The sequence below is a fragment of the Chiloscyllium punctatum genome, chromosome 18, assembly GCF_047496795.1.
Source record: "Chiloscyllium punctatum isolate Juve2018m chromosome 18, sChiPun1.3, whole genome shotgun sequence".
In the NCBI taxonomy this organism is placed as follows: domain Eukaryota; kingdom Metazoa; phylum Chordata; class Chondrichthyes; order Orectolobiformes; family Hemiscylliidae; genus Chiloscyllium; species Chiloscyllium punctatum.
This window is the reverse complement of record NC_092756.1, coordinates 68,319,708-68,463,886: the sequence shown is the minus strand read 5'-3', so window position 1 is coordinate 68,463,886 and position 144,179 is coordinate 68,319,708. Positions and strand designations below refer to the sequence as shown.

At 42.7% G+C, this 144,179-nt stretch overlaps 1 protein-coding gene across 5 annotated transcripts; it reads left to right on the top strand.

Moving 5' to 3' along the window:
• Positions 1–29,292: 29,292 nt before the first annotated feature.
• LOC140489164 (SUN domain-containing protein 2-like) lies at positions 29,293–142,380 on the top strand. 5 transcript variants are annotated; one of them, XM_072588400.1, is made up of 19 exons: positions 29,293–29,310; positions 37,777–37,904; positions 58,376–58,543; positions 70,345–70,568; positions 71,269–71,424; positions 76,711–76,779; positions 78,592–78,685; positions 79,552–79,613; positions 81,250–81,383; positions 84,278–84,514; positions 85,639–85,716; positions 102,672–102,715; positions 109,790–109,952; positions 112,146–112,385; positions 112,787–112,871; positions 120,577–120,692; positions 124,331–124,498; positions 134,469–134,558; positions 137,616–142,380. In XM_072588400.1, exons 3-19 carry the CDS (start codon positions 58,422–58,424, stop codon positions 137,727–137,729), a joined length of 2,196 nt encoding a protein of 731 aa, XP_072444501.1. In that variant the 5' UTR covers positions 29,293–29,310; positions 37,777–37,904; positions 58,376–58,421; the 3' UTR covers positions 137,730–142,380. The 5 variants fall into 5 exon arrangements, with proteins under 5 accessions (XP_072444501.1, XP_072444499.1, XP_072444498.1 ...); XM_072588398.1 differs by lacking the exon at positions 29,293–29,310 and adding an exon at positions 30,506–30,582; XM_072588397.1 differs by lacking the exon at positions 29,293–29,310 and adding an exon at positions 33,475–33,590.
• The last annotated feature ends 1,799 nt before the right edge of the window (positions 142,381–144,179 follow it).

Below are 144,179 nucleotides of genomic sequence, written 5' to 3'. Positions count from 1 at the left end.
CCATCCTCACCATCCTCATCAACCTCACCATCCTCATCAACCTCACCATCCTCATCATCCTCACCATCCTCACCATCCTCACCATCCTCATCAACCTCACCATCCTCACCATCCTCACCATCCTCACCATCCTCACCATCCTCATCAACCTCACCATCCTCATCAACCTCACCATCCTCACCATCCTCACCATCCTCGCCATCCTCGCCATCCTCACCATCCTCACCATCCTCACCATCCTCATCAACCTCACCATCCTCACCATCCTCACCATCCTCATCACTCTCACCATCCTCACCATCCTCACCATCCTCATCAACCTCACCATACTCACCATCCTCGCCATCCTCGCCATCCTCACCATCCTCACCATCCTCACCATCCTCATCATCCTCACCATCCTCACCATCCTCATCACTCTCACCATCCTCACCATCCTCATCATCCTCACCATCCTCACCATCCTCATCACTCTCACCATCCTCACCATCCTCATCAACCTCACCATCCTCACCATCCTCACCATCCTTACCATCCTCACCATCCTCACCATCCTCATCAACCTCACCATCGTCACCATCCTCACCATCCTCATCATCCTCACCATCCTCACCATCCTCGTCAACCTCACCATCTTCATCATCCTCACCATCCTCACCATCCTCACCATCCTCACCATCCTCACCATCCTCATCATCCTCACCATCCTCACCATCCTCACCATCCTCACCATCCTCATCATCCTCACCATCCTCACCATCCTCACCATCCTCACCATCCTCATCAACCTCACCATCCTCATCATCCTCACCATCCTCACCATCCTCACCATCCTCACCATCCTCACCATCTTCATCATCCTCACCATCCTCATCATCCTCACCATCCTCATCATCCTCACCATCTTCATCATCCTCACCATCCTCACCATCCTCACCATCCACCCCATCCTCACCATCCTCACCATCCTCATCATCCTCACCATCCTCACCATCCTCATCATCCTCTCCATCCTCACCATCCTCACCATCCTCACCATCCTCATCAACCTCACCATCCTCACCATCCTCACCATCCTCACCATCCTCATCAACCTCACCATCCTCACCATCCTCACCATCCTCACCATCCTCACCATCCACACCATCCTCACCATCCTCATCATCCTCACCAACCTCACCATCCTCACCATCCTCACCATCCTCACCATCCACACCATCCTCACCATCCTCACCATCCTCACCAACCTCACCAACCTCATCATCCTCACCATCCTCACCATCCTCACCATCCTCACCATCCTCATCATCCTCACCATCCTCATCATCCTCACCAACCTCACCATCCTCACCATCCTCATCATCCTCACCATCCTCACCATCCTCACCATCCTCACCAACCTCACCATCCTCACCATCCTCACCATCCTCATCATCCTCACCATCCTCATCAGCCACACCATCCTCATAATGCACTCCATCCTCATCTACCTCACCACCCTCATCAACCACACCTTCCTCATCATCCTCACCATCCTCACCTTCCTCACCATCCTCGCCATCCTCACCATCCTCACCATCCTCACCATCCTCACCATCCTCATCAACCTCACCATCCTCACCATCCTCATCAACCTCACCATCCTCATCAACCTCACCATCCTCACCATCCTCACCATCCTCACCATCCTCACCATCCACACCATCCTCACCATCCTCACCATCCTCACCAACCTCCCCAACCTCATCATCCTCACCATCCTCACCATCCTCACCATCCTCACCATCCTCATCATCCTCACCATCCTCATCATCCTCACCAACCTCACCATCCTCACCATCCTCATCATCCTCACCATCCTCACCATCCTCACCAACCTCACCATCCTCACCATCCTCACCATCCTCATCATCCTCACCATCCTCATCAGCCACACCATCCTCATAATGCACTCCATCCTCATCAACCTCACCACCCTCATCAACCACACCTTCCTCATCATCCTCACCATCCTCACCTTCCTCACCATCCTCGCCATCCTCGCCATCCTCACCATCCTCACCATCCTCACCATCCTCACCATCCTCATCAACCTCACCATCCTCATCAACCTCATCATCCTCATCATCCTCACCATCCTCACCATCCTCACCATCCTCATCAACCTCACCATCCTCACCATCCTCATCATCCTCACCATCCTCACCATCCTCACCATCCTCACCATCCTCATCAACCTCACCATCCTCATCAACCTCACCATCCTCACCATCCTCGCCATCCTCGCCATCCTCACCATCCTCACCATCCTCATCAACCTCACCATCCTCACCATCCTCACCATCCTCATCACTCTCACCATCCTCACCATCCTCACCATCCTCATCAACCTCACCATACTCACCATCCTCGCCATCCTCACCATCCTCACCATCCTCACCATCCTCATCATCCTCACCATCCTCACCATCCTCATCAACCTCACCATCCTCACCATCCTCACCATCCTCACCATCCTCATCATCCTCACCATCCTCACCATCCTCGTCAACCTCACCATCTTCATCATCCTCACCATCCTCATCATCCTCACCATCCTCACCATCCTCACCATCCGCACCATCCTCGTCAACCTCACCATCCTCACCATCCTCACCATCCTCACCATCCTCACCATCCACATCATCCTCACCATCCTCATCATCCTCACCATCCTCACCATCCTCACCATCCACATCATCCTCACCATCCTCATCATCCTCACCATCCTCACCATCCTCACCATCCTCGTCAACCTCACCATCTTCATCATCCTCACCATCCTCACCATCCTCACCATCCTCACCATCCTCACCATCCACATCATCCTCACCATCCTCACCATCCTCACCATCCTCACCATCCACATCATCCTCACCATCCTCACCATCCTCACCATCCTCATCAACCTCACCATCCTCACCATCCACATCATCCTCATCATCCTCAACATCCTCACCATCCTCACCATCCTCACCATCCTCACCATCCTCGTCAACCTCACCATCTTCATCATCCTCACCATCCTCATCAACCTCACCATCCTCACCATCCACATCATCCTCATCACTCTCACCATCCTCACCATCCTCACCATCCTCACCATCCTCACCATCCTCATCAACCTCACCATCCTCACCATCCTCACCATCCTCACCATCCTCATCAACCTCACCATCCTCACCATCCTCACCATCCTCATCATCCTCACCATCCTCACCATCCTCACCATCCTCACCATCCTCATCAACCTCACCATCCTCACCATCCTCACCATCCTCACCATCCTCACCATCCTCATCAACCTCACCATCCTCACCATCCTCACCATCCACACCATCCTCACCATCCTCACCATCCTCACCATCCTCATCATCCTCACCATCCTCATCAACATCACCATCCTCACCATCCTCACCATCCTCACCATCCTCACCATCCTCATCATCCACACCATCCTCATCAACATCACCATCCTCATCATCCTCACCATCCTCACCATCCTCACCATCCTCACCATCCTCATCATCCTCACCATCCTCACCAACCTCACCATCCTCACCATCCTCACCATCCTCACCATCTTCATCATCCTCACCATCCTCACCAACCTCATCAACCTCATCAACCACACCATCCTCACCATCCTCACCATCCTCACCAACCTCATCAACCGCACCATCCTCACCATCCTCACCATCCTCACCATCCTCATCATCCTCACCATCCTCACCATCCTCACCATCCTCACCATCCTCTCCATCCACATCATCCTCACCATCCTCACCATCCTCATCATCCTCACCATCCTCACCATCCTCACCATCCTCACCATCCACCCCATCCTCACCATCCTCACCATCCTCACCATCCTCACCATCCTCATCAACATCACCATCCTCACCATCCTCACCATCCTCACCATCCTCACCATCCACCCCATCCTCACCATCCTCACCATCCTCATCATCCTCACCATCCTCACCATCCTCATCATCCTCTCCATCCTCACCATCCTTACCATCCTCACCATCCTCATCAACCTCACCATCCTCACCATCCTCACCATCCTCACCATCCTCACCATCCTCATCAACCTCACCATCCTCACCATCCTCACCATCCTCACCATCCTCACCATCCACACCATCCTCACCATCCTCACCATCCTCATCATCCTCACCAACCTCACCATCCTCACCATCCTCACCATCCTCACCATCCACACCATCCTCACCATCCTCACCATCCTCACCAACCTCCCCAACCTCATCATCCTCACCATCCTCACCATCCTCACCATCCTCACCATCCTCATCATCCTCACCATCCTCCTCATCCTCACCAACCTCACCATCCTCACCATCCTCATCATCCTCACCATCCTCACCATCCTCACCATCCTCATCATCCTCACCATCCTCATCAGCCACACCATCCTCATAATGCACTCCATCCTCATCAACCTCACCACCCTCATCAACCACACCTTCCTCATCATCCTCACCATCCTCACCTTCCTCACCATCCTCGCCATCCTCGCCATCCTCACCATCCTCACCATCCTCACCATCCTCATCAACCTCACCATCCTCACCATCCTCACCATCCTCACCATCCTCACCATCCTCATCAACCTCACCATCCTCATCAACCTCACCATCCTCATCATCCTCACCATCCTCACCATCCTCACCATCCTCATCAACCTCACCATCCTCACCATCCTCACCATCCTCACCATCCTCACCATCCTCATCAACCTCACCATCCTCATCAACCTCACCATCCTCACCATCCTCACCATCCTCGCCATCCTCGCCATCCTCACCATCCTCACCATCCTCACCATCCTCATCAACCTCACCATCCTCACCATCCTCACCATCCTCATCACTCTCACCATCCTCACCATCCTCATCAACCTCACCATACTCACCATCCTCGCCATCCTCGCCATCCTCACCATCCTCACCATCCTCACCATCCTCATCATCCTCACCATCCTCACCATCCTCATCACTCTCACCATCCTCACCATCCTCACCATCCTCACCATCCTCATCAACCTCACCATCCTCATCATCCTCACCATCCTCACCATCCTCACCATCCTCACCATCCTCACCATCCTCACCATCCTCATCATCTTCATCATCCTCACCATCCTCACCATCCTCACCATCCTCACCATCCACATCATCCTCACCATCCTCATCATCCTCACCATCCTCACCATCCTCACCATCCACATCATCCTCACCATCCTCATCATCCTCACCATCCTCACCATCCTCACCATCTTCATCATCCTCACCATCCTCACCATCCTCACCATCCTCACCATCCTCACCATCCTCACCATCCTCGTCAACCTCACCATCTTCATCATCCTCACCATCCTCACCATCCTCACCATCCTCACCATCCACATCATCCTCATCATCCTCTCCATCCTCACCATCCTCACCATCCTCACCATCCTCGTCAACCTCACCATCTTCATCATCCTCACCATCCTCATCAACCTCACCATCCTCACCATCCACATCATCCTCATCACTCTCACCATCCTCACCATCCTCACCATCCTCACCATCCTCATCATCCTCACCATCCTCACCATCCTCACCATCCTCATCATCCTCACCATCCTCACCATCCTCACCATCCTCATCATCCTCACCATCCTCACCATCCTCACCATCCTCACCATCCTCATCAACCTCACCATCCTCACCATCCTCACCATCCTCACCATCCTCATCAACCTCACCATCCTCACCATCCTCACCATCCTCACCATCCTCATCATCCACACCATCCTCATCATCCTCACCATCCTCACCATCCTCACCATCCTCATCATCCTCACCATCCTCACCATCCTCCCCCTCCTCACCATCCTCATCATCCTCACCATCCTCACCATCCTCACCATCCTCACCATCCTCACCATCCTCATCAACCTCACCATCCTCACCATCCTCACCATCCTCACCATCCTCACCATCCTCATCAACCTCACCATCCTCACCATCCTCATCAACCTCACCATCCTCACCATCCTCACCATCCTCACCATCCTCATCACTCTCACCATCCTCACCATCCTCATCAACCTCACCATACTCACCATCCTCACCATCCTCGCCATCCTCGCCATCCTCACCATCCTCACCATCCTCACCATCCTCATCAACCTCACCATCCTCACCATCCTCACCATCCTCATCACTCTCACCATCCTCATCATCCTCACCATCCTCACCATCCTCATCAACCTCACCATACTCACCATCCTCACCATCCTCGCCATCCTCGCCATCCTCACCATCCTCACCATCCTCACCATCCTCATCATCCTCACCATCCTCACCATCCTCACCATCCTCATCATCCTCACCATCCTCATCATTCTCACCATCCTCATCACTTTCACCATCCTCGTCAACCTCACCATCCTCACCATCCTCACCATCCTCATCATCCACACTGTTCTCACCATCCTCACCATCCTCACCATCCTCACCATCCTCACCATCCTCACCATCCTCACCAACCTCATCAACCACACCATCCTCACCATCCTCATCATCCTCACCAACCTCATCAACCGCACCATCCTCATCAAGCCTACCATCCTCATCATCCTCAAATTCCTCACCATCCTCACCATCCTCACCATCCTCACCTTCCTCATCATCCTCACCTTCCTCATCATCCTCACCAACCTCATCAACCACACCATCCTCATCAAGCCTGCCATCCTCATCCACCTCCAATTTTTCAAACTCCTTCTCCTCTATGTCAGAGGCTCTGTACACTCTTTAATGAAGAGAGATGCAAAGAATTCATTAAGTACTCATTTATGTCACTTTTTAAAAATGGAAAATCTATCCACTCTTCCTTTGACTATACTTTTACTCTTTACACATTGCTAAAATACATGGTGATTTTTCAGTAACTTTTAATCTATCAAATTTGGCTTCGAACTGTGAACTGGAAATTGTGGGCTGAAGGTGACCTTTGGACTTTGAGAAGCAGCTTGTGGTAAAAGGAAAAGAAGGGACCGAATAACCATTGGGTTGTCTGTGAGGCCAGGTCTGGAAGTTAACTGCGGGCTAATTCTTGATTTAAAGGTTCCTACAGACAGTGGCCCAAGGAAGAGCAGCGTGTTTAAACAGATGGCAAAATCTGGCTATTAAGGAGGTCAGTGCCTAGGTGTGGGTTCTGGCAAGTCTGGAAGAGACCCCATGTTCAAGTGACTTGAAGCCTTGGGTAAAGACAGTATATCAAGGATGGGACCAGAGTTGAAGTTGTTTTTAGGAAATGTATTTTCTCGAGAGAACAGTTTGCCTGCTGATGGCACAGCATGAAGATTTGAAAGCTGGCCTGCCTAACTTCCCACACGAGGTTTCAAAAGCCCAAAGAGCATAAAGCTGGGTTAGAATTATTACTACTGCTCCCTGAGCAAGCTGAAAAGGTGATTCTGATTGACTTCTCCAGAAAAGCAGTCAAGAAGTCCACATTTCTCCCAGTGAAACAATGCACCATGAAAACCATTGAGGTAACCTTGCCAGCTTTGTTCTTTTCTTTATCATTTAACTGTGTCTGTTTGTCTGACTGCCTCTTGTATTATGGGGACTGAAAGCAAGTCTTTTGGGTTTAGAGCATAAACATTGTTTAATTTCTTCCCTGTTATAGTTATTGTACAACATTTCACAAATTGTTAAGTCTTTTGTTTAAAATACCAAAACTGGTATCTGGAGTTAATTCCCCAAGTCTGAGATTAGCTGTTCAGCATGTTCGGTTAGTAATCTTTGCAGTAACCACTGAGGGTCTCCAAAAGTTTGAATTTTAGCGTCCAGAATACAGACATAAAAAGGCTGATCTGGTTCAGCTCTCATAACAACATTTGCATTAAAATGCTATTCTTAATGTTGTCAACTGAAATATTCTCATGCACCCTCTTTGTCACGCTTGATGTAATCTATCAGTTCTTTCTGCACTTTGTAAATTCACATTAGTCAGATGCTGAGAGTTGTAAACGTATTTTGGCTCAGAAGGGAAGGAGAGAGTGGTAGTGACAGGAGATTCAATGGTGAGAGGTACAGACAGGAGATTCTGTGGTATTTGTCTTCCAGGTGCCAGTGTCAGGGATGTTTTCGATTGAGTCTACAGGATTCTTAAGGAGAGCAGCCAGAAGTCGGTACCAATGACATAGATAAGGAAATGGAGGAGGACCTGAAAAGACAATATGGGGAGTTAGGTTAGAAGGCAGATTGAACAGAGTAGTAATCTCAGGATTGCTATCAGTGCTAGGGGCTAGTGAGGCAAGGAACAGAGAGCAAGTGCAGATGAACACGTGACTGCAGAGCTGATATTGAAGAGGGACTACAGATATGTGGATCATTGGGATACCTTCTGGGGAAGATAGGACCTGTACAAGGAGGATGGTTTGCATCTGTGCTGGTGGGGCACCAATATCCTGGGCAGGAGGTTTTCTAGGGCTCTTCAGGAGGGTTTAAACTAGATTGGCAGGAGTGTGGGAACCGGAGCTATGGATCAGCTGATGGAGTAGGTAGTGAACAGCCAGATAGAGCATGCAGAGAGTCTGGGAGGAGGGATAGACAGTTGATAGGGCAAAGGTGCAGTCAGTGTGATGGGTTGAAGTGTGTCTATTTCAAAGCAAGGGTGACGAACATGGAACATGGAACAATACTTGGAAGTGTGATGTTGTGGCCATTATGGAGACTTGGATATCACAGGGGCAGCAACGATTCTTGGATATTCCAGGATTGGATGTTTCAAAAGGATTGGGGGGTGGAGGGGAGGTAAAAGAGGTGGGGGAGTGGCATTGCTAATCAGGGATAGTATAGTATCACAGCTACAGGAAGGGAGGTCATCGAGGAGGGTTTGTTTACAGAGTCAGTATGGGTGGAAGGCAGAAACAGGAAAGGAGCAATCACTTTATTGGGAGTTTTCTACAGACGCCCAATAGCAACGGGGACATAGAGGAGCAGATTTGGAGGCAGATTTTGGAAATGTGCAGAAATAACAGGGTTGTTGTCATGAGTGACTTTAACTTCCCTAATATTGATTGGAACATCTTGTTCAAATACTTTGGATGGAGCAGTTTTTGTCAGGTACGTCCAGTATCCTGACTCAGGCCAACTAGAGGGAAGGCCATATTGGATCTGGTGCTTGGCAACAAACCTTAGCCAGATGTCCGACCTCTCAGTGGGAGAGCATTTCAGTGACAGTGATCACAACTCACTGACCTTTACTATAGCCATGGAGAGGGATAGGAGCAGATGGTATGGAAAAGTATTTAATTGGGGAGGTGGAATTACAATACAATTAGGAACTGGGGCCCGTAAATTGGGAACAGATGTTTTCAGGGAAATGCATAACAGAAACATGGAGGTTGTTTTGGGAGCGATTGCTGGAAAGGTTTATCCTATTGAGGCAAGGAGGGAATGAGAGGCTGAAAGAACTGTGGGTGCAAGGGATGTGGAACATCTAATCAAGAGGAAGAAGGAAGCTTACTTAAAGTTGAAGAGGCAAGGATCAGACAGGGTTCTAGAGAGTTATAAGGTATCCAGGAAGGAAGTGCAGAATGGAGAGCTAGAAGGGGGCACGAAAAGGCTTTAGCAGGAAGGATTAAGGAAAACCCTAAGGCATTCTACACTTATGTGAGGAACAAAAAGGTGGCCAGAGAGTGGGTTGGGTCAGTCAGGGATAGTGGAGGGAACTTGTGCCTGAAGTCGGAGCTGGTATGGATAACTTAATGAATACTTTGCTTCAGTATTCACTACTGAGAGGGACCTTGACATATCTGAAGCCAGCGTGAAACAGTTTGATATGCTCGAACAGATTGATGTTTAGAAGGACGATGTGCTGAAAAGTTTGAAAAACATAAGGATAGATAAGTCACCTTGAGCCAGATGGGATTTACCCAAAGTTCCTACAAGAAGCAAAGGAAGTGATTGCTGCACCTTTGGCGATGATCTTTGCTTCCTCACTGTCCACCAGAATATTGCCAGATGATTGGTGGGTGGCAAATGTTATTCCCTTGTACAAGAAAGGGAATAAGGATAATTCTGGGAACTACAGAACAATCAGTATTACGTATGTGGTGGGCAAATTATTGGAGAGGACTTTGAGAGACAGGATTTATGATTACTTGGAAAACCATAGCTTGATGAGAGATAGTCAGCACGGCTTTGTGAGGAGCAGGTCATGCCTCACAAACATTATTGAATTCTTTGAGGATGTGACAAAACACATTGATGAAGGTAGAGTAGTGGATGTGGTAAACATGGATTTTAGCAAGACATTTGATAGTGTTCCCCATGGTATGCTAATTCAGAAAGTAAGGATGTTTATCTCTCAGCTAGCCCCAGCCAACAAGCCTAATTCCTGGTGAAGGGCATATGCCTGAAATATCGATTCTCCTGCTCAGAATCTGCCTGAGGATGCAGAACTGGCCTGAGAAATGGCAGATAGAGATCAACCTGTAAAAGTATGAAGGCATTCACTTTGGAAGGTCAAATTGGAATGAGAATACAGCGTTAAAAGCAGGATTCTTGATGGTGTAGAGGAACAAAGGGAACTTGGGGTCCATGTCCATCGATCCCTCAAAGTTATCACCTACGTTGATAGGATTGTTAAGAAGGCATATGGTGTGTTGGCTTTCATTAGCAGGGGGATTCTGTTTAAGAGCCGTGAGGCTATGCTGGGGCATAACTTTAAGGTGATTGGAGGAAGGTTTAGGGGAGGTGTCAAAGGTAGGTTCTTTACACAGAGGATGGTGAGTGTGAGGAATGCACTGCCAGCAGTGGTAGTGGAGTCAGATACATTAGGGACATTTCAGTGATTCTCGGATAGGCACATGGAAGATAGTGCATTTGATAAGGCTTATTCAGAAAGTTAGGAGGCTTTGGATACAAGGAAGTTTGGCTGACTGGATACAGAATTGGCTGGCCCATAGAAGACAGTAGTCGTGGATGGAAAGTATTCCGCCTGGAGGTCAGTGACCAGAGTGTCCCACAGGGATCTGTTCTTGGGCCTCTTCTCTTTGTAGTTTTTATGAGTGACTTGGATGAAGAAATGGAAGGCTGGGTTAGTAAGTTTGCTGATGACACAAAGGTCGGTGGTGTTTAGATTAGATTAGATTAGATTAGATTAGATTACTTACAGTGTGGAAACAGGCCCTTCAACCCAACAAGTCCACACCGCCCCGCCGAAGCGCAACCCACCCATACCCCTACATCTACCCCTTACCTAACGCTAGGGACAATTTAGCGTGGCCAATTCACCTGCCCTGCACATCTTTGGACTGTGGGAGGAAACCGGAGCACCCGGAGGAAACCCACGCAGACACAGGGAGAATGTGCAAACTCCACACATTCAGTTGCCTGAGGCGGGAATTGAACCCGGGTCTCTGGCGCTGTGAGGCAGCAGTGCTAACCACTGTGCCACCGTGCCGCCCGTGTTGTAGATAGTGTCAAGGGCTGTTGCAGGCTACAATTGACAGGATGCAGAGCTGGGCTGAGCAGTGGCAGATGGAGTTCAACTTATATAAATGTGAAGTGATTCATTTTGGAAGGTCGAATTTGAATGCATAATACAGGGTTAAAGACAGAATTCTTGGTAGTGTGGAGGAACATTGGGACCACGTACATAGATCCTTCAAAGTTGCCACCCAAATTGATAGGGTTGTTAAGAAGGTGTATGGTGTTTTGGTTTTCATTAACAGGGGGATTGGGTTTAAGAGTCGGAAGGTTTTGCTGCAGCTCTACAAAACCCTGGTTAGATCACACTTGGAATATTGTGTCCGCTAATGGTTGACTCATTATAGAAAGGATGTAGGTCCTTTAGAGAGGATGCAGAGGAGATTTACCAGGATGCTGCCTGGATTGAAGGGCTTGTCTTATGAAGAGAGGTTGAGTGAGCTAGGGTTTTTCACACTGGAGAGAAGAAGGAAGAGAGGTGACTTGATAGAGGTGTACAAAGTAATAAGAGGCATAAATAGAGTAGACAGCCAGAGACTTTTCCCCAGGGCAGAAATGGCTGTCACGATGGGTCATAATTATAAAGTGATTGGAGGAAGGTATAGGGGAGATGTCAGAGAAAGGTTCTTTACGCACAGAGTGGTGGATGCGTGCAGGTGCCAGCCATAGTAGTAGAGTCATTAGGGACGTTTAAGTGACTGCTGGACAACACATGGACAGCAGTGAGTTGAGGGGGGTGTAGGTTAGGGGGATCTTAGATTAAGATAAATGCTTGGAACAGCAACATAGGCCGAAGGGCCTGTACTGTGCTGTACAGTTCTATGTTCTATCTTTAATCATCCAAGGGAGTCCAGCTTTTAATCACACACACACACACACAAACTTCCACTTCATTCCCCACAATGTGACTCTGTTCTATACTCCAGAAATTCCTCCTTCATGTTATCCCTTCATCCCCTTTCCTCCAGTATATATTTTATGCCCTATTCCTCATAATATATATTGGAATAAGTGAAATGCCCATCATCACTACTTTGTACCTCTTGACTCTTGCTTCAACTTGTCTGAAAATTCATTTCTTTAGCCACTATTGAAGACCCTGTACTATATATTAGGCTGTGTACTGATCTCTTCATTTCTCTTTTATTCTATGCAAATAGATCCTGGCTTTGAACACTTCAGTACATTTTCACTTCCCCTGCTTTGTGGGAATTTATTTGATCGATATCTTGGAATACCCTTTCAACTATTAAATGCATACAATAATCTAGAATTTGATGTTCTCCAGGAATTACTGTCCAGCTCAGATTCAAACTTCCCAGATTACCTCTGCAAGTTTCCTATTGGATCCATATGAGCTGAAAAGTATATCTTTGAGAAGATTAAGATCTTGACATCTATAGATAGGGCCTAAGTGATCAGCATATGGAAGCTTCAGTTTGAAGGATAAATACTTGCTATAAATGAGGCAGGCTGAGTTTAAAAAGCATAGTCATTCCCCCCATAATGTATTCTATTTCCAGCACTTATACCCTGACTAGTATCTGCTTATTTTAATGAGTATTTTTTGCAGTGTAAGGAGGTTTAGTGAGTTACTTTTTTTCTGTCACAATGTCACTGTGATGTCAGCTGTGGCTATGTAATTTGTATTTCCTCTGTTGCTACATATATGAACAGATAAGTTCATAAACTTACAGATGGGAATGAACTATGTACAGAATAACGAGCGACTCACAATACCAGGTACCAGAAACTGAACAACAGTACAATATCTCAGACACCTTGCTTTAATTTTTCTCGATTAATTTCCCATTAGTCAACATTCCTGATCAGTTTTATCAATCTTGTAACTTGACAGATTGTGTTAGGGAGAGGGAAGGAGTTTCTGAAGCCTGTTTGGAAGAATTTTTCTGGTCATCATAATTGTTTCCTGTTCAACAAGGAAGAAAGCATTGCTGGAACTAATCATGGAAAATGAAATTTGTGAAGCTGAGAGTCTCATAGTTAAGGAATGTCTCAGGAATTGTGATCATAGTATTGTAAAGTTCAGATTAGTTATGGAGAAGAACAAATAGCAATTTGGAACAAAATATTGCATTGAGAAAAGATCTGATCTGGTTAAATCAGAGACAGACCGTTAGGTTGATTGTAATGTTGATGAGGTAATGGAGAAATTAATGTAATTTTAGTTGAATAAATAGACTTTTTATAGGTATTAATAAGATACCACATATTGACAGCTGTGAAACAAAATTGATAAGAAATAGAAACCAGTCAATGAAGAGAAGGGATGCCTGAAGGGTCATTATTGGAGAGCACATACTTAAGGTGATTGGCAGAGGATATGTTTTTACCCAACAACTCAATGGATCTATGAGTTGTAGGCAGAGTGTAAAGTGCTGTTCATGTTGTTATATGGATTTTCAAAAGGCATCTAACAAAATACCACAAAGTAGATTGGTTCGCAAAATGACAGCCCAGTGGTGTTCCCCAAAGCTTGGTTTTGTGATCATTGCTCTTTTGATGTGAATTTATAATGAGTTTTCAGATGACACAGAATTCAAAAATGCAGTAACAGTGAAGGTGACAAAACAGGTCCCAGAAGGACAAGGACTGACCAGTGAAAGCTGTGGCAGATAATACTTAATGCCGCAAAGGGAGAAGCGATAGATTTTATTGGGAATTATGAGGATAGACATTATAAACTAAATGGCACTATTTTAAACAATAACAGAAATTGTTGAGAAAACTCAGCAGGTCTGGCAGCATTGTGGAGAGAAAGCAGAGTTAATGGTTCGGGTCCAGTGATCCTTATTTGAAACAATTTTAAAGTTGGAACACAGCTACAAATTTTAAAGCTTTTGGGATAGGCTGAGAAGCCTGTGAAAGAAGCAGGTGGGATCTTCAGCTTCCCCATCAATGACCTAAACAATGAAACCTGGCTTTGCGCTTCCATTGGTAGCACAATATGGAAGTAAAATTGTGTTTGTCATATTCCCAGGAATGCCGTGAGCCAAACATGGCAGGGAGCTACTCCTGATGTTCCATGTGTGTACCAGAGGTTTCAATAATTGACCGGGCCTGGATGCACACATTGAAAACTGGACTGTACCGATTCAGTGATAGCCTGAACGAAATAGTCGCTCAGCTGCATGACATAGCCCCCACTTGCATTATTTAAGTGCCAGATATCAAACTTGTTTTCGGTTTATTGCTGTTGTTGACCCCCTTCTGAATGGTGAAGGGTTACCTCAGCTTCCTGATAATCTTCATAAGGACAGTTGCCGGATAGCTGTGGAAGCCTAAAATCATCCTTGTGTGCTGAGATCTATTGTCATGTGCACTGCCCTGTGCCACTTTGGTGGTGGCATGCTATATCCTCCTGCCAGTGGTAAGAGGCAGCCTGGCAGGTTTAACTATCTCAGTCTGAGCAGATATCAGTATTCATCTGTGTGCCACCCATTGCAGTACTCACTCGAGCTCTCTGGAGCAGAACTTGCCCTCTAGCCCTTGCTCTGAATCCCAGGACTCCTGCCTCTGGGCAGATAGAGGTTTCTGAGAGTCTGAAATCCTAAGATTAGAATAGGAGAATTGAGGGAGGGAGAGAGGATGAGTGGAAAGCAGGAGTTTCCTAACCACACTGTGGGCAGCTTGCTTCTCCTGCTAGCTAGCATATGGAGAGAATATCCCATCACTGTCTCAGCCTGTAATAATGTCACATTGTCGCACAGCGTTTTTCTAAGCATGACACTGCCTCACAGTGTGACTTTGTTTTAGTGTTATGCTGCCCACGGTGTAACTCTATTTCAAAATGTCACACTGTCTCACAGTCTCGTTCTGTCTCAGTGTCACTCTGAATCAATACCATACTGTCTCACAGTCTCGTTCTGTCTCAGTGTCACTCTGAATCAATACCATACTGTCTCACAGTCTCGTTCTGTCTCAGTGTTACTCTGAATCAATACTATAACATCCAAATCAGAACCAGTTAAAAGTAAATGTTTGGTCAGCCAGTTCTAATGGAGGACTTATACAACAAACTCGTGGGGAGTGGGGGGGCACTGTCCTTCTTGAAGCTGGACATGAGCCATGAGTCCCTGAAGTTGCAGTTAGATAGGATTCCCAGAAGTATGCAACAATGAATACCCAGAAGGGTTTGTACCAATACATGGGACTTCCTTTTGGGGTGTCATCAGCCTGTGCCATTTTCCAGCGGATGATGGAACACATTTTACAAGGTCTCTCCCAGGTCACCATTACTTCTGACTGACGGGCCAATCACCGGTAAGACCAATAAAGAACATTTGGAGAAGTCGGACATAGTGCTTAAACACTTCTCCATGGCAGGTGGACACCCTAAGAGGGATAACTGTGTGTTCCAGACACCCTAAATGACCCACTTGGGCTTCAGAATCGACAAGGCCAGCTTACACTTTTCTGGAAGATAAAGTGAGGGCGATCAAAAATGTCCTCGCTCCCACATCTGTACTGGAGCTTATGTCTTTCTTAGGGATGCACAGTGGCTCAGCAGTCAGCACTGTTACCTCACAGTACTAGGGACCCAGGTTCAATTCCAGCCTCAGGCGACTGTCTGTGTGGAGATTGCACATTCTCCCCGTGTCTGCATGGGTTTCCTCCCCCAATCCAAAGATGTGCAGGTTAGGGTGAATTGACCATGCCAAATTGCCCATAGTATTCAGAGATGTGTATGTTTGGTGCATTAGTCAGGGGTAAATATGGGGAATGGGTCTTGGTGGGTTACTCTTCGGAGGGTCAGTGTGGACTTGTTGGGCCGAAGGGCCTGTTTCCCTACAGTACAGATTCTATGATTTCCCTTGGGTTGGTGAATTGTTACTGAAAATTCATACATAACCTGGCCTCCATCCTGGCACCATTACATCCACTATTAAAAAAGGGTCAGCCTTGAAAATGGTCTTGGAGCCAAGATGTAACTTTTAGGGAAATGTAGAAGCAGCTATCATCATCAAAGGTGTTGACACACTATGATCTGAAGTGAAATTGTGTGATGCCTCCCTGTTTGGTATTGGGATAGTGCTGGCTCATCAGTCAGTAGTGGTCCAGTGGAGAGGAATAGCCAATAGCATATACTCCCTAGACTTTGGCTGATACTGAAAGAAATTACACCCAGAAAGAGAAGGAAGGATTGTTGGTCATCTTTGGTGTGAGCATTGTGTAAATTTGTAATAGTAACAGACAAACCCCTGCTAGAGGTATTTAAAGAGAACAGGGCCATGCTGCCCATGGCTTCAGTCCGAATTCAGCAGTGGGCTCTAATTCTCAGCGCAGATAATTACAAGTTGGAACAGCGTCCTGGAAGCCAAGTGGCAAATACAGATGCCTGAGCTGCCTCCCACCGACAGATACACCCTGATGGGTGCCACCACTGGAAGAATCTGTTCTGGTTTTAAACTTTCTGGACACCCTTCCAGTCACTGCTGACAATTTCAGGCTTTGGACGCAGAACGTTCCAGTGCTGGCAAAACTGAGACACCTGGTGATGGGGGTTCCTAAAGGGCCATCACCACCAGAATTGAAACCTTTCTGGACTCGAAGAGTTCAGATCACCGTAGATGACACCGTATTACTGCACGGAGCAAGAGTGATTGCCCTGAGCAAAGGTCGCTGCCGGATGCTGGCTGAAGAGGACCATCCAGAGATCTCCAAAACGAGAAGCTGAGCCTGATGGCCAGGATTGGATGCTGACATAGCTGTGTTGGTGGTCTGGTGCCCAGAGTTCCAACAAGGACAAAGATTATTAACAACAGCTCTCCCATATGTGTGGGAATGGCTGTGTATTCCCTGGACTCAGTGACATGTTGACAATGTAGGTCCTTTCATGGGCTTAATGTCCTTTGTCATTGTGGATGCCCACTCAAAGTGGTTGTATTTGCAGAGAATTCATTTGTCAAACACAGGAACGGCGATTAAAAAACTGCGAGCATCTTTTGCAATACACAAACTCCTGGAGGTGTTTGTCACTGACAATGGGCCATTGTTTACTGGCAGGGAATTTGAATATTTCCTAAAGTCAAGTTGCATTCAGAATGTAAGGTCAGCTCTATACCATTTTTTTTCCAATGGTCTGGTGGGAAGAGAAGACCAAGTTTTGAAGGAAGGCTTAAAGAAACAGCTTACAGCTTCACTAAGATACTGAACTGTCCCGGTTCCTGTTTGATTATAGGACCATCCCTCATGCACTTACAGAGTTGATGATGGGAGAAGACTCTATTCCAGGTTAAACCTTATCTTCCTGGACCTTGGGGGCAGGGAGAGTGAATCGGTATCAAGAATGTCAACGCTGGATAGAAGTGAGAGAGGCAGTATACTTCCGGGGACAAAGTTCAATGTCAAAGCCACAGGAAAGGCCCTGTGTGGGGTAAAAGGCATGGTTAACACAAGGTCATGTCCCACGATGTACAACGTTTGAATAGGGGAGGAGTCCTGAATATGCATGTGGACCACATGAAAACTGCAACCTTGCAAACGGGGCAGGAGTAAAACATACCCAGCCCCTCAGAACATCTGGCAATGCTATCAGACCCCTTCTGTTTAACGTTGAAGAAATCTCTGTGAACAAGATGGATACAGCAGATGTCACAGCCTCAACACCATCACCACCAGAAAAAGAAAAGGATCATCTACATTCCACCAGTATCCAAGGCAAAGTCGAAGAAACTGGATCTGGCATGAAAACGCCCGAGGAGAAGCTGTAGGAGAAAGATGAGGCCCACGCTCCCAGCACTTGGTGGGGGGGTTGGGGGGAGGGGGAGGTAGGGGGGGGTGTGAGGCGGGGGAAGGGATGTAGTGATTGGAATGAGGTCAGCCATATGGACTTCATAGAATATGAGTTCCCTGATTAGGGTTGTTTACGTGGTCCAGTCAGGGAACCCCAGGCCGACAGCAATGTCAGGGTTCTGTTCACTCTCGGAGCCAACTCTGAGTTAGCTGGATCAGTGTCAGATACTATGCAAGCAGACATAAGGGGTGACTTGGTGACAGGATACCAGCCTTCATGGAGTTACTTCACTCACTAATTAAATCAGGCTCATTGCTTATCACTACATCGAATACCTGCTCGTGCCCTTGTCACATCCAAAACATATTGTCACAGGAAACTACACCAGACACTCTAGAAATTCACTGCTCTAGAAATTCTAGTCTATGTTAAGATTAACATCTCCCATTAATACTGCTCTGTCTTTGCTACATAGTTGTTTAATTTCAACATTTATAAATCTAGCACACCTGAGCTGCTCCCTGTTGTGGTTTTCATTCAATGAACAAAGAGCCGTACAGCACAGGAACAGGCCCTTCAGCCCTCCAAGCCTGTGCCAATCATTATGCGCTAACTAAACTAAAAAGCAAACCTCCTGCCCTTATTTGGTCTGTATCCCTCTATTCCCTCCCTATCCATGTAACCATTCCGATGCCTGTTAAATGTCCCCAATGTGTCGGCTTCCACCACCACTTCTGGCAGTGTGTTTCAGGCTCCTTCCACTCTCTGCGTGAGAAACGTCCCTCACACATCTCTCTTAAACTTTCCCCCTCTCCCCTTGACCCTGTGACCCCTTGTAATTGAAACTTCAACCCTGGGAAAAAGTCTCAGTCCACCCTATCTATGCCTCTCACAATTGTGTACACCTCTATCAGGTCTCCTCTCAGCCACCGTCTTTCCAGTGAAAACAAGCCTAGTCTTTTTAACCTTTCCTCATAGCCAATCCCCTCGAGACCAGGCAACATCCTGGTGAACCTTCTCTGCACTCTCTCCAAAACTTCAGTGTCCTTCTGGTAGTGTGGTAACCAAAACTACACATAATACTCCAAATGCGGCCTTACAAAGGTTTTATATTGCTGCAACATGGTTTGCCAGCTCTTGTAATCTATGCCCCGACCAATTAAGGTAAGCAGGCCATATGCCTTCTTATTCACCTTGGCCACCTGGGTTGCAAACTTTTAGGGAACCGTGGACCTGCACACCCAGATCCATCTGTACATTAATGTTCCTATGGGTTCTGCCATTTACAGGATAATTCACACCTAAATTTGATCCTCCAAAATGCATCCCCTTGCATTTTGTCATGATTAAACTCGATCTGCCATTTCTGTGCCCAAGTCACCAATCTATCAATATCCTGTTGTATCCTTTCACCAACCTTTGTGTCATCTGCAAACTTCATATTCAGACCCACATTTTTCCCCAGATTGTTAATATACACGACAAACAACAGAGGACCTAAGACTGATCCCTGTGGAACACCACTCCATTCTGTTTAATTCTGAGTCCTGACTATTCTGCAGTAAACCAACATGGAGTGTGAGGGAAAACTAAAACCAAAGAACTGTGGATACTTGAAATTCAAAACAAAAACAGAATTTGCTGGAGAAACCCAGCAGGTCCAGATGCATCTGTGGAGAGAAAGCATTATTATTATTATTATTGTTATTGTTATTATTAGAACCACACTCTAACCATCTGACCTGTTCACAATAACAATAGTAATAATAATGCTTTCTCTCCACAGATGCCTCTGGACCTGCTGGGTTTCTCCAGCAAATTCTGTTTTTGTTTTGAATTTCAAGTATCCACAGTTCTTTGGTTTCAGTTTTCCCTCACACTCCATGTTGGTGAAGAATTCTATCATATTTTGGTCATTCTCAAAGGGTCCCTATCTTACCAATTATTCCTTTCTCATTGCATAATACCCTACATAAGATGCCATGGTCTCTACTTGGTCCAGAAAGCCAACCCGTTCGCACTCTAGGAATTCCTCCTCAACGGTATTCTGACTAATTTGATTTGCCCAATCTATATGCAGATTAAAGTAATCCTATGATTACACCTATTCTTTTACCTCATACATCTTTGATTTCCTGTTTAATGCCATTCTCAACATCACCACGACAGTTTGGTGGACTATATCTCACCCCCGCTTATGTTTTTTGCCCCTTGGTATTTCTCAATTCTACCCACAAAGTTGCCACATTGAGTTAATATCCTTGCTCAATATTGTGTTTATATCCTCTAACCAGGAATGCAATACCATTGTTTCTTTTACATCTGTCCTTCCTAAAGACTGAATACCCCTGGTTCCCATCCCTGGTCAACCTATAGCCAATCACAACTATATCATACCTGTTTGTATCTATTTGCATGATTAATTCATTAGCATTATTTCAAATGCTCCATATGTTCAGAGAGAAAATCTTAAGGCTCGTCTTTTTGACATTCCTTGTACCTTTCCCAATATTTTTTGCTAATGTTGTTCCATTTTTCAAGAAGGGAAATAGGGATAATCCAGGAAATTATAGGTCATTGAGTCTTGCATCGGTGGTTCAGAAGTTATTGGATTCTGGATTAGTGGTGCTGGAAGAGCACAGCAGTTCAGGCAACATCCAAGGAGCTTTGAAATCGATGTTTCGGGCAAAAGCCTTTATTCCTGATGAAGGGGTCTTGCCCGAAACGTCGATTTCGAAGCTCCTTGGATGCTGCCTGAACTGCTGTGCTCTTCCAGCACCACTAATCCAGAATCTGGTTTCCAGCATCTGCAGTCATTGTTTTTACCCAGAAGTTATTGGAGATAATTCTTAGGATAGGATTTATGCACATTTGGCAAAGCATGGCCTAATTAGGGACAGTCAGCATGGCTTTGTGCAGGGCAAGTCATATCTTACTAATTTGATCAAGTTTTTTGAGGAAGTGATGAAGGTGATCAGGATAGAACAGTTGACGATATTTACATGGATTATTGTAAGGCTTTAGACAAGGTCCCTCATGGTAGGCTCATCTAGAAGATTAAGATGCATGGGATCCACAGTGACTTGACCACTTGGATTCAGAATTGGCTTGCACATAGAAGGCAGAGGGTCGTGGTGGAAGGGTGGAAGGGTGTTTTTCAGGCTGGACCTCCATGACTAGTGGTGTTCCACAGGGATCCATACTGAGACCTCTGCTGTTTGTGATATGTATAAATGACGTGGATGAAAACGTAGATGGGTAGGTTAGTAAGTTTGCAGATGATACAAAAATCGGTGGAGATGTGGATAGTGTAGAAGATTGTCAAAGGATTCAGCAGGATTTAGATCAGTTACAGATATGGGCGGAATATGGGCAATGAAGTTTAATATGGATAAGCGTGAGGTGCTGTATTTTGGGAGATCAAATATTAAGGAAAAGTATGTAGTCAATGGCAGGACATTGAATAGCATTGATGTACAGAAGGATCTTGGAGTTCAAGTCCAAGTCTAGTCTTTCAAAGTTCACAGATGATATTAAAAATGAGTGGTAGATCAAGTGTGCAGAGGGATATAGATTGGTTAAATGAGTGGGGAAGAGTTTAGCAGATGGAGAACAATGTTGGTAAATGCAAGACTGTCCATTTTGATAGAAATAAAGTAAAATGGATTATTATTTAAATAGCGAAAAATTGCAGCATGCTGCTGTGCAGAGGGACCTGGGTGTCCTTGTGCAAGAATCACAAAAGGTTGGTTTGCAGATGCAGCAGGTAATTAAGAAGGCAAATGGAATATTGTCCTTCATTGTTTAAGAGATTAAATTTAAAAACAGGGAGATTATGCTGCAGCTATATAGGGTGCTGGTGAGGTCACACCTGGAGTACTGTGAACAGTTTTGGTCTCCTTACTTGAGAAAGAATGTACTGGTGCTAGAGCGAGAGGAGGTTCACTAGGTTGATTCTTGCATTGAGAGGGTTGGTTTATAAGGACAGATTGAGTAGACTGGGATTATACTCATTGGAATTTCGAATAATGAGAGGGAAATCTTATAGAAACATTTAAAATTATGAAGGGAATAGATAAATAGAACCAGGGAGGTTGCTTCCACTGGTGGCTGAAGCTAGAGCTAGGGGGCATAGCCTCAACATAACGAGGAATAGAGTTAGGACTGAGTTGTGGAATAATTTCTTCACCAAAGGTTTGTGAATCTATGGAATACCCTGCTCAATGAAGCAATTCAGGCTACCTCGATTTTAAGGCAAAGATAGATTTTTGAGCAGTAAAGGAATTAAGGGTTACAGTGAGCAAGCAGGCAAGTGGGGCGGAGTCCATGAAAAGATCAGCCATAATTGTATTGAATGGCAGAGGAGGCTCAAGGGACAGATGGGCCTACCCTGCTCCTAGCTTTTATGTTCAATAGTTATGGACAAGTGCTGCCATAGAATCCCTACAATGCAGAAGAGGTCATTCATCCTCTCAAATCTGCACCAATCATCCAGAAAACATCCTGTCCAAACCCACCCTATCCCCATATTTGATCTACACATCCAGGGGTGCCACAGACAATTTAACAAGGCCAATCCACATAGACACAGCAAGAGCATGCAAATGCTGACAGTCACTGAAGTCTGGAATCAAACCTAGGTCCTTGGTGCCATGAGGCTTCCGTCTCTGTCACTCTGAAACTTGAAGGTTGTCAAAGGATACAACAGGATATAGATCAGATGGAAAACTAGGCAGAGAAATGAAAGATGGAATTTAATCCAGACAAGTGTAAGGTTGTAGAGTCATGGATCTGTACAGCACAGAATCAGACCCTTCGGTCCAACTTGTCCATGCCAACCAGATATCCTAAATAAATCTAGACCCATTTGCATTTGGCTCATCTAGCATTTGGCCCATATTCCTCTAAACCCATTCATATACCCATCCAGATGTCTTTTAAATGTTGCAATTGTACCAGCCTCCACCACTTCCTCTGGCAGCTCATTCCATACACGCACCATCCTCTCGGTAAGAAAATAGCCCCTTAGATCCCTTTTAAATCTTTCCCATTTCACCTTAAACCGATGCCATCCAGTTTTGGACTACCACTCTGGGGACCTTATCAATTTATCCTATCCGTTCCCCTCGTGATTTTATAAACATCTATTGGGTCACCCCTCAGCCTTCAATGCTCCAGGGAAAATAGCCCCAGCCTATCCAGCCTCTCCCTAATGTTTCAACCTTCCAACCCTGGCAACATCTTTGTAAATCTTTTCTGAACCCTTTCAATTTCACAACAATATTGGGAGGCCAAATGCAAGAGGCAAGTTTCCAGTAAATGGCAGGACCCTGAGAAGCATTGATATTGGGATGCAAGTTCATAGCTCCCAGAAAGTGACAATATAAGTAGATAAGGTGGTAAAGAAAGTGCATGGCATGCTTACCTTCATTGGTCAGGGCATTGTGTATAAAAGTTGGCAAGTCATGTTGCAGCTGTACTAAACTTTAGTTCGGCCAAATTTCAAGTGTTGTGTGCTGTTCTGGTTACCAAATGTAGGAAGGACGTGGAAGCTTTGGTGAACGTGTAAAAAGGGTTTACCAGGATATTGCCTGGCTAGGAATGTATTAACCATAAGGAGAGGTTGGATAAATTTGGTTTGTGTTTGATGCGGGGAATGTATAGGGTGTATTGCAGTGATTGTAATGAAGTCAGCTGGGTGGACCTCATAGATTATGAGTTCTCAAATTGGGGCTGTTAATCTTGTCCAATCAGGGAGCCCTGGCTAACAGGGATAAACAGGAGCGTCAGAGGTTCTGCTCACTCTGAGAGCTGGCTCTAAGGGAGCTGGATCAGTGTCAAGGATTCTCCATGTATAAATAAAGGGTGACTTGGTGACAAGATGCTGGCCTCTGTAGAGTTATTTCAGTGGTGAGAAAAGCATGTTCCTTACTTACTCAGCAAAAGTAATCTTTGAATTAATGTAAGAATTTCTGGCATCATGCCATTATTTGGGAAGCTTGACTCATTTGATTCTGCTGTCAAAAACTGGGCTCCATATGCTAAAGGAATGCATTATGTTTTTCCAGGCAAATGATATTGGGGCAGATGAAAACCAATGAGTAATTCTCCTGACAGCTTGTGGACCTGTGGCTTTTTTGGTTATTAGGAGCCAACTTTCCCTGAGGCATCAGATACTAAAACCTTTCAAAAGTTGAAGGGTTTAATTAAGGAATATTACAGTCCAAATTCTCCTCTAATTTTCTGAGATGCTATCGGTTTTACTCGGCAATTCAAGAACCATGGGAATCCATAATGGGATATTGGAGTAGGTTCAGGTGACAGGCAGAGGCACATGACTTTGGGTTAACAGTGAATGAGATGTTGTTAGACTGTTTGGGATGTGTGATTAATGATGTAACCATGCAAAAGCACCTTATAGCTTAAGCCTAACTGGACTTTTCAGCCAGGCTTTATCATTGGAAAATGTGGCAAATAGAGCATAAGAGTTGCAGGGAATTCCGATGCAGGGACACCCTTGCCAGTGCAACTGAGCTTGAGGAATGTTATTTGAGTAAATTGCATAGCCTCACCCAGGACATATTGGGAACAAAGGGGGATTCTAGGTCAAACCCACAGCAAAACCCCAAAACATAGCCAAGCCGTGGCCAAATGGTTAAAATTTTCTTCAGGATTCGGGCCGGCAGACCATTGTGGTTGCTACTGGTGTGCAGACCCAGGACAGCAAAAGAGACCCGCTAGACCTGAACTGACTAAGAGAATTCATAGGCTGTACCCAGGAGAGTGCACCCCCTGGAAAGTCCACCTACATCTGGTTACTTTGCTTACCGATATCCAAATCAGAACCTATTCCAAATAAACATCTGGTTAAATGATCACCCGGTTCTAATGGAGGGCAATACCAGTGTGGCCATTTCTGTGATCGTAGAATCAGTCTTTAATAAAATTTGCTCTGGGCTCCAATCCTAATGTTTGTGCAAGACCTCGGCTACACTGCAAACCTGGGGACCCTTTACAGGTTAAGGCTATGAATTTGGCTCCTGTCTCTGATCAGAAGCAGCTGTTGCAGTTACCACTGACTGTAGTAAAGGACTCGGGTTCAAGCTTGATGGGGTGAAAGTTGTTGAGAAAGATGCACCTAGATTGGCTATCTAAATTAAGTCCTAATTACATACCCTGGCATTTTTCAGGAAGGTCTGTGGACTATCAAAGGGGCCAAGGCCTCCTTGCATGTTGACCAGGAAGCAATTCCATGATTCTGCAAGGCCCATTCAGTATCATTTGCCTTTAGGGCAAAACTAGAGGCAGAAATCAGAAGGTTGGAAAGTGAAGGAATCATCAAACCAGTCCAGGTTGCAGATTGGCAGCACCAGTCATGCTGAGTGTGAAACCCAATAGGTCAGTTTGCCTTTATGAGAATTTCAAATAAATGGTAAATCTCTTTTTGCAGCTGGATAAATACCCAATCCCTCACATAGAAGATTTACACACAAACATGGCAGGGGGACTGTCCTTCCTGAAGCTTGTCATGAGCCATGCGTACCTGCAGTTGTAGTTAGATGAGGATTCCCAGACGTATGCTACTATTAATACCCATAAGGGTTTGTACTGCCATCTGCCATCTGGGGCATCATTGGCCTGAGCAACTTTTCAGTGAAGCACATTTTACAAGGTCTACTCCAGGTCGCCATTTATCTAGATGTCATGCTAAGTACAAGAAGACCAATCAGGAGCACGTGGAGAACTTGGATATAGTTCTTAGATGTTTCTCCTAGGTGGGCATATGCCTCAGAAGGGAAAAATGTATATTCCAGGCATCCCAAGTAACCTACTTGGGCCACAGAGTTGACAAGACCGGGCTACACTCATTGAAAGATAAAGTGAAGGCAATCAAACGTGCCCCGACTCCTATGTCTGTACTGGGGCTTAGATCTTTCTCTGGGTTGGTGAATTATTACAGAGAGTTCATATATAACCTGGCCCTCATCCTGACAGCTTTGCATCATCTCTTCAAAAAGAGTCAGCATTTGAAATGGTCGTGTACCCAAGCCATAGCCTTCAGAGAAGTGAAGAAACAACTCTCATCCTGTAAGGTGTTGGCACACTATGATCTCAAGTGAGATCTGTTCCTGACATGCAATGCCTCCCCAAATGGCATCAGGATAGTGTTAGCTCATAGGTGGCTCAATGGAGAGAATGCCCAATAGCATATCCATCCAGGTCTTTGGCTATGCAGAGCCTCAACATGTCCAGATAGAGAAGGTTTGGTAGTCATATTTGGAGTCAGGAAGTTCCACCAATACCTTTACGGATGTACATTTGTGATAATAACGGGCCACAAACCCCTGCTAGGTCTACCTAAAGAGGACAATACCAGTGTGGCCATTTCTGTGATCGTAGAATCAGTCTTTAATAAAATTTGCTCTGGGCTCCAATCCTAATGTTTGTGCAAGACCTTGGCTACACTGCAAACCTGGGGAACCTTTACCCATAGCCACCCATAGCTTCACACTGAATTCAGTGGTGGGCTTTAATACTAAGTCCGTATAACTACAAGTTAGACCACCATCCAGGAGGCTAAGTAACAAGGACAAAAATTACCACCAACAGCTACCCCACATTTGTGGGAATGGCCAGGTAAACCCTGTACTCGGTTACACATTGACTATGCAGGTCCTTTCATGGGCTGTATGTTCTTAGTCATTATGGACAGCCACTCAAAATGGCTACATGTGCATAGAAATCATTCGTCAAACACAGGGATGACGATAGAAAAACTATGAGCATATTTTGCAATACTCAGACTCCTGGAAGTGTTGGTCACAGAAAATGGGCCATCGTTTATCAGCAGGAAATTGCCTAAAGTCAAATGGTATTCAACATACAAGGACACCTCCATACCATCCATCATCCAATGGTCTGGCTGAAAGAGAAGTCCAAACTTTGAAGAAGAAACAATGTACAGCTTCATTAGATACCAAACTCAGAGAGACAGCTCACTGCAAGAGACAAGGCTTGGTGTAGGAACCACAGGAATGGCCCTGGGTCGATCTGAGGTCATGCTGGTGATGTATAAAGTTCGGGTTGGTGCAATGGTCCTGAACACATACGTGGACCATCCGAAAGCTGCAACTCACAAACAAGGCAGGAGCTAAATGTGCCCAGCTACTCAACTGCCTTCCGACTGTTCCAGAACCCACACGTTCTCCGTCTCTGTGAAGTGCTGAATTTACCTCGGAATCTGAGATGGACACTGTGGATGTCATCACCTTGACACTTCTACTGCCTAAAGAGGGAATGAATTTCTTCCAATATGCTCCATGCACGAGAGGTGAACGACTGTGTATTACAGTTTGCCTGTATCAGAGACAGAGATGGAGGAACCTGGCCCGGTGCTAAAACGTTGCAGGAGGAACAACAACAACAACAAAAGAACTGGCCTATGTCCTTGGACTCAGAGGGGGAGGGGTGTATGATTGTAATGAGGTTAGCTGGGTGTACCTCATAGAATATGGGGTCCCTGATCAGGGCTGTTAATCTGGTTCAATCAGGGAGCCCTAGCTGACAGATATAAATAGGAATGTCTGGAAAATATAAGTACTGCCGCTGTGTTAGTTGGTAGTGTGGAGAGTAGATAAAAAAATTAAAAAAGGAACTTAAGACATCCTGTTCACTCTGGCAGGCCTTACTGTGAGCTGGGAGGCTCATAGGTTGTCCTGAAAGCTGTCACTCTGAGGTGGGTAGGCTGTCCCAAAAGCCGGAGGGTGGGTGGGCCATCCTGATGCCGATCGCCCCAACAGCCGGAGGGTGGGTAGGCCATTGTGAGTGTTGTTGTCTCGTGAAGGGATGTTCAGGCCAGGCTGCCCTTGAGGTGGTCGGAAGGTGTGCCAGAGCAGCCAAGAGCCAGAAGGTGCATGGGACAGGCCGAGATCCAGAAGGCTTGTGGGCTGCACTGAGCGCTGTCGTCCTAGGGAAGGGCATAGGCTGTCCTAGAAGTGGCCGGAAGGTGTGTCAGGGCAATCCACGGGCCAGATGGCACATCGTGGTGGACAAGGACCCGATGGTACCTAGGGACAGACCAAAAACCGGAAGGCAGGTAGACTGTCCTCAGCGCTGTCATACCAGGCAGGTACAGGGACGGGCTGACCTAGAGGTGGCCGGAAGGTGCGAAGGGCGGTTAGGGAAGTTGGAAGGTGGATAGGCCATCCCTGACTACTGTCGTCCTGGGGTGTTGGGGAGTGTTGGCGAAGCAGGGCGGGCTGTCCTAGAGTTGGCAGCAAGGTGTGTCAGGGTGGTCCGAGAGCCGGAAGGGGCTGAGGGTCAGGCTGCCTTAGAATGGCCAGAAGGTGGGAGGGACGAATGACTCACCGGGGGGAAGGGGGGGGCAGTGGTCTGTATTCTATGCACTGTTCCTTATCTCATTGGACTGTCTTATATGTATTTGTTACTGTTACTTTTGTGATGACTGAAGGTGGGATTTGAGGTTTGTCTTCATTTCCTTGAAAACTGGTTGAACATTGCTGCCCCTCTCCCTCATAAATTGTTGTTTCTCTGTATATGGCGGTTAATATTAATTGTTTGTAAACTGTGTACTGTTTAATAACATTTTAAAAACTGAAAAGCAATAGGAATGTCAAACATCCTGTTCACTCTGAGAGCTGGCTCTGAGGGAGCTGGATCAGTGTCAAGGAGTCTCCATTGTGCCAGGGAACTGACTGTGTGTTGGCTGGGCCACAGTCAGTGTGTTACTGCTGCAGTTGGTTTCGGTTTGTTTTTGAGGAAACCTGATTCCTGAACTGGCTGAATCATATAGCCCGTTTGTTAACTGGTTGCCCTTTTTATTGAGCACTGATTTTTAGACAGCCTGATATACACAGTTAATGTGTTTCAGATGTAACTCAGTTCTCCTTAAGGAACTGCTATTTCACTGGCTGGTTGCAGCCTGTGTGTCACTTTTTTCTTTTACGTTGGGAAAAGGACTATGTTGATTTTGTGGTAGGGCTTAGCTCTTGCACTCTGGTTTTCTTTGTATTTTGAATGTGGGTTCACATTTTTGGTGTTTAGACTGAGCCCTTGTGAGAAAATGCATCTTTCCAAATGAGCTGGTCCTGTATGGGTAGGTCTGGCCCTTTGTAGGTGACTAGGCCTCTGTAAAGACTAAACACCTATGTGTGTGTGCTGGGAGGTGAGAAATTGCTATATCCTGGGGTGGACCATACTCCTGTGAGTTAAGTGCACCTCTACAATGTACTGTGGGCCTGGTCCTTTGGATGGACCAGACCCTTGTGGGGACTGAACACCTGCATGTGTGCTGTGGACTCTGCCTTTGGAATGGACCAAACCCCTGTGAGTTAACTGCACCCAGTGCACCTGGTTCTATATGGATGGACTAGGCCTCTATAGAGACTGAACACCTATGTGTGTGTGCATTTTCTGCTTTTGGACGTGGACTCTGCCTTGGTACTGGAAACTGTATTGTGAGGATTTTGTGAACTCTGTTACTGTATGTGGGATTAGATTACTTACAGTGTGGAAACAGGCCCTTCGGCCCAACAAGTCCACACCGCCCCGCCGAAGCGCAACCCATCCATGCCCCTAACCTAACACTGCGGGCAATTTAACATGGCCAATTCACCTGACATGCACATCTTTGGACTGTGGGAGGAAACCGGAGCACCCGGAGGAAACCCACGCAGACACGGGGAGAATGTGCAAACTCCACACAGTTAGTCGCCTGAGGCGGGAATTGAACCCGGATCTCTGGCGCTGTGAGGCAGCAGTGCTAACCACTGTGCCACCGTGCCGTTTGTAATTAATTGTGTTTGCGTGGGCCAGAGTGGGCTAGTCAGTACATGGGGCAACCGGGAACTGGAGGGTTGATGACAGGGCTGGGGATGCATCAGTTAGCATGCAGGCAGGCTGGGGACTAGGCAGCCGACAGCCTGTCTGTAGGAAAGCTGGTTGGGGCGGGGCAGCCAGTAGATGGGCTGGCTGGGGGCCAGAGGGTTGATGACCGGCCTGGAGGAATGTAGACCAGGAGGAGTCTGTCAGTAGGTGGGGCCATGCAACTGATAGCCTCCTCGCAGGAAAGCTGGTATAGGGCAGGCCGATCAGTACGAGAGGAGGCTGAGCAAGGCAGCCGACGGCAGCCTATGGGAAGGCCAACTTGGGGAAGGTCGGTCAGTACGCAGGGTGGCCAGAGAACTGGAAGGCTGACTGTCCTGCAGGAAGGCTGGCCAAGCGCGGTCTGATCAGTATGTGTTGGGGGTGGGTATCAGTTGTCTTTTATAGCTATATTGGGTCTGTGCTCTATACACTGTTTCTGATTTGATTGCACTGTTTTGTCTGTGTTTGTTACACATATCTTAATGATGAATGGAAGTGGGATTTGTGGTTTGTCCTCATCTCCTTGAAAACTGGTTGAACAGTGGGGTTTGGGATTTGGCTTTGCTGCCCTTTCCCCTGTATATCGTGGTTTTTTTTAAAAACTGCTTTCTGTTTATTGTTAATTATTTTATACTGTTTAATAAAATAAATTAAGGAATGTCAAACATCCTAGTCACTCAGAGCTGGATCAGTGTTAAGGATTCTCCATTTGTGTTAGAGAACTGACTGTGTGTTGGCTGGGCCACAGTCAGTGTGTTACTGCTGCTATTGGTTTCTGTTATTTTTGGGAGAACCTCGATCCTAAACTGATTGGTTTACAAAGCCAGCTTTGCTAACTGGTATTCTTTTTTTTATTGAAGACTGATTTCTAAACTGCCTGATTTACACAGTCAATGTGTTTCAGGTGTCATTCAGCCCTCCTTAGGGAACTGTTGTTTCACTGGCTGTGTGTTACTCTTTTCCTTTATCTTGGGAAAAGAACAATGCTGATTTTGTGACAGAGCTTAGCTCTTGCTCTCTGGTTTTCTTTCTTTGAATGTGTCTTCAGAGGACACAGTTTAAAAATACGGGGTAGGGCATTTAGAACAGAATTGAGGAGAAACTTCTTTACCCAGAGAGTGGTGGATATATGGAATGTTCTGCACCAGAAGGCAGTGGAGACCAAATATCTGGATACTTTCAAGAAAGAGATGGATAAAGCTCTTAAAGAGAGTGGAATCAAGGGTTATGGGGATAAGGCAGGAACAGGATACTGATTGAGGATGATCAGCCATCATCATAATGAACGGTGGTGCTGGCTCAAAGGGCTGAATGGCCTACTTCTGCACCTATTGTCTATTCACCTTTTGTTTTGGTGTTTGGGCTGAGCCCCTGTGAGAAAATCCATGTTTCCAGATGAGCTATTCCTGTTTGAGTAGGACTCTGTAAAGACTGAACACCTGTGTGAGGTGGTAGGTGAGCATTTACTGATCCTGGATTGGACCCTGCCTTTGGGTGTGGACCAAAGTTTTGAGTTAACTGCAACTTGAAAAATTTACTGTTTCTGTGAGTGGGCCTGATTCTCTATGGATGGACCAGGCCTCTAGGGAGACTGAATACTTAATGTGTGTGCATTTGCTGCCTTCAGGAGTGGACTCTGCCCTCAGTTGTGGATTCTTGTGTATTTAGCAATGGACTTTGCAGTTTGGAGTGGACACCATTTCTGACAATGCACTTTGTATACTGGAGTGGACTCTTTTCCTGGGAATGGACTCTATATTTTGAAGAAAAGAGTTTATAGTAATGGACTCTGTACCAAAAGGGACTCTGTTGATAATTGACTTTGTCATGTTGCTTGTTGGGTTATCACCTGCACTGTCCCTGGGTCTGGCAGGCCTTACTGGGAGGCTCCTGGGTCATCCTGGAAGCTGTCACCCTGAGATCCGGAGGGTGGGTAGGCCATTCTGAGTGCTTTGTCCTGTGAAGGGGTGATCAGGACAGGCTGTGCTGCTAGAGGTGGCCAGAAGATGTCAGTGGCTGAGAGCCAGAAGGTGTGTAGGGGCAGGCTGAGATCCGGAAGGCAGGTAGACTGTCCTCAATACTGTTACCCCGGGCAGGTACTGGGATGGGCTGTCCTAGAGGTGGCTAGAATGTGTCGGGGGGGGGGGCGGGGGGAAGCAGAATGGGCTGTCCTAGAGGTGGTCGGGAGGTGGGTCAGGGTGGACCGAGAGCCGGAACGGGCATGGGGTGGACTGAGAGGGTGAAGAGGTGTAGGGGCAGGTTACCTTAGAGTGGTCAGAAGGTGGGAGGGATTGGTGGCTTGCTGGGGAGGGGTCTGTATTCTATGCACTATTCCTTATCTAATTGGACTATCTTCTATGTATTTGTTGTTTTTACTTTTGTGATGTGGGATTTGAGGTTTTTTCTCCTTTTCCCTGAAAACTTTGAACTTTGCCCCTCTCCCCTGTAAAACTGTTTCTCTCTATACAGCTATTGATATTAATTATTTGTAAGTATTTTAAAATTGTGGGTTACTGTTCGGAGGGTCGGTATGGATGTGTTGGCCATAGGGCCTGCTTTTTGTTTTGAAACAAAAGAAATGTCAGATATCCTGCTCACTCTGAGGGAGCAGCGTCACTGCCAGGGACTCTCCACGTGTCAATAAAGGGATGATGGGATAGCAGCCTCTCTCCAGTTATTTCAGGGTAGTTGGAATCTTTTTGTGAAGGTGGAAGTGCCAATACCAGGGGGCATAGGTTAAAGGTGTGAGGGGAAAAGTTTCAAGGAGATGTGAAAGTGTTTTTTTTCACACAGATAGTAGCATGTGCCAGAGAACAAGTAGATGATAATACCAGCAGTTTAAAAGGCATTTAGACAAACACATGAACAGAGGGTTATGGAGCATGTGCAGGCAGATAGGATTAGTTTAGAATAGCTTCGTGGTCAGCACAGACAGAGTGGGCTGAAGGGCCTGTTCCTGTGCTGTCCTGCTCTCTTTTAATAAGAGCAGCTAATGCGGATTGGATGTGATTCCCTCAGTAGTTAAATCGCAGCCAGGTCGAGACAGAGGCTAAGAATGCCCCTGAAGAAGGTTTTTTAATCCTGCCGTGTGCCAGTGAGAGTCTTCCCCTTTCAGGACAAAGGGAAGAGCCGGTGCGTGTGCCTTTAAATGTTGAAACTGACACAAGGAAGTGAATCTTTTTGAATAAAAGAGCCAATGAGAGGAGTTGCTTTTGATTGAATCTGGGCTGTGCAAAGGGTATCGGCCTCTGATTGGAGCGGGGTGTGTGTGGGGGGGTGTGTAGGGAGGGGTGCTGGTTCCTGTCGATCGCGCTGGGATTGTGTCGGAGTCTGGAATCCGGAGAAAGAGGCGAGCCGTTATTTTTGCTTCAGATAGATTTGCTCCGGAGGTAGGTGTGTTTCTGCTCTCACTGTGTGGGGTTCACTCAGCCCAGGATGAGGATGAGGATGAGGATGAGGATGCTCTGGGGCGGTCGGTTCAAACCCAGCAGACGGTCACCTGTCTGCTCTGGGGCTGAGTGAGGATGGAGGGATTGTGTCTGTGACAGGCGCTCTCCTCTTGGCCGGTCAGCTCCTGCAGTCCCCTGCCTGACATACAGCACAGGCCTTGTGCTGTTCCATTCTGCTCCCCTTGGAAGGTGGTCTAAACTAAAAACTGACTCCTGAATGTGAGGAATGAGCCGAGTACCTGGGTGTCAGAGCACACTGTCCCTCTGGTTCACCTGCTCTCCTCGTATCGACACTGCATAGTATCTAGATAAGCTACCATTAATAAACATTCCAAGAATCTGCTCTCGTGCAACACTGCTTTACCATGTCCCCCACCCCAAAAAAAGCCGGAAATCTTGAGCTAATTCGATTTTTTGCTTCAGAAGCTCAGCACGACTTGGCGTTCTGAAGAGGGGTCACTGGGAGCCGAACCATTGATTGACTCTGCTTCCTCTCCACAAACGCTGCTCGAGCTGCAGAGTTTCTCCAAGGGTTTACTGTGCCCTGAATCGCCAAGAGCCACTGTTGTAAACATGAAGCAGTATTGAAAGGTTCAGGCGTTTAGTGGTGGAGGTGAAGGGAGAATTGATCTGCTGTTCAAAATCTGTACCTTGAAGGAAAGGACGTCAGTGGATGTGGTCTGTTTGAATTTTCAGAGAGTTTTTGCTAAGATCCCACACAAGCAGTTAGTAAGGTAATGTTAGACTTCATGGGATCAGGGATCCTCTTGTATGGATGGAGAATTGATTTGACTTATTATTATTGTCACGTACCCAGACACAGTGAAAATTGTGTTTTACACTCCGTACAGATCATACTATACAAAGTGCATTTGGGTAATAGAATAGTTTCCACGCTGTAAGTAATCTAATCTAAAAAACAGAACAAAGCATAATGTTACGGCTGCAGAGAAGAAGCACAGAGAGCAAGATCAACATCAAACCTAAAATTTGAGAGGTCTATTCAGAGTCAAATAACCCTGGGGAAGAAGCTGGCCTTTAATCTGTTGGTAAACTTCTGCCTGCATCGCTTGAGGGTGGCACGGTGGCTCATTGGTTAGCACTGCTGCCTCACAGTGCCAGGGACCTGGGTTCAATTCCTATCTTGGGCAGACTCTCTGTGTGGAGTGGGTTTCCTCCCACAGTCACAAAGATGTACAAGTCAGGGGAATTGGCCATGCTAAGTTGCCCATAGTGTTAGGTGCAATAGTCAGGGGTAAACATGGGGTAGGGGAATGGGTCTGGGTGGATGGCTTACTCTTCAGTGGGCCGGTGTGCACTTGTTGGGCCTAAGGGCCTGTTTCTACATGGTAGAGAATCTGATCAGCCAAATGATATGTTGTCCTTCATTTGGGGCAGTTTGAAGACAGAAGGTATCTTACCATAGTTGTAACCTGTATTGTGTACAGCTTTGGTCTCCTTTTTCTGAAGACTTATTTACTTTTTGAGGGAGTGCAATGGGGGATCACCAGATTAATCCTTAGTGTGGCAGGATGGACTGAGGACAGATCAAGGAAAATAGTCTGTTTTCTAGAAGTTTGAAGAAAAAGAGATGAATGTAATGAAACTCTTAAAATTCTTACAGGGTGGATGTGGATAGGAAGTTTCCCCTGGCTAGTGAGACTAGAACCAGGGACATAATTTCAGGACAAGGATCAGGCTGTGTAAGACTGAGATGGGGAAGAATTTCTTCACTTGGGGAGTGGTGAATCTTTTGGCGTGTCTACCTCAGAGGACTGTGGAAGTGCATCTTTGAGTAGGTTCAAGACCGAAATTGATGGGTTTCTGGAGACTTGTCATTCAGGGATCATCTACTGAATGTACAATGTCTTTGCCACTGTTCTTATAGAAAGAGCTGTTCAGTTTTTAGCCATCGACTTGTACACTGTCGCAATAATACTGAAGACTTGTGCTCCACAACTTCCCACATCTCCAGCCATGCTGTTTCAATACAGTTACAAGACTGGCATCTACCTGACAATGTGGAAAATTGTCTAGGAATGTCTGGTACACAGAAAGCAAGACAAATTCAACTTGACTGTTTAGCAAGGTTAGATCTGATAGAATACAGGGAGAACCAGCCATTTGGATACAGAGCTGGCTTGAAGGTAGGAGACAGAGGGTAGTGGAGTGTTGCTTTTCGGACTGGTGGCATCCTGCTGGTCACAGGCCTCAAGGATGAGTGTTGGGTTCACTGCTTTTTGCCATTTATATAAATGACTTGGATGTGAACATAAGAGGTATGGTTAGTAAGTTTGCAGATGACACCAAAAATTGGTGGTGTAGAGAACAGTGAAGGAGGTTACCTCCGTACACTGAAATCTTGATTAGATGGGCCAGTAGGTCGAGGAGTGGCAGATGGAGTTTAATTTAGATAAATGTGAGGTGCTGCATTTTGGAAAGGCAAATCAGGGTACAACTTATACACTTAATGGTAAGGTCCTGGGGAGTGTGATTGAACAAAGAGACCTTGGCATGAAGGTTCATAATTCCTTAAAATGGAGTTGCAGGTAGACCGGATAGTGAAGAAGGTGATTGGTATGCTTGCCTTTATTGGTCAGTGCATAGAGTACAGGAGTTGGGAGGTCATGTTAGGGCTGTACAGGACACTGGTTAGGCCCCTTTTGGAATATTGTTCAATTCTGGTCTCCTTGCTTTAAAAAGATGTGAAACTTGAAGGGGTTCAGAAAAGATTTACAAGGATGTTGGAGGGTTTGAACTATAGGGAGAAGCTGAATAGGCTAAGGCTGTTTTCCATTTACCATCAGAGGCTGAGAGACCTTGTAGAAGTTAATAAAATTTTTAAGAGGAGCATAGATAGGATGAAATAGCCAAGATCTTTTCCCTGTGTGAAAGAATCCAAAACTAGAGAGCATAAATTTAAGGTGAGAAAGGAAACCTTTAAAAGGGAACTAAGGCCATTTTTTTTCTAATGCAGAGGGTGGTGCATGTATGAAATGAGCTGCCAGAGGAAGTGGTGGAAGCTTTACAATTACAACCTTTTTTAAAGGCATCTGGATTTCTATATGAATAGAGATTCAGGCATATAGGCTAAATGTGAGCAATTTGGACTAAATTTAGGATATCAGTTGGCGTGGACAAGTTGGACCAAAGGGTCAGTTTCCATGCTGCACAGCTCTGACTCTTCCACCTTGTCAGTTTACTCTCGATCATCAATAAAATGTTGGACCATCTCTAACAAGAGAGAATCTAACCCTTTGACACTCGATGGCACTGCCATTGCTGACTTCCCTACAATAAATATCCTTGGCTTTATCATTGACCAGAAACTGAACTGGATTCTCTGTATAAATACTGCCTACAAGAGCAGGTCAGAGGTGAGGAATCCTGCATCAAGTAACTCCCCTCCTGACTCCACTAAACCTGTCCAAGGCACCAGTCAGGAGGGTGATGGCATATTCCCCACTTGCTTGGATGAATGCAGCTCCAACAACACTCAAAGCGCAACTTTATTCAGGACAAAAACAGCTCCCATGAATGGCCCCATATCACTCAAAAGTTCATTTCCCGTCCCATTAAGGTTAAATGGCAGTAGTGTGTGCATCTACAAGATCATTGTACAGTACAGAAGTGGCCCTTCAGCCCATCAAGTCTGTACCACCCAAAGTATATTATTACCCACACTGGTCCCATTTTCCTACATTAGACCCATAGCTTTGAATGTTTTGATGATGATAGTGCTTATCCTAGTACCTTTTTAAAGGTTAGGAGGTTTCTGGCCTCCATTACACTCGGGGAATGAACTTCCCAATGTACTACCTAAATTCACCAAGGCTCCTTGATCTATGATATAGTCCTTTGTCAAATGCCATTTTGCAAATCAATATAGGCAAAGTCAAAATATTTTGATAAGTAACAATGATAGCTATTCTAGAATTAGAATAATTTTAAATTAATCAAACACAATTTGCATTTAACAAATGTCTTTAATAAATTAATCTGTACTCCTTGAATTGCTAGTTAATTTTGTTTTGTTGCATTCTTGCTATAAAGTTCCCTAACATGGATTGTTAGACTGACTAAACGATAGTTACTGGTTTATAACCTACTGTTTTTCTTTAAACAGGGCTGTGACATTCGCAATTCTCCTGTTTTCTGGCACCATATTGAAGGAGGATTGGAAAATTCTGTCAACAGCCCCTGGAATTTCAAATGAACCTCCCTCAGTGACTTGGATACATCAATCTCTCACAGGTAATTTTTCAAAGAAATATAAAAAGTCAAAGTAGGACTTGGCCACTCGGCCCACATCTGTCCTGTGTATTCTCCACGTCCCTTTACTCCCTGAGAGTCCCAGCCTTAAATGTATTTAGCAGTGGAGACTCCAAAACCCTCTCGGGACTTGTAAAGATTTGCAGCCTTTCAGGTGAAGACACTTCTCCTCATCTCAGTCCCAAATGGTTGTCCTCTTATCCTAAGACTCTACCCTTGTGCTTTAGATTCTTCAACCAGAGGGAGATAGCCCCTGTGTTGACCTTGTCAAGCTCCTTCAGAATCTTCTGTCAATCGATGAAATCACATCTTCAAAACTCCAGAGAATTTGACCCAATTTACTCAGCCTCTCTCCATAGGACCACTGTCTCCTACCAGGGGCCAATTGGTGAGCATTTGCTCTACTATCGACATTACACCAGAATATCAAAAAAGGAGAGAAACCGATCATCTTGGCTCGTGAGTTTGCTCTGCCATTCTGTAACATCATGGCTGATTTGAATTTGGCCATAATTCCACTTTCCTGTCTACCCCCCATCATAACCCTTGTGCCTCCTTTTGTAGATTAAATGTCTGAAAATCTGTCTCCCTCAGCCTTGAATGTGTTCAACAAGCCAGCCTCTACTGCTAGGGAATAAAATTCCAAAGATTACCCACCCTTGAGAGAAGAAATTGTCCCTCCGTTTTGTGTTAAATCCTATCATTTGGGATTTTGTGAGGGATGAGCGTTTCTCTTGATTAAGGTTAGTTTATTAATGGATTAATGTAATTCACTTCCAAGGGGTAAGACATGGCAGGAGAGCTCCTAATCATAGTCTGCCCCTCTTGCTTGATGTGGGAAGCTGGGCACCCTTTCAGTGCCCAGGACCTGAATGGAAACATTTCTTGCATGCAGCTGTAGTTCATGAAACCCTGAGATTTGAGATGGAGTGGTGTCTGGAGGCATCGTGGAGTATTTGCAACATGGAGAATATCATGGATAGATTCTGAATGGTGTGGAAAGTAGGAGGCTTTTCCCCAGGGTGGGGGGAGTAAATTACTAGGGAACACTGGTTCAAGGTGCCAGGGGTGAGGGAGGGGTGGTTTTAAAAGAAAAGCCAGGCAAGCTTTTCAGACGAAGGGTGGTGAATGCCTGGAATGCACTGCCCGAGGAAGTGGAAGCAGACACAATAGCAGCATTCAAGTACCTGAACAAATACATCGATAAATTCAGGCTTTTGCCTGAAACGTTGGTTTTCCTGCTCCTGGGATGCTGCCTAACCTGCTGTCCTTTTCCAGCACATACTAATCTTGACTCTGATCTCCAACATCTGCAGTCCTCACTTTTTTGCTTAGGGAATAGAGGGATAAAAATGAAGACATTTTTGCATGGAAAGGCAAAATGTGTCAGCTCAGGCCTGGAGCATTGGAGGTTTCTGTGCTGTGTTGGAGTTGATAGATTTCACATGATTTGATCAGTGTTTGAAGTCCTTATTGATGCTGGCCTAATTGACTCATCTGCTGATACAGTCTTTTGCATCTATGTGAATTTTTTTCACATGGTGAAGCATTTCCGATATAGTTACTTGTTTGCCTTTGAACATTATATGGAAGGCCCTTGATTCTGAAAGTGTTTCCTAATTCAAGATGCCCTCACAAACTAAACCTCTTTCATGGGTCAATCCCCATCAAACACTTGCATTGAAACTTAATAGGGTCTGGGGTCAATGTATACACCACTATGGAATCTTAGCTTGGTCAGGACACCCACCAGTGATGGTTGTGTCTGAGACATTGTCTGTAATGTATGTTTCAATGAATATGACTGTCAGACTGTTGCCTGACTCATTTATGGGGCAGCTCTTCCAATATTAGCATAAATTCCCAACTGTTAGCTTGGAGAACTTTGGCTTAGCTTGGCCTTTGTCATGCCCAAATATGATGCCTTGGTTAGTGCCTGAAGGTTGATCTGATGCGTGTTATGTTTTTATGTAGTAGATTGATACAACTTAGGGGTAAGTGAGGACTGCAGATGTTGGAGATCAGAGTCGAGAGTGTGATGCTGGAAAAGTACAGCAGGTCAGGCAGCATCCAAGGAGCAGGAGAATTGGCGTTTCAGCCAAAAGCCCTTCATCAGATGGATATACTCTATGGATTTCAATAGGTCTTGGAATAAGTTTCCACATGGCGGGCTGCTCTGGAAGGTTAGATTGCATTGAATCAAAGGAGGGCTGGCAAATTGGATAAACAATTGGTTTGATAGTAGGAAGCAGAGGTTAATAGAAGGACACTAGTCAGACTGGAGGACTGACTAGTGGTATACCTCTGGTCAGTGCTGGGCCCATTGCTGTTTGTTATCTATAATCAATTATTTGGATGAGAATGTACAAGGCCTGATTAGATTAAATTCCCTACAGTATGGAAACAGGCCCTTCAGCCCAACACGTCCACACTGACCCTCCAAAGAGTAACCCACCCAGACCTATTCCCCTACCCTATATTTACCCCTGACTAATGCACCTAACACTACGGGTAATTTAGTATGGCCAATCCACTGATCTGCACATCTTTGGATTATGGGAGGAAACCGGGGCAAACCCATGCAGACATGGGAAGAATGTGCAAACTCCACACAGGCAGGGGCCCAGGTCCCTGGCGCTGTGAGGCAGCATTGCTAACCACTGAGCCACCATGCCGCATGATTAGTCAGTTTGTAGATGACATCAAATAGGTTATGATGGACAGTGAGGAAGGTTATCAGAAATTGCAGCAGGAACTTGATCAGCTGGGGAAATGGGCCAAGAAATGGCAAATAGAGTTTAATAGAGGTAAGTGTCAGGTGTTTCATGGCAAATGGTAGGACCTTAGGAAGTGTAGTGGAACAGAGGGACCTTGGAGTTTGGGTGCACAGTTCTCTGAAAGGGGAATCACAGGTAGACAGGACAGTGAAGAAGGCTTTCTGGCGCATTGGCCTTCATCAGTCAGGGCACTGAGTGTAGAAGTTGGGAAGTTATGTTGCAGTTGTACAGGACATTGGTGAGGCCATGCTTGGAGTATTGTGTTCAGTTTTGGTCACTTTTTGTCTGCACTCTTTTCAGTTGAATAAAATCCTTCCTGTAGAAATTTACAAGGATGTTGCCAGAACTCAAGGGTCTGAATTGTAGGAGAGGTTTGACAAGCTAGGACTTTTTTCCTTTAAGCATAGGAGACTGAGGGGGGGCACAGCGCCAGAGATCCGGGTTCAATTCCCGCCTCAGGCGACTGACTGTGTGGAGTTTGCACGTTCTCCCCGTGTCTGCGTGGGTTTCCTCCGGGTGCTCCGGTTTCCTCCCACAGTCCAAAGATGTGCAGGTCAGGTGAATTGGTCATGCTAAATTGCCCATAGTGTTAGGTAAGGGGTCGATGTCGATGTAGGGGTATGGGTGGGTACGCTTCGGCGGGGCGGTGTGGACTTGTTGGGCCGAAGGGCCTGTTTCCACACTGTAAGTAATCTAATCTAATCTAATCTTACAGAAGTGTATAAAACCATGAGAGGTGTGGATAGGATGAACGCACTCGGTCGTTTTCCCTGGGTTTGGAAATCAAGTCCTGGAAGGCATTAATTTAAGATAAGAGGGAAAGAATAAAAGGGAATCTGGCAACTTTTTTTTTACACAGAGGGTGGTATGCATCTGCAAAGAACTGCCAGTGGAAGTGGTTGAGGTGGGTACACTAACAACATTTAAAAGGGATTTGGACAAACGTGGATAGGAAAGGATTAGAAGGCCTTTAAAAACAGCAGAGGATAATTTTAAACAATGAGGGAAGAGAAAATGAAATATGAGGGGAGTAAAATTAAAGAAGATTGCAAGAGTTGCTTTAGCTATCTAAAAGGTAGAGAGGCAGTATTGGACCACTGGAAAATGAAACTGGAGAAGTAGTAATAGGGAACCAAGAAATGGTGGTGGAACTACATGGGTACTTCACATCAATGTTCATAGTGGCAGATGCTAACAATGCACTATAACTTTGAGAGTCAGGAGGTAGAGGTGAGTGTAGTGGCTATGATCAAGAAGGTGCTGGGGAAGCTGAAATTCTGAAATCCGATAAATCACGCAAACTACGTGAAGAACATGAAAAGTTGGAGCAGGAGTCGGCCTCTTGCCCCATCGAGCCTGCTCCACCATTCTGTAAGATCACTTCTTATCTTTTAATGGACTTACCCTCCTGCTCACCATAACCTTTAATTTCTTAACCATTCAAAAAGCTATCTATCTTAAAAACATTCAACAAGGTAGCATTATTTGCTTCAATAGGCAGGGGATTCTACATATTCACAACCCTTTGGGTGAAAAGGTTCCTCCTCCAGTCAGTCCTAAATCTGCTCCCCCTTATTTTGAGGCTATGCCCTCCAGCTCTAGTTTCACCTGCCAGTAGAAACAACCTCCCTGGTTCTAACTTATCTATTCCCTTCATAATTTGGTTTGTTTCTATAAGATCCCCCTTCCCCCCCCTCATTCTTCTAAGTTCCAATGAATATCTACCCAGCCTACTCTATCTCTCCTCATAAGGCAATCTTCTGAATTTCGGAATCAACTGAGTGAACCTCCTCTGCACCCACTGCAGTGCCAGCTCATCCTCTCAAGTAAGGAGACCAAAACTGCACACCGTACTCCAGGTGTAGCCTCACGAGTACCTGAGACCGCTGCAACATAATCTCCCTGCTTTTAATCTCCATCCCTCTAGATGGACTGGATGGGCTATACTGCAGGGTTCTGATGGACATAGTTGAGGTTGTAGAGGCATTGGTAATCCATCTTTCAGGAATCGCTGGAGTCAGGGAGGCTTCCGTAGGACTGGAAAATGGCAAATGTAACAGCCCTGTTTAAGAAGGGAGGGAGGCAGAAAGGGGGAAAACGACAGCTGTCAGGCTGACCTCAGTCATTGGTAAGATATCAGAGTCCATTATTAAGGATGAGATTGCAGAGTACTAGGAAGTGCATGGGAAAATAGTGCTGAGTCAGCACGGCTTCATCAAGGGGAGATCATGCCTGACAATCAGTTAGAGTTCTTTGAGGAGGTAATGAGAAAGTTAGACAAAGGAGAGCCAGTGGGCATATCTAATGGATTTCCAGAAGGCCTTTGACAAGGTGCCGCACAGGAGGCTGCTCAATAAGCTAAGAGCCCGGGGTGTTAGGAGCAAGGTACTGTCATGGATCAGCTGACTGGCAGAGAGTGGAGATAAAGGAATCTTTTGCAGGGTACCAGCTGTGGGGTTCCATAGGGGTCAGTATTGAGACCTTTGCTATCCATGTTTTATGCTAACTATCTTGATGATAAAACTGAAGGCACTGTTACTAAATTTGCAGATGACACAAGGAGAGGTGGAGGAACAGATAATGTTGAGGAAGTGCATAGGCTGCAGAAGGACTTGGACAGGCTAGGCAAGTGAGCAAAGCAGGTGCAGGTAGAACACAATGTGGGAAAGTGTGAGGTTATGCTCTTTGGTAGGAAAAGGCATGGGCTATTTTCTAAATGCAGAAAGGCTTCGGAAATCTGAAGCACAAAGTGACATGGCAGTCCTGGTTCAGGTTAACATGCAGGTTCAGTTGATGGTGAAGAAGGCAAATGCAATGTTGACATCCATCTCAAAAAGGCTCAAGGACAAGAGCAGCGATGTATTGCTGAGGCTATATAAGGCTCTGGTCAGACACCATTTGGAATATTGTGAACAGTCTGGGGCCCTGTTTGGTGAAAGGTTGTGCTGGCTTTGGAGGGAGTCCAGAGGAGGTTTACAAGAATTATCCTGGCAATGAAGGGCTTGTTATATGGACTGGTTGAGGAATGTACATTATAGAGTTTAGAAGGATGAGGTGGGGGGGTAGGGGAGGAATCTGATTAAAACTTAGGATACTGATGGGCCTGGATAGAATGGACGTGAGAGAGACTAGGATCCAAGGGCAGCCTCAGTGAAGGAACAGCCCTTTAGAACTGAGGTGAGGAATCTTTTTCAGCTCGAGGGTGTTTAATCTGTGGAACTCATTGCTGCAGAGGGCTGTGGAGGCCATGTTGTTGAGTGTACTTAAGACGAATAGGTCCTTGATTAGTAAGGGTATGGAGAGAGAAGGCAGGAGAATGGGTTTGAGAATTACATCAGCCATGATCGAATGGCAGAGCAGAGTTGATGGTGGGCTGAATGGCCTAATTCTGCTCTGAAATGCTATGGTCTTATCACCATTTGCATTCCAACTACTGCTTGTATCAACAATTTGTTAATTTACCACCGTTTACAACCACTGTCAGTCAGCATTTCCTACCAAAGTGGCCAATTTCACACTTACCTATGTCATACAGTATATGCTGTGTATTTTCCTACTGTCACATCTAAGTTGCCCTGAAAGTTGATTTAACATACTTCCCACCACTCAATACCACCTGGTTTTGTATTCTCAGCAAACTTTGAAATATTGCATTTGATTCCTTCGTCCAAATTGATTTTGAGATTAAATTAGATTCCCTACAGTATAGAAACAGGCCCTTTGGCCCAACAAGTCCACACCAACCCTTCGAAGAGTAACCCACCCAGAACCACTCCCCTACCCTATATTTACCCCGACTAATGACGTAATACTACAGGCAATTTAGCGTGGCCAATTCACCTAACCTGCACGTTTTTGGATTGTGGGAGGAAACCAGAGGAACCCCACGCAGGCACAGGGAGAATGTGCAAACTCAACACAGACAGTTGCCCGAGGTTGGAATCGAACCCGGGTCCCTGGTGCTGTGAGGCAGCAGTGCTAACCACTAACCAACTGTGCATACCTAATGTTGTGAATAATTGGGACCTGATCCTTCATGTACCCTGATTATCACTGCCTTCCATCCTGAAACCAATTTTTTTTTTTGCTTTGCGAATTTCCTCCTTCCCAGTAGACTCATGTTCCTCAAGCTTTGAAGACAGAACTAAAATAATTGTTTGCTTGTTCTGCCTTTTCCTTGTTCTGTTATCCATTCTCCTGTTTGAGATAATAAGGGGGTCTATATTTGTCGTCTTTAATCGTTTTGGTTTTTTTTCTTTTTGCATACTTACTTTTATAGCCAGCTGTTATTGTCCTTGCAAGTTTATTCTCACACACTATTTTCTTTCCCTTCCTGGTCAACATCTTGGTTATCCTTTTTGTTGAGAAGAAAGTGAGGACTGCAGATGCAGGAAATCAGAGTCCAAAAGTGTGGTACTGAAAAAGCAAAGCCAGTAACTGGCTGTCCTTACCCTTTTTGCTGAGTTCTGAACTGTTCCCGCTCCTCGGGCTTGCTACGTTTTCTAGCAACTTTATATGATTCCTCTTTGGGTTGAATACTATCCTCCATTTCTTTGGTTGGGCCACTTTTTTCCTTTTTATGTTCTTTCACCCAAAAGGCATTTATAACTTACAATGAAGATTGCTCAACAGATGATCCAGCAATAGGAAGGGTTTTTTTTTATTTTTGTTGTAAGGTGGCAATTGTAGGGTGTAGGGATTCAGGGATTTGGTGGCAAAAGCAGGGGAGTGAATTTGAGGTCACCCCCATGCTTTCCCCATCCATTGCCTCTGACAGGGTCATCTCTAATTGTTCCAAAGTTCCCCACCACCCCGCTCCCTGATTATGCCCTACCCCATTGGCAGAACCGATCCAGCAGAGGTTGGTGGCACAGTGGTATATAATCAGAATGAAACCGCCTGCTGGTTACCACCTACCAACCTCCCTCTGCTGCTGAATCAGTATTCCTCCATGTTGAACAACACTTGGAGGAAACACCTGAGGGTGGCAAGAGTGCAGCATGTACTCCTGGGTGGGTGGGTTCACTGTCCACCACCGAGAGTGGCTCAACAGCAGCACCACTGATCCAGTTGGTCAGGTCCTAAAGGAAATAGCTGCTAGTCTTGGTTTCAGCCAGGTGGTGAGGGAATTATCAGGAAGGAAAAACATATTTTACCTTTATCCATACCAATCTGCTTGCTGCAGATGTTTTGTCTATGACCGTATCAGTAAGAGTGACTGACGGCCTGCCTTCATATTGACAAGACCATCCATCATGTTGTGTGGCCCTGTGTTCTGAATGGACTAGCTTCAAACAGATCAAGACTTGGCATCCATGAGGTACGGTGGGCTATCAACAGCAGCAGAAACATACCCTAATGCCATCAGTAACCTCATAGCCTAACATATCAATCATTACCATTAAACCAAGGGATCAACTCTGGTTGAATGGAGAGTGTCGGAGGGCATGGCAGGAGCATACCTGGTGAAGATTTAATAAAAAAGGACTATTTGTTACCCAAACAGCACAAGCAGCAATTGATGGAGCTAGGTGACTCCTCAACCAACACATCAGCTCAAAGGTCTCTAGTTCTACCACAGCTGGTTGTGAATGGTGGTGGACAATTAAGCAACTCCCAAATATCCCCATCTTCAATGTTAGCAGAACCCAGCACATCAGGCTGAAGCATTCACAGCAATCTTCTTCAGCCAGACATGCTGAGTGGGTTATCTATCTTAACCTCCTATAGTGGTCCCTACATCACAGATACCAGTCTTCAGCCAGTTTGATCCCCTCCACATGAAATCAGGAAAAAGGCACTGGATGCTACAAAGGCTGCAGACCTGATAACATTCTGGCATTAATACTAAAGACCTGTGCTCCAGAACTTGCCGCTCCCCTAGTCAAGCTCTTCCAGTACAGCTACAACACTGGCATCTACCCAACAGTATGGCAAACAGTCCAGGTGTGTCTTGTACACACAAAACAGGAGAAATCCAAAACAGCCAATTACTGCCTCATTAATCTACTGTCCATCTTCAGTAAAGTGATTGACTGTGTCATCGACAGTGCTATTAAGCAGCACCTGCTCAGCAATAACCTGCTCAGTTGACACCCAATTTGGGTTCTGTCAGGGCCGCTCAGCTCCTGACCTCATTACAGTCTTAGTTCAAACATGGATAAAACAGCTGAATACCAGAGGGAAGGTGAGAGTGACAGCTCTTGACATCAAGGCTGCATTCAACTGAGTACGGCATCAAGGAGCCCATGCAAAGCTGGAATCAATGGGTAACGGGCAAACTCTCTGCTGGTTGGAGTCATACCTGACACATGAAGAGGATTGTGGTTGTTGCAGGTCATTCATTTCCACTCTAGAACATCCCAACCATCTTCAGCTGCTTCATCAATGCCGCCACCCCCCCCCCCCCCAGTCATAAAGTCAGAAGTGGGGATGTTCATCGATTGCGCAAATGTTCAGCACCATTCGTGCTGCCTCAGACACTGAAGTGGTCCACGTTCAAATGCAACAAGACCTGGACCATGTCCAGGCTTGGGTTGACAGTGGCAAGTAACTTTAACACCACACATGCCAGGCAATTACCATCTCCAATAAGGATTAACTTAACCATTGCCCTTCACTGGTATCGCCACCATTTAATCCCCCACAATCAACAACCTGGGAGTTACTATTGCACTGGATTGGTCATATAAACACAGTGACTGTAAGAACAGGTTGGGGACTAGGAATTCTGCAGTGGGTAACTCACCTCCTGATTCTCCAAAGCCTGTATGCTGTCTACAAGGCACAAGTCAGGTTTATGATGGAATATTCCCCACTTGCCTGGATGAGTGCTGCTCCAACACTCAAGAAGCTTGATGCTATCCAGGACAAAGCAGCCCGCTTGATTGGCACCACACTTGGGGTGGCATGATGGTTCAGCAGTTAGCACTTCTGCCTAACAGTCCCAGGGACTTGGGTTTGATTCCACCCTTGGGTGACTGTCTGTGTGGAGTTTCCACATTCCCACTCTGTCTGCATGGGTTTTCTCCGGGTGCTCTAGTTTTCTTCCACAGTCCTGTGCAGCTTAGGTGGATTGGCTATGCTAAATTGCCCACAGTGTTCAGGGATGTGCAGGTTAGGTGAGTTAGCCATGGCAATGCAGGGTTACAAGGGTGGTGTAGGGGGCTGGGTCAAGATTGGATGCTCTCGGTGGGTTGATGTGGACTTGATGGGCTGAATTGCCTGTTTCCACACTGCAGGGATTCTACCTACCCATAAACATTCACTTCCGTCACCATCTATGCTTAGTAGTAGTTGTGTGTACTGTCTACAGGATGCCCTACAGTAATTTACCAAGGGTTCTTAGACAGCACCTTCCAAACACGCAATTACTACTATCTAGAAGGACAAGGGCAGCAGATACATGGCAACACCACCCGCAAGCTCTTATTCAAGCCGCTCACCAACCTGACTTGGAAGTATATTGTTGTTCCTTTGTTATTGCTGGATCAAAATCCTGTGGAGTTCCTGTCCCAGTGATATTGTGGTTTAACCTACAGCACATGGATTGGAGTGATTCAAGAAGGCATCTCACCGTTATCTTACCTTCTCAAGGGCAATTAGAGATGGGCAATAAATGCCCATGTACCACAAGTGAATTTTTTAAAAAGTGGCCAGTTAAGTCTATATTTATGGGTCTTATTTGACCATGTAAGAGCCTTAATTGGTGATGAGTCACAAAAGACCCCATTGGATCTTCTCTCCCAGCACTTAATTGCCGAGCTGGTGAGAAGGGACAAGTACCTCTCTAGGGCAAATTTACACTATTTCCCAATTTTTCACAACCTTCTTGGCACCTCCAGCTAGGAAAGTTCTGCTAAGTCCTGCTACAATTGTGTAGGGTTTTGGTGAGACTAAATCTGGAATACTGTCGGGTTTGGGCCTCTAGGTTTGTAATGGGGTGGTATGACAAAGATTCATTGGACTGATATGAAGATGTTTTGTAATATTAATGTGTTACTTGAAAACTTGCGTTCTAAAGTAGAGGTAAATAGGGCTGAAGTTGTGCAAAGGTAACTTTTTTTTAAGAGTCAGAAATTCACTTTGCTTTGACCCATGGGTCGAAGCGGCATTTCCAAGAAGTCATGCAACTTGGTCTAAATGATTTGATAAGCTGCCTGGTGAGAGAATTGCTGACCCTGTGAAAGGAAAGTCAAGAGGCTAAAAGCAGCTTTAGTTCAGAAGAAGTGTTGCACACCAGCAGATGTGCTATTTAGCAAGCTGAAACTTGTCAAAGTAATTGGATAAAATGTGTTTTCAGTTGGGTGCAGAGAGAAGAAACAGTGAGTTAGCTTATTTGAAGAGAATCCCTTTAGCTGAATATGGTGAAATTGATTGAAAGGAAGCAGTTATGACTTTGACGATTGAATTGAAGACAATATAGGAGTGATACATTACTGGGGTTGACTGTCAAGGAAATTGTTGGGTAAAAGAAATCTTTTGGTATTTAATAAGATCTTTTCCAATATCTTGTAAATATTTATCTTTTTTTTCTTCTTGAGTGCAATAAACCTTTTTCTTAAAAGTACATTGGAAGCCTATTATGAATGTGCTGGAAAATGGGATTTGAATAGTTAGGTAGCTATTTTAACGAGCACAGACTTCATATGACGGGCCCTTTTCTGTGTTGTAGACCTCTATCACTAATGTGATAGACCAATACCAATAACCAAGTCACAAAAATAAATTTGTGTACTATCAAGTCAAGGTTTACTTTTGGATATGACTTATCCTATATTACTATTGGCTGAGATCATATCAATTGGATCCTGAGGTGACGATGTTACCCTGTGATGAGAGATGAGTAAATTGCGCATATGTTCTCTGCAATTTAGGGTAATGAAGGGCAATATTATTGAACCATTCAAAAATACAGGAGATGCTCAGAGAGAGAGATTCCCCAACCAGCAGAAACAAAAACTCAGTGGCACAGTCTCAGAATAACAGGCTGATTATTTAGGACTGGGATGAGAAGGGTTTTGAATCTTTGGAATTCTCCACCACAGAGGGTTGTGAATGTTTCATCATTGAATATATTCAAAGACTATATGACACAGGAGCAGAAATTAGGCCATTTGGTCCGTTGAGTCTGCTCTGCCATTCAATCATGGCTGATAGAGTGAGGTTGAAAACCTGTTTTTCTCCATAACCTTTGATCCCCTTGACAATCAGGAACCTATCGATCTCTGTTTTAAATCTACTCAATGACCTGGCCTCCACAGCCTCTGTGGCAATGAATTCCACAGATTCGTCACTCTCTGGCTGAAGACCCTTTTCCTTTTAACTCTGTTCTAAAGGGTCTTCCCTTTACTCTAAGGCTGTGCCCTTGGGTCCTCATCTCTCCTGCCAATGGAAACATCTTCCCCAAGTCCATGCTTTCCAGGCTGTTAGGTATTCCGTAAGTTTCAATCAGATCAACTCTGAATATAGTCCCAGAGCCCTCAACAGTTTCTCATATGTTAAGCTGATCATTCTCGTGAACCCCCTCTGGACCTGCTCCAGGATTAATACAAACATCTTTAGTAATGGGGCCTAAAATTGCTCACAATACTCCAAATGTGGCCTGATCAGAGCCTTCTAAAACTCAAAAGTATATCTTTGCTTTTATATTTTAGTTCTTTCGAGATGAATGACAACATTGTATTTGCCTTCCTAACTATTGACTCAACCTGCAAGTTTACTTTCAGTGAAATCTGGACCAGGACTCCCAAGTCCATTTGCAATTCAGATTTCTGAATTTTCTCCTGATTTAGAAAGTAGTCCATGCCTCTCTTCTTCCTACCACTGTGCATGACCTCGCACTTTCCTATGTTGTAGTTCATCTGCCACTTCTTTGTCCACTCTCCTAATCTGTCTAAATCTTTCTGCAGCCTCCCTGGCTCCTCAATACTACCTGCCCCTCCACCAATCTTTGTATTGTCTTTGTAGCCAGAATGCCCTCAGTTCATTCATCCAGATCATTTAATGTGTAAAGTGAAAAGTTGTGATCCCAACACTAACCTTTGTGGAACACCACTAGTCACCAGCTTTCTTCCTGAGAAGGACCCTTTTATCCCCACTCTCTGGCTGTCTGGCAGGAGGCAATCTCCCCTCCATGCTAGTACCTGGCCTCTAACACCATGGGCTTTATCTTACTCAGCAGCCTCCTGAGTAAGCTGCTTATTTGGGGCACATTATCAAAGGCCTCCTGGAAGTCCAAATAGATAGCATCCATTGGCTGTCCTTGCCCTTTTTAGCTATTCAGTCGATAAATAGATTGACAAAACTTTAATAAGCTTGTCAAACAGAATTTCCCTGGCCTAAAACTGTGACTTAACAATGCACTAAGAAAATCAAAGTATGAATACACAAAGACGTCCTTTACAAGAGGTGGGTTGATGATTAATTGAAAACTAACTAACCTAATTGTTTCTACCCCCTTTGTTTTTTAAAAAAAATCACATTTACTAACTTCAAATCTGTTGAAACCTTGTCAGAATATAGCAAATTTTGTAAGATCTTTTGAGTGCATGTACTATCTCTGCAGACATTTCTTTAAGAACTCTAGGGCATAGACTATCTGGACCTGGATTTGTTGGTATTTTAGTTCAAGTTTCTTCAATGCTTTTTCTCATTTGACAATGTTTAGGTTGTGCAGTCTTATTTGCCCTTGTATTTCTGATGGGCAATTGATATGGTACCTACCATCATAGTAGAAGGCATTTTTTTCATTGTCTCTTCTATTTCCTTTAATTATCACTGAAACAACCAGTGGTGGAAATCACCAGTGGGTCGGGCAGCATCTGTGGTGAGAGCAAGCCAGTGTTTCCAGTCTAGATGATTCTTCAGAGCTGTGACCTTCACCATTTGTTGTTTTCAGTATAGATACCAGCATCTGCAGTAATTTGCTCCTCCTCATCTATCATGCCTGTTTTCATCTCTAAGTTGCATCCTTTATCTTTTTTAAAGCTGTTTTTGTATTCCTTGCTAGTTTACTCACTCTCACTCTATATTTATTCCCTTTTTTATCAATGTTTGGTGCCGTTTGGGTTTTAAACCACTCCTAGTCCTCTGAATTGTGACTATTTGCAATATTATAAACTGCCTCTTTTAATCTGATCTTATTCTTTTAGTAACGCACAGATGAAGCTTGTGTGGTACGTTATTGTTTCTTAATGGAATAAGTTGAGCATTTTTGAATTGTTTCTTTAAATGTTTCTTCTTATTTACTACATTTTCACTCTATTTACCAAGGTCAACCCTAGCCAGTTACACTCTCATACCGAACTAACCTTAATGTTCTTATTAGTGATTAAGAGTGTGGGCACTTTCAAATCCTAACCTTTTTTATTCCTTCACATCCAGAGTTCTCCTGAGCTGATTCCACCGTTGTCTTTCTGGGAACATATTTAATCTGTCCTCTTGCCATTTTCCCCATGGTTGCTTCCCATGACTCTGACAAAGTAGCTGCCCTCTGTCTATGGACCAGATTGTATTTTGTCTTCACCTTTCCTCAGTTCAGTATTTTCATCCCCAGCCCTTCATCTGTTCCCATAACAACCCAAAGCTTAACTGAGTGATGGTCATAATCTCCAAAATGCCCCTGCCCTGATGTACCTTCCACCTGCTTGGACTCCTTTCTGAATATTAAATTCAGAATTGCCCTTCCCTCATTGGGCTTTCTATGCACACGGCTAATAAATGCAGCTTAAGAATTTTGTTTGCTTTCTAACTTGCACAGTAAAACTATCCCAGTTAATATATGGGTACATAAAACCCCATCCTATTTCTGCCTCACATTTCTTTGAAACATTTGATTCTCTAACTCCCTGACTCTTTTGGGGCTGTGATGCACACCAATAACACGCCTGCCTCTGTGTTTCTTTAAGTCTACCCATACAGCCTTATTTGGTGATCCTTTTAAAGATGTTAACTCTTCTCACTGCTATAATTAATTCTTTGATCGGTATTGCAACCCCCCACTCTCCAGTCTTGTTCAAACACCAGAAATATTGAACTGCCAGTCCTTCCTGTCTTTCAACCAAGTCTTGGTCATAGCTATGATATCATCCTTCCATGTGCCTATCTGTGCTCTTGGCTCATTCTGTATTATTCCTCAGGACTCTTGCATTAAAATATGTTCCATTTAGCCTTGCTAAACTCACTACTTTTCTGTCTTCCAGACTCACTCATTCACTTGCTCAACTTCTAATACCATCTTGGCTTCTGTCTCTCCTCTGAGGTACTTCTCAGGATGCATGTCCTTGCCAATCTAGTTTAAATCCATCCCAACAGCAGCAGCCAAACCCCCACCCCACCACCACTGCATTCCTGGTCAGATGCAAGATGTCCATCTTGTACAGGTCCCAGCTCCACAAAAATAATCCCAATGTCCCTGGAATCTCAGCTTGCACCATCTCCTCAAGCCATGCGTTCATCTGCTCGCTCTTACTATTGTATGTATGACTGTATTAATCTGAACTTTTACTATGTTTGAAGTCTTGCTTTTCAATTTCCTACTTAACTTCCTAAAGTCTGTTTTGTGGTTTCTCATTTTCTCTCTTCCTATATCATTGGTCATATGGTTACGTAGAATTTAATTTTATTAACAATTACATTACAATCACTATTTCTGAGCAGATCTGTGGGATTACTTTGAACTGCCTCATTATGAAACACTAGCTTTAAAATGATGTATTCTTAGTTGGCTCCAGAACGTGTTGCTTGGGGAAGTGTCACAAAAGAATTCTCCGAGTCATCTTCCAGGCACCTTTGCACAATTGGCCTAGTCTATATCAAGATTCATGTTTCCCCTATACTATAACACTACCTGTGTTCTAATCTCAAATTTGTGATTTGATGATTTGTCCAACAGTACAACTACTGTAAGGGGGCCTATTAAAGTGGTCCCACCAGCATTTCTGACTCTTGCTTTTCCTGATTTTTGCTTTCACGCTTTCTATTTCTAGACTTGCAAGTCAAAATTGTCTTTCATTAATGTCACCCTTTCCATCAAGGCTACTTTCATTGTTGCCAACCAGATACAATGATATTGAGACTGTTAAAAATCACACAACACCAGGATTATAGTCCAACAGGTTTATTGGAAGCACTAGCTTTCACAGCGCTCCGAAAGCTAGTGCTTCCAGTTCAATCTGTTGGACTATAACCTGGTTTTGTGTGATCTTTAACTTTGTATGCCCCAGTCCAACATCAGCATCTCCAAATCATAATGAGACTGAGCATTTAGAGTACTGATCAACCAATAGTGTAATATTGAGTAAAGCCAGAACCAATATTTAGTGTGGTCTATGCTGCATCTTCCTCAGAGCTTGTTTTACATTCTCTGCTTCTTGAACTAGTGTCTTAGTGACACTTGAGTTCTGCCACGTTTTTGTGTAACTCAGACTCAGGAAGCACCTGTGGAAAGCCCACTGATGTAACATTGCATCTGCAGTTCTTGGCCACAGAGGAAGTGGTGGAGGCGGGTACAATTACAACATTTAAAAGGCACCCAAATGGTGCATGAATAGGAAGGGTTTAGAGGGATATGGGCCAAATGCTGGCAATTAGGACTAGATTAGGTTAGGATATCTGGTTGGCGCAGATGAGTTCAGCTGGCGGCTCTGTTTCTATGCTTTATGACTGTGTAACATCACACAATCTCTAGTTCACTGGGCACATGATACTAATGAATGTGTACTTGGTTTCATGCACCAATCTATTGGCCCTCTTGTTATGATTCCGGCTGATGTTAATAGTGTACAAGTCAGATGTTGGAGTGAAACCTGGCTTTTGTAACACGAATGTCATTCCATTAGACAATAGGGAAGGTTAGAAAGAATTTGTTACAGACATCAGGTGAGGATTCAAATTCACATTATTCCTTTTATTTAAGCATATCCTTGCAAGCACTCATATCAGAAAAGAGTTACCATGTCTCAACACTAAGGTTCAGACTCAAACTCTGGGTCGGTGTGGACTTGATGGGCCAAATGGCCACCTTCCTTATTGTAGGGGTTCTATGATTCAAACTGGTATTCATCTGGTATTCAGCTATTCATTGAATTTTGGGAAATTGTCTGTGCAGTCACTGGATATAATTTTTCTTAAGCTGACTCCTAAAGTGAGCCATTCACTGAATCCACTGTTACTTCAATTTCAGAACATTTCCATGTGTTCCCTAAACATAGAACATAGAACATAGAACAATACAGCACAGAACAGGCCCTTCGGCCCACGATGTTGTGCTGAACTTCTATCCTAGATTAAGCACCCATCCATGTACCTATCCAAATGCCGCTTAAAGGTCGCCAATGAATCTGACTCTACCACTCCCTCGGGCAGCGCATTCCATGCCCCCACCACTCTCTGGGTAAAGAACCCACCCCTGACATCTCCCCTATACCTTCCACCCTTCACCTTAAATTTATGTCCCCTTGTAACACTCTGTTGTACCCGGGGAAAAAGTTTCTGACTGTCTACTCTATCTATTCCTCTGATCATCTTATAAACCTCTATCAAGTCACCCCTCATCCTTCGCCGTTCCAACGAGAAAAGGCCGAGAACTCTCAACCTATCCTCGTATGACCTACTCTCCATTCCAGGCAACATCCTGGTAAATCTTCTCTGCACCCTCTCCAAAGCTTCCACATCTTTCCTAAAGTGAGGCGACCAGAACTGCACACAGTACTCCAAATGTGGCCTAACCAAAGTCCTGTACAGCTGCAACATCACCTCACGACTCTTGAATTCAATCCCTCTGCTAATGAACGATAATACTCCATAGGCCTTCTTACAAACTCTATCCACCTGAGTGGCAACCTTCAAAGATCTATGTACATAGACCCCAAGATCCCTCTGTTCCTCCACCTGACCAAGAACCCTACCATTAACCCTGTATTCCGCATTCTTATTTGTTCTTCCAAAATGGACAACCTCACACTTGGCAGGGTTGAACTCCATCTGCCACTCCTCAGCCCAGCTCTGCATCATATCTAAGTCCCTCTGCAGCCGACAACAGCCCTCCTCACTGTCCACAACTCCACCTATCTTTGTATCATCTGCAAATTTACTGACCCACCCTTCGACTCCCTCCTCTAAGTCATTAATAAAAAGCCGTCCTTCACTGTCTCATGATCTGCACACTGACTGTTTCCTCTGGATTGTTCTGTTTCTGTGTGTTCCTGGACTCATTGCTACGCAACAATATTTTTAATAATGTATGGAACAGTTAAACCACAGTCCAGCTCAAGACAAAGTTGGTAAAACCTCAAAAATTCATGCAAAGAACACAGACCTTCAGCCTCCTTGGAACCACAGCCTCAAGCTCTCAAATGAAATTCTAAAAATACCTTCCCTTAACCCACAAAATACAAAATAGGAATTGAAGTTGTACATCGTGAATACACTGTAACAACAACACACTGACCCATAGGTTGCATGGGACTGCAAATACCTACTTGTATGTCTAGTGTCTCATTGTTTGCAGGTTTCTGTTGTTTGAGATAAACTCTTCTTGTAGAGATTCAGGAAGGCAGGGACAACCGATGAACAGAAATATTGCGCAGTTAAATTCTTTAAAATAAGTAGCATATTTTCTTCAGTAATAACAATAGCTAGAAATACTCAGCAGACAGCATCTGTGGAGAGACAGTTATGGTTTTAGGCTGAGGGTCTTTACAGTTTTGAATTTATCCAATCTTTTGCGCTTTTATTACATATTTCCAGCACCTGCCATATATTTTGTTTTTTTTAATAGTTTTTTTTGCATGCATTGTTAGTGTAAGTAACAGCTCGCGTGTAGTTTAGCAGGTTGTCACACATCCTGAGGTCTGACTTGTCTGAGATCTTATCTGTTATTGATACCAGTTGCTACTGTCTTCCTTTTTGGTGTCAGTGTGTAGGCTAACAGCATACAGTGTAAAACAGTGCTTGAGGTAGTACTTCGATGTAATGCTAGAGCTTATAATGGCTTTTACAGGCATCCCTGGCAAGAATCAATTTTTTTTATTATTCAGTTAAGATGAAAGGATTACAGTCAGGAGCTATAGAATTTTCAAAAAGTGCTCTGGCAACAGGAGTGAATTGGAAAACTCTGTCCTGTTGTGTTTATATCCTGAAACCCAGTTATTCAAAAGAATATTGACATTCCTGGAGGGTATAGGTCTGGAGAGAAATAGAACTTGGGGAGGGAAAGAGGGATGATGGACTGCCTAAGGGTTGGGATCAATACCGCAAGAGGGAAAGTTGGGGTTAGTACTGAAAGCAGGAAGGACAGGGACTGAGGATTAGGGTCAGGGCTAGTGCTGAGAGAACAATAGTCCCTGTCTATGTTTGGAGTTTCGTCCTGATGTGCATAGAGCTAGACAATGCCATCTGAAGGGAGGGCGCTGATTGGTGGAAAAAGCTATTGGCCAATGTCTCGTTGCAATTGGCTGTTGTAATCCTGGCTGGCATTACACTTGTGTAATGTTTCAGCAATGGGGTACTTCCACATTGAAGAGAATGTAGAGGACAGCAACAAGAATAGATCTTTGACTTGACAAGAACATAAGTAAAATAAATAGGTGTAGACCTTTTGCCACCTGGAGCCTAGTTAGAAAGTCAACACAATCACAGCTGCCGTTTCACACCCACTCCCCATATTCTGCAATTCCCTGAGGCAACAAACTCTAATCTCTCTGAGCCATAAATCTACTCCATGATGGAGCATTCATAGCTCTTTGGGGAGAGAATTCCAAAAGATTCACAACCCTCTAAATAAAGACATTTCTCCTCTTCTCAATCCTAAATAATTGTACCTCTTATTCGAAGTCTCTGACCAAGATTCTAATTCCTTCGCTAGTTGTAACAAACTTGCCTATTTCTACTCTAATACAGATGCCTGCTCTTGTTAGGTAATGTACAGTTGTGACAGCGGCATTTGATGCTGTTTGTACTCTGAGCTTGTGGTGAGGGAGTGACTGGCAACCGCTGGCCTTGCGGCCCCTCTTCACCGAAGCCGCCGGCCTTGTATTTCAAACTGTCTCCAAAGTGAGGAGTGCCTCCAGAAACTGCTGCTGATGTAACCAGTGCTTTTGATGTTGCAATGACAGTTCCTGACACTCTCTCTTGTTTTCTCATTTTTCTTCTGTATTACTCAAACTGCAGGTCTGATTGGAGGAGTAAAAAAAAGCATAACCAGTCTCCATCTGAGGTTGGGAGTGGAAATTATTGATTTGAGATGCTCCGTAATGAGGATCTTTAAGTCTATTGATAAACACAGCTGCTAGATTTATTAGCGTGATGCTTTAAAAAAAAAACACAATTTACTCATTATCTCCAATACAGAACCAAAGTTGCACCCAATTACTAATGTCAATACATAACATGCATTGCACTGAGTCCCCAACAGTACTATACCCCAGTGTTATACAGACAGGCCTGTTCCCACTAGTACCTTGTCCCAGTGCTCTACAGAGACAGACCTGTCCCCACCAGTACTGCGTCCCAGTGCTACACAGTGACGGGCCTGTTCTCACTAGTACCTCGTCCCAGTGCTTATACAGAGACCGGCCTGTCCCCACCCATATTGCGTCCCAGTGCCATACAGTGACAGTCCTTATTCTGTGTCCGTGCCAGTGTTAATGGATTGTGTTTCTGCTTTGGTTTTAGTTTGAGTTACCGAACCTTTTTGTGAGAATTTCCAAACCCTCCGAGGATGTCGAGGCGTAGCACACGTCTTAAAACAAGTGGTTATTATCAAGATGATGATGATGCCTCAAGTAGCAGTGGTGGATCTGTTGCCGGAAGTGTTGTGTCCTACAAAGAGAGCTCTGTCAGGTGGGTCTCACTACTTAAAATGCGCCCTCTACTCCTAACTCGAGGCATCAGGCATTCCCAGAAACTGTTTATTGCCCAATTGTACTTATTCAACACTCTCTTCAGTCTGGCGAAGCAGAATGAAACAAATGCAAACTATATACCATCTTTGCTGCTGTAAAATTATCTCTAATTGAAGAGATTTAGTGACAACTTGTGAATCCTGTGCTCCTCAGTGAGGGGTATATTAGCTGAGATCACAAACCCTCTCTGCTGCCATCATGTCCTGAACCCTCACCTTCTGTACTAGGCCGAGGGATATTACAACTATGTAAAGGGATTCAATGCTGGCCTGGCAATATGAAGAAAAGGTGCCACTTAACATATTGGAATGGCCCATGATTTGGCAATAATAGTGATACTACTGCTCTTAATATTCTAGGCATAGAAAATCCTAGATAATTTAGAATGTAGAATCAGGTCATTTGTCCCTGCCAGTCAATGAAAAGCTCATTAACCTCTTCCACCTTCATGCACTAAAGCCATAGACCAGCATTTCATGACACTTCAATACGCATTCAAACCTTTTAAACGTGGTAAGAGTTTCTGCCCCTACCATCCTTTCAAGCAATGAGTGCCAGATCTCAACCACCCTGTGTATGGAAAAAAAAATCCTCTCCCATTGATCTTTCGACCAATCTCTTTTTTTTAAATCAAGAGATTAATCCTCTGCTAAGGTAAGTAGGTTGTTTGTAATTATTTTATCAATGCCATATGTAATTCTAATCCATGGAAAACAAACCCAGCTTATCATATCTATCCTCCATACATGTTGTTCAGTCCTGACAACCTCTTTCTAAGTCCCTCTGCACTATCTCCAGTTTAATCATTCCTTTCCTGTAAAGTGGTGACCAGAACTACACACTACTCCAGCTGTGGTACAGTTACTGTTGTGTACAGCATATCCTCCCTGTTCTTATATTCTGTACCGTGGCTAACAATAGAAAGAATGCATGCCTTTTCAACTTATCCTACTTTAAAAGATCTCTGGACATAAACTCCATGGTCCCTGAAACAACTCCAGAGGCTGATGTTCCGTAAAAACAGACCCCTTTATTTACAGATGGGGGGTCCATGACACTGATCCCATTTTCTTAGAGCCAGCTACTGTTTTGTTTTCTCTTTAGTGGGTGGCACAGGCTCTTTAGTGGTAAATCTTCTTCTGTTTTTTTTTTAAAAGAAAACCCACATTACCACCTAACAGTGACAATGCCTATTTTCCCCAGCACCCATGTCTGTGTGTGTGCAGGTATGAGACAGTGAAAGACAAGTGCATAAATATTTTAAATCCTTTTCCATCACCAGGAAGAAAAGAAAACACCTGAGGGGCCAGTGACAAGTCGTGCCCTCCCTAACACAGGGCAATGCTGTGACACTCCTGTTCTTTTTTTCCTCCTTTTTTTTTAAACTTATGTTCCCCCACATTATCACCTCCCCAGCACCCATGTCGCGTGTGTGTAGGGGTCGGACACAGTGAAGAACAACAAGCGTGTAAATCTTTATTTACATTCCACCACCAGGAAGAAAGGAAACACCCGAGTGGCCAGTGACGAGCAGTGCCCTTCTCGAGAGAGGGCAATGCTGCACGATCAAAAAGTGAAGGGGAGGGCAGGGATTAAGTCAAAATAGAGTTGGAGGGACAAGTAAGACACTCCACTCCCTGCAGTGCCCATCTTTCCCTGAAAATCTCATGGGTGTTGGTGGACACCGCGTGCTCCTTCTCCAGGGACACCTGGGCTCCATCGTAACCGCGGAAGAGAGGCAGGAAATTGGCCGTAACAACCCCCTCCAAGGCCTGCTGCCTGGACCTGTTTATGGCCAGTTTGGCCAGGCCCAGGAGCAGACCATGAGGAGGTCCTCTGACCTACCCTTCTCCCTCTACACCATGTAGGGCTGATGTGTGACCTAAAACAGAGGAGAAGGTTTTAGCAAGTTTTGAGAAGGTTTGTAGCTCAGATGGAGTTTTGGATGTAGGTTTGCTCGCTGAGCTGGAAGGTATATAATAAAAATACCATGCAAAGACTGTAACAAACACTACATTGGACAAACAGGCAGAAAACTAACCACCAGGATACGTGAACATTAACCAGTCACAAAAAGACATGACCCTCTCTCACTAGTATCCTTACTACAGATAAGGAAGGACATCACTTTGACTGGGACAACATATCCATCCTAGGACAAGCCAAACAAAGACACGCACAAGAATTCCTAGAAGCATGGCATTCTAACCAGAGCTCTTATCAACAAACACATTGAGTTAGACCCCATCTACCACCCCCTGAGAAAAGGAACAAGTGGCTTCACCACAGGAAATGACATCACCAACCCAAAGAAACCCAAACTTATAAGTAGAAAGCAGGAATTTTCAGCATTGCTTCGCCTGAGGCCCACTGAAGATGTTACCTAGTAGGGTAATGAAATGTCTGGAAATGAACCTTCCAGCTCAACGAGCAAACCTACATCCAAAAGAGGAGAAGGTTTTTAAGAAAATCAGAGTGCAAATACCCACACCCAATATATACATAGTCCACGCACTCCACAGCACCACAGAACAAGCAGTTGGGCTGGGAGTCCATGAACCACTGCAATCTGCAGTTGCAGGGGACACTCCTGGTTTTTTTTTTTCGCAAACAACAAGTGTGTAAATCTTTATTTATATTTCACTGCCAGGAAGAAAGGAAACACCCGTGTGGCCAGTGACTAGCAGTGCCCTTCTCAGAGGGCAATGCTGCTTGATCAAACAGTAAAGAGGGGGGCAGGGATTAAATAATCCAGTTCACTCCCTGTGGTGCCCACCTGTGATGGCCCATGTATATGTTCAGGACCATCGCACCTACCCGAGTTTTACACATTACTGGATCTGACCACACTACCACCATGCTCCTTACCAATGCAGGGCCATTCCTGTGGTTCCTATACCAAACTTCACCTGCTGCAGTGAATGGTGTCTCTTGCTTAGTGGGGTCTTGTGTCTGGTATTGGCATTCCTCATGCCACTTCACTTTCCCCAACCATGCCTCCACCTGCCCCCCCCCCCCCCCCCTACCCCACCCCACCAAGTGTAGGAAGATCAGACATAACCTTGTGTGGAGTGTTCTGTCTATTAGCAATTCTGCTGGAACTGACCATGGCAGTGCAGGAAGGGTGGTCATATAATCAAATAGGAACCAGGGCAGTCTGGTATAAAACTGTGAAGCTGTAGGCTGTTTCTTTAAGCCTGCTTTCAAAGTTTGGACTGCTCTTTCAACCAGACCATTGGATGATGGATGGTAAGGAGCTTTCTAAAATGTTGAATACCGTTTAACTTTAGGAAATGCTCAAACTCCCTGCTGATAAACGATGGCCAACACTTCCGTGGCCAACACTTCCAGGAGTCCATGCACTGCAAAAGATGTTCAGTTTTTCAATCATCATCCCACTGTTTGATGATTGAACTCTCTGCATACCCATCCATTTAGAGTGGGTGCCCACAGTGACTAAGAATCTTGAGCCCATGAAAGGACCTGCATAGTCAACATGTAACTGAGTCCAGCATTTACCTGACCATTTCCATGAATGTGAGGAAACTGCTGGGGGGTAAGTGTCCTTGTTGGCACTCAGGGCACAGCCTCACCCACGCAGCTTTGTCTGCATCCAAGCCTAGCCACCAAATGTAACTTCTTGCCAACATTTTCAGTTTGGAAATCCCTGGATGACCCTGAAGGAGTCCAGTCAGTGCCTGGCAGAGACCTCTGTGCAGGACAGTCACTCTTGCTCTACTGAAATCTGGTCTCTCTGGGTCCAATAAAGTTTGTTCTGGTTGTGGTGGCCTTTTTCACTTTTTCCAGGATTGTACCTTTCTGCGTGCAAAGTCTGATAACTAGAAGGGTGTCCAGAAAATTTAGAACTATTATGGACTCTCCCAGGGGCAGTGCCACTGGTGGTGTATCAGCTGGTAGAGGTGGCTAAATGCAATTACCACTTGGCCTCCCAGAAAGTGGTCCAACTTGTAACTATATGCACTTTTGTATTAGAGTCCATCACTGAATTCAGCCTTAAGCTATGGGTGGCACTGTCTTGCCCTCTTTAAGTAGACCTAGTAGGGGTTTGTGGTCTGTTACTATTACAAATTTATGTCTGTGAAGGTGCTGGTGGAATCTCCTGATTTCAAATAGAAGTGTCAAACCTTCCTTCTCAATCTAGGCATATTTTTGCTCTGCGTTAGCCAAAGTTCTGGATACATATGTTATTGGGTGTTCCTCGCCATTGGGCCACCGATGAGCAAATACTACCCCAATGCCATACAGTGAGGCATTGCTTGTCAATGCTAGATCTCGCTGGGATCATTATGTGACAACACCTTAACAGGATGAGAGCTGTTTTTTCACTTTGTTGAAAGCTATGGCTTGGCTACACGACCATTTCCAAGGCTGACCCTGTTTTATTTTAGAGTTGATACGAAGGTGCCAGGATGGAGGCCAGGTTATGAAAGACCTAAGCTTCAGTACAGACATGGGAGTCAGTGCGCTTTTGATTGCCCTCACTTTATGCCTTAATGTGTTACGTGGTCTGGTCGACTCTGCAGCCCAAGTAGGTCACTTGGAGTCCCTGGAACGCACATTGTTCCCTTCTCGGGTGTATACCCGCCAGGGAAAAATGTCTAAGGACTAGGTCTATGGACTAGGACTAGTCTACGGACTAAGTGCTCATTGTTCACCATTCCTATTATTAGCCCATCATCTAGAGTGGCAATCTGGGGTAGACCTTGTAAAATCTTTTCCATTGTCTGCTGAAAAATTGCACAGACTAACGATATCCCAAATGGCAGTGTTGTATATTGATACAAACCTGAATAGATATTGTATCATACTTCTGGGAATCCTTATCTAACCACAAATGCACATGGCTCATGTCCAGCTTTGTATATAAATCCTCTGTGTGAGGGATTGGATATTTATCCAGCTATGAAAAGCAGCTTACTGTTAGTTTAAAATTCCCCCAAAAAGCAAACCGATCTGGCAGGATTCTGAAGCATGATTGATGTTGCTCATTCTTCAAACTATGCTGACTTTATGATTCCTTTGCAATTCAGCCTCCTGATTTCTGCCTCTGCTTTTCCCCGTAAGGCCAATGGCACTGGGCAGACCTTGCAGAATCGTGGAATTGCTTTCTGGTCAACTTTGCAAGGTGGCCATGGCTCCTTTGTCCCTACATCATCCTGAAAAAACTCTGGGTATTTAATTAGGACTTTACTCCAGTAGCCACTTCCCAAAATGTTGAGCCAATCTCGGCAAATCCTCCTCAACTGATTTCCCCCCACCAATTTTGGGCCGGAGTCTTTGACTATAATCAGTGGAAGCCTTAATCTGTAAAAGTTCCCCAGTATAGGTTCTCTGTCTCGTTGAAGTTTTACACAGACTTAAGGGTTGGAGACCAGAGTGAATTTTGTTAAAGATTGGTGATCACTGATACAGCCATGTCATTTATCAACCTTCATGACAGCCATGTGATAAAGGTCTATAAGTTCTCTTATTCACTTTAGGTCCTAGTGGGATCCCTTTGCTGTCACAAGTCCGCATACTGGCAGCAACTACAATGGCTTGCCGGCCCAGATCCTGAAGAAAATTTTAACCATTTGGTCGAGGCATGGCTTTGTTTTGGGCTGACCTGGACTATGTCTGTTCAGAATACATCCCGAGTGAGGCTATGCAATTGCCTTCACTCCAGTGGTGTTCCCCAAGCTCCGTTGGACTTATGAGGGTGTGCACTTCCATTGGATTACCCTACAACTCATATATGCTCCATTTGTTGCATTTTCCAATTTTAAAGCCAGTTGTAGTGGCTGTTTGAAGTCCAGTTGGGCTTCAGCTAGTAGGCGCTTCTGCATGGTTACTCAATTAATCCCATGTACCAAATGGTGTCTCAGCATCTCATTAAGGGGTAAATCAAAGTCGTGCCTCTGCCAGTTCTCTTAATCTAGTCAAAAATCCCGATAGCATCTCAGATTTAAAGGAGACTTGGGGTTACACTATTCCTTAACTAAATCCATTCTTGAAAGGTTTTAGTATTTAGTGCCTTGGAAAGTTTAGTTCCTAATAACTGAGAAAGCTGCAGGTCCACAAGCTGTCAGGTGAAGTACTCTTTGTTTTTCATTTGCCCCATAAAAAATAATGCATTCTTTCCGTATATTAGGTCCAGTTTTTGATGGCAGAATTGAACCAGTTAAGCGTCCCTAATAACAACATGATGCCAGAACTGCTTTCCCCAACGCAAAGACTGTTGCGTGTGAATTTCTTTAGGAGTGTGCTTTTTTTTCTCGACACTGTAACAACTGCACAGAGGCCAGTATCCCATCACCAAGTCACCCTTTATTGACATGTGGAGAGTCTTTGGCCCTGCTCTTGCTCACAGAGTGACCAGATCCTCTGATATTCCTGTTTTATATCTGTCAGATAAGACTCCTTGAGTGGACCAGATTAACAGCCCTGATCAGGGCACTCCTATTCTGAGGTCTACCTGGCTGACCTTGTTATAATCACCACAATCGCTCTATTCCTGCACGTAATTTGGTATTCTCCCATGTATTGTGTATTCCCTTGCTTCATTGCATTTCCCAAAATGTATTACTTCACATTTACTGAATGAATTCCATTTCTTGTTTTCTGGCAAACTGACTAGATAATCCCCATCATTGTATGTAGCGCCCTTGCGATGGATGGACCCCTATGGAGCACTCATGAGGCTGAGCATGCCGGGGATAGCACGTTTAGTGAGCTGGTCACACCACCAGTAATCCTACACAGACAGATGAGTTGGGTGACCACCAGGAAGACGTGTAAGCGTGTGCAGGCAGTGCAGGAGTCCCCTGTGACCCTTTTTCCCCCCTCAGACAGGTGTGCAGTGTTGGGTACTGTTGAGGGGACTGGCCTCTCAGGAAAGTTGCATCAACAGCCAGATCAGTGGCAGCATAACTGGCACTGTTGTCCAGCAGGGAGGGTGGAAGTGTAGGCAAGCAGTAGTGATAGGAGATCCTATAGTCAGAGGTACAGGCATTTATGTGGCTGCACATGAGACTCTGAAAGAGGAGAGTGAGCAGTTGTGGTCCATGTTGATAGGCAGAAAGAAAGATGATGTCCTACAAAGACAGTTCAGGGAATTAAGTTGGAAATTGCAAAGCAGGATCTCTATGGTTGTAACCTTGAGAGTACTTGCTGTGTTACATGCCAATGTGGCTAGGAACAGGAAGTTAGTATGGTTAAATACTGACAGTACTTAAGAATTGATTGTAGGAGGGCTTCAGGTATGTGGATCGTTGGGCTGTCCATGGCAGGTGGGACCTATACAGGAAGGACGGTTGTACCTAAACTGGAAGGGCACCAATATCTTAGGGAGATTTGCTCATGCAACTTAAAAGGGTTCAAACTTGTGTGCTGTGGGGGACAGGGAGCCATAATGGTAGGTGAGCAGATAAAATAACCAAGGAGGAGCCAGAGACTAAGCTAAGAGGAAGAACCAACAGGGAGAGTTTACTGAACACAGCAGGACTGGTTGTGTGAGGTGCATTTGTTTTAATATGAGGAATTTCATAAATAAGGTAAATTAACTTCGAGCTTGGATGAATATATGTATAACTATGATGTAGCTATTACAGAGAATTGATTGAGAGTGTGGTGCTGGAAATGCACAGCAGGTCTGCGAGAGGGGTAAGGCTAACAGTTTAATATTCTGGGATTTATATGTTTCACGTCTGATACAGGGAAATGTAAAAGAGAGAGGTGAGTTGCAATACTGATTAGGGCGAATATCTCCTCTGTACTGAGGGATGGTTCATCCAGCAAGGGCAGATGGATAGAGCTCCAGAATAGGAAGAGTACAATCATTTTGAAATTGTATTACAGGCATCATAACAGTCAGGGGGGTGATAGAGGAACAGATAGGTCACCAGATCATGGAAAACAACAGGTGGGGTGGGGGTGGGGGTGGGGGTGGGGGGTGATTTTAACTTCCCTGATAGTGACTGGGAACCTAGGGGCTTGGATGGGGGTGAAATTGTTAGGTGTGTCCAGGACAGTTTATTTGAAACAATATGGAACTACTCCAATTAGGGAAGGATAGTACTAGACCAGATATTGGGGAATAATAAGCCTGGCCAGGTGAGGAGGAGCAGTTTGGGAACGGTGACCATAATTCTGTAAGTTGCTTATGGATAAGGATATGAGTCGTCCTCAGGTGGAAGTATTTAAACTGGGGGAAAGCTAACTACCACAATGTTGGACAGAAACTGGGGAATGTGGATTGGGGTGGCTGTTTGAGGGTAGACCCACATCTGTCATTTAGGAATCTTTTAAAAACCAGTTGATTCGAGTTCAGGACAAGCATGCTCCTGTGAAAATGAAGGATCAGGATGGCAAGGTTTAGGAATCTTGAGTGCAAGAGAAATTGAGTATGTAGTCAAAAAGAAAAGGGCGGCATACATGACGTTTAGAAAACTGAAGACAAGCAGCCTTCGAAGAATATAAAGATAGCAGGACAGAACTCAAACAAGGAATTAAGAGAGCTGAAAGGGGCCAGGATTTGTCTTTGGCAAACTGATAAGAGGAAAATCCCAAGGATTTACATATTTATATACATAGTAATGGAGTAAGGAGGGAGCTAGGGAAAGGGTAGGTGCACACAAGGACAAAGCGAATTTGTGTGGATCCAGAGGAAGTGGGTGAGGTCTTTAATAACTACCTTGCATTGATATTCAAAAAGGAGAAGGATATGTTGGATGGTGAGTTTCAGGAGGGGTATATTGATATAAAAAGGAGGTGGTATTGGGTGTTTTGGAAAGCATTATGTTGGCAGGCCCCCAAGACCTGATGAAATCCATCCCGAATGCTGAGGGTGGTAGGTGAGGGAATTACTTGGGCCCTGTGAAAAATCCTAACATCCTTCCTAGTCACAGGGAGATGTCCCAGAGGATTGGAGATTAGCCAATGTTGTTCCTTTTATTTAAGAAGGTCAACAGGGATAAGTTGGGAAGTTACAGACCAGGAAGCCTTACATCAGAGATAGGAAAGTAATTGGAGAAAATTCTTAGGGAGAGGATTTAGTTACATTTGGAAAAATATGGACTTATTAGCAATAGGCAGCACAACTCTGTGTAGGCAAGGTTGTGTCTTACAACCTTAATTGAATTTTTTTGAGGAAGTGATAAAGATTGAGGCCAGGGCAGGAGATATTAACTATACGAAGTTCAGTGAGATCTTTGAGAAGATCCCTCATAGCAGGCTGATACAAAAGGTGAAGTCACATGGGATCCACAGTAAGTTGGTAAGATGAATATCAAAGTAACTTAGTCATAGAAGACAGAGTAGTGGTGGAAGAATGCAAATCTGACTGGAGATCTGTTACCAGTGCTGTTCTATTGGGATCAGTGCTGGGACTCTAGTTGTAATTTATCAAAATGACTTTGAAGAGAATGTAGGTGGCTGCTGTATCGAACTTTAGTTAAGCTACATTTAAATATCAAATAATGTTCTGGTTGCCACACTACCAGAATAATGTGAAGGCTCTGGAGACGCCATAGAAACAGTTCACCAAGATGTTGCCTGGTTTTGGGGGTACTAGCTATGAGGAGAGTTTGAACAAACTCTGTTTGTTTTTTATTGAACATCAAAGGATGAGGGACGACTTGATAAAAGTTTATAAAATTTATAAGCAGCGTGGACAGTCGGAGTTTTTCTCAGGTTAGAAAGATCAGTTATTAGGGGATGTACGTTGAAGGTAAAAGGGAGTAAGTTCAAAGCAGATGTGAAAGGCAGGATTTTTGTTTTGCACAATGGGTGGCAAGTGTCGGGAATGCAATGCCAGAGGAGTTGGCGACGGCAGATACAATAGCAACATTTAAGAGGCATCTTGACAGATACATGAATAGGCAGGGAATAGCAGGACTGGGTAGAGGCCAAAGTTTAGAAATGCATCATGTGTTGGTGCAGTCTTAGTGGGCTGAAGGGCCTGTTCCTATGCCGTACTTGTTCTTCTTTGTATCAATGTACCTGATGCATTTGTTACAACATGGTGGTAAACCCTTCTGCTAATTAAACCCAAACACACAGAAAAGCTCACCTTACCTTGCCTTGTAATCTGTTAAAGTATGAGTGACAGAGAACTACCCAAAATTCCACTATTTAACAAAATATATCAATTGTATTCTTTAACTCTAAAGTGAATATTAAACAACAACTATTTACAACTCTCAGCCTCCTTTCTCTTAAATATTTGTTATCTACCTCCCACTTTATAACAATGTACTGATCCAATTAAATTTACAGCAACTCCGTTTTCAAAACCAGACAGCGGCTGTTTTCTCCGGTATCAATCTTCCTCTGTTTGTAGATCTCCATGGGTCATCTTTGGTCTTTTGCTGCAAAGATGTTTCATTCGAGAAAGATATCTTTGGTGGAGAGTGTAGTGAATAGCAGTCATTCAAATAGAAGATGGTTCTTTCTGGCTAACTGTCCAAAATGCCTGCTTTTTACACCCCAAACATCAGTTTGTCTTGTTGGTTCGATGTTGTCAAAACAGTAACATTCAAATTTGGCTTTTAGTATTTAAGGGCATACTTTAAACTGCTGTGAAAACAACTGGTATCTAGGTTACAGCCAAAATGTTACATCTTTCAGCACACTTTGTGACGTGACAGTTACAAGCCAGCTTTCACTCTCTCTTAAAGGTACAGTACACGCTTTCAACTTCATAACACATTCAAAGATTTTGAAGGAAGTGAGAGTAGCAATTGCAGAATCATTGGCCATAATCTTTCAGCCTTCCCTGGACTTGGGGAAGCTGTTGGAAGACCGGAAAATTGCCAACATTTACCATTGTTCAAGATAGGTTCTAAGGATAATGCCAACTGTTACAGACCGGTTATTTTATCTTTAATGGTTGGGAAACATCTAAAAACAATTATACAAGATAACTACTAATTCTATGTGGAACAAAGTGGATTGATTAGGAAGGGGAATTCCAAAAGGAAAATCGTATTTAACTAACTTGCTGGAGTTTTTTGAGGTGGTAACAAAGGGTCAATGAGGGTAATGCTATTGGTGTGCTATTTCCAGAAGGTGTTTGAGAGAGTGCCATAGAACAGATTTGTGAGGAAAGTTATAAATTATGAAATAAAAGGGACAGTAGCAACACTGATACAGAATTGGCTGAATAATAGACGATAGCGTATTGATCAATGGATATTTTTCAGGCTGGAGGATGGTTTGCAATGGAATTCCCCAGGTTTTGGAACCCTTGTTTTTCCTGAGCTATATTAATGATCTAGATCTTGGTGTGCAGGGGAAAATTTCAAAGTTCACAGGTGACACACAATATTGGATGAATTGTAAACTCTGAGGAGGACATTTTGGAACATTTCCTCAATGCTCCTAATAATAAACCTTTGCAGTATCCTTATTGTAGTCATTAGTTCTCATTCTGAAATTTGGCTAATTTAAGAGACTGCTTGAGTTCCAGATCTATTCAAAGGGCAGGATGTCCTCCAGATTTCTGGGCTAGCTTTCTTCCTCGCATGACCAAAATCAAATTAACAGACCATAAATTGTTCATATTTTATATGGGATTTGCCTTCTAGAGAAAATTGGCTGCTGCATTTACCTTCATACCAAATTTGATGAATTTTAAAATATATTTTAAGGAGGAATTTCTAGGTACTCTGTAAATATGTCTGTTTTTCAAAAGTCCAGGTACTGACCTAAGGGCTTAATGAACCTTTGTCTTTTTTTTAGGATATTCAAGAAAAAACCGAATGCTAAACGTTCAGGGCTCACGCCACGCAGTACTCCTGTGCCTAGCATGAAACGCTCAGTATCCAACAGCTCCGTGAATAGCCAGTGCAGCCTCGCCAGTCACATCAGCAGCGCTTCTATGCTAAACACCTCACTGGCTCAACAGATGAATAACGATTCTTACTGGCAGGAGCCTGAACCAGACCCTGAAGCCGAGCCTACTGGTACGTGTTCTGGGGACTAGTAACTGTTGAGGGGCCATTATAATTTGCTTCTGTCTATATTACATTGCAATTTTAATACCATGAGAAACTTTACAGCAGCTTCAACATCAGGTTCTAAGCTACAGTTCTTAACTATGAATAGACTCAGAACCATTTAATGATTCAGTGCAGCCAAAAGACATTCAATTCATTCAATTAATCCCAGTCCCCTGTTCATTGTCCAGAATCCTGCAATTATTTTGCCAATCTTAACCTTCAGCTATTAAAACTTCCCTTAACCTTCTCTAAAGAGCCTCCTTTAACCTTTTTCCCATCTTTGGTTTCTAAATCTGATTTTGAAGTTATGTTCTTTCACTTTTAGGTAGTGACTACTTTAAGACCACATTTCTCCCATGATGGAACCTGATTTATATATTTTTTTATCAATCATTTTTCAGGTGATATTTGGGAAATGGTGGTGGAAAATGGTGTGGTATTCCTGAAATGTAATGCCCAAGTTGTGAATGTGTAGAAAAACCTAGCTATACAATTTTAGATTTTGGGGCCACCTTTAACGAAACCCACCAGGTAGAAAATGTGTGGATTGGGGACTGACTGAAAGATGGGAGAGATTATGACCTCTGCTGTAATGATTTCCCTCCTTTCTGTTTAATAGAATAAGCTTTGATCCGTTATCTGTTAAAATATGTCCGTCCAACAGGTGGTGACCCACCTGGCTTCGAGGACAATTATGGGAGGCTGTCTGCAATGGTAAGGAGACCAAATGGCTACAAGAGCAGTACCCTGTCAGCTCCACCTTCCTCTGATATCTACACATCATCCACTTCTGGATACTCCTCTGAAGATGAGCAGCTGGGTAATTGGATGTTGAACAACTTTTCTTCTCTATTCCCCACATCCTGCCACCATCCACATTCCAACCCTGTATATTCCATTGATGAACTTCAGAAGGGTCACAACATGGAATCAAGCCATAATGTGGGCTTTGTAGATGAACTTGGTGTGGCGACAGGGTAAACTTTGTTGAGCTGGGGGGGGGGCAGGGTTATGTTTGGACTTTCTAAAGTGGTTAAAAGGATCTCCATGTGGATTTAGTGTAGGATTTGGGGAGGGAATTAGTACGAACTCACAGGATGTTAAGCATTGTTCATTATAGACATAGGTGAAACGTCTTTTTATTTGCACATGGGATGTTGGCTGGCTAAACCAGAATTTACTGCCCATCTCCTAGTTGCGCATGAAAAGGTGGTGGTGAGCTGCCTTCTTGAAACATGGAGTACACATGGTGTAAGAACACCCACAGGAATGTAATGGATGGAGTTCTGAGACTTTGAACCAGTGACAATGAAGGAACAGTGATTATATTTCCAAGTGAGCATGGTGGATAGCTTTGCCAACTTGCAGGTCGAGGGGCTTCTTAGCATCTGGTACCTTTATGGTTCTAGGTTGTTGAGATGCTTTCTGAGGAGCCATGGTGAGTTACTACAGTGTGTCATGTAGATATTGCACATTGCTACTGTTTTGTATGGATGGTGGAAGGAGTGATTGTTGAAAGTGGGGGATGAGGTTCCAATGCTTGTGCTGGATGGTGTCAAGCATCTTTAAATGTTGTTGGAGCTGCACTCATCCAGGCAGGTAGAATATATTCCATCACGCTCTCGTGACTTGTGTCTTGTAGAGTCAGGAAGTGAGTTACTCGGCACAGAATTCCAAGCTCCTAATCTGCTCTTGTAGCCACAGTATTTATGTGGCTGGTCCAATATGACTGGCTCAATGTTTAGTCAGTTGTAATTCTCTGTGTATGTTGTTGATGATGGATTCATTGTCAAGAGCTGATGGTTAGATTCTCTACTGTCGGAGGTAGATATTGCCATCCAAGTATCAGACAATGTTACTTGATATTTATTGACCCAAGTCTAGTTGTTATCCAGGTTTTGCTGCACGTGGCGGGGGACACTGTTTTTGAGAAGTATCTAGTAGTCACAAACACCACAACATTGTGTGTCAGTCAACATCCCTATTTCTGACCTTTATGATAGTGGGAAAGGCATTGATGAAGCAGCTGAAGATGGTTGGGCTTAGGACATTATCCTGAGGAACTCCTGAAGTGATGTTCTGGGACTGAGATGATTGGTTTACAACAGCTTGGGAATATGAATAAGCATGTCCTTGATGTTGGGTTTATAGACAGTAAGATGTTGTATTATTTCAGACAGATAATTCCCAATGACCCTGTTACTAAACACAGCGCTGATGGCTGTCAGCTTACAAAAAGATAATCCTACTGCTTTCAGTAATTCAAATAATCTTTGTACCTAACTGGTTTGGTTTCATGGAGTTAAGTTGTTTGAAATGGTGTAATAAAAATTTACAAGAATTGTTACAAGGATGAGAAACGTCAGTTACACAGATCGGAGAAGCTGAGGTCATTCTCCTTTAGTGAATAGAAAGTTGAGAGGGGATTTGATCCAGGTGCTGAAAGTCGTTAGTCTGGACGGAGTAAACAGGGAGAAACTCTTCCCAGTAGTGGAAGGATCAGGGGCAAAAGTTGAAGTTGATTGATGAATCAACCAGAGGCAGCATGAGAAAGAGCTTTTTAATGTAGTGAGTAATTAGCATTGGGTATGCACTGTCTCACTGCTTAGTGGAGCAGATTCAAGCATGGTTTTCAAAAGAGAACTGCATCATTATTTGCAGAGCTGTAGGGAAACTGATTGTGGGAGAAGTTAGCACAGATGTGCTATCTGCATGGATACCTCTTGTGTTGTAACCATTATGTGATTCAATTGATTCTGCCATTTCCATACTTTTATTTACAGTATTGAAGGTATTAGGTGCCTATGTTGCCAAAATAGTCTTTTCATATCTTCGAATATGATTGTGAAAGTTTATTAATCTTAGTATTTCAAATTTCTTCTTGATTTTCTTTTTGTAATTTTTTTCTTTTTTTTCTTGCTGTTTTCTTAATCTCTCTTCCCCTGTTATCTTGATTATGCATTTTGCAGTTCTCCTGCCCTGTCCAATAATATATGTACTGATCCTGATCAAAGATAAATTTTCTGAGTATGTTGCATTAATTATTACAAAATCATTTGACCAGTTACCAGTCATCAGTTCCTGTCTCATCCCATTAAAGTTAGTTCTAGAAAGCATAGCATCGTGGTCACAGTATTAAGTATTTTCTTTTTGAAAACTAATATTAAATGTAATCGCATTATGATCATTGTTACATAAATGTTCCCTCCGTTAGATGTTTGACTAAATCTGGTTGATTACTCAACATAAATCTCGTCCAAACTGCCCTATTAGTTTTAGAACATATTGCTGCAAAAGCCTATTTTGAATTAATACCTTTCTGATTAAGCAGTCTGCTATTCTCAATTTTTACATTAAAATTCAACTTGAACTCTTGAACTCCAACTTCAAGAACTTTGCCTTTGCTACAAGCTTCTCTTCTACTGAGTTAACAATGCTCCGACATCATTGTTGACAACTCTTCTTTATTGCTTTAAGTCCAGTTTCATTACTCCGATATGTCCATAAATTGCTGATTGCCTTTAGGTTTGTTCTGTCATTTAATCAGAACCACGATGATCATCTGCCTCAACTCTACTCTCCTGCTCAATACCTGTAGGGGTGGCCTGTATGTGCTGACACCAAAATGGCCCATGTTTTCTCTCTCAAAATGGCCAACAGGGTGACATAGAACATGGCAGCCTGTCCCAGTATTGAAACACTAAATGGCTGAAAGTAAATAAAGACAGTTTTGAGACAAGTAATGGATCCCAGCCATATCGATGAAAGAATAATTGTCTCAGTAAATGAGCCAGGTGTGAGATACAGCTCATTAACTCCCTAAACAGCTAAAGTTATCTTATAGTAATTTAGTTTTTAGTAATAACTCAGAATATTTTTTAAAAATGTAGTTATGATTCTCTGAAGAATCTTTAGGGGTAATTTTCAATATAAAGGTAGATACATATAGCCAAAGCATAATACAAACATTAAGGGAAAACCATTTAAGCCTAGATGTGAGGTTAATTAGCTTTAGGAAACGCCTTCTCTTATGCCCTGAGCAAAATAGATTGTCACTAATGGGCTGTGAACAAAGTGCTCACAGTAGAAGTAGCTGTATAACTTTACACTTTGACTAACTTTATAACAGAAATCAACATTACAAATCTTATAGCAAGTAGTTACAACTAACTGGTTATTTGTATTTTACATATATAATTAGGACAATGGGAAATGTAAGAGGAGTAAACTGAATTTGATAAAGGCAGCAAATTGAATACAATGAATAACGGAATCAAAGCTGTCCTTTTGAGATAAACCAGCCTGAGACAAATCCGACAGAGTATAACTAGTAACTTTGGAATGTGTATGAATAGGATGCTTAGGAAGAGGTAAAAACAATGACTGCAGATGCTGGAAACCAGATTCTGGATTAGTGGTGCTGGAAGAGCACAGCAGTTCAGGCAGCATCCAAGTAGCTTCGAAATCGACGTTTCGGGCAAAAGCCCTTCATCAGGAATAAAGGCTTTTGCCTGAAACGTCGATTTTGAAGCTACTTGGATGCTGCCTGAACTGCTGTGCTCTTCCAGCACCACTAATCCAGAATGCTTAGGAAGAGGCCTAGAGATTATAGTGTCTGTTAAACACTATAAGATCATGGGAACTTGGAGCTGTCCATAGGAATGCCCAAGATTGATTAGGTGTCTCAGAGGATTGAGTGAGTATACAGAGTAAATGGAAAAGACATAGTGACCACATTGTATGTGATCATTGGAACTCAAAGTGTATAAGAATACTTTTTTTTCACTGTAAAATCAGAGTGCACCATTGATCTCTCTTCTGATCTGAGCTAAAGATTAAGTGGATAACCGTGTTTGTATGTCAAGGCCAGATCTCTGGAAGATCGTTGTTGTGGTTCTGTTCGCCGAGCTGGGAATTTGTCTTGCAAATGTTTCGTCCCCTGTCTAGGTGACATCCTCAGTGCTTGGGACCCTCCTGTGAAGCGCTTCTGTGATGTTTCCTCCGGCATTTATAGTGGCTTGTCTCTGCCGCTTCCGGTTGTGGAAGATCCTTTGGCCCTCTCCCTGCATTCTCCCTCAACCGGCTTCTGCTTGAATAAACATCTTCCACTTGCCTGAATCCTGCCTGCCTCCTGAGTCTTCATGCCTGGTCAGGAGTTGCACTTCTACAATATCCACGTCCCTTGGATACCTCCATGTCTTAAAAAAAATTATCAATCTCTGCCTTGAATCAATTGAGCACTCAGTAGAAAATTAAAGATGCACACCTGTCTGAATGAAGAAATTTTTTTTGTCTCCATCTTAAACGCTGATCTTTTATTCTGAGACTATGACTCGTAGTTGTAGAAATCCAGCCAGGGACAAATAGTTTATTAGTATCTACCCCATCAATTTACACATTTTAACATACTTTCCATTTTTCTAAGCTCCAGAAAATATAGGTCAATTGTATTCATACGCATCTCTGGAAGCTTTGTTGCATGTGTATTTTTCCTTGGGGATGGAGGTTATTACTGCATGTAAAATAAAACTCGAAATTATGGATGCTGGAAATCCAAAACCCAAAGCAGAAATTGCTGGAGAACCTCGGCAGATCTGGCAGCATCACTGGACTTGAAGAGTTAATTCTTTCTCTTTCTACAGATGCTATCAGACCTGCTGAATTTCTTCAGCAATTTCTGTTTTTGAGTGTTGCTCGGTGCTTGATAGCCAACTAAGACACAATAGGCTGAAGGATCTCTTGTGCTATACAGCTTTATTACTCCATGCATGATGTACAGGCTAGAAAACCAAAAGGCCTACTCTATTCCCTAATTTGTATGTTGATACTGAGTGACATGAGCAAAATGTAAGTGAGGCAAGAGGTTTAGGAGACTTTTTGATGCAGAGGATATTGAAGCAGGAAATAGTTTGCAATGAGGAGTAATTGGTTCAGGTACTGTTGCATCCTTTAAGAAAAAGGTGATAGGTGTTTGAAACAAAGGAAGAGCTCTGTGGGATTAGTTTAAACGTACTTTAGCAAAGAGTTGACACCTTCTGTAAACTTTTAAGATTGCATGAGAAGTTTGTTTTAGTAAGATTGTCTTTTCCTTCTTCTCATTTTCCAGGCTTTGCACATCTAGCACCAGCTTCTCCCATTGCCAAGCTATGGAACTTGATCTTTGAGCTCTCTCCAGGTACTGGCAACATTTCTTCCTCCCATTTTAAAAATATTCCCATCAAGTATCCTCCATTTCAACCCAACAAAATGGATCTCATTTGGTGGAACACTTCTTTCCTCCAATTCAACTGCAATGACTAACATGAAATAACTATACAGAGGCTGAGATCCCATCACTAACTCACTCTTTATTTACACATGAACAGTCCTTGTACTGCCTCATACAGAGTCAGAAACCAGAATGCCAGTTTCTCCAGCACTCACCCTTTTTAAATATCTGCCAAGGCTCCCTTAATTGAACCTGATTAACAGCTCCAATCTGGGAGCTCATATTCTGGCTGACATCCTTACAATCACCACAAATGGGAACAATTTTTCATAATATTCTGTGCAATGCATCTGATTGGTTCTTAATATTGATTATGATAACTCTGTCAGTGAAAAAGTCTAGCCACTATGTTATGTTGCAGGGCAATAAATACTGGCTAGCCAGCAATGTCCACAAAATGTTTTTCCACAAAATGAGGAAATACATTTTTAAAAAGCCTCTCAATTTTGCAATATTAAGATTTGTCTCTCCTTTTGGGTGCCCATATGTGCCATTTAATGACGTGGTTTCTAAGTGTATGGAACTGAAATGACAAGTTAGTCCATAATCTGGGCACTGTTACCTGATCCCAACTCTCATAACTGTATGGCTAATGCCAGTGGCTTGAATGCTCCAGTTTAAAGCGATCAACATTATGTCCAGGTTTGCACTCAAAAAAATTGTAATTCTATTACTTCGTGTGCAAAGTGTTTGCACGTGGGATGTGTAAACAGGACAATTCTTCTTGTGCCTACATGGCTGCAATCCTCAATTAGAGGGGAAGATGAGAATCAAAATTATTGAAAGGAAAAAGAACAGTACAGAACAGGAACTGGCTCCTCAGCCCATTAAGCCTGTGCTGACACATCGCACCTTTCTCAACTAAAAGGGTGGCATGGTGACTCAGTGGTTAGCACTGCTGCCTCTCAGCACCAGAGACCCGGATTCAATTCCCACCTCGGGCAACTGTCTGTGTGGAGTTTGCACATTCTCCCTGTGTCTGCATGGGTTTCCTCCAGGTGCTCTAGTTTCCTTCCACAATCCAAAGATGTGCAGGTTAGGTGAATTGACCATGCTAAATTGCCCGTAGGGTTGGGTACATTAGTCATGGGTAAATATAGGGGAATGGGTCTGGGTGGGTTACTCTTTGGAGATTTGGTGTGGACCTGTTTTTGCTGAACGGCCTGTTTCCACACTGTAGGGCATCTATTCTAATGTAAAAACCTTTTACCTCTGCACAGACCAAGTCTCTCCATTCCCCACCTGTTCATGTATCTGTCAGGATACCTCATAAACGCTATGTTGTATCTCCTTCTACTACTTCCTCTGGCAGTGAATTTGAGGCATTTACCAACATATGTATAAAAGGTATCCTGCCTGTTACATCTTTAAACTTACTCCTCTTTATCTTAAACCCAGGTCCCTTTGTAATTGATATTTCTTCCCTGGGGAAAAAGACTCTGACTCATGCCTCTTCTAATTTTGGTAAACCTCTGTCAGTTAGTCAGAGATGGTCTACAGTATACAGTATCATTACACAATAGACTGGGCACTTGTGGTAGAGTGGTAGTGTCCCTGCCTCTGGGAGAGGAGACCTGGGTTCTGAACCCACTAATTTGGAAGATGTGTAATGACATCTGAACAGTTTGATTAGAACAAACTGGGCATTGTTAACGTCTTATGATAGGAAGTATGAATCACTACTTTACTTTTCTCCTGACTATTTGCCTTCTTTATTAGGAAAGGCTTTATCCATGGTGTACTGGTGGCTTGGTACAGCCTGGTACCAGTTAACAACTGCAGCTTCCTTGTTTGATGTCTACACACTGTCCAGGTGAGTGCCACTGGGAGCTGAGATCTTTGCTGCACTGTCTGTATTGAGTTGCCAAAACTGGAACTTGCTGATTCAAAACATCCCTGCTGAGAATAGCTGACGTTCACTTTATATAATATGGGAAACCCCCTACTTACCCACTCCAATTTATCCAACATGCATTGTATGTAATGCAGGTACCAAATTTATGGGCGGCACGGTGGCACAGTGGTTAGCACTGCTGCCTCACAGCACCAGAGACCCGGGTTCAATTCCCGCCTCAGGCAACTGCCTGTGTGGAGTTTGCACGTTCTCCCCGTGTCTGCGTGGGTTTCCTCTGGGTGCTCTGGTTTCCTCCCACAGTCCAAAGATGTGCAGGTCAGGTGAATTGGCCATGCTAAATTGCCCGTAGTATTAGGTAAGGGGTAGATGTAGATGGTAGGGGTATGGGTGGGTTACGCTTCGGCGGGGCGGTGTGGACTTGTTGGGCCGAAGGGCCTGTTTCCACACTAAGTAATCTAATCAAAACACACAACATTCCTGACCTAATTCAAGGCAGCTGTCCACACAGCCATGCATGTGCATGCACACTTTTTTTATATTCCAAGTTGTGAATTTTGTTGATTTTTTTTTAATTGCTCAAATTATTGCAGATTACACAAGCTTATTGTGTAGTTCAGATGGTGATTATGAGCACTGTTGTGCTCCACTTTATGGTGGCTTGCACAATCTACTCTTGACCCCTTGTTAAGTAGGTATGCGTTATGATTATTGATGCATTGTTGGTTTGTTATTGGTTGGTCAGTGTGTATAAGTATGGAAGGAGATCTGTATCTAATAACTGATCACCAATCAGTTATTTCATGTTTATTTCATTCCCCTTCCAGGTGTGTCCCCAGTGTGAAGAAATGGTTACTGTTGGGTCTGCTGGTTCTATTTGGCTTATTGGGTAAGAACTTGTTCCATTTAGCATCATCTACAACTGACCAGAATATTGCTATCAATTATATTGAATATCAAAATCTTTAATAGAACTAAATTCAGTGAGAATTTAAAGGCTGCTATGATCCTTGCATGTATTAAGTAGAGAGCTGTCTAATGGGGTATATAGTAAGTAGGGATGTAAAATGGGCTGTATAGAGGCACAAAGGTGGAGCATTAGGTTCCATAGCAGAGAGGAATGAAGGGCTTTAGCCCGAAACATTGATTTTCCTGCTCCTCTGATGTTGCCTGACCTGCTGTGCTTTTCCATCACCACTTTAATCTAAACTCTGATTTCCAGCATCTGTAGTCCTCACTTTTGCCTTTTACGTAGCAGAGAGGCGATAGGCAACTGGGTATCGAAAAGAAATAAGGTCCTTTCGCTGGAAAAGGGAAAACTGTTGGGTGATCTGATAGTGACCTTTTAAAATTAGGAAATTATTTGAATGTAGAATATTTTTGAGGATGAATGAGAAGATGTTACCACTTGTTGGAGGGAGAGAGAGAGAGAACTGTTTTATTGCATGTTTGGGATTTCATGGTTTTTAAGTGTCTGAAAGTCATGCTATTGCTCATGGAAGTTTCTTCAAGAAACTTTATTTACAACTTGATCTATCCACACATTCTCATACATTAGATTAGAGTTAACCCCATCACTCTACAAATACTAGCTGCCTTAAATATAGGGTAGCCGCTAATGGATCCAATCTGGAATTTTGAAGAACTGTTTTTATTTGAAGTGGTTAGTGTTTGGAACATAAACCATGAAGGGGTGAGGTAAATAGTGTGGCTGGAATTTGGGGAATATGAATAAATGCTTAAGGGTGAAATAAGTAGAACGTTGGTGATTCAGAAAGTTTGTGGACAGTAACACTGACGCGGTTCTGTTGAACTGAATGTGCTATATGTTCTATGTAAATCTTCAAAAAATGAGAAATAGGTGGAAAATGTAATACATGCTAACATTGGGAGTTTAGGTTATGAATGGGTGAAGGTGGGCAGTGGTGTGTGTATAAGTGCACAGAACTGGGAGTAATATTGAGGATAGGGTTTGGTGCTAAGTTATATAAAGGCTGGGACAGGGCATGAGCTATGCATGTAAATGGTAAGGAAGGGGCACTGGGATGCAAAAGCCAGAAGATATGCTATTATGATAAAAAGAGGCTTGTGGGAGGAGCACTGGCATAAAAGGGTGGGGCTGGGATACATAAAGGCTAGGAAATGAGACACTGGTCCATGTATATTGTGTAACAGTGTGATTATTGATGTACAGAAAGGGTAGAATTTGTAGCACTGGATACATAAGAGGGTAGGTTACATAGAAAGTAAGCACTGAGCTATGTAAAGAGAAGAAAGAGAACTGGGGTATATACACACACAAAAGGAGAAGGGATGTTGGAATGTAAAGGCTGGCATTTGGGTCACTGGCGTATGCATGTGGAGGATGGGGAATGGGGTGTTGGGTTACATAGGATTGCAGGGTTCAGGATGAAGAGTTGTGAGGAGCCAATTCAATGTATTCTGATACTGAATATTCTAGTCAGTAATGGTTAGCCATCTCACCTGCTTTGGTCACCTAAGTCAAAATTTTCATTGTTTTGCAGGTGTTTGGCTTTTAGTATCATTCAGAATGGCACGGCCGCGAGCTGAGATGACAGGAAAAATGGAAAGAGAAGCTTCCAAATGGTCAGTTTGGCCAGAGAAGCTGGGAGCTCCCACATTGGATCTAGCTTTACAGGTGAGGGGGAGCAGCATGAACATTCACTGGGCACCTCCCATTTCATTTGGTCCAAGTTAGTGCTCTTCTTGGGATGTTTTTACTTCCGCTCTCCTTGCCTATGTCTTCCCCATGTATGCACATGTGTCTTCGAACTGATATGGTGTAACAGTTTTGGCTACAAGTTCAAATGCTCCAATCCAGAGTATGTCCATCCCTGAAGTATAAAATAGTCATCCCAATAAAGCTAATAGGGAGTTTCCAACAGATTGAAATCTAGGCGACTGACTGTGTGGAGTTTGTACGTTCTCCCCGTGTCTGCGTGGGTTTCCTCCGGGTGCTCCGGTTTCCTCCCACAGTCCAAAGATGTGCAGGTCAGGTGGATTGGCCATGCTAAATTGCCCGTAGTGTTAGGTAAGGGGTAGATGTAGGGGTATGGGTGGGTTGCGCTTCGGCGGGGCGGTGTGGACTTGTTGGGCCGAAGGGCCTGTTTCCACACTGTAAGTAATCTAATCATGTAAGTAATCTAATCTAATCTAATCTAGGCGAGCCTTTGAACCAATGACTATCCAGCAAAGACCTGCGCTTACTGAAACTCGTACCCTACTGGCATTCTGAAGACTGTTTCAATTGCACCATGTCCTTCCTCCAAACTCGTAATCCTATTTGAAACTGAAATAAATCCACAGGGCCAGATATTTGTCACCAAGTCACCCTTTATTTGCATATGAACAGATATCAACTTTAGTACTGCTTCATTCAGAGTTGGCTGCCAGTGTCAGCATCTTTGATCCACCCCTTCTTTATTATACCAGCCAGGGCTCCCTGATTGGACCAGATTAACAGCCCCAACCAGGGAACTCCTCTTCTGTGATGTAAAGCTGGCCGACCTCATTACAAACACTACAAAAACCATCCTAGATCCTTACCACAAGAATAAAAGTAGTTACATCCTAGTCAAAATAAATTTCATGCAGGGGCATCATTTGGTGTCTCATGAGATGCCTACATCCTCACTGGTCTACTACTTGCAGTGAAAGTGGAGAAGGAAGTTGACTGGAGGAAGTGGGCAAATTGGTTTGGTTGCACTTTCAGAAGTTGCATCAAATTGTATTGAATCTGGAGCACAGAGGCAGATCGATCAGCTCAACTGGTCTATTCCAGTGTTTATGTTGCACCTTGGCCGCCTCCCATCTGCTTTGATCTATTCCAATCAACGTCTCCTTCTTTTTCTCCCTCGTGGTGCTTCTGTAGCTTCCCCTTAAATATGTCTATACTATTTGCCTAAATGACTGCTAAAACATTCTAGATTCTAATTGATGTCTGGTAATTGATGTCTGAGTTCCTTATTGGGTTTATTCATGGTAATTTTATATTTTTGGTGTGCCCACACAAGTGGAAACATTGTTTTCTACATCTGCCTCATCAAATAATTCAAGTCTTTAAATTATTTTAAAGAACTCAAACACCCATCACTTTTCGCCAATGAGTTATGATCCTATACTCGAGCCTCCTATTCACACTACACTAACATCCTCATCCCCTTTTGGTTTCTGACTCCTTGCCCTGATCTTGCAACAAAAAAAAACAGATAAAAGCAACCCTTCAATGCTCAAGTTCTTAGTGCTGAGCAAAGGATCTTGGAAACAGAGTTTGATCATCCACTGTGTAGCAGCTAGAGGAGCTGAACACAATACAGGATGATGTCACTATACGCTGATATTATGAAACTAACTCCTCCACCTCTTTCCCAACAAACCTTTCCCAACAGATAATGTTAGATAGCAGGCCATTCTCAAACTGTTCTTGGCTCAGGATCCAGCTTCAAATAACTAGGAGAAATACTGACATTGTGTACAACAAAGCTTTCATTCCTGGTCAGCATATGTACTGTCTTGGGCAAATAGAATGACTTGCTTTAGGAAGATTGAGCAGAATAAAACTGAATGCACCCTCTTATCACCCCTACCTGCCCTAGATGTTAGTAATTAAGATAGACTATTCCAGAATCTTAACACCAAGAGTCATAAATACAGAAAAGACTCTTCAGCCCAAGGAAGATTTACAATAATACCATTTTCCTGCTCTAGGCCCCCTTCATTTTTACTGTATCACAAAGATTTAAATCAACATAGATTAAAACATAATTGACAACTAATATACCAAACTACAGAAAAAGTACTTCTTCATTATCTAATACGACCTTTATGACCCTTTGGCATGTTTCACGATGTTCTCAGTTGATACGTGTACTTGTAGATTGAAGTCCAAACACCTTGCAACTTTTTCAGAAGATATCCTTTCCCCTTGCCCCATCGCAATGAGTTTTCTTTGTTTGGAAGTATCTCTGCATTTAGCCTTAATGTTTACTCTGAGAACTCCTTGTTTCTTAAATCTTCAAAGTTGTACCTGTTTCTTCTTCTTTTCTCTGAACAGCAGAATGTTTGTGAGATTCAATGTTCTGTATCAACAACAGCTACACTTTTTCTTTCCACTCACCAGCATCTCTCTCTGTTCTGGTCTCTAGGTATTTGCAGAAGGACCAGCTCCAGCCCTTTCTGTGTAAATATCAAAACTGGTTGTTGATTTCAAAGGTTTTGATTTGGTCTGGTCTGGTCCTCAGTCCCCATATCTCTAAGGCAGCATTTAGAATGATTTCATTAGAAATTTGAGACCGTTTAAACGTGACCATGTTAAAATGGCCTGCATTTCTAACAACAGTGACCAATTGATCATGGCTGATCTGATTTTTAATTGTAACTCTACATTCTTGCATAACCCTGATAATCTTTCATCCCCTTGATACAATACATTCCTGATTTGTACCTTCCAGAGGAAATATATGAATTCAAATATATTTAATTAAGCCATCTTCCAGCAGAGAACTTTCTTTTAATGTTTAGCTTGATTTGCAGTCTCGTGTGCAGAAAGTGGAGCAGCAGTTGACACAGCTGACTTCTGAGTTTCATGCTCGCTCTCAACAAGGTAGTGAACCCAGTGAGCAAATACCACCGGTAGCTGAAAGGGAAAATGCCCCAGTCGTACCTCAACTTACACGGGAGGAGGTGATCAAACTGCTCGAAGAGTTTGTCCATCAACAGAAACGGGTGGTGCAAGATGAGCAGCCGAATGATTCCATCTTGAGGATTCAGGTGAGTTTTAATTCCTGTCATCTTCAACACATCTTTGTTTGCAAAGCTCTGACATTAGTGTGTAGTGTTCACTGGGTTAGCAAGTGCTTCCCACTGCACTTTATCTCGATTCTTCACACCTTTAAAAACATGATTGAAGTGTAAACTTAGCTGAGATTTATTCAGCCCAAAGTGATTATTAAGTGGCATGAATATAGAAATTACAACCGTACAGCACAGGAACAGTCCCTTCAGCCCACCATATCTGTGCTGAGCCAGATGCTACTCTAAACTAATTCCCATCTGCCTGCACATGGTCAAAGTTAAAAATCACATGACACTAAGTTATAGTCCAACAAGCTTTTGGAGTGCTGCTCCTTCATCAGTTAGCTAGTGGAATAGGATCATAAGACACAGAATTTATAGCAAAAGATCAAAGTGTCATACACTGACACTGGGTGGACCCTTTGGGGGGGATGATGTGGACTTGATGGGCCGATGGCCTGCTTCCACACCTTGGGGATTCTGATTCAAGGAGCTATGGAATTGGACCCCAAGATTCCACTGTGTATCAGTGCTCTTAAGGGTCCAGCCATTTACGCAATACCTTCCTCTTGCATTTGACCTCCCAAAATACATCAGCACTTTTTGAATTAAAGTCCATCTGCCAATTCTCCACTCAACTTTCCAGCTGATCTATATCCCACTGTATACTTGATAATCTTCCTCAAAATCCACAACTCCACCAGTTTTCATGTCTTCTGCAAGCTTGCTAATCAGACCACTAATATTTTCATATATATATTGCACTGAGACACTAGTCACAGAACTCCAGTCAGAAAACTATCCCTCCATAATTTACCCCCTGTCTTCTTTGGCCAAGCCAATTTTGTATCCATCTTGCCAACTCACCATGCGATTTGATCTTCTAGACCAGTCTACCATGACACACCCTGTCAAATGCTTTAGTCAAGTCCATTACACAATATCTGCTGTATGGTCATGTTCAAAACATGAGTGTACTTTGAGCCTTGAATATATTGTGCATATTGCCTAGCTCACTCCATTGATAAATATTCTGGAAAGGATTTCATTTGTACAAGAAAAAATATTTGATGTAATGTTTTGTCTTTATCTTCCCCTAGAATGATATAGCCACTATCCGGCAACAGCAAGATATGCGAATGGAGCAGCTACTGCTAAAGGTTAATAGCCAAACTGAGGTGAGTTTCGTAATTCTGTATTGAGGTCTGTCAGTGACTATGAAGTTAATTGAATAGTTGGTCAGCAATGGTTAAGATGTGTTTTGAAGAAGCTTTATGTTTACTATTGCTTGGGAGGCTTTGAACTTTGAAGATTTGTGGAGGAATTTATTTCCGGTTTGGTCGGCATACCTGGAATGGTTCCTGGAAAAGGAGGTCATTGATGTTCATTTTGGACATGGAGATTTACTCTTGACAAAACCTCCTTGAAATTCTTGATCTGGTGATAGCAGCTTGCTTTGCTGTAGACCTTGCTGTGGCTGGTTTCAAATAATCACTGGTTTGGAGATGTTCTTGCGTTTCATAATTTATTTGGATAGAAACCTGTTAAAACAATTGAGTTGGAGGGAAGACCACAAAGAGCAGGCTGAGTTGGAGGGAAGCTTGCCTGGAGCAATTCGTAACACAAAGTGCAGGGCTTGCAATGGAATACCCAATAGACTCTGTCTTTGTGATTTTTGAAAATAATCTAATTACTTATTTTTAAACAACAGATTTTAGAGGCAACTATACATGACTAGTGGCTTGACTACATCCCAGAAACAGATTCTGAAACATCCTTTAGTTTATCTTTTTGTCTTCAAGAACAACCCATTGGCCAAAGTGCTTTTTTCCCTTCCTTTTTCAGAAAGCCAATCCCTGCACGAAAACTTCTACTTTCCTAAAGAATGTGTGTTTGTCTGCCTGTTTATAGGGATAGTCATTTATACTTCATTGTTGTTTACTCTATGTTAAACAATTATTGCATCTTTGCTGAATAAGTTTTGGTTTGATAACTAAACCCATAATAAGTTTATTAAGAAACTTGTTTAATCTTGTTTTAAATATGTATTTTATCCTATATTGTGACCCATGGGGTAGTGAGATGATTGTACACTCCTTCAACCTTACTCATAATGTAAAGTGGGGGGCTTACAATGGAATACCCAATGGGCTTCATCACTTAATTGAAAGGGGGCTGCTAGCATTTGGAAACAGGAAGTACACCAAGTTTCTAGTGCATTATTATGTTAAAATGGCTATGGTAGTTGCTAAGAATTTTTTGGAGGTTTAAGATTGACTCCTTAATGATTTGAAAAGAAAAACAAGGTTAGCCTAACTGATTTTGTTGAAAAATGTTTTAGATTTAAAATTGGAAAGGAAATATGTTAAAAGTAAGATGAAGAGCACTTAAAAGAAATTAAAAAGAAAAGGAGAGAACAATTCAGGCCACTGAAAAAAGGAATACCAGCTGTCTGTGTGGAGTTTGCATGTTCTCCCTGTGTCAGTGTAGGTTTCTGATTGATGATCCTTGTTCCTCTCTCAGTACAAAAATGTGCAGATGAGGTGGATTGGACATGCTGTATTTCCCTGTAGTGTCTAAGGATGTGCAGACTGACTTGATTAGACTTGGGAAATGTGGGATCTGGGTGGGATGCTTTTTGGAAGGTAGGCCTAATGGCATCTATCACCACTGAAGGGTTTTATTGATTCTATTCTATGATCTTTGAACGGATTGCTGGAAGTTGGGATTTATCAGGGTACAAATCAGTTCAGAGAAAGGAGCCATGTCAGAGTATAAACAGTCAAGTGCATCTGTAAGCCAAGTAGAAACACTTGTATGTGCAGGAAAGTAAACTTCTCAAAACTCAGTAAACTAGGTTCCACAGAGTTACATAAAACAAAAAATTGAGGAGCTAGAAGTCATAGTCATGCAGTACGGAAACAGACCCATCAGTCCAACCTGTCCATGCTAATCAGGTTTCCTAAACTGAACAAGTCCAATTTGCCTGCATTTAGTCCATATCACTCTAAACCTTTCCTATGTATTTGTTCAAATATTGTTACCACTTCCTCAGGCAGTTCATTCCACACATGAACTACTCTGTGGAAAAAGTTGCCCCTCATGACCTTTTAAATCTTTCTCCTCCCACCTTAAAAAATGCCTTCAAGATTGAACACTCTTACCTTTGGGAAAAGACCTTTCGCTGTTCACCTTTTCTATGCCCCTCATGATTTTATAAACCCCTATAAGATCACCCTTCAATCTCCTATGCTCCGGGGGAAGAAAGTCCCAGCCCATCCAACCTCTCCTTCCAGTCCCTTTTGATTTTTTTTTTGAATGCTCTCCAATTTTAATAATATCCTTTCTATAGGAGGGCAACCAGAACTGTACACAGTACTCCAAAAATGGCCTTGGAGTACAGCCACAACATTACGTGCTGACAGCTCAACAATAGCTAAATCAATTTATCTTGCAAGTAGCTGAGACATAGATGACAATAATTTATTTTTACAGCATCCAGAACTAAATAAAACACCACAAAAGCCCCTCACTGTGGTAATCTGAGGACATGAGGGCAGACAGTTGAAGGTTTGGTCAAAAGATTTTCAGGAGAACCTTTTTAAGAAGAAATGAGAGTCAGGGTGGTTTTAGGAAGAGAGATCCAGGGGTTAGGCAGCTGAAGGAGTGGCCACCAATGTTGGGGTGATTTAAAATCAGGATGTTCAGACGGTCAGAGTTAGAGGAGTGCTTTTTGTCATGTGGTTTTATATCACATCCAGGCATTTAGGTTCAAGACAGATTGGTTGAGAAGGTGACGCCAAGAACAGTCTTCAGGCTTGGGTTTCTTTTTAGAACACCATTCATTATCTATCGTGACTAATTACTCCAATACATACTATTCAGAGACAAACCAAACTCTAATTTTGTTATTACTTTATTCAAAGGCTACTCCATAAACTCTACTGCCTACTGCTTGTTGTTCTACTCCATATGCTTCTTTACATTCACATGGTTAGATTTCACCCTTCTGTCTCCATCCCCATGCATTAAGCTGAAGACATTTATCTTAACTCCACCCCTATGGTGTTATTTATGCCCAGTGAATAGCAACTCTATTACATCATCACCATGCTGCTCCAGGGTCCTAAAGTTCTTACACAGCGGATTGAAAACATCTTGAGGGCTGTGGGCTAACCGTGATTGCAGAGTTGAGGTTGTGGAGGGATTTGAACATCTTGAAACAAAGCTTTGCTAAGCCTAGGGTCAATCAGCTAGCATGGGATATTGGTAATGGGATGAGACTTGATGTGAACAAGCACATCAAGTTTATGGAAGATACTCATACCTTTGTCACTTTCAGACTTGACTGAGGGATTCAGCAGGAGGTGGACAATGTTTTGGAGGTGGAATTAGAGGTTTTAATAATGGTATGAAAAGGTGGTTGAATATATGACACTCAGATTGTGGCAAGTCTGATTCCAAATATTGCCAGTTAGAAGCCTGCACTCCATTGGCAGTCTGTTGGACTTGCTGATTCCAGGTTAGGATGGTGGTCAGATTCTTTTAAATATTCTCACGGTCTCTAAGGTAACACCGAATTTAGACAGTGACTCCAACTGAGAAGTAAAAACAAATTACTGGAGAAACTCAGCAAGTCTGTTGTATTTGTAGGTAAAAGTGAGGACTGTAGTTGCTGGAAACCAGAGTCTAGATCAGAGTGGTGCTGGGAAAGCACAGCAGGTCAGGCAGCATCCGAGGAGCAGGAAAATCGATGTTTCGGGCAAAAGCCCTTTATCAGGAATAGAGGCAGGAAGTCTCCAGGGTGGAGAGATAAAGAGGGGGGAGCGGGGGGGTGGCGCTGGGAAGAAGGTAGCAAAGAGTACAATAGGTGAATGGGGGTGATAGGTCAGAGGGGAGGGGAAATGAGGAAACCGGTGAAGTCCACATTGATGCCCTGGGGTTGAAGTGTTCCGAGGCAGAAGATTAGGCGTTCTTCCTCCAGATGTCAGGTGTTGAGGGAGCGGCGGTGGAGGAGGCCCAGGACCTGCATGTCCTCGGCAAAGTGGGAGGGGGAGTTGAAATGTTGGGCCACGGGGTGGTGGGGTTGATTGGTGCGGGTGTGCCAGAGATGTTCCCTGAAGTGCTCTCCAATGTAGAGGAGACTGCATTGGGAGCAACGGATACAATAAATGATATTGGTGGATGTGCAGGTGAAACTTTGGATGTGGAAGGCTCCTTTGGGACCTTGGATGAAGGTGAGGGAGGAGGTGTGGGCACAAGTTTTGCAATTCCTGTGGTGGGCAGGGGAGGGTGCCAGGATGGGGAGGGTGTGTTGTTGGGGGGCGTGGACCTGACCAGGTAGTCACGGAGGGAACAGTCTTTGCGGAAAGGGGTGGGTAGGAAATATATCCTGGTGGTGGGGTCCATTTGGAGGTGGCGGAAATGTCAGCGGATGATGCAGTTAATGCGAACGTTGGTAGGGTGGAACGTGAGGACCAGGGGGGGTTCTGTCCCTGTTACGGTTGGAGGGGTGGGGTTTGAGGGCGGAAGTGTGGGATGTGGATGAGATGCATTGGAGGGCATCTTCAGCCACGTGAGAAGGGAAATTGCGATCTCTAAAGAAGGAAGTATTGTGTAGTATTTGTGGAGAGAGAAACAGGCAGTCCTGCAAATGGTGGCTCAGCTGGTGATAGTCAAATATCATGGATATATATTAAGGATGGCCCACAAAATTCCTACAGCATGTCATGTTGGAATCTGGAAGATCGAAACATCTTTACGAACTAGGTTTTCATTAGACACTGGTAAAGTTTTGTAAAACCTGCCATATATGCCAAGTTATGGGAAAGCTGCAACATGCAAACAAACTAATGCTTTTAACTCTTTCACCACATTTTGAGGAACCATTTAGTAGAGTGTTGGTGGATTTTAAGGGACTTTTACAGAAAGCAAAAGCAGTGCACTTAAAAATCCTTACTATCTTGGATATGGCAACTTGATATCCAGAGGCTGTACCCGTTTCAACAATGTCTGTTCCAATAATGGAAGAGAATTTAATACAGCGCTTCACTCAGTATGGATTTATCAATGGTGATTCACTTGGACCTAGGTTTCCTGTCTAGGACTTTTCAAAAAATTAGGAGTAATCTGGATATAGCCTCATTATAGTTTTATAGTGTTGGTTCCCTAAAAAGTGAGGATGGGTGTTAATGGTCATATTAATGAAATTGTGGATGTAAATCACATTCTACATCACAATTACCTGTAAATATATTTCATCTAACTTACTTTTGAATATTGATTTTTCAATTTTGAACCAGTAGCATATGGGGATTTTCTGGGTACCTGAATGATTTAGAGTCAGAGTCATACAGCATGGAAACAGATCCTTTGGTCCAATCGGTCATAGAGATGTACAGCACGGAAACAGACCCTTCGGTCCAACCCATCCATGCCGACCAGATATCCCAACCCAATCTAGTCCCACCTACCAGCACCCACCCTATATCCCTCCAAACCATCCCTATTCATATACCCATCCAAATGCCTTTTAAATGTTGCACTTGTACCAGCGTCCACCACTTCCTCTGGCAGCTCATGCCATACACGTCCCACATTCTGGGTAATCCAAGATGGAGGATGGGAAAACTTTCTGGCTTTAACAACTACTCCTTTTGAGGGACTTTAGGTGTTGGAGGTGATTTCCTCGAATTCCAGGAGCAGCAATTCCTGTTTTATATGCTGTTGCATTGTTTTGGAACTTTGGAGAAAAAAATGTCAAAACAACAGGGAGAAGAACAGACAAAGGAAGCACATGGTGAGGTCAGTGCAGGAGAGAGAGAGAGAAAGAAACTGACACCACAGTGTACCTGCACAGTTACTGCCTTTGCTGTTTGAGTTCATGTATGGTCCATGCTGACCATAATCCCAAACTAAACTAGTCCCACCTGTCCGCCCTTGGCTTGTATCCCTCCAAACAATTTTTATTCATGTACTTATCTGAATATCTTTTAAACATAATTGTACCTGTATCCATCGCTACTTCTAGAAGTTTGTTACAAAAATGACCCTCTGTTTTTAAAAAAGAAAATCCCTCCTGTCTTTAAGTCTTTTTTTCTTTCCTTAAAAATATGCCCCAAGTCTTTAATTAATTATTAACTTATAAATATTTTTGTTGGCATGGTGAGTTATAGTAACAATTGGAGAGAATGAGCCCCCAAGATATGAGTTTTTCTTTACTTACGGCGAGTTTTAGGTGGGCAAAGTACACATTAGGCTTTCCGATGGAAGATTTTGGGTTTTTTTCAATTTAGACAATAGACAATAGACAATAGATGCAGGAGTAGGCCATTCTGCCCTTCGAGCCTGCACCGCCATTCAATATGATCATGGCTGATCATTCCTAATCAGTATCCTGTTCCAGCCTTATCTCCATACCCCTTGACTCCACTATCTTTAAGAGCTCGATCCAATTCTTTCTTAAAAGAATCCAGAGACTGGGCCTCCACTGCCCTCTGGGGCAGAGCATTCCACACAGCCACCACTCTCTGGGTGAAGTAGTTTCTCCTCATCTCTGTCCTAAATGGTCTACCCCGTATTTTTAAGTTGTGTCCTCTGGTTCGGCACTCCCCCATCAACGGAAATATGTTCCCTCCTGCCAGAGTGTCCAGTCCTTTCATAAGCCTATACGTTTCAATCAGATCCCCTCTCAGTCTTCTAAACTCAAGGGTATACAAGCCCAGTCGCTTCAGTCTTTCCGTGTAAGGCAATCCTGCCATTCCAGGAATTGACCTCGTGAACCTACGCTGCACTCCCTCAATAGCCAGAATGTCTTTCCTCAAATTTGGAGACCAGAACTGTACACAGTACTCCAGGTGTGGTCTCACCAGGGCCCTGTACAGCTGCAGAAGCACCTCTTTGCTTCTATACTCAATCCCTCTTGTTATGAAGGCCAGCATGCTATTAGCCTTCTTCACGACCTGCTGTACCTGCATGCTTGCCTTCATTGACTGGTGGACAAGAACACCCAGATCTCTCTGAACAGCCCCTTTACCTAATTTGATACCATTGAGGTAGTAATCTGCCTTCCTGTTCTTGCCACCAAAGTGGATAACCAGACATTTATCCACATTAAACTGCATCTGCCATGCATCGGCCCACTCACCTAACTTGTCCAGGTCACCCTGTAATCCCCTAACATCCTCATCACATTTCACCCTACCACCTAGCTTTGTGTCATCAGCAAATTTGCTAATGTTATTGCTGATACCATCTTCTATATCATTTACATATATTGTAAAAAGCTGCGGTCCCAGCACGGATCCCTGCGGTACCCCACTGGTCACTGCCTGCCATTTCGAAATGGAGCCGTTAATCACTACCCTTTGTTTCCTATTAGCCAACCAATTCTCTATCCAACCAATTCTCTATCCCCAATCCCGTGCGCCCTAATTTTACTCACTAACCTCTTGTGTGGGACTTTATCAAAAGCTTTCTGAAAGTCCAGGTACAGTACATCCACTGGATCTCCCTCGTCCATCTTCCGAGTTACATCCTCAAAAAATTCAAGAAGATTAGTCAAGCATGATTTCCCCTTCATAAATCCATGCTGACTCTGTCCTATCCTGTTACTATTATCCAGATGTGTCGTAATTTCATCCTTTATAATAGACTCCAGCATCTTTCCCACCACTGAGGTCAGACTAACTGGTCTATAATTTCCTGCTTTCTCCCGCCCACCCTTCTTAAAAAGTGGCACAACATTAGCCGCCCTCCAATCCTCAGGAACCAACCCCGATTCTATTGAACTCTGGAAAATAATCACCAGCGCATCCACAATTTCCCGAGCCACCTCCTTCAGTACCCTGGGATGCAGGCCATCAGGTCCCGGAGACTTATCAACCTTCAGACCTAACAGTCTCTCCAACACCAAATCCTGGCAAATAGAAATTCCCTTAAGTTCAGGTCCTTCAGCCACTTGTTACCTCAGGGAGATTGCTTGTGTCTTCCCCAGTGAACACAGATCTGAAGTACCCATTTAATTCCTCTGCCATTTCTTCGTTCCCAGTAATATATTCCCCTGCTTCTGTCTTCAAGGGCCCAATTTTTGTCCTAACCATTTTTTTGCCTTGGACATACCTAAAAAAGCTTTTACTATCCTCCTTTATATTCTTGGCCAGTTTACCTTCGTACCTCATTTTTTCTCTGCGTATTTCCTTCTTACTAATCCTCTGTTGTTCTTTAAAAGCTTCCCAGTCCTCCGTTTTCCCGCTTATCTTCGCTAAGTTATACTTTTTCTCTTTTAACCTTATATGTTTCTTTACTTCCCTTGTCAGCCACGGCCGCCCATGTCTCCTCCTGGGATCTTTCTTCCTTTTAGGAATGAACTGATCCTGCATCTTCTGCATTATACACAGAAATATCCGCCATTGTTCCTCCACGGTCTTCCCTGTTAAGGTATTAAACCATTGAACTTTGGCCAGTTGCTCCCTCATAGCTCCATATTTCCCTTTATTCAACTGAAATATTGTCACTTCAGATTGTACCCACTCCCTCTCAAATTGCAGATTGAAGCTTATTGTATTATGGTCACTACTTCCCAATGGCTCCTTCACTTCGAGGTCACTGACCAATTCTGGTTCGTTACACAATACCAGATCCAGAATCGCCTTATCCCTGGTCGGCTCCAGCACCAGCTGCTCTAAAAATCCATCTCTGAGGCACTCCACAAAGTCTCTTTCTTGAGGCCCGATACCATCCTGATTCACCCAGTCTACCTGCATGTTAAAATCCCCCATAACAACTGTAGTAACATCTTTGTGACAAGCCAATTTCAGCTCCTGATTCAACTTACCTCCGACATCCAGACTACTGTTTGGGGGCCTGTAGATGACTCCCATGAGGGTCTTTTTACCCTTAGTGTTTCGAAGCTCTATCCACACTGACTCTATATCCCCTGACTCTAGGTCCGCCCGCGCAAGGGACTGAATATCCTCCCTTACCAACAAGGCCACCCCACCCCCTCTGCCCGTCAGTCTATCCTTACGATAACACATGTAGCCTTGAATATTCATTTCCCAGGCCCTGTCCCCATGAAGCCACGTCTCAGTTATCCCCACAATATCGTATCTGCCAATTTCCAAAAGAGCCTCAAGCTCATCCACCTTGTGTCTAATGCTTCGTGCATTCATATATAGAATTTTTAATTTGTTACTGCTCTCACCCTTCCCCTCAACCCTTATTTCACTCAACTTTACAGCATGATGCCTTTTCCAGTTTTCTGCCTCCTTGATACAGTTGTCTTTCTTGACTTCTCTTGTTCTAACTACCCCTTCAATTTCCTTTTTAAACATCCAGCTTGTCCCCTCCCCCCCGCTACTTAGTTTAAATGTAGCGGTGTTGCAGCAGAAAACCTGCCTGCCAGAATGCCGATCCCTGTTCTATTAAGGTGCAAGCCATCTCTCTTGTAGAATTTATGGTTACCATAAAATATACCCCAGTGATCCAAGAACTTGAAACCTTGCTTCCTGCACCAGTTCCCCAACCACACGTTCAAGTCCATTATCTCCCGGTTTCTGGCCACACTAGCCCGAGGAACTGGAAGCAAACTGGAGATAACCACCTTGGACGTCCTGCTTTTTAGCCTTCTTCCTAGTTCTGCGAAGTCTCGCTGTAGTATGTTCCTCCTCTTCTTCCCGACATCATTTGTGCCGACGTGTACCACCACCTCGGGCTCTTCACCCTCGTCCTTGAGGATGTCCTGCACTCTGTCTGCGATGTCTTTCACTCTAGCACCAGGAAAGCAACACACCATCCTTAAATCCCGTCTGCTGCCACAAAAACCCCGGTCAGTTCCTCTCACGATGGAGTCCCCTATTACCACGGCTCTATGTGATGTCCGACTCTTCCGCTCTGCTTCTGCGGCAACTTTTGATTGACAAAAATTTAGGGAAAACATCTATAGCGTAGAGAGAACCTTTTTAGTTTTGGTTTGTTTGGGCAGTGCTACAGGGCTTTTTAGCTGAACGTGGCTGTGTGAAGCAGTTGCTCTTGGAGAAGGGGAAACGATAGTTCACATTTGTTTAAAAATAATGACTTGCAGTTTTAGCTATTTGGAATATTCTATACAGCCTGGTCATCACGCTACTAGAAGGATGTGGAAGCTTTGGAGAGACTACAGAAACTGGTTACCAGGATGTTGCTTAGTTTGGCGGGGTGGGTGGGGAGAGGTGATATTAACTTTGAGGAGAGATTGGATAAGCTTGGTTTGTTTTCATTTGAATGTTGAAGAATGAGAGCTGACCTGATAGAAGTTTACAAAATTATCAGAGGCCTGGATAGTCAGAGTCTTTTTTTTCCCAGGCTAGAAATGTGAATTTCTAAGGAACGTAAGTTTAGGGTAAAAGGGGATAATTTTGAGATGCTAGGGACAAGTTTTTTTTTGCATAGAAGATTTGTAAATATCTGGATATTGTCAGATACAATAGCAACATTTTAAGAGGTGTCTTGACAGGTATATGAATAGGCAGGGAATAGAGGGATATGGACCATGTAGATACAAAAACCTTTTAGTTTAGAAAGGCATGTGTTGTCACAATCTTCGTGGGCCAAATGGCCTGTTCCTGTGCTGCACTGCTTTGTTTTTGGTTTGATTTAAGGTATTTAGTAATAGTTCAAGGCCATAGGTGTTTGGATAAAACCCTGAACAGATTATTCAAAGCTGAGGATATTTCAGCTTGGTTATATGAAGGCTCCAGGAAGAGGCTATTAGGTTCTCAACACTGGAAGTTGAAATAACTGTTAAAGCAAAGGAGGTGATAGAGAAGGAAATTCTCTCTCTCTGGTGTGAGTACTGTGAAGGTGTGTTTTACAGATAAAAAGTATTACTGTGTATTTTGAAATCTCTTGGCTTACTCTATTTTCTATTGCTTTCTTTGCACAATAAACTCCAGCTTTCTTAAAAAATAAAACTGCAGTATAGCATACTTATAATTCAGTGAGAGACCACCTTGTTAAAATAAAAAGACAAAATATCATTTATCAAACCAGATTTCAGTCAGGTTTTGATCTTGTCCAGTAATAACATCACCTGGCATTCAGAACTCAAGATAATTGGGAAATGAAGCATGTTTTTTTTTTGTGAAGTGGAAACAGGGTTTAACTAATTTATTGGAATTCTTTGAAGTAGCATTTGAATTTGAATCAGTTGTTGTCCCGTATTCAATATTAACTACAGTGAGAAGTGTGTAGCGCCACCATACATAGGTGCCATTCACATTAACCTAAGACCTAAAATTTTAAAATAAAGATCACCTAAAGAAAGTCCAACTTTTCCCTTCTCCGTTGTTAAATAACCCACCTGGATTTCACCAGCCCATGTCATACGGAAGCAAGAGTGCTGCTTCAGGCTGCACCAGCCCGAGCCATACTGCCACTGTCAGAGTCCCACTCTGGGCTACTCCGTTCACCATGCACTGGTTGATGTACTATATTTGGGTGTCCAAAAGTTATTTTATAAGTTTCCATCTAAAATGTTATTGCACCAAATCATAGGGAGCATGATTGTTATATTGGCTAGCTGGCAGAAAGCAGAGTATGTATAAATTGGTTCTTAGAACATTAGAATATTGCTGCGCAGTACAGGCCCTTTGGACCTTGATGTTGTGCCATCCTGTGAAGTTAATCTGATGCCCATCTAACCTCCACCACTCCATTAATATCCATATGTATGTCTAATACCTGTTTAAATGCTCTTCACGTCGGTGAGCCTACTACTGCTGCAGACAGGCCATTCCACGCCCCTACTACCCTCTGAGTAAAGAAACTACTCTTAATATCTGCCCTAAATCTGTCACCCTTCAATTTAAAACTATGTTCCTTTGTGTTGGCCTTCATCTTCTGAGGAAAAAGGCTCTCATTGTCCACCCTATCTAACCCTCTGGTTATCTCATAAAATCTTTTCCACTTTGGCAGGATATAACCAGTGAGGTCTTTCAGAAGTCTGTGCTGAAGTCCACTCTCTTTTTCTAATTAATATGAGGCTTAGCTAATAAGATTGAAAGCATGGTGGGTAAATTTGCAGATATTATCATAGATAGGTAGGGAACATTTGTAAAGATAGGTATGTTGTGAAGAAGACACGATGACCGAAGGTTGTCTTTCTGTGCTATAAATTAAACCGTTAAACAGAAGGAAGTTACTAATAAGTGTAGATAAATTGAGTGAGTGGGTAAATATTTCACAAATGGAGTTGTCCACTTTGAATAAAACCAGACTACTTTTTAAATGATGATCTCAACCTGAAGAATTTCAAGATGCCAAGAGTTCTAGGCTTTCTAGTGCATAAATCTCAAATTTTTAGCATGCAGGAACAAGTGATTAAGAAGGCTATTATAATGTTATTCAATTATTATGAGGGGTATAGAACATCAAAGCAAGGATGTGGATGTTACGTTTCAGTTATATAAGACAATGGTGAGACCACATTTCAAATACTGCTCACAGTTTTGGTCATCTTATTTAAAGAAGGATGTTGGAGGCAGTACTGAGAAAGTTTACTAGAGTGACAGTTGGAATTAATGATCATCTTATGAAGAGCAATTTGACAGGCTGACCTGTTTTCACCAGGGTTTAGAAGCACAAGAGATAACTTGATCAAAATTTGAGAGGGCTTGAATACAAGAGCAAGGATGGACAGCTGAGAATAAGGCTCTGGTTCAATTACATTTGGAATGTTGTCAGCAGTTTTGGGCCACATATCTAAGGAAGCATGTGCTGGCATTGGATAAGGTCTACAGGAGTTTTACAAGAAAGGTCCTGGAGATGAAAAGCTTATCAAATGTAGAACGGTTGAAAATCTGGGTCTGTGTTGAATGGAGTTTAGATGAATGGGGGAATCTCATTGAATCTTACAGAAAACTGAGGGGCCTGGATAGGATGGACATGGAGAAGATGTTTCCACCAGTAGGAGAGATTAGGACCCAAGGCACAGCCTCAGAGTAAAGGTACAATCCTTCAGAATGGAGATGAGGAATCATTTATTCAGCCAGAGAATTGTGTATCTTTGGAACTCATTGCCACAGAAGGCTATTGAGGCCAAGATAGTTGTGTTTAAAGCAGAGAAAGCTAGTTTCTTGACTAGTCAAGGGTTACACAGAGAAGGTTTTGAAATTAGATTAGATTACTTACAGTGTGGAAACAGGCCCTTCGGCCCAACAAGTCCACACCGCCCCGCCGAAGCGCAACCCACCCATACCCCTACATCTACCCCTTACCTAACACTATGGGCAATTTAGCATGGCCAATTCACCTGACCTGCACATCTTTAGACTGTGGGAGGAAACCGGAGCACCTGGAGGAAACCCACGCAGACACGGGGAGAACGTGCAAACTCCACACAGTCAGTCACCTGAGGTGGGAATTGAACCCGGGTCTCTGGCGCTCTGAGGCAGCAGTGCTAACCACTGTGCCACCGTGGAGAAACCTATATCAGCTATGATCAATTATGCTCCTGTATCTTATGGCCTTAGCAAGGTGGATGTGGAAAAGATGTTTCCTCCAGAACTATGGATACTTGTTTTAAAATTAGGGGCATTTTTGTTAACAGATGAGAGAATTTTTATACACACATATACACTTTAAAGGCAGAGGTAGATCCTGGTTAGGTAAGGGAAACTTAGAATATCAGGGGTTAATGGGAATGTGAAATATTGAATGGATCAGCTCTTCCTTGAAGAGCTAAATAGCCCTTTTCTACTAATTCATATATTCACACATTCAGCATTCTATCCAGAAACTTTAGGAAAGTACCAGAAAATCTTCAAAACCATAATGAGGACATACTGTTGTGGTCAAAGGAATATAACTTTTTTTTTGCTGTGCAGGATTCACCTGGCTGAGTGGTTAGCACTGCTGCCTCACAGCACTAGGGATCTGGCTTTGATTCTAATCTCGGGTGATTATGTGTGGAGTTTGCACCTTCTCCCCGTGTCTGTGTGGGTTTCCTCCATCAATCCAAAGTTGTGCAGGTTAGGTGAATTGGCTGTGCTAAATTGCCCATTGTATTCAGCGATGTGTAGGTTAGGTGCATTAGTCAAAGGTAAATGTAGGGTAATGGGGTTGGGGAATAGGTCTAGGTGGGATACTCTTTGGATGGTCAGTGTAGACTTGTTGGACCAAATGACCTTCTTCCAAACTGTGGGGATTCTGTGATTGTATGATATAAAGGTTTTAGTCTTTTTGAATTGGTTTATGGCCATGAAATCAGGGAAAGGTTTTGTGTATGAAAGATGAGTTACCGTGCTGGACTGTATCTATATTTTGAGAAGTTCACAGGAAGCAGCACCTTTTGAGCATTACAAATGACGGTGAAGCATTGGCTGACAAGCAAAAACCCAAGTATTTCAACCAGAGAGCTGAGTGATATGAAAGTCACCATCGTCCAGGAGAACCATAAGGCTAGCCTTTATTAGGGAGCGACAACTGGTGATGAGTTTAACCTGAGGATCACCACACTTTGGGCAACTTTGGGAGGGTGTGATTTTCCTGAGCCTTTAGCCAGTACAGGAATTGAACCCATACTGTTGGCTTCATTCTGCATCGCAAGCTAGCCATCTAGCTAACTGATCCCCAGTGGGTGTTAGTTATCCTGCCTTTACAATGTGAACTATTTCATTCAGTGGTCAAAATAAGATTGGTAAAGTTAGTCACCCAATTGACACCTCAATGGCTAGGAAAAGAATCAGCTGTGTTTAGTGTTGAAGCATTATTTCTGTCAGGAGGGTGAGCAAGTGATGAATACAATCATGATGATAAGGACTAGACCATTCTCAAATTGAACCATTTATTGTTTGATTGTTAGTTTGGTTAGATGTCATGCTTTTGTATTTAGAGGCTACTCATTGAATGTAAGAAGTTGAAGGGGCAAATCAGCGTGTATAGGTTGATATAATAGCTTATTTATCACTTCAGTCCAAAGAAAAACACTCCGGTGAATACAGAAATGTGACTGTGGACAAACATTGAAATTTTTTTCAAAATATTATTTCATTTATCCACTTCACTTTTGAGTATTTAACAGCTAAAGGATTGTCAAGTTTTCTGGACATTACAAAAGTGGTTTCTTTAAAAGAGGTAAATGAAAGTTCACGGTGGACATTAGAGATGTTTTATTTCTTAAACAAAGGCTCCCTGCAAATCATAAGACTGGTGGTCACTGCTTGCTTTGCAGTCTCCCATACTGGGGGCTGTCTGGCTTAGAGAGGTTCTTGTTTTATCTGTTTCAGTGGAAGGAAAGCCTGCTAAGACCAAGCTGCCCAGTTCTGAAAGGAAAACCCTATACTTCAGTTTAGGGTGAAACCATTTTATTCTGGTTGTGATTGAAATAAAATCTCCAGATTGTGTATTTTCTGAGCAAGCTTTGTTTGTAAGATTTCAGATAACCAGTGTCTTCATGTGCTGGAACATCAAAGCAACAGACTCTGGAATATCCTGTGCTTCACCTTTTTGTCTTCAAGAATACCCCATTAGCCAAAGTATTTTTACTTCAGAAAGCCAGCTGCAAACTATCTTCTTGAAGAGTTTATCTTCCTTAAGAGGAGTGTGTGTTTCTGTAGACATTCTAGCAGTTGGAGTTGAGTAGATTAGATTAGATTAGATTAGATTAGATTAGATTAGATTAGATTAGATTAGATTAGATTAGATTAGATTAGATTAGATTAGATTAGATTAGATTAGATTAGATTAGATTAGATTAGATTAGATTACTTACAGTGTGGAAACAGGCCCTTCAGCCCAACAAGTCCACACCGCCCCGCCGAAGCGCAACCCACCCATACCCCTACATCTACCCCTTACCTAACACTACGGGCAATTTAGCATGGCCAATTCACCTAACCTGCACATCTTTGGACTGTGGGAGGAAACCGGAGCACCCGGAGGAAACCCACACAGACACGGGGAGAATGTGCAAACTCCACACAGAGAGTCGCCTGAGGCGGGAATTGAACCTGGGTCTCTGGCGCTCTGAGGCAGCAGTGCTAACCACTGTGCCACCGTGCCGCCCACAACTTCTTACATTCAATTAAAAAAAACCTGATTAAAGCATTTTTGTTTAAAACCCAATATAAATAAGGTGTGTAATTGTTTGTCTTGGTAACTGAAAAAAGTTACTGGGGAACAAGGCAGCCTAATGAGTGAGTGAGAGAAGAGAGAAACTTCTTCAACAAACAAATGGCAAAATATAGCTCCAGATGCTGGACCAGACCCAATGGGAGCTGGATCTTTGGTCAAATCTTGCTAATTGCCAGTGTCAATTCTTGCAGTCTCCTGCTGTTTGAACAGACCCTGTCATTGAGATCAGCCACTTTGATGTGCATACCCTTGCTGGGTTTTCCCACAATACACTTTGGCGGTCCCCCCTTTCTCCTCTTTAATATTGGGTTCAATATTTCAATGAATGAATGGCAATCTATAGAAGATGTACTCTTAAGAGATATTGGAAGTTAATTTGTATTTTTGAATTCAAATACAAATTAACACAAATTTGCATCTCTTCAAAAATAATATTTGTATGCGTAATGTGAAACATGACAAACCTTTAAACCAAATATGCTTTGAGGCTATGAACTGGACCTCATTGTTCCCATAGTTTCTTGGTAACAGTTTGTGGTGATAAGAAATATTTTGTGTTGTTTTGAAACCTCAATCAAGGTGAGAAAGAGAATAACCAGTTATAAAGTGTTTTGGCATCCTTACCACACTGGGTTTTAAGTTAGTTTTAGAGTTCTGGTCTTTGTACACATTTCTGAATTCAAGGCAAGCTTTGGGCTGAGACCATCTTTTGCCAAATTGAAAACCTGAGAAATGTATGACAACGCTGCTGCATTTTTTATATTGCTGATAATTTATTAAGACTTTAGAGAAGGTGTTCGCATCATTTAATAATAGAGTTTGGCGAAGGTCTTCTAGTTTAGAATTCAGATTCTTGGTATTAGCTGGAAATGTTTCAATGCTCTGGGCAGCTTATTTGAAAATAAGATGACATTTCTAAAAAGTAGCAAACCAGCATCTGAGCTGTTATAACTGGAAATCAGAACAAATCTCAAATATAAACACAAAATTGAATACCATTTTCTGTTTTTCCTCTTTCCAGGAGATGTTCAGAGAAATAAAGGAGGCAAACTCTGCTTTTGTAAGGTATGGAAGTTGCATGATTTCTCTACCACATATGAAATTGTCCACCAGGAATACTTTCAGTTGGACATAGCCACACTAAATGACCCTTGCTAATTTAGAACTGCTTTTTTATGTTGGTGATTTTGGGAACTGCCTTGAAAATACAACAAACAGTGGAGCAGAACGGGCGACTTCTGTAACTGCAGAGGAACAGCAAAACTTGGTACTGTCAAACTAATCGCTTGTATTTTCAGCAAATGTGCTGCAGTTGGAGGAAAGCCAACAAAATAGTGCCTATAGGTGCAGCTACTTATGTGCTTGCTTAAGTGGCTGGTACATGAAGCTGAGTATGGCTGCTTGCTGACTAAGTCACTTTTTGCCGCCTTCAGACTTGCAGAATTGAAGAAAGAGCTTGCTCGAATACTTTGTTTCTTCACCCTGTCCTCCCGCTCCACCATCCCCTTTAACCTTGCCAAGTTACAGTTTTGTAATTCGATTTAATAGTCATAGAATCATACACCATGGAAACCAACCCTTCAGCCCAACTCATCATGCTGACCAGGTTCCCTAAACTGAACTATTCCCATTTGCCTGTATTTGACCCATATCCCACTAAACCTTTCCTATCCATGTATATGTCCAAATGTCTTTTAAATGTTGTTATTGTACTTGCCTCGACCACTTCCTCTGGCAGTTCATTCCAAGTACACCCTACCCTCTAGGAAAGACTGGACAGGCAACATTTCAAGATATAGGATCTTTAGGTGGGGCAGAGAAGGATGTAAAAAGGGTAATGGTGTAGCACTAGTAATTAAAGAGTCAATTAATACAACAAAGAGAGATGATATCTTGGAAGGGTCCCCAAATGAAGTTTTGTGGGTACAACTTAGGAATATTAAGAGGGCAACCACTTTACTGAGAATGTATTATAGAATCAGGTGGGAAATCAACACTTGTGCAACTGTAATGATTGTGTAAGAGTAATTATACCTACAGGATTTTAGCTTTCTCAGTCTAAATTGGGACAGTCATAGTGTTAAGGGTTTAGAGGGGTGCATCTATTAAAATGTATCGAGGGGAGCTTTTTATACAGGAAGTGCAGGAGGGAACGTAAGCAATTAGAGCAGAAAGTGAGCATGCAAACAGGATTAGGGCGAATCCTAAGATATTTTAGAAATAATTTAAAGGAAAGTAACCACTCTTCAATGGATAATGCAGAAAGGCATAGCAAGAGCAGTACCAGACATACCTGAAGATAAGGTGTCAACCTGGTGAAGCCACCAAATGAGACTACTGTGTGCCAAACAGCACAAGCAGCAAGTGATCGAGCTGAGCGATCCCACAACCAATGGATCAGATCCAAACCCTGCAGTCTTGCCACATCCAATCAAGAACAGTGGCAGATAATTAAATAACTCCCTGGGGGATGAGGGTCCACAAATATCCCCATCTTCAATGATGGCAGAGCCCAGCACATCAGTGCAAAAGATAAGGCTGTAACATTCGCAGTGGACAATCCATTTCAACCTCCTCCAGTAGTCCCCAACATTACAGACAATAGCCTTCAGCCAATTTGATTCACTCCAGATGATATCCAAGAAATGGTTGGAGACACTGGATAATGTAAAAGCTATGGGTCCTCACCACATTCTGGCAATGGGACTGAATACTTGTGCTCCAGAATTTGCCACTCCCCTGGCCAAGCTCTTCCAGTACAGTTACAGCACTGGCATATACCTGATAATGTGGGAAATTGCCCAGATAGGCCCTGCGTGTAAGAAAAAAAGGACAAATCCAACTAGCCAGTTGCCACACCATCCGTCTCCTCTTGATCATCAGTGAAATAATGGACCGTATGTTCAACAGAGCTATTGAGCAGCACCTGCTCAGCAATAACCTGCTCAGTGACGCCCAGTTTAGGTTTTGCCAGAGCCACTCAGCTCCTGACCTCATTACAGCCTTGGTTCAAACATGACAAAAGAGATGAATTCCAGACGGGAGGTGATAGTGATAGCTCTTGACATCAAGGCTGCATTCAACTGAGTGTGGCATCAAGGAGCCTGAGCAAAACTGGAATCAGTGGGTATCAGAAGGTAAACTTCCTGCTGGTTGGAGTCATACCTGACACATAGGAAAATGGTCATGGTGGTGAGAGTTTAGTCATTTCAGCTGCAGGAGTTTCTTAGGATAGTGTCCTTGATGCGATGATCATCAGCTGCTTCATCTGTGACATTCTTTACAGCATCAGGTCAGAAGTGGGCGTGTTCGCTGATGATTGTTAGGCACCATTCATGACTCTGAAGATAGTGAAGCAGTCCATGATCAAATGCAACAATATCAAGACTTGGACTAATAAGTGGCAAGTAACATACCACACAAATACCAGGCCCTGACCATCACAAATAAGACCATTCTAACCTTCGCCATCGATATTCAATGGTGCTACCATCACTGAATTCCCCACCATCAATATCCAGGGGTTATCGTTGACTAAAAATTCAGCTGGACTCACCACATAAACAATGTTTTATAAGAGCAGATCAGAGGTTAGGAATATTGCAGCAAGTAACTCCCCACCTGATCACCTAAAGCCTTTCCACCATGTGGTTAACACTGCTGCCTCACCGTGCCAGGGGCCCGGATTCGATTCCACCCTCCTGCGACAATCTGTGTGGAGGTTGCACATTCTCCCAGTGTCTGCATGGGTTTTTACTAGGTGCTCCAGTTCCCTCCCGCAGTCTAAAGATGTGCAGGCTTGGTGGATTAGCCATAGGAAATACAAGGTTACAGGAATAGGGTAAGAGATTAGGTCTGGGTGGGATGCTCTTCAGATGGTCAGTGTGGACTTGATGGGCTGAATGGCCTCCTGCTTCCCTATTGCAGGGATTCTATGATCTACAGGGCACAAGTCAGGAGAATGATAGAGTGCTTCTTGCTTGCCTGGATGTGTGTCGCTCCAACAGTACTCAAGAAGCTTGACACCATCCAGGACAAAGCAACATGCTTGAAAGGCCCTAAATGGTCAAACTTCCACTCCCTCCTGCATCAATGCTCAGTAACAGCAGAGTGTACCATCTACAAGATGCACAGTAGAAATTCACCAAAGATCCTCAAACAGCACTTTCTAAACACAACCACTTTCATCGCGAAGGACAAGGACAGCAGATACATGGGAACAGCATCCTTCAACTTACCCTCCAACCCACTCGCCTCCCTGATCTGGAAATGTATCCCTGTTCCTTCACTGCTGGATTGAAATCCTGGAATTCCCTCCCTAATGGCATTTTGGATCAATCCATAGGAGATGGACTGCAGCAGTTCAAGAACGTAGTTCATCACATCTTGAGGGCAGCTAGGAACGGGTAATAACTGCTGGCCAGCCAGTGGTGCCCATATCCCATAAATAAATTTTTAAAAAGGGAACCAGTGTGTGAAGCTGCAGGATATTAAAAGGATGTTAAATAAATACTCTCTCGGGTCTTCACTCTGGGAAAGGAAAACGTGGAATTTGGAATTCAGGAAAAGAGATTGTGAGGAACTTGCACAGTTTTACATGGGAAATGGGGGAGGTGTTAGCGTTCTGTTGGGTTTAACAACAGATAAATCCCCTGGCCCAGTTGAATTACATTTCAGGTTGCTGTGGGAGGTGAGGCAGCAAATTGCAAGGGCTCCCACACAAAGCTTTAATTCTTCTCTGGTCATGGGGGACATGCCAAAGGCCTGGAGGATAGCTAATGTCATTTCACTTTTCAAGAAGGGTGGTAAAGATGAACCAAGAAATTACAGACTGGTGAGTCTCTCGTCACTGATACAGAAACTACTGGAGAGAATTAATATTTGGAAAAGCGTGGATCAATTAGGATTGTCAGTATGACTTTGTGAGAGGGAGGTCATGCCTAACAAAATTTTAGAATTTTTTTGAAATTGTGATAAAGTGTGTGGATGAAGGAAGTTCACTTCATATACATTTAGTAAAGCATTTGACAAGGTCCCACATGATCAGGAAGATAAAAAGGAGTTGAGGGAAACTTAGTGAGATGGATCAGAAACTAGCTTAGTAGTAGGACACGAAGGATAATAGTAGAAGGTTGTTCGAGTGATTGGAGGCTGTTGCGCCACAAGGATCAGTACTAGGTTCAGCCTATCCAGCCTCACCTTGTAATGTAAATCCTCCAGCCTCCGTAACAGCCTTGCAAATCTTTTATGCACCCTTTCCAATTTAATAACATTCTTTTGATAGCACAGTGATCAGAATTGCATGCATTGCTCCAAATGTGGCTTTACCAATGTCTTGTCCAGCCATCTATCACGTCCCAACTCCAGTGCTCAGTGCTTTGACCAATGAAGGCATGGGTGCCAATGCTGCCTTCGCCATATATATATCAGTGATTGTTTGCCTGTCTCAATTAAACTCCAATCCAAAGATGTGCAGCTTAGGTGAATTGGCCATGCTAAATTGCCCATAGTGTTCAGGGATGTGTAGGTTATGTGCATTAGTCAGGGTTAAATGTAGAGTAATGGGGTAGGGGAATGGGTTACTCTTCAAAGGATCAGGTTGGTCCAAATAGCCTGTTTCCATGCTGTCGGGATTCTATGATGAAACTCCACCTGCCAATCCTTAGCCAACTGACCTAGTTGATGAAGATCCCATTGTACTGTTAGATAACCTTTACAGTCCACTATACCACTATTTATGGTGTCATCTGCAAACTTAGTAACTATGCCTCTTATATTTTCATCCAAATTGTTTATAGAAATGGCAAACAGCAGCGGGACCACAGTCACAGGCCACCAGTCTGCAAAACTACCACCTCTGTCTCCTAACATCAAGCCAATTTTGTATCCAATTGGCGAGCTCTCCCTGGATCCCATGTGAACTAACTCGTCTCCTCTGCGGAACCTTGTCTAAGGCCTTGCTATAGTCCACATAGACAGTATCTACTGCTCTGTCGTCTTCATTCTTTTTGGACATTCTTCACAAAACTCAAGTTTGAGACATTATTTCCTACGCTCAAAGCCAAGCGGACTATCCCTAATTAGTTCTTGTCTTTCCAAACGAATGTAAATCCTGTCTCTCAGAATCCCCTCCAACAACTTGCCCACCACTGATGTCAGGCCTACTGGTCTTATCCCATGGCTTTTCCTGGCAGCCTTTCTTAATGGCACCACATTATCCATCCTCCAGTCTTCTGGCACCTCATCCATGGCTGTTGATGATATAAATATCTCTGCTAGGGGCCACACAATTTCTTCCCTAGCTTCCCACAATATCATGGGGTATACTTGATCAGGTCCCAGGGATTTATCAACTTTTGTCCATCTTAAGACCACCAGCACATTCTCTTCTGAACTGTGGACTATTTTCAAGATATCATTTTTTTTTTGGGTTCCCTTGCTTCTATGTATTTCTGCACTGTAAGTATTGATGCACAATATTCATTCAGAATTGCTTCTATCTCCTGTGGTTCTACACATAGTCTCTTTGATCTTTAAATGCCTCTACTTGCTCCTCAGGTACTCTGTTGATCCTTAGTATCCTTGTAAAATATTTGGATTCTCCTTAACCTTATCTGCTAAAGCTATCTCATGTCCCCTTTTTGCTTTCCTGATTTCCCTCTTAAGTGTAATGTAATCTTACATCCCCTGTACTTAAGGGAGTCACTTGATCCCAGCTGCCTTTACCAGACACATACTACTACTTTTTCTTTACCAGTGACTCAATATCTCTAGTCATCCAGGGTCCTAACTCACTGCCAGACTAGTTTAAATCCTCCTGAGTAAATCTCCCCACCAGAATATTGCTACCCCTCCAATTCAGATACAACTCATGCGATCCTCACTTCTGCCCCAGAAGAGATCCCAGTTATCCAAAAATCTGAATCCCTGCCCACTCCATCAGCTCCTCATTCTTCTCTCACTAACACCAGGAGAGTAATCCAGTGATTACTACCTGCATTTTACCCTGCTGCCTAACCCCTCATTCACTTTGCAGGACCTCATCTCTTTTTCTACCAATATTGTTGGTACCAATGTGTATAATGTATTCCAGTTGCTCAGGCTCCACTTTGAGAAATTGCTGCAACTACTCAATGAAATTCTTGACCGTTACACCAGGAAGGCCATACGCCATCCTGGAATCTCTTTCATGGCCATAGAAACACCTGTCTGTGCCCCTGACTAGACAGTCCCTGATCACATCTGCACGTTTGGACTTTGCCATACTTTGCTTTACAGCAGAGCTGGTTGTGGTGCCACAGACCTGACTACTGCTGCCATTTTTCCCTGAGAGGCTATTTCCACCACCCCCTCCCCAGTATCCAAAATGGTATACTTGTTTGAGGGGGGAATAACCATAACAGACTCCTGCACTACCTGACTCTCCTGTCAGTCACCCATTTTCCTGACTGTTCCTGCAATGTGACCACAGCCTTGAAGCTATCATACACTCTGCCTCCTGTTTGCTCCTTAGTGCTTCCACCTGCTGCTCCAAACAATCCATGCGCTCTGAGTAGTTGTAGTCAGACACATTTCTTGTAGACATAGTCACCAGGACAGTTGACTAATCCCTGATCACTCATATCTGGTAGGAAGAGCATACCAATCCACTGACTGCCCTTTTTCCCAACTAGCAGATTTAGGGGGGGGGGGGGGGGGGGAAGTAAAAAGATCTTGACTTACTCTTACTTTATTGCTGCTTACCATACTAAAGCCAGGTTTTCACCTTGGCCCATTCTTAAGATCTAACTAGCAGCCCATTGTGACAGTGGACAGAACAACACGCAGCAATGTCCCCCTTCCCCACTTGCCTCAAGTCCCAGACTTAGCTCAACTCCTGGCATTTGCACACTCTTGCCTGTCATGCTCTGTCCAAGCCTATTAGATATCATTGGTTAAGTTTTCCCTCTGTGCCTTGAGCAGAAGTCCCCTATTGGATCAGCAAGCTGAGAACTGGAAGTCCACTGAGACCGTCTGAACCTTTACCCACTGAGTAGTGCAGTTTTATTTTGATCTGTTTTTAGAATCCAGTTTTTTAAAAAAACTGCAGGTTGTTTAGACCGGTTGTGTTTCATGATGATTTCTAACTTTTGTCCTCAGTAATGCGAATGATGAGCAGCAAACACTCCTCTCTGCACTGAGCCAACTGAAAGAGCAGGTTGGCCAAACCCAGCTTGAGCTGATGGACATGCGTACTGCACAAAGGAACATGGCATCAAACATGGAAACATTGAGTAGCAAACTTGAAAATGTGAAGGACATGGTGAGTCATCAGATAGCAACTGCTTTTATTAAACTGAAACATATGAAAACTGATTAAGTGGCCCATTCTAAAATGGAAATAGAAGCCTCATCAACAGGGCTAAAGTATAGAATGTTTTTGTATGATAAAGAAATCCTTTAGTAAGAAGATTTGGATGAGATGTCATAAACTTAATCTAACTAAGAACTTAACTGTGATTAAAATTCTTAAAACATTAGTAATAGTAATGACTTGTATTCATAAAGCACCTTTGTGATAAAATATCCCACATTGATGTTCAAGGGCTTTACAAATTAAATCATTGTTAAAGGAATAAGTTTTAAAGATCATCTTAATGGAGGCAAAAGGAGTGGGGAGGTTTAGGAACAGAATTCTGGTTTTGGAATAGTACAATAGTACATTGGAGGAGGTTGCAGAGAGGGAGAGAGACCGAAGAAAGTGCATAGAGCGATTTAAAAACAGATGTTAAGAATTTTAAATGAGCTGGTGTAAATGCAAGCATGATGGATGAAGAAATATGAGTTAATATACGAACAGCTGAGTTTTGGATGGCATATGGAAGACAGGAGGTTAGCCAGGGCTGTTGGAATAGCCAAGTCTAAAGGACGCAAAAGCATTGAGTATTTTAGCAGCAGATGAATTCCAATGAGCTAGATTAGAAAATTAGAGCCTTGGTAACAGTATGGATATGTGATCAGAAACTACTCGGTCATCAAATACAATGTTAGAGTTGTGGAGAGACTGGTACGGTACCTTTTTCCCGAACGGAGGAATGATGTCAGTAGCTAGGAAACTAAGGACAGTGATTTTGATCTTCTCAATATTTAATTGTGAAGATTTTTTGCTCCTCCAGTACAGGACATTGTTTAGAAGCAGTGGATGGGCGGGGAGCTAGTGTTGAGGTAATGCTGAGTATTGTCATTAAAGGTGGGAAAAAGATGCCGAGGAAGAGCACGCAGGTGGGAAATAGGAATTTGCCAAGAGTAAGATCCTTAAAGAATATCAGATAAATTGGTGCTGGGCTGTGAGGAGAAGCCATTGTAGACCATTAAAATAAAAAAGAATTCCAGATGCTAGAAATCTGAAACAAAAGCAGAAATTTCTGGTTGAACTAGGCAGATCTGGCAGCACCAGTGGAGAGAAAGCAGATTAGCATTTTGAGATCCAATTTTGAAGAAGGTTCACTGGATTCAAAACATTTAACTCTGTTTGCACAGATGCTGCCAGATCTGCTGAGTTACTCAATCAATTTCTGTTTTTGTTTTATTGTAGATCATTGTCTGGCTATAGTTAAAAAGAAAAGTTGATCAAGAATAAGAGAAAACATATTTAAAACAGGACCTTGGTGAGGTGACATCTGAAGTATTGGGTGCAGTTTGGTCTCCTTATTTGAGGAATGATGATCTGGCTACAGAGGGAGGAGAAAAAGTTTACTAAACTGATTCCTGGGATGGCAGCATTGACTTATGAAGAGAGACTGTAATTGGTTAGGACTATATTCACTGGGGTTTGGAAGAATGAGGGAGGTCTCTTAGAAGTCTAACAGGGTTAATGCAGGAAGGATATTCCCAATAACCTGGGGTTCCAGTTTAAGGATGTGGGACAATCTATTTAAAATTGAAATGGAGAAATTTCTTCACCTAGTATGCTGAGCCTGTGGAGTTCCTAGCTGCAGAAATCAATTGAGGCCATTACATTGAGTGCTTTCAAGAAGGAGATGTTCTTAGAACTAAAGGGATCAAAGGCTGTATGGAGAAAGAAGGGACTGGGTGTTGAGTTGGATTATCAACCATGACCATTTTTAATGGTGGAGCATGATTGAGGGATGGAATAGCTTCGTCCTCCTCTTTATCTATGCTTTTATGGAAGAAAATGGGGAGATTTGGGATAATCAGTGGTTCTGTCTTGGTCAACATCAGCACTGAATAAAACTGCAATTTCCATATTCCTGATCTCAAATGATGCTTCATGGACCTTGACTTGGGATGATGGTCTACCTCTTTCATTCAATTCTTAATTCTTTTTTCACTCTGTGTCAGGCCAGGTATGTTGCATAAAGGGACCATAAGACTTAGAAGACATGGTTAAAAATGCTAATGTATTTGCACAGTTTGCAGATTCTGTCTCTGGACTTTTCTTACTATGCAAAGAAAAACATTAGACCCTTCAGTATTAATTTTGTTTTAAATTTAGGTGGAGGCAGAAGTGGTCCAGTTGGTCCGCAGGATGCTCTTTGGTTCATCACACGACAGCACACCTATATCTTCAGAGCAAGCACTAATATCCCAGCTTGTCCTTCGTAAAGATCTGGAAGCCCTACGTCATGACTTAGAGAAGAAGGTCCTTGCTGATCTTTCACAAAATCAAATCCAAACAGCAGAGCTGAACTCAGTCAATGTCAAAGCCATTTTGGCTGGAGGAGCAATTACAAAGGTAAACAGGGCAAGTTGGAAGTTTATGAATCTTTGGCAAAGGACAAACAACAACATGGAGTGCTTGTTTATTTTTGTCTTGTGTGGTGGGGTGGGCTGATTCATATGGTGGAAAATACCTGGTGTAATATATCCAAGTAATGAACAAGATGGTAACAACATAGTATTTTTTCAGCATTTTTTTCAGATTTTTTTTAAACTCTGCCTTGCTCTACTGCGAAGTATTTGGCAGTCACTTCTCCTGTCTGTTTTTATTCGATTTAATACAGATGTGTGGCTAGAGGATAGTAGAAAAAGCACTGCCTGCTAACATTCTAATTGCTTGTAAGTCTGAGAGTTGCATTTTACACCAATTTCTCTCTGTCACATTGTGACATCTTCTTTCCCTTTTTGTGTTTACAGGAAGTTGAAAATATTGTGCAACGAGCTCTGAAGCTTTACAGTGCTGATCAGATAGGACTGGTGGATTATGCACTGGAGTCCGCTGGTAAATATCAGAAATAAACTGTTCCTAATTATGGCAATTCAGAGCCTGTAAGATTACAGTGAGCTTCTACATAAAACAGGATTGAAAGTGGGTTGCTGTTGTGTACCAAAATGTAGGAGTTTTCTAATGGATCACATTTTAGAGGGAAATAAAAAGCCAACTGGGGGAAAGAACTGGCAATATACCTGAAAGGGCAAAAGCATATCATGTATCGAGCATTCATAATGCAGATCTCACTAGAGTTCACCAGCGTTATATAGTTAAAGAATGATTGACTTCTCCTTGGGTAATGTCACTGGCATCCGATTTAAGGAACAGATGCTGTGCCTTGAAATGCCATTAACAGTGCAGGTTACCAATCTTGGAACTAACTATTTTGTGCATGTTACGGAAGCCCTAGAGAAGGAAGGGAGGGCTAGCGTTCTGCCTTATGGAATAGCACTCTGTAGATAATGTTGAAGGAGGTACAAAAAAGGCTTTCAAGCGAGATGAATGCTATTGGTTATACATCTGGCATAAAGTTATTGAGAAGGTGGCTATAATGTTGCAAGTTAGATCACTGGAACAGATGGACTAAGTGCATCTTGCTCAAATGAAACAACTTGTACTCAAATGATGATGATCTGATTATCACCTTTCCCTGCACACAGTCCCTGGATAACACTTATCCAAGACAGTTTGCTGTACATGGTGGCCTTGAACAAGCTCTTTAATTAACTTTTGGGTGCTTTATTGACTACCTGCATTTGCTCTTGAGGTAATGCAATCTATAAAGGAGACACCACTCCATTTTCTTTTAGTATACTACAGCAAATATGAAGAAAGATTGGGGTTATTTTCCTTACAGCAGAAGAGATTGAGAGGGGACATGATTGAAATGTATAAAATTATTAGGGGAATTGATTGGGAAGACTGGAAGAAACCTTTCCCTTTTAATAGACTGATCAATGACCAGGACACATGGATTTGATGGGGTGTGAATAGGAACTTTTTTCACCTCGAGGGATCGTGGGAATCAGGAACTCACTGCTTTTAAGAGTGGTAAAGGCAGAAACTTTCATAACATTAAAGATGTGTTTCAGAGAATCACAGAATCCCTACAGTGGGGAAGCAGGGAATTCAGCCCAGCAAGTCCACATCAAAGAGCATCCCACCCAGACCCACCCCATCTATTCTGTAACATTGCATTCGCATAGTTAGTCCACCTATCCTCCACACCCTTGGACACTATGGAGTAAGTTAGCATGGCCAATCTACTAACCTATACATCTTTCGACTGATTTTATTGTACACTTGTAATACCAGGTCCTACAAAACTATGGGCCAAGTGCCAGAAAATGGGATTAGAATACTCAGGTAGTGGTGTTTGATTGACTGACTGGGACATGTTGGGCTGATGAATAGCCTTTTGCTCTGCTGTAGAGATCTCTATGATGTTTCGGGAATGTTGCTCAATGCTTAATGATGTTTTCACCAGTCTGGTGCCTGATACAAGCTTTCACAGTCTTCTATTCAAGGAGGTGGATTATTCATTTACATGGCTATGTCAAAGCATTCCATGAATCTGAGTGTACTTGCTGCAGCAACTGAATGAGGTCCCTCAAAAATCTTTTGTGAGGAACAGAATTATTCCTTACTGCTTCAGATCATTGCACTGGAATCACCACAGCCCAACTGATGGCATATCGCACCAGCATATTTGTTGCTCCCATCTTTCACACACTCTGGCCCTCTGTCTATCACAAAAATCAGTCATAGTTGTGAAAAGTCCTATATTATTGGTAAGATGCTTGTACTTGTATTTAACTGGGTCTCACTACTTGTCACATCACAGTGAGCAATGTCATAATTAATCTTGGAGTAAGAAATATACAATTGAAACTAACAGTATGACTGCAAGAGTGAATGCAGATGGTCATTAAAGCACCCCAAGTTAGGGAAAGAGCTAGTTCAAGGCTACCCTTTACTGCAGATGGTCTTAGCTTCGTGTTATCTAGTGCTTGTGTGCAGAGGAAGGTTGATTTTGGACCATCATTGTACAAAATAGCTCAGTAGTTTATTTCAACTCAAGTACAGAAAATCAGGAAAGTGAGGGATGGTGTGCGAATCAAGCAGGCTGTTTTGATCCTTTTATTCGATCTGTTCAGTTCTGGAGCAGGTAGGACTTGAACCCAGGCCTCTTGGTTTAGAGGTAGGAACACTACTACTGTGCCTCAAGGGCTCTCAAAGAAAAATCACCATAGTCCGACTGGACCATTAGACTTATCTCTCATCAGTGAGTGATAACTGAAGGTGGTTTAACCTGAGGGTAACTATGCCTCGGGCAAGGGTAGAGACTAAGGAGTGTGATCTCAGCCGGTTGTGGGAAGCAGGCTCTTTTGTCTTTGCTGGTGTCAAACCTTGAGTGATTGGTGCATTCTTCCAAGAGATCTTACTTGCTAAGTATCAGCCCAAACCTGAATTATGTGGATGTCTTGCTGCATATGGACACTGACCATTTCTTGAGGTTGCTCAAGATCCAAGACCTCAAACTGCCCCCATGAAATGAGCTAGAAAAAGCTGGTGTGGATATCTACAGAACCAAATGTGATTCAGCAGTTGGGAGCCCATCTTATGATTTTGCTGGAGAAAGTAAAGAACTAGATAGAGGAGCTCTAGGTTTAGGATTTTCTTTCCATATAATCACAATGGAAAACTTACCTTGATAAATTTTGGAATATAGAATCATACAAGACAAAGGGCTATTTAGAATGAAAACAAATTGCTCGGAAAATTCAGCAAGTCCAGTAGTATCTATGCAGAGAAAGCAGTATTAACAGCTCAGGTCTAGTGATCCTTCTTCAGGACTGGGTTTTCACAGCAATTTTGTTTTTGTTTGACTTCCTGTTCTTTTTCAAACTGTTATAAATGGACAGAGCTATCAATGGATGACAGCCTTTTCCCTTTAGTCCTACGAATTTATGCTTTTAATGTACAGTGAGGTGCATTTTCTGCCTGATGAGATGAACTAATGCTTCTGCCTGCTGATTTGTACAGTTCCCTCTTTCCCAGTACTACTGGGACAACCTTCACCTGAAGTATGCTGTGATCAATGTACTGGTGAAATTTGGAAAGTTAGAAAAAGGTAGAATTGTAAAGTAATGTTGGTAACAGTAAAGCGAGTGAACCAGTAACAGAGAGCATACTAGCATAAGAGTACACAAGTACAACAAAATCAAAGCACAGAAAATGATAAGAAGGCAGAAATAAGGACTTTTTACCTGAATTCATGTAACATTCATAACAACATCAATGAATTGATCATTCAGATAGAAATGAACGGATATGACAGTGATTAGAAACATAATTGCAAAGTGACTGTGGCTGGACTGTGGTGTTGCTCTATGAATCTTAGAAAGTTTGTTTGCAGGTGCTGCAAGTGATTAGGAAGAAAATACTTCATTGCAAAAGGAATAGAATCCAAAAGTAATGAAGTGAGACCACATCTGGAATACTGTACAGTTTTTGTCTTGTACTGAAAGGATAAAATTGGATTAGAGGCAGCTCAGAACAATTCGTTAGTCTAATCCCTGGGGTTGGGGATGGGTGGGGAGCGGGTGAGAGTGCGATCTTGTGAAGAATGATTTAGTGGGCTAGGCTTGTAGCACTGGTATTCAGAAGAATGGGAAGTGATCTCATTGAAACACAAGATCCTGAGAGAATTGACAGGGTGGATGCTGGCAGGATGCATCCTCTTGAAACTAGAACCGGGGATGCTGTTTAAAAATAAGAGGTCACTCATTTAGAACTGAGTGTGTTGGCCTTTGGCATTCACTTGTTCGAAGAACAGTGGAGGTTGTGTCATTTAATTTATTCAAGGCTAAGTTTGATTCTTGATTGGCAAAGGAATGAAATGTTAGGGTTGACAAGCAGGAAAGCGGAATTCAGGCCACAATCAGATCAACCATGATCTTACTGATTGGCAGAGTAGGTTCCAAGGCCTACTCCTGCTCCTATTTCCTATGTTTGTAAGATTTTGATTGTATACTTGAAACACATTCATTTTAATCATATTTAGCAAGGGGAATTATGTGACCCTCCCTTGACTAAACACAATAAAACTTCTCTGTCTTGTAACTTATTTCAGACAATAGTTAATTTTGCAATGAATAAACTGATTATTTATTCAGTTTTCTGCCAAAGCTATGGGATGCAATTGTGAGAATTTTGCCAAAATACTACCACTTAAGTATTATGAATGGATTTAAAGGGACAGTCACCAAGAACAAAATAAAAAGAAATATAAAGTTAACACCGCATCTGTAGATGAGATGTTGACATGCCTCACTGCCATGAAAAATCATTGGAAATCAAACATTGCTATTCACAAAAGTTTTAAAAGAAGGTTTATCAAAGTATACAAAGCCTCCAATTTGCCTGTTGGAAAGATCCAGGTGAACAGAAACATGGACCAGGTTATCAAGAACAACTATTTATTACAAATAGATCTTAACAACAGGCAAATAACTGTAAATTGTTGACATTTAACTTTAAGATACAATCTTACCCATACAATCCCCAGATTCCCACACACTTGTGTTATAGGTGGATGGAAAAATTAGACTGGGGTAATAGATCAATACCACTAGTCCGCAGGATTCGCTGAAATAATCCTTTTTTTTGTCAGGATTTTCCATTCTTTACCCACTTATCTCCAGGTTCTTTTAAATTCTTCTCAGAAGATGCAGTGATTGGCACACTTACTGAAAATGTGCTTTCAGTTCTGCATTCAAAACTATCATTCCTCAGTACCTGATTGGAAAGCTAAGTCTGCTGGGCCTAAATACCTCCCTTTTGTAACTGGATCCTGGACTTCCTGACTGGGAGACTTCCGTTAGAGTCATAGAGATGTACAGCATGGAAACAGGCCCTTCAGTCCAACCTATCCATGCCGACCAGATATCCCAACCTAATCTAGTCCCACCTGCCAGCACCCGGCCCATATCCCTTTAAACCCTTCCTATTCATATACTCATCCAAATACCTCTTAAATGTTGCAATTGTACCAGTCTCCACCACTTCCTCTGGCAGCTCATTCCATACACATACCACCCTCTGTGTGAAAAAGTTGCCCCTTAGGTCTCTTTTATATCTTTTCCCCTCTCACTCTGCCTATTTACCCTATCCATGCCCCTCATAATTTTGTAAACCTCTATAAGGACGTTTGGATTGGGAACAGCATCCTAGGGTTGTGTGCTCAGTCCCCTGTGTTCACCCTGCTAACACACAACTGTGTGGCGATGCACAGCTCGAATCATATCGTTAAGTTTGCTGTTGACACGACTGTAGTGGGTCTCATTAGCAGGAACAATGAGTCAGCATACAGAGAGGAGGTGCAGCGGCTAAAGGGCTGGTGCAGAGCCAATAACCTGTCTCTGAATGTGGACAAAATGAAAGAGATGGTTGTTGACTTCAGGAGGGCTTGGAGCAATCACTCTCCACTGGATATCAACGGCTCCCCTGTGGAGATTGTGAAGAGCTCCAAATTTCTTGGCATCCACCTGGTGGAGAATCTCACTTCATCCCTCAACACCAGCTCCATAGCCAAGAAAACTCAGCAGCGTCTCTACTTTTGATGTAGGTTGAGGAAAGCCCACCTCCCACCCCCAATCCCCACCATATTCTACACAGGGTTCATTGAGAGTACCCTGAGTTGTTGCGTCACTGCATGGTTCAGGAATTGCACCATCATGGATCCTAAGTCTCCACAATGGATAGTGAGGACAGCTGAGAAGATCGTCTGGGTCTCTCTCCTCTCTCCATTACAGACATTTACACCACACGCTGCATCTGAAAGGCTAAGAGCATTGTGGAAGACCCCACATGTGCCTCACTCAAACTCTTCTCCCTCCTGCCATCTGGCAGAAGATACCAGAGCATTTGGTCTCTCTCGGCCAAACTGCAATAGTTTTTACCCCCGAGCCATCAGGTTCCTTGACACTATGATCAGACTCTATTCCATCTGAAACTATTTGCATGACTGCTAGAACAATGTTCTATTAATTACCATTCTTTTATTACACTAATTTGAACACCACTGTGCCTATTCTCTTGATGTGTCATGAATTACTGTGCTGTCCTGCATATTTTGTTCTTCTTATGCACTTTATGCCGCCCTGTGTTTGATTGTGTAGTTTGTGCAGTCCGTGTAGCACCTTGGTCCTGGAAGAATGCTATTTTGTTTTTGCTGTATGTGGCAGAAATGACAAAACTACTCTTGACTCTAATTACTGGTTAAAGGCCACTGCTTACATCAAATGGTGAGAGAAAACATACTCAAATCCTGAAAATATCTAGTTTATCAGTGGACACACACGGTCTGCCTTTTCTGTAACTGGCAGAAGTCTCCAGATTACTATGTTCACATCCACAAGCTGTTCAGCTAACCATCAGCCAATCTGACGGTTGTTGTCGAGCTGATACCCTTTGTCATCTGCGCTTGGACAGCGTCATCCAGGTGGACCTCCTAGCATATGAGTTCCTTGATTGGGGCTGTTAACCTGGTCCAAACTGGGTGCCCTGGCTGACAGATTTAAATGGGAATGTCAGGTGTATTGCTCACTCTAGCAGGCTCTGAGCTAGCTGGGCCAGTTCTATGTACTATGCACATGTATATAAAGGGTGACTTGGTGATGGGATACCAGCCTTCAAGGAGTTATTTCAGCATCCACAGCTGGTCACAGCTCCACAAACTAATCTGCAACCACTGTATTCTTCCCTGATATTTGCTAACAGCCTATCTATTATTTAAACAAAGCAACAGTATGGACATGACTTACAATGTCTTTGGTTTAAAAAAGCAGTCTTTTTTTCCATTTCAGTCCACAATCAAAAATATCAAAAAGTAAAAATGTGGTCTTTAAAATGTTCAAACAGACCTTCCCAAAGCTCAGAATAGATCAGTGCAGATTGCCTCTAAAACATATAGAAATGCCAATGAAAATAATGACACCCCTGTTAAGTGAAACGGAAAGAATCTGTGAGAAACTGTCCCTCTGATAAAAGGTGTCACTCTATCACATTTATTGCTGGTTGGTTGAGAGGCTACTGAAGGTGATTGGGACCTGAAGAGCAAGGCAAAGGCCAGGGCCCTGGGAGCATTGAGGCTAGGTCCATGCACGGGCAGCTAGGCTAGGCCTGAAGGAGGGAGCAGTGCATGCTGAGGCTTGAGGAACAAGGCTGAAAAGAGAAGACAGCAGTGTTAAATCTTTCATCAAAAGAATACTCAGCTAATGGAACAGGAAAACTGAGGTATTGATTTCTTAACAATAAATGTTGTAGCTCTACATTAAAGTTTTCAGGAGTTTTAGGAAATATACTATCTGGGGGAAATCTAGCAATGACAGTTTTCGTAAAGATTTACATTTATCGATCATTGCATCTCGTAAGAATCTCACACTGAATCATTTGAGGTGCAGTGACTGAAATGAGTATACAATGGTTTGATTGTGACTACCTCTACAAAATAACAATGCCTGATTTTAAAAAAGTTACCACTAAGGATGTGATAAGTCACTATATTTACATACAGCTGTATTTGAATATCTCATTTGAATATATCAGAATTTTGCTTTAGTGTCTAAATGTAAATGTTTTTTTGAAGAATGTACCTGCAAACTTAATGCCCTTGCTTTTCTGTAATTTGTATTTGTGTTTCTTTGTGTAGGTGCCAGTGTATTAAGTACACGCTGCTCCGAAACATTTGAGACTAAGACAGCTCTGCTTAGCTTGTTTGGAATTCCACTGTGGTACTTTTCTCAGTCTCCAAGAGCTGTCATTCAGGTATGCATTCTTCAAACTGAAAGTGTCTTGAAAGTGCCAACTCCAACTAGAGAAAATGACCCTAGACACTTGCAGGTTCCAGCAATGTCTTTGATAGTGATGAGGAGCTGAAATCCTGTCTAATAATTCCCCTCTGGTGACTGAGCTAAGATTTGCAGCTCAGTACTAGTTAAAATGTTGAAATGTGCTTTTGCTTGCAGTGTACTGACTATTGTTCAGGATATGGTTCACTACTGCACCATATGATGAGATGCTCTTTAAATGCATTCTTTATATCCACATTGTCAACTGCATGACCCCCCCCCCCCCCCCCCCCCCCCCCACAAAGTAACATTTGTGGGGTAATCTTTATTCCCACTCCCAGCCTGAGTGAAATGCCAAAAATTTGGCAGAGCTTATGTTTAAGCATGGGTTTCCTCAACTCATTTTGTCTATAAAAAATCCTTTTGTAGCCTTGTTATTTTCTACTACTATAATCTACTCCAGCTGTGAGTGTTCTGTGCCTTTGAACATGCCCAATTTTAATCTTTCCACCTTGTGTCTTCAGCTACTTGTTCCTGAAACTCTGGAATTTTCTCCTTTTAAAAAAATGTCTCGATATCTCCTTTTCAGCAATTCCTTATAATTTACTTTTTAGATAAATTGTTCAACTTTTAAAAATTAATTTGTGGGACAGGTATCTCTGCCAGCTTTTTATTTCCTGTCTTACTTGCCCTTGAGAACTTGGTGGTGAGCTGTCTTCTTGAACCACTGCATTCCATGTGCTGTAGGTGGATCCATAATACCATTAGGGAGGGAATTATAGGATTTTGACCCAATGACAGTGAAGGAATGTTATATTTTCAAGTTAGGATGGTGAGTGGCTCAGAGATGAACTTGCAGGTTATTCTCATTTATCTGCTGCCCATGACATTCTGGATGATAGTGGTTGTGTTTGAAAAATGGTATCTAAAGATTTTTAGTGAATTACTGCACTACATCTTGTGGATAATACAACTGCTGCTCCCGAGAATCAGTGGTGGAGGGAGTGCATGTTTGTGGAGGTGGCGCCAATGAAGCAACTGCTTTGACCTTGATGGTGTCAAGCTTCTTGTGTTGTTGGAGCTACACCCATCCAGGCATATGGAGAGCATTCCATTATACTCCTGACTTGTACCTTATGGTTGCTGGACAGCTTTGGGGTGCCAGCTACTTGGTGCAGTATTCTTAGTGCCTGATCTGCTCTTGTAGCTACTGTATTTATCTGGCTACACCACTTCAGTTTATGGTCAATGATAACTCTGTGTTGATCAGTGGTGACACCATTGAATGTCAACAGATGATAGTTAGATTATCTTTTGCTGGAGATGATCATTGATTGGCATTGTTGGCCCAAGCCTGGATGTTGTCCAGGTCTTGCTGCATTTGGACATGGAGTGCTTCGATCTCTGAGAAGTCGTGAATGGTCCTGAACATCGACCAACATCCCAACTTCTGACCTGATGAGAAGGAAGATTATTAATGAAGCAGCTAAAAAGGGTTGAGCTGAGGATACTGTCCTGCAGAGAAATTGGGGATTAGCCATTAGTTAACATGACTAATCCCCAACAACCTCAACCCTTTTTCTATTTGCCAGGTATGACACTAACCAGTGGGGATGTTTTCCCACAATTCCCATTGACTAAAAGGTCCTTGTTGTCATACTCTGTCACCTCCCCTCTGGAATTCATCTCTTTTGTCCATGTTTAAACTGAGGCTATGCAGTTAGGTGGTGTGTGGCCCTGGTAGAACCCAAACTGGGCATTGCTGAGCAGGTATTGTTGATGACATCTTTCATTGCACTACTAATAATTGTGAGTAAACTGACAGGGTAATAATTGGCTGGGTTAGATTTGTCCTGCTTTTTGTGTACAAGCAATTTTCCATTTTGTCGAGTTGATGCCAGTTTTGTAGCTGTACCTGAAGAGCTTAGCTAGGTGGCAACAATTTCTGGAGAGTAATGTTTGCTACTATTGCTGAATGTTGTCAGCACCCATATCCTTTCCAGTGTCCAGTGCTCCAATGATTTCTTGAGATCATGTGGAGTGATTCATATTGGCTGAAGATTGTCATCTATAATGCTGAGGACTACTGGAGGAGGCTGAGATGGATCATGCACCGGCATTCTGGCTGAAATTGCTGTGATAGCTTCAGCCTTCTCTCTTGTACTGATGTGCTGGGCTCTTCCATCATTGAGGATGGGGATATTTGTGGAGCCACCTCTAGTGAGTTGTTTAATTGTCCATCATCACTCAAGTGAATGTGGCACCATGGCAAAGCTTAGATCTGATTTGTTAGTTATGGCTCTGTCACTTGTTTTTTTATGCTTTTTGGCACACAAGTTGTGGCTTCACTAGGTTGCCTGTGCTGTTCCTAATGTGTCCTCCTGGACTCTTCATTGAACTAAAGTTGGTTTGGTAATGGTAGTATGAGAGAGATATTGTGTTGTGAGGTTGTAAATTGTGTTAGAGTATGATTCTGCTACTGCTGATAGCTCAAAGCGCCTCATGAAATCCTGCCATTGTAAAAGATGGAATTTGAATTCAACAAAAAATCTGGAATTAAGAGTGTTGTGATGACCTTGAATCCATTATTGATTCTCAGAAAACCCATCTGGAAGCTGCCATTTTTACCCTGTCTTGGCTTTCATGTGAGTCCAGACCCACAGCAATATGGTTGATTCTTAACTGCCCTCTGAACAATAATTGCTGGCCCAGCCAGTGATGCCCACATCCCACGAATGCAAAAGGGCTGTTGCTTGATTAATCTGTGAGACAGCTCTCTCAATTTTAGCACAAGCCCCCAGATATTAGTAAGGATGACTTTGCAGAGTCAACACGGCTGTTTTTTCCTTTTGATTGCTTCTTGTGCCTACCTTGAGGCCACGTGGCCTGTCCATTTTCATTTTTTTTTTTCCTTTCTGGCAGTTGTTACAACTGAATGGTTTGCATGACCATTTCAGAAGGTAGTTAAGTGTCAACCATATTTGAGAGTCTAAAGTCACAAATAGTTCGACTGCGCAAGAATGGTGGTTTCTTTCCCTGAAGAATATTTGTGAACTAGTGGGTTTTTTTCAATAGTAGACAGGTCCAGATTCCAGTTTTGTCTAATTCAAATTCCACAATCTGCCAAGGATTTGAACCTAGGTCCCCAGAATGTTACCTGGGTCTCTGGTTAAAATCAAGATTAGAGTGGTGCTGGAAATGCACAGCAGGTCAGGCAGCATCCAAGGAGGAGGAAAATTGATGTTTCGGGCAGGAGCCCTTCATCAGGAGCCATCTGCAGTCCTCACTTTTGCCTCTCTGGTTAAAAGTCTAGCAGTAATGCCACTTGGCAATTGCCCAATCCCCAATATCTCCACCTAATATAACTGTGTGTCAAATATTGCTTTATAATACTCTTCTGAAGAACCTTTGGGCATTTATGTTGGCTGTTGTATATTAGTACGAGTAGTCAATGGTCATAGAGACATCAGCAAATTCACTTAATGCCCGAATTTGATTGTTTTTTTTCCCCTGAAGCTAGGGAAAGGCAACGTGCATTAAAGTATGAATGAAGTAACCTTTAATGAAAAACTGCAGTCGTTTTGCTCATCGTCTTTGTCTTGTTCTCTCCTGCAGCCAGATGTTTATCCAGGGAACTGCTGGGCATTTAAAGGCTCACAAGGAAATGTTGTCATCCAGCTTGCTGCCCGGATCACACCCACCTCCTTTACTCTCGAGCACATTCCAAAGTCTATTGCTCTGCGTGGATCAATCAGCAGTGCACCACGTGACTTCTCTGTTTACGTAAGCAAAACAGGGTAAAATTTAAACATATGTTCATGATTAACTGCATTTGGAAGACTGCAGTTTGCCCAGTGACTCAGTAGACTCCAGTCAATGGATGTTTGGATATTAGTTGAAATATTAAGAGTGATGCCATTTAAACCAATCTCACATTTTTTATTGTTAATGGTCTCCATATATTCTGTTATGGGTTATTAGTCATTAACAAACCACAGTCTAATTCCCAAGGGAGATGGTATTTTAATTGTGCAGAGTAGTGTTTGAACATACACCAAGATGTAGACTATTTTCTTTCAGAATGTATCACTGGTCAGAATTCCGTTTCTGTTAATTTTGGTAATTACCAGCCTTGCGGAGGCGTGAAACATAAAGGAATGGAGAAAGAAGTGGGAATCATACAGTTGAAAGGAGATGAGAAAAATGACCATAAAATGCATTAAAAAGGAAGTGTGGATATGGTGAAGTGGAGATGGTTTCAGCAAGTAGACATAAGCATAAAGAGATGGCTGAGAAGAAGGAATATGATGGAAGCAGTGACAACCTGAATAGTTGAAAAGAGAGAAAAAACAGACAATACAGAGTATCAAAATACTGATAAGAAAGTTAGGGAGTAGGAAAGCCATGAGGTGTGAAGGAAGGAGAATTGGAGGGGGTAGACAAGTAATTGATACAAACACAACACAACACCAGGTTATAGTCCAACAGGTTTAATTGGAAGCACACTAGCTTTCGGAGCGATGCTCCTTCATCAGGTGACAATCGCCTGATGAAGGAGCGTCGCTCCGAAAGCTAGTGTGCTTCCAATTAAACCTGTTGGACTATAACCTGGTGTTGTGTGATTTTTAACTTTGTTCACCCCAGTCCAACACCGGCATCTCCAAATCATAGAGACAAACAGACATTGTTGTGAATACATGTCAGTTTCAAATAGGGCAAAAGAATGATCCCAAACCAAGTAGTAATTGTGTGAAACATGTCACTAATACATTTCTTAATAACAAGTTTTGTTTAGAGAATGTAATATGTCTCCTTTCCACCTACTACCCTTTTGTTCCAGCAGTCTCTCTTCATATATATTTTTTAAAATCAGCCACAACACATCTCCGAGGCAGGTCAATTTGAACATAGACCTTCAAACTCAGCAGTGTGTCTTTAGTTATTTAACCAACTTGTTCAGATATGTTATAACACACTTCCAGAGTAAGTGGGATTTGAACTCAAAACCTTCTGGTAGGGACATCACCGGAATCAGAGTCCTAGTTTCAACTCCCTACTCCACAGGTGTGTAATGACATATCAGACCATTGCTGATGTGTCTTTCTACACCTGTGAAGCACATGTGAGTTGAAACTAGGACTCTGATTCCAGAGGTGAGGACACAACCATTGTGTCATAAGAACCCTTTCAGTGTGTTTCTACAATATTTAAAAAATACTATCAAATAGATTAATGATGGAATCAAATCAAACCAAATTAATCTAACGTAACAAGTGTTAGCACAGGTCTGATACTTTGTATTTCTCATACAACACTTAGATCTATCCATCGTTATCAGCACATTTCCTTCTCCCAACCATACTCATACCTTCAATAATGATAATGACAACAAGAAGGGAGTCAGAACTCCTCCACATAGCGTTATCTTTTTAAAAAAAACACAAATATAAAACCAGAAGATTTGAGACAAAGAGAAGCATGAAAGATCAGAAGAGAAAAGTGATGATATAATGCACCAGACCAGACCCCCTCAAACTATTTTAAGGTGGGCTAGCCTTTAACCTTTTCTTGTTTTGAAGGCAGATGTGAGGTGTCGTGTTCCAGATATGACTGATCAAACGACTCAACATTAAGCAAAACACAATTAAATTAAATGCCATTGTTAAATACAAATAAAAGAGAGAGGAATTTAGAATAACTTAACTATTGGAAAACTTAACCAAAAAATAGATGCAATACCTATTACTAATTAACTATTCCAATTTAGCAACATCCCATAAATACACTCCTTAGCAAAAAAGAATCTATGTCTGAATTTGCCTTACATGTTGTTCTCCCATTCAGGACACAGAAACATCGAGAGAAGATTCAGAGTGAAGTTGCCAAGAGGCATTCACTGACCCTCCAGCTTTTTTGTTTGAAACCCCAAACAGCTTCCAATGCTAAAGCTAAAAATACACTAAAGTCTGGTCTGAGAGAGCTGGCTACACCCAGTTTACCTCCATTGTTCCAACCTTTTAAAGAAAATACATGAAGCCTTCATTAGTTGTTTACCTAAGTCATTTTCAGTTTTACACCTATGCCTTGCAACCTGTCATTTAAAAAAAAGACAATACAATCTTTTAAAGTGTCGGCATCATCACACCTCTTTCTTTTTTTAAAAAAAAGAACTATCAAGTTGGCTTCATTTTAAAAACTTAGACTTCCTCTACTAGTACACGATATGCAAACATTCACTACTACATTCTATTCCAGGCAGTTTACCCCTGTTAGCGAACCCCTCTGTCTTTCTTTAAGGTCACGACAATATATTGGCAGTTACATTTTCTCTTCCTACCAAGTGCATAATTTTCAAATTGAATGGCTGCAATAGTAAACTCATTCTAAACAGTCTGGAATTTTTATCCTTAATTTTCTCCAAAAACTTTAATGGGTTATTATCAGTATATACTATTGTCATAGACATATTTACAGGCAATATAAATGTTGCAATGTTGAGATGTCAACACCAAGCTCAAGGTTTTCTTCTCCATCATGTAATATTTCTGATGAGTATTCAATTTTCTGGAAAAATACCCAGTATCATCTTGTCTTGTAAGAGTACAGCACCAACAGCCACATCACTCACACCTTGAATGGTTTTGGGAAATTAGGGGTATGGCTAATACTGGAGTAGTGCTTAACACAACTTTTAGGCTGTAAAATGCCTTCTTATTGTCCACCATCCACCACTTCAGTAAGTCAGTCAGTGGAGCAACCACACTAAGATTTGGTGTGACCTTCTGATAAAACCCACCCAATCCCAAGGTTAAAAATCACACAACACCAGGTTATGGTCCAACAGGTTTAATTGGAAGTACTAGCTTTGAGCGCTGCTCCTTCATCAGGTGGTTGTGGAGGACACAATTGTAAGACACAGAATTTATAGCAGAAGTTTACAGTGTGATGTAACTGAAATTATACATTGAAAAATACCTTATTGTTTGAGTCTTTCATCAGTTCAAATACCATGATAGTTTTACTTCTTTCATACGTAAATCACAAAACTTTTTTTAAAAGTTACATTCTCAGGTTAACTGTGACAATTGGTGTTAGCCAGATAATATATTGAAGGTGTTGGCCCCCTGTGTTCTCTGTCTGTGCCATAATGTTTAGACAGATTCTAATCTAAAATGTGAGTTAACAGAGTCTTGCATGGATTCATGCAGTTTTTGAACAAAGTACAATGTAACTCTGCAAGTATAAATTCACCCCACAAACGTATATGTATGCATGTGGGTTTTTGTGTGTGCGTGTTCCAGTTTATGTCCAGTGAAAAAAGTCCCAGTCTTTCTAATCTACTTTTATATCTCAAACCCTCTATTCCTGGCAACATCCTGGTAAATCTTTTCCGAGCCCTCTTCAGTTTAATAATATCTTTCCTATAACAGGACAACAAGAACTACACACCTATTCCAGAACAGGTCTCACCAACATCCTGTACAATCTCAACAATTATGTCCCAACTCCTACACTCAAAAGTCTGAGCAATGAAGGCAAGCATGCTCAATGCCGCTTTAACCACACTGTCTATGTGTGACACAAGCTTCAAAGAATTATTTACCTGAACCCCTGTTCTATATGATTACCCAGCCCTACCATTAATTGTATAAGTCATGTCCTTGTTTGTTTTACCAAAATGCAATTCCTCATTTCATCAAACTTAAACTGCATCTGCTACTCCTCAGCCCATTGACCAAGATCTCTTTGTAATCTTAGATAATCATTATACCACCAATTTTTTGGTGTCATTTGCAAACTTTTAGTGTCATCTCTATAAATGACAAATGAAAGTGGGCCTAGTACTGGTCTCTGTGGAACACCACTGGCCATAAACCTCCAGTCCAAACAACAATACTCCAACACCATCCTATATCTTCTACCATAAGATCATTTCGTATCCAATGGGCAAGCTCATCCTGAAATCATGTGACCTACCCTAACTAATTTGTCTACTTTGTGGCACCTTGTCTACCACTCTGCCTTCATCAATCTTTTTGGTTACCGAGTTTTGAGAAGTTTTGGTTACTTCCTCAAGAAACTCAATCAGGCTTTAGATTAGATTAGATTACTTACAATGTGGAAACAGGCCCTTTGGCCCAACAAGTCCACACTGACCTGCCGAAGAGCAACCCACCCAGACCCATTTCCCCTACATTTACTCCTTCACCTAATATTATGGGCAATTTTGCATGGCCAATTCACCTAACCTGCACATTTTTGTGGAAGGAAACTGGAGCACCCAGAGGAAACCCACGCAGACACTGGGAGAATGTGCAAACTCCACACAGATAGTCACCTGAGGTGGGAATTGAACCCGGGTCTCTGGCGCAGTGTTAACTGCTGTGCCACCGTGCCGCCCAGGCTTGTGAGACATTATTTCCCTTGCACAAAACCATGCTGACTATTCCTAATCAATTCTTGCCTCTCCAACTGCATAATTCCTATCTTTCAGAATCACCTCCAAAAGCTGAGTTGTCTATAGTTTCCAGGCTTCTCCTTCCAGCCTTTCTTAAACAATGGCACAACATTGGGTCACTTTCCAGTATTTCCCCTTTTATAGATGATACAAATATTTCTGCTAGGGGCTGTGCAATTTCTTCCCTAATGTCCACCAACATCCAGGGATACACTTGATCCGGTCCTGGAACTTTACCTACCTTCTATTTTCTCTAAGATCTCCAGCACTTTCTTCTGTAATGTGAACTGTTTTCAAAGCATCAATATTTATTTTCCCGAGTTCTCTTTTTTCTTTGTCAACAGTAAAAGCTGATGTGAAATATTCATTTAATATCTCTCCCATTTCCTAAAGTTCAACACAAAGACAATCTTGTTTATCTTTAAGGGATCCTCCTCTCTCTCTAGTTGCTCTCTTGCTCTTAATCCAAAAAGATTCTACATATACATTATCTTTAACCTTATCTGCCAAGGCTATCTCATATCCCCTCTTTGCCTTCTTGGATTTCCTGCGTAAGAGTGCCGCTACTTTTTTTATATATACTCTTCAAGAGATTCAGTTGCTCCATCAGTTTTCTGCATATATGATTCCTTTTTATTCTTGACTAGAACTTTAATATTTCTGATGTGGAGGTACCTCTTTTGGACTGGGGTGGACAAAGTTAAAAATTGCACAGCACCAGGCTGTCAGCTATCCAATGGAGTGGCACTCCGAAAGCTAGTAGTTCTAAATAGGCCTGTTGGACTAAAACCTGGGAGAAAGTAAGGACTGCAGATGCTGGAGATCAGAGTCGAGAGTGTGGTGCTGGAAAAGCACAGCAGGTCAGGCAGCATCCGAAGAGCAGGAGAATTGACATTTCGTGCATAAGCCCTTCATCAGGCAAAGATTTCAGAGTGGGACTTAGTCCGAGATCACTAAGTTTAGTAATCAGTCTCGAGGGGATAATGGTGTTGACTACAGTGCAGCCTTCAATGAGTAGGATTCTTACATAGCTGTTCTTGGTGTCAAGATGTTCGAGGGAGGAGTGAAGGGCAAGTGATATACTATCTGACATGGATCTGTTGGTCCGATAGGCAAATTGGAGTGGGTCAAGAGTTGGTGTGGAGGCTGGAGTTGATTTAATGCCATAAGTTAGCATGCAGTTAGTTGGCATTTGAGGCTGAATGCAATGTTAGCATTCATTTCAAAAGGACTGTTAATACAAGAGCAGACTAGTAGCAGGACTTCTGTTGAGGCTGTATAAGGCTCTGGTCACACTGCATTTGGAACATTGTGAGCAGTTTTGGCCTACATATCTAAGGAAGGATGTGCTAGTGTTGGAAGAAGTCCAGAGGTGGTTTACAAGAATGCTTCCAGGGATGAAAGGCTCATATTATGAGGAGCAGTTGAAGACTCCAGGTCTGTATTTGATGGAGCTTAGAAAGGATGAGCGAACTCTCATTGAAACTTAACAGAATGTTCAGACACCTGGATAGGATGGAAATGAGAAGATGTTTCCACTTGTCAGAGAGACTTGGAATTGAGGACACAGCCTCAGAGTGAAGGGATTACCTTTTAGAACTGAGATGAGGACAAATTTGTTAAACTATGGAATTCATTGCTGCAGAAGGCATGGAGGCCAAGTTGTTGAGTGTATTTAAAACAGAAACAGGTCTAGATTCGTACGGGGATCAAAGGTTACTGTGAGAAGGTAAGAGAATGGGGAACATAGAAGTGATCATCGAAATGGCCTAATTCTATTGCTCTATCTTATGATCTAGTGGTACACATACTGATGTGAAGGTGCTGGTGTGGGTCTGGGATAGAACATAGAACAGTACAGCACAGAACAGGCCCTTCAGCCCACTATGTTGTGCTGACCACTGATCCTCATGTATGCACCCTCAAATTTCTGTGACCATATGCATGTCCAGTAGTCTCTTAAATGTCCCCAATGACCTTGCTTCCACAACTGCTGCTGGCAATGCATTCCATGCTCTCACAACTCTGTGTAAAGAACCCACCTCTGACATTCCCTCTATACTTTCCTCCAACCAGCTTAAAACTATGTCCCCTCGTGTTAGTCATTTCTGCACTGGGAAATAGTCTCTGGCTATCGACTCTATCTATGCCTCTCATTATTTTGTATACCTCAATTAGGTCCCCTCTCCTCCTCCTTTTCTCCAATGAAAAACGTCCGAGCTCAGTCAACCTCTCTTCATAAGATAAGCCCTCCAGTCCAGGCAGCATCCTGGTAAACCTCCTCTGAACCCTCTCCAAAGCATCCACATCTTTCCTATAATAGGGCGACCAGAACTGGACACAGTATTCCAAGTGCGATCTAACCAAAGTTTTTTATAGAGCTGCAACAAGATCTCACGACTCTTAAACTCAGTCCCCCTGTTAATGAAAGCCAAAACACCATATGCTTTCTTAACAACCCCGTCCACTTGGGGTGGCCATTTTAAGGGATCTACGTACCCGCACACCAAGATCCCTCTGTTCCTCCACACTGCCAAGAATCCTATCCTTAATCCTGTACTCAGCTTTCATATTCGACCTTCTAAAATGCATCACCTTGCATTTATCCAGGTTGAACTCCATCTGCCATCTCTCAGCCCATCTCTGCATCCTGTCAATGTCCGGCTGCAGCCTACAACAGCCCTCTATACTGTCAACGACACCTCCAACCTTTGTGTCATCTGCAAACTTGGTGACCCATCCTTCAATCCCCTCATCCAAGTCAGTAATAAAAATTACCAACAGTAGAGGCCCAAGGACAGAACCCTGTGGAACACCACTCACCACAGACTTCCAGGCAGAATATTTTCCTTCTATTACCACTCGTTGTCTTCTGCTGGCCAGCCAATTCTGTATCCAGACAGCTAAGTTCCTCTGTATCCCATTTCTCCTGACCTTCTGAATGAGCCAACCATGGAGAACCTTATCAAATGCCTTGCTGAGGTCCATATACACCACATCCACAGCTCGACCCTCATCAACTTTTCTAGTCACATCCTCAACGAACTCTAAGGTTTGTGAGGCATGACTTGCCCCCCTCAAAGCCGTGTTGACTGCATTTAATCAAGCCATGCTCTTCCAAATGGTCATAAATCCTATCCCTCCGAATCCTTTCTAACACCTTGCAGACGACAGATATGAGACTTACTGGTCTGTAATTGCCAGGGATTTCCCTATTTCCTTTCTTGAAGAGAGGAATTATATTTGCCTCCCTCCAGTCCTCAGGTATGACTGAGCGAGATTGCAAAGATCTTCGCAAGTGGCGAAGCAATTGCATTTCTCATTTCCCAAAGCAGGGAATCGCCGAGGACAATCTGGTCCGGGCCTGGCAACTTGTCAATCTTAATGTTTGACAAAATTTTCAGCACATCAGCTTTCTCTATCTCTATCCATTCCAGCATGCACACCTGCTCTTCAAAGGTTTCATTCACTACAAAGTTTGTTTCTTTTGTAAAGACAGAAGCAAAAAACTAATTTAGGGCTTCCCCTACCTCCTCAGACTCCACACACCCATTCCCTATGCTATCCCTGATCGGCCCTACTCTTTCTTTGACCATTCTCTTAATCCTCACATAAGTGTAAAATGCCTTTGTGTTCTTCCTTATCCATTCTGCCAAGCCTTTCTCGTGTCCCCTCCTGGCTCTCTTCAGACCATTTTTGAGCTCCTTTCTCGCCTGCCTGAAATCCTCTAGAGCGGAGCTTGACCCTAGCTTCCTCCACCTTATGTAAGCTACCTTTTTCCTTTTGACGAGAAGCTCCACCGCTCTCATCATCCAAGGTTCCTTTATCTTACCACTTCTTGTCACTCTCAGAGGGAATACTTATTCATCACTTGCAACAACTGTTCCTTAAACAGTCTCCACGTGTCTATAGTGCCTTTACCATGGAACAACTGCTCCCAATCCGTGCTTCCTAACTAATCACATCATCGTTTCCTCTTCCCCAATTAAATATCCTCCCATTTTGCCTAATCCTCTCCTTCTCCATAGCTATGTAGAATGTGAGGCAGTTGTGGTCACTATCTCCGAAATGCTCTTCCACCACAAGATCTGATACCTGTTCTGGTTCGTTTCCGAGCACCCCTCTCCCCTCGTTGGCCTGTCAACGTACTGAGTTAGGAAACCCTCCTGAACACACCTTACAAAAACAGCTCCATTCAAATCTTCTGCTCGAAGGAGGTTCCAATCAATATTGGGAAAGTTAAAGTCACCCATTACAACAACCCTACTATGTCCACACTTTTCCAAAATCTGCCGACCTATGCTTTCTTCCATCTCCCTGCTGCTATTGGGGGGGGCCTGTAGTAAACCCCTAATGAGGTGACTGCTCCCTTGCTGTTCCTAATTTCCACTCATACTGACTCGATAGGCAGATCTTCCTCGACAATGGAAGCTTCTGTAGCTGTGATACTCTCTGATTAGTAGTGCTACACCCCCTCCTCTTTTTTTTTCCCTCCTCCCTATTCTTTTTAAATGCTCTAAACCCTGGAACATCCAGCAACCATTCCTGCCCCTGAGAAACCCATGTCTCTGTTATGGCCACAGCATCATAGCACCAGGTACTGATCCATGCTCTAAGTTCATCACTTTTATTTCTGATACTCCTTGCGTTAAAGCAAACACACTTTAACTGATCCCTTGGTTCCTTCCCAGGAAAATCTTTTCCACTAGCTGGTCTACCTCTTGCTATTGCCTCATCTGCATCAACTCTCACCTCTGGTATACAGCTCAGGTTTCCCCCCCCCCCCCCCCCCCCGCCGCCATGCTAGTTTAAACCCTCTCGAGCAAACCTTCCACCCAAGACATTGGTCCCCTTCCAGTTCAGATGCAACCCATCCTTCTTGTACAGGTCCCACCTGTAGACAAAGGTAGACAAAGTTTAAAAATCTCACAACACCAGGTTATAGTCCATTGACTTATCTGTACAAAAATGAATAATTTACAGATTTTGCCCAGGATTTAAATTACAGCAATCAGTAAACCAGAGCATTTGCTCATGAAACAATTACACCTTGTATCATGTATGTGCATATCATAGCATGTTCTAGTCATTTGTACATGAAATTAGGTGCTAGCACAAAGAGCAGCAAATGCAATTCTTACTCTTGAACTTGCTATGAAGAATATCATCCCAAGATTGATCAGTTGTCAATGTTTGAAGTTAGAAGGAGCAAAATGTTCACTACTGTTCGTGGGAGGATGTGTGTGGAGTTATAGAGGATATTTAATTTCTGTGATTGTTTCCACTTTTCCACAGGGTCTAGATGAGATTCGAGAAGAAGGGCTCCTATTAGGACATTACACATACGACGAGGATGGGGATTCAATACAAACATTTCAAGCCCAGGTAAACCTATAAGTTTTCAGACAAAGCTATTCAATTCATCATATTAGTGCCATATCTTTTCCAGAATAGTGCTCTTTCATCATATCTTCCTTCCTCTACTTCAAATATTTGTCCATCTTTCTCCTAAAGTATGGCTTCTCCATGCACTTACCGGTAATTTAGAACCCAAATCTACCATGTCATAAATGTCTTCCTATTGATATTCAAATGTTTGTTTCACATTGATTTCAGGTTTTGGTGTTGAGCTGTACTTCACACTTGATTTAATGTCATTTGGATGTTTGCTCTTGATAGAGGCTTCAGAGAAATCCAAACTCGTGAGAATGAATTCAGCTTGGTGTTTAGGAAGGCCCCTTACTTGAAGAAAGGCATATTGGCATGCTACAGGCAATTCTGGTCTCCCTGCTATAGGAAGGAAGTTGTGAAACTTGGAAGGGTTCTGAACAGATTTGCAAGAATGTTACTAAAGTTGGAGACTTTGAGTTATAGTGAGAGGCTGAATAGACTGGGGTTATTTTCCCTAGAGCATCAGAGGCTGACAGGTGACCTTGTAGAGCTTTATAAAATCATGACTGGTGTGGATAGGGTGAATAGACAAGGTCTTTTCTCTGGGCTGGTGGTGTCCAGAACTAGAGAGTGTAGGTTTAATGTGAGAGGGGAAAGATTTAAAAGGATCCAAAGGGCAACTTTTTCTCACAGAGGAAGATGCGTGTATAGAATAAGCTGCCAGAGCAAGTGATGGAGGTTGGTACAATTACAACATTTAAAAGGCATCTGGATAGGTACATGAGTAGGAAGGGTTTATTTATATGGATATGGGCCAAATGGGGCTAAATTTATTTAGGATAGCTGGTCAACATGGACGCGTTGGACCATGCTGTATATTTCTCTTTGGCATTGGAGGCGGTCTAGATAAGGTTCACCAAGGTATGGAGGAACAGTCTTGTGAGAAAAGGTTGAGTAGTTTTTGCCTGTACTCATTGGCACTGAGAAGAATGAGAAGTGTCTTTTATTGAAACATACAAAATTCTTAGGCATTTGACTGGGTAGGTGCAGATAGGTCATTTCCCTTGTGGGAGAATCTGAAACCAGAGGGCATGACCTCCAAATAAGGGGGTGACAGATTTAAGACAGATGTGGGGGAATTTCTTTTCTCAGATGGTAGTGAATCTCAACTCCTGTTTTACTACACAGGGCTGCCAAGGTTGGGTCATTACGTTCGAGGCTGAAATAGATTTTTAATCAGTAAGGAAATTAATCACTGGAAAAGGAAGGAAAGTGAGGTTCAGGATTATCCGATTACTGAACAGACTGAATGAGCTGAATGGCTTACATCTGCTCCAACGACTCATGATCTTATTTTTGCTTCTACAATGCTGTGCTGTGTATTTGTGTACATTTTATAATTCATTTCCCACTTTGGCAATTTTACATTTTATATCAAGTTAACTCCTGCTGTGTTTGAATTCACTCAAAATAGAGGTTCAGCTCATTTGCTCATCAAAAAGATATCTGATTTCCTGCATTTTGTGCCTGAAACCATGCATGGATATACCTCAAGAAGATCTCATGTTAACAATTCCAAATTGCCCATCAATTCAGATTGGCAGATTGTGACTCAACATCCAGCAGCAGATGCTGACAGTGAGGGAGAGTGAGATTTTTAATCAGTATGGCAGTAGAAGGTTATGTGGAATAGGCAGGAAAGTGGAGCACAAAGGTAATTTGGGTATTATTTAAAAATTACATTTCACTTGAAAATATTTCATAATACACATTGGTTTCACTTTATTTATGGGTGCTCCATTGTTGTTGAGTTTAGCTTAGTCAGAACTAAATTTACTGGTACAACTCAGTTGGCACACATTGATGTATTCCTGTATTGTGAAAGGAACTATGATTTTTTTTCTTGGCTTTTTCTTGAATATTCTTTGTACCAAGTCTAATTTTGTACTTGCTACTCTGTGGAACATGGCTGATCTTGTAGGCTCTCCCTTCTATGCTGTGTCAACGATATTGTCTGAAAACCATCTCCGTAAAGGTAACTGAAATGTTGTAGGTGAATTCAAGGCCATATAAGGATTCTAGGAGAAAGTGAGGACTGCAGATGCTGGAGATCAGAGCTGAAAATGTGTTGCTGGAAAAGCGCAGCAGGTCAGGCAGCATCGAAGAAGCAGGAGAATCGATGTTTCGGGCATGAGCCCTTCAGGATTCCTGAAGCTGTGCTTTTCCAGCAACACATTTTCAGCATATAAGGATTCTGCCAGCCAACACTCCAAGATGGGTACATGTTTGGACATTGTCAACATTTGAAAAAATAATATTAAGATACACACCTTTGGCAAGAGATGAAAAGGAATAGCTGTGTGACACTTCAATAAAGTTGTACTTTTCATTTTAATCTTATACTAAAATGGTGAATCCAGCCCAAGTCTGACATGTCTGGCAAATATGTGAGATTGACTGACAAAAATATTCATAATTAATTTAACATTGCCTAATGAGAAACCTCATCACTATGAAAATAAAGCCTAGCTATAAAATTCGTTTGATCAAAATTGATTTGAAAAAGTTTATTTTGTCTTAGGGTTCAGTCAGTTTCCAGGCCAACTATCCCAGTAGCATGTTATGAACACTAGGCGCTTTGCCAATTACATATCTGCATAAGAAACGTTGTGGTCTCTGATTAAATCTAATAGTGAAAATTTGTAAATTGTAGATGTATAGCAAAATATGAAAGTTCTCAATCTGTCATTCTGCCAACAACTGTATCACTTTTGATCCCATATTTGCATTTGTGGTCCTGCATTTCTTCCGTGCCTACAATCTTTTTGAAAAACCTGGGATGTTAAAGTCATTTTCTGAATGTAAGGTAATATAGAACAGCACATCCTGTAACTCCTTGAGTGGACCAGATGTGATAGTTGGATGTTATTTGGAACTTTAGGCCATGCTTCAAACTGTTGCTGGATAACTGATCTACCAATGGTATCATCATGCTGAACCACTAGCTTCATGATGTGCCTTAATGTCTTTTGTTTATTTATACCTTTTCAGAATAAAGAACTTGGAACATTTCAAGTCATTGAGCTGAGGGTAAATAGCAATTGGGGACATCCTGAGTATACCTGCCTCTATCGATTCCGTGTCCATGGAGAGCCAGTGAAGTAATGTTGGGAGACCGAGACCCTGCCCTGTAGGACATGTTTGGGCAGCATTTCAAGGACCTATTCTGTATAGTTTTTCCACATATCTGAAGTTACAGTACTGGATACTGTTCTACCATTCAAACCTTGCTCTGTGCTTTTGTTGCAAATAGGAATGGAAGCACTGTTTTTCTGGAAATAACAACAAAGGTATTTGGAACTAGAAAATATCGAAAAGAAACTTTTGTCTCAATTTTGGGATTGTCTTTCCAGTTTACTACCTGAGATGTGAATAAATCGGCAAAGAGTGGATGGATGAAATCTGCTGGATAAGAAATCATCCCTTTCACAAGACAACCTTCACATGCCCATCAGGTCATCTTAATGGCAAAGTCCAAGCACCCACCTCCATTATGGATCTTGGGATACACTAAGAAAATTTTAAACTTTGTTCTGGTATTGCAAGTAATCTAGATATTCAAATTTTAATTCCATACATTTAAATTAAAGTTTTAGTTCCTGACAGCTACAACTATAAAATAAGATGGCAAACTTTGCTTCTACTAGCCTTTAAACATGGTGAAAGACCACATGCTCCCATAATGTATAATAACTGAAAATGATGTTTGTGTTCATCTAGACACAGTTATCCTTTACATCTGATCAGTCCCCACAAACCCCTCACATATGTTTCACTATCAGGATGGAGAGATGCAGGTATTGCCTCCCAGGAATATAATGTTGATACTGGCTAAGCACACTTCAGGTTACTACAGCTCTGATCGTGTCCAATTGGATAGCTGTTTCTCAGGACTAATGTGATTAAGATGATTGGCAGGGAGCTGAATTGTAACAAAAATGAACATTCCGTCCATCAAGCTCTTTAACTGGAAATATTACGCACGCCAAACAGCATTGCACAAGGATCCTTGACATATGGAAGAATTACTCTCCTCTAAAATTCTTAGCATTTGTATCTTAATGTATATGCTTCAAAGAGAGACATTCATGAGCAAATTTCAATTGTAAATTGTTAAAACCTAAGATCTAACATTCTAAAGTGATGATGTTTGTACTTAGCAAGTGGCAAACACAGACAAGTCAGAAATCATGTTACTTTTGCTATCTTTAGTTGCTCTGAATGTATTAAGAAACAACCACATATGAATGAGATTGATGTGAACCCATACTAGTTAGGATGCTGGGTAGTTCTTTAAAATACATTTGAGCACAATCCAGCAGCTTTTGTAATCTGCTGAAATACCACACATTACCAGTTATTAAATTTCAGTTATTAATTTGCTAATGGAGAGATACCCACCTTTGCGTTTGAAAGTCCAGTAATATAACTACTTGGCTGTTCTGCTCAATATCATGTTGAGTAATGCTTCTTCAGAATTCTTAATATGCCCACTTTCATTCACTGTTGTAAAGGGCTAGTTGAGGCTCTATTGCACATATCAATAGGTACAACACCATGCTTGCATTTTTAAGCCATCTAGTACTTTTACCGTTTTGGCTGCTTAATATGGTACAGAGCGCAGAATAATATTATCCAGTTTATAATTTATCTTTCTTGTATTTTAAGGAATTTGGTACCAATCCTTCCCAAATCCCAAACCCAGAACCAAGAGTGTGATGAAAATAATTTTGTGATGAAAGATAGAAGTCTTTCTTGAGTGCCATAATTGTACTGCTGTAAATATCATCATTGCCCATTTCACACCTAATCTGTTAAACATGAACAAAGCTCTTTACAATAGACCAGAATTGATCTTCAATTGTTAGGTTTGCTAGGCTGTTTTTAAGAAAATTGTTAGCTCTGGTACAAGCCTTTAAAGGTCAACGTGACAGTATTAAGAATATATAAGTATGTTTTGATGAAATATTTTCTTTAATCATTAAAATTAACCAATGTTATGGAGCAACAAGAATTGATCACAACTTTTCATTTCAATATCAAATGTGGTATAATAGAAATGATGTCAATGATTTACTACTGGATAATACTGAGGACCTTTTTTTTTCTGTTCTATTATTGTATAGAACAGAAATCAAAGGACCAAATCTGTAGTAGACAATTTTCTTTATTCTCTTCAGACCTTTAATGCATGTTTATGTAATTAGCATTCAATGTGTTTGTTTCTAAAGTGCAATACTCACTTGCATTTGCAGAAAAGGTTCTTTATTGATATTTATTATTTGATATTTCTAATGTAACATTGTGCTGTTAAATTGCATGCTTATTAAGCTAGTTGATCTTAAAAATGTCACTTCTGTAAAATGTCCAGGAAATAGTGCAGTTTTATTGTTGTAGTCAGGCTGCTGAAGGAAACCTGTGGTTGTGTTTAAGCCACTGGCCCAGTTTAGAAAACAGCCATGTTCACTGTATTGGCATGACCTGCTTTCAGTTTTAGTATTGACAGTTTGTGACACTACATCTCAAATGGCTCAGCAAGACAGATCATATTTGAGGTGCATAGTTTAGACTGTTTCAACTGCCAAATATTTTTGATGTCACTCTCTCTGAATTACCTGTGGAATGTTTACCATAATAATGGTACTAAACAAATTCAAATTATCAATTTCAAGCACGGGCACGATTTGCTAGTAATGTTGGAACATTGAAATTTCTTTGATTTAAACCATCCGATTTACAATTCGTTAAGTTCCAACTTTTATTTAACATGCTGCCATTGTACATTATCCAAAGAAATGAGTTAAATGGGTTTTCAAATGAAATATATAGAAAGTATGCTAGCTTACTCACTAAAATTAAAAGGTATCCCTTCTGACATACTTTGTCACTGCTTAGCTATCCCGTAATATGTCTGATTTTTTTCTTTAGTTTCTGTAGAAGGTATAACTGAATTGGTCAAGAAAGGCCAGACACAGATTTACATGTTGGACAGGCAAGGCAAAGAAAAGACAAGTTATTTTTTTGCTTTCATGATTTTTAAAAGCCAAACAATTCACAATCTTTGAGTAAAGCTCTGCCTTCATTCATTCCTGATATCATTAATGCTGTTCAAAAAGCATTCTCATATTATCCTTTTGAGGTACATTAGTCTCTTTCAGATCATTTAAGATTAACCTTTCACTGGTTACAGAGGAAATTAGGTTATAAGGAATAAATATTAAATAGTTTCATACCCAGGCATCAAAACAGAAATTGCTGGAAAATCTCAACTGGGTCTGGCAGCATCTGTGGAGGGAAATCAGAGTTAATGTTTCAGTTCCGGTGACCGATCTTCAGCACTTTTTAAAAATTTCTCTCCACAGATGCTGCCAGCAATTTCTGCTTTTGAATCTGATTTCCAGCGTCTGCTGTCCTCTTGGTTTCATATACAAGCAATTGGTGTACGAACTTAGAATAACATCATGCACTATCTTGATAATAGGCAGTAGAAACGGGCTGGATAAAAGTGTCTTTTGAGTATAACATGATTCAATGTGAAAATCACTTCAGGAAATTTTAAGGTTGCACTAATTGGCATCTGATGTAATAAATGAAGCAGCAAGTAGCTAATGCTTTTGAAGAATGGCCTGGGAATTACAAATGATGAGTGTCCAGAGTAAAGGAATTTCCATTCCTCACAATTTAACATCAAACTCCTTGGCAAGCAGTAAGAGAAATATTGCAAATGTAGATGTAAATGAAAAGCTGCAACACCTCCCATAAATTAGATGCAACGAAAACAATTTGAGGGAGCTTGAAGGAATCTCAAATCAACACATGCTGCAGAAGAGAGACTTTGATTTTTCATTCTTGTAAAACTGCACCCCCCTCCAGCTGGGTCGAACAGTTCTTTTCCTCATCCATGAAATCTAATAGCACATTTCACCGTTAAGTTACTGATTTACCACAGCCAGTGTCTGCATCACGTTTATTTATGCAAGTGGAATAAGAATAGCGCAAGCCACGAAGTGACAAGTAATTTATTTTAATGACTTGCAGCATTAGCTGAGTATATCAGTAGTATTGAACAACATTTGCACTGCCATGCGACTGCACTGCTCATAAGCACCTTTAAGATGTTTAAGTCATCATTAACACATTTTCAAAAAAGATTGAAAGAGAAACCACCACAAGTATTGGAGCTGTTGACAGCCTTGTATTTAAAATATAGACTTATTATTGACAGGGTTACGCCTAACAATATATGGATATTAAATATAGAAAAGGGTACTTTATTTTAGATGTAGTTTATAAAATACTCTTGCAGCTAAAAAAAATGCAAGCATTGCAATATAGATTTTTCATAGCTAAGGCATCCATCCTGTGCAAGTCAGAAGTTTTAAACCATTCAAACTATATTATGTCTATCCACCACTATCTCTAATACATGATATTGACCATGCTTTAATTCCTGTTCATCACATGAGACTATTGTTACTTCAGATTTAAACTGAAATACAACAGCTTTAAATTGTTTCTGGATACTTCACTTTGTTTGCAATTAAAAAAACACCAAGATGAGCATTTTAATGTTTATTTTATTTCTTGTATTGAGATGATCAGTTCTACCATGATGTAACTATTGGATACAAATGCAAGTATTTTTAGAGCATAAAAGGATTCTGGAATTTATTTTTGTATGCTTCCCTCTAACTTAAATCACTATTGTTTTATTATAATTTGCATTGCATAAAAATAAAGCTACAAATACATTTAACAGTTCTGATGTACTTTTGCATGTTAAAATTAAAAAGTGCAAAACATTCAATGGTAGATTTCTCAAACTGGGTATGAGTAGAAACTATTCTCTAGATCAATGACACCCAAGTTTTGAAATGTTCCTCAGGCCCATTTAGCCTAAACACAGGGCCAGAATTAGCTTGGAGTGATGGATGTTTTACAAGGCAGATTTTCCACTCTGCACTGTTTGGACAGGAAATTGATTGTAGACGTTGAGCTCTGACTTCAGCCTTATGCTGCTGATCTTTGAACATCTCATGTGGAGGGGTGTAGGCAAATCGAAGGACCTCTGTCAGTGTGCGCCTGGGTCCTGCCAGGCTAACTGGGTCCAGGTACTGGGCTGTGGAGGAGGTCATATCTGTCAATGATTTTAGAGGGAAGTGGGCATTGTGGGAGATACAGTGCTTTATCTTCCATCCAACCTCATTTTGATTTAGCCCCTTACTGCTGTTGTTATCCCTTCCTTACTTCCAAACCTAGATTGCTCAAAAAAGACTTTAGTTGTAAATATTCAATTGGTTATACAGATAATTTAATGGTGGCAGTTGATCGTGATTTTTTTTTTGTTTTAAAAAACTGTGATAGTGGTGGAAAAGCCATTCGGTTGTTTGTAAGAGTACTACCAGATATAAAGAGAACTAGAAAATCACATCGTTTTTTTTAATTAAAAAAAAATCGTGATGGGGATTAAACGATTTGGTTGAGTGAAAGCACTTCTGATTTAAAAAATTACAGACCCTAGAGGGCTGTTCTTGCACTGGTAGTATCGCTACCTCTGGACTAGGAGGCCTGAGTTCAAATCTCATCTGTTCCAGAGGTGTGTAATAACACCTGTGAATAGGGTTGATTTTTTAAAAAAAAGTTTCTAAAGTCCTAACTTTGCCCTCACCTTTGGTTTGTATTGCCCTTAATAGCTTTTTCATGTAAATATCTAATTGGCTACACGGGTGATTACCTGATTAGATTCCCTACAATGTGGAAACAGGCCCTTTGGCCCCACAAGTGCACACCGACCCTCCGAACAGTAACCCACCCAGTCCCACTTCCCTCTGACTAATGCACTAACACCTTGGGCAATTTAGCACGAATTCACCTGTCCTGCACATCTTGGACTGTGGGAGGAAACTGGAGCACCCAGAGGAAACCCATGCAGACACTGGGAGAATGTGCAAACTCCATACAGACAGTCACCCAAGTCTGGAATCCGAACCTGGGACCCTGGTGCTGTGAGGCAGCAGTGCTAACTACCTGTGGCAGTTAAATGGTTAAAAAAATGAAACTGTCATGGTGATTTGGTGACAGGGAAAAAAACCTACAGTTATATGTAAGAGCACTTCTGATACAAAGACAAAGCAGACTCTGTTCCTGCTCCCTAATTCCCCTATACTTGCTTTGAATGTAATTATTCAATTGGTAACTAGGGTGATTTACTGATGGTAGTTACTTGATAGAGTGGAAAACACCCTGGTGATTGCGGGAGAAAAAAGCATTCAGTTGTGTGACAATAATTCTGGATATTAAAAAGAAAACAGATGATGAGTGTGACCAATCGGGGGGCTTCCTCATAGGACTGCTCCTGGCTAAGATAGCTATTAACAGGTTCAGGCAGCAGTGGCTGTGGAGGAGATTATTTCTCTAACTGCTTGCCCCTCATCTGGGGCTACGATTGTGGAATGTCAACGAGGTGGCTTTTTGGAGTAGCTTGTGATGGAGCTATTGTACTCAATACCCTATGTGATGAAGAAAAGCATGTTGTATGCCGCCTTGACCACTCTC

Bases quoted from the DNA above. Each gene is read 5' to 3' on its own strand.
- LOC140489164 (XM_072588400.1), top strand. From the start codon at position 58,422: ATGTCGAGGCGTAGCACACGTCTTAAAACAAGTGGTTATTATCAAGAT. The intron at 76,780-78,591 runs GTACTGGCAACA...CTTCTTTATTAG, and splicing joins GATCTTTGAGCTCTCTCCAG to GAAAGGCTTTATCCATGGTG. The intron at 85,717-102,671 runs GTGAGTTTCGTA...TCCTCTTTCCAG, and splicing joins AGGTTAATAGCCAAACTGAG to GAGATGTTCAGAGAAATAAA.